At 43.1% G+C, this 131,480-nt stretch overlaps 2 protein-coding genes, 1 non-coding gene and 1 pseudogene across 4 annotated transcripts; 2 read left to right on the top strand and 2 right to left on the bottom strand.

Moving 5' to 3' along the window:
• Positions 1–12,403: 12,403 nt before the first annotated feature.
• Positions 12,404–21,423, bottom strand: STEEP1 (STING1 ER exit protein 1). Its single transcript, XM_029067127.2, has 7 exons — positions 21,257–21,423; positions 17,845–17,962; positions 15,770–15,811; positions 14,956–15,094; positions 14,393–14,482; positions 13,488–13,580; positions 12,404–13,046 (listed from the first exon to the last, which is right to left on the bottom strand). The coding sequence occupies exons 1-7, from the start codon at positions 21,378–21,380 to the stop codon at positions 12,984–12,986; spliced, it is 669 nt and encodes a 222-aa protein (XP_028922960.1). The 5' UTR covers positions 21,381–21,423; the 3' UTR covers positions 12,404–12,983.
• Positions 18,071–48,748, top strand: UBE2A (ubiquitin conjugating enzyme E2 A). Of its 2 annotated transcripts, XR_003760442.2 has the most exons (8): positions 18,071–18,152; positions 29,263–29,383; positions 32,120–32,329; positions 32,415–32,495; positions 33,817–33,842; positions 44,563–44,652; positions 46,672–46,760; positions 47,496–48,748. XR_003760442.2 is itself a non-coding variant. In XM_029067128.2 (7 exons), exons 2-7 carry the CDS (start codon positions 32,286–32,288, stop codon positions 47,622–47,624), a joined length of 459 nt encoding a protein of 152 aa, XP_028922961.1. In that variant the 5' UTR covers positions 21,729–21,828; positions 32,120–32,285; the 3' UTR covers positions 47,625–48,748. The 2 variants fall into 2 exon arrangements, 1 of the variants encoding a protein (XP_028922961.1); XM_029067128.2 differs by lacking the exons at positions 18,071–18,152; positions 29,263–29,383 and adding an exon at positions 21,729–21,828.
• A 1,726-nt stretch (positions 48,749–50,474) lies between these two features.
• LOC100080545 lies at positions 50,475–52,605 on the bottom strand (annotated as a pseudogene).
• A 14,256-nt stretch (positions 52,606–66,861) lies between these two features.
• Positions 66,862–66,998, top strand: LOC114812986. Its single transcript, XR_003760599.1, has one exon. It is a non-coding gene; the product is annotated as a small nucleolar RNA SNORA7 (small nucleolar RNA).
• Positions 66,999–131,480: the final 64,482 nt, after the last annotated feature.

The raw sequence follows: 131,480 nt of genomic DNA, 5'->3' as shown, positions 1-131,480 counted from the left end.
CAGCTTCACCGTACCCGCTGTTCCCAGATTAATGCCAGCAAATAGCTCACGTTCAGCACTTATCCCGCTGAACTGCAGGGCACAGTGCCGAGGTGGGGGTGGGGCTGGGATTCTTTCACAGTTCTCGGGAGAAAGTTAAGCAAGTAGCTTCAGTCTGATCCTGGGTCGAACTCGGACTTGCATACTGAAGTTCATGGACTGCTTAGAGCTGAGTGGTGGGATGTATGTGTGACTGAGAGTTCTCACACATACACACACGCACACACTCACTTTGTTCTTCAAGAAGGAAAGACCCCCTCCCTGACCAAGTCTGGGATTTGGGATCAAGATCCTGTTTTTGGTTTCTCATTAATTTGGATGAAATAATGGGTGTGCACAGAGAAATTGGAATAGTCTGGTAGGAAAGAGAGGCGTATTGTGTTTAAATGAAGTCCTCTCCTGCCGAGGCCTCCCAGGACATCTGGAGGCGTGAGTGTGGGGTAAGCAAGACCAGCCCCAGTGTCTCCTCTCCAGAGTCCAGGTGCCGACACAATGGAGCGCTTCTTACCCATCTGGTGAAGATTACGTGGGACTGGAGCAGTAGCATGGCCTAGTGGAAAGAGCTTGGGGCTGGGAGTCAGAGGACCTGGGATTTAATCTCGACTCAGCCTCTTGCCTGCTGTGTGACCTTGCACAAGCTGCTTAGCTTCTCTGTGCCTTTGATATCATCTGTAAAATGGAGATTGAATCCTACTCCCTCCTACCTAGACTGTGAACCGTGCCATATGGGACAGAGACTGTGTCCAACCTGATAACCTGTATCCCAGTGCTTAGAACAGTGCTTGGCACACAGAGAGTGTTTAACAAACACTATTTTTCTTCCTCTTATTATTATTTTAGAGGATAACAGTAGTGAAAATACCATAGCAATTTAATATTCTCACCTCTACCAAATTCAAACTTATTTAATTAGTTATCAACATAGAGAGGGAAAGACAGGTATTACCACAAAGGATAGGGTGGTCTCTTTAGTGACCTAAAACACTGACCTGCCGCTGTTCTTTCTCATATTAATAATGATAACGATAATAACATTTGTCACTTTTGTTAAGTGCTTAGTAGGTGCCAAGCACTACATTAGATGCTGGATCATCAGAAAATTAGTTGGGGCACCGTCCCTGTCCCACATGGGGCTCACAGTCAAACGGAGAGGGAGAACAGGTGTATAATCCCATTTTACAGATGAAGAAACTGAAGGATGGAGAAGTGATTTGCAGAAGTGATAGAGCAAGCAAGTGGTACAATATGGGTTAGAACCCAGGTCTCCTGACTCCCAGCCCCATGACCTTTCCACTAGGCCATGCGAGCTCTCGTCTTTCAGGCACGTGAAAGATCACAGACCTGATTTGTTTGAGAACCAATAATTTGCCGTTATCGTGTGCATTGAATTCCATGGAATTGGGCCTAAAGACTGGGGCGAGAGTGGATAAATGCCAAGTGAATATGGACCATCCAGAATTTTCTGATATCATTTGGAATCCACAGTAACAAATTATCCACAGTTCTAGTGGAAAGATCTTAAAAAAAAATTGCCTGAATTATTCACAACACTTGTAAGCGTTAACTGCTAAATCGGCTATCAATGATCTAAACCTTACTTGGGAGACAAATAGATCTGGCTTTTGCTTTTCTCGACCTGGCCTCAAAGGGTTGAAATAATCTGTGCAAAATTATTTAGTCCAGCTCCTTGGGTTCGGGCAGCACCTAAATACGTGTGTGTGTGTGTGTACTCCAAACTACTAACACATACTATTCTTTTTTTTTATGGCATTTGTTAAGCACTAACTGTGTACAACTGTACTAACTGCTGAGGTAGATACATGCTAATAAGGTTTGACACTGCCTCTGTCCCACATGGAGTTCACAGTCTCAATCCCCATTTACAGATAAGGTAACTGAGGCCCAGAGAAGTGAAGTGACTTTTTTAAAAATGGTATTTAAGTGCTTACTATATGCCAGGCACTTTACTAAACCCTGGGGTAGACACGAGATAGGTTGGACATAGTCCCTGTCGCACACAGGGCTAACAGCTTTAATTCTCATTTTACAGATGAGGTAACCGAGGCAAAGAGAAGTAAAGTGACTTGCCTGAGGTTACACAGCAGCCAAGGGACAGAGCCAGAATTAGAACCTAACTTCCAGGTCTGTGCTCTTTACACACTAAGCCACGCTGCTTCTTGACCACATTCTTCAAGTGGTTCCAACCACTACCCACAGCACCTGCTGCTGCTTTCAACTCCAATCCCATCTGCAGCTCTCCAAGCCTTTCCCCAAGTCACTCCAAGGGGGTTGGATCAAACTGAATAAAATCACTGTCTGACTAACAGTGATGTTGGTTTGAATCATTCAGAACAGGCACTGACACAGAGCATGCCTTTTCTATGGCAACGGGAGCCTGGGAACGTTCCACTCCTCCTGGAAACGCTCCACTCCTGGAAACCGTTTCACCCCTCGCCCGGTCGTAGACGAGGTTTCTGTAAATCCATCCACTCCAGACTACAGATCCCAGCGTGCGGTTCTGTTCGGTAGGAGGAGCCAGTTTTCTTTTTCCTGGAAACTGTTGCCTAATGAACTCGATCACAACTTTCCAAACTGGCTGGGCTCCTTGGATGGCAGTGAAGAGTCATTGAGTGGGAGAGGAGAATGCCTAAAATCCCCAGGGCCCACAGGGTCTGGCAAACCAATTGGTCCAGGGCTGTTTTGGCATCTTGTTGCTCGGGTTAAGCCATACTACCCTACACATCTCGCGCAAGCCAACTCACTGTCTGATTCAAGAGGCACCCATACCTCTCTGATGTTGCCTTGCGAACTATTCATCCCATGTGTTTAGACCAAATCCAAGCAAGAAGTCTTTTCAAATGTGGTCCGTTAGGTCTTGAGAATCTAGTCAGGAGTCACTTGTCTCCTTGCAGGTGGAAAGGCCTCAGACTGGCTGGGTGACCTTGAGTGACTCACTTTACCTTTCCAAAACCTCACTTTCCCTATCTACAAAATGAGACGCAAAGCAGTGACCCAAACCTCTTGGGTGGGGTTTTCTTTTTTTTTGGTATTTAAGAGCTTGCTATGTAGGAGGCACTGTACTAAGCGCTGGGGTAGATACAAGCTAATCAGGTTGGACACAATCCAGAACCCTGTCTTAACCCCCTTTTTACAGATGAGGTCATGGAGGCACCGAGAAGTTAAGTGACTTGTCCAATGTCGCATAGCAGACAAGTGGCAGAGCTGGAATTAGAACCCAGGTCCTTCTGACTCCCAGGTTTGTGCTCTATCCACTAGACCACACTGCTTCTTGGTGTCCTGTGGTTTCCTGAAAATCACTTGGCACTCTGGCAGGTTTCATTCTGAACTGTCCTTAGTTGGTATGTCCAGCCGTGGACTCTCGATTGGTGTCCCTGAGGCAGCCTTCAGCAGCACCACGTTGGAAAGAGCACCGTAGGGTGGCCTAATGCAAGAAGGACACAGGACCGGGAGCTGGAAAATCTGGGTTCTATTTCCAGGTCTGCAACTGGCATGCTGTGTAAACTTGAGTGAGTCAGTTAACCTCTCTATGCCTCAGTTTCCTCATCTGTAAAATGAGGATAACACAGCTGCTCTCCCTTCCTTTTAGACCATGGGCACCGCGTGAGTCAGGAACTGTGCCCGATCTGATTATTTAGAATCTACTCCATTACTTAGTACAGGGTAAATATTCTTGAACAGATCAAAGCTCAGAACAATTCAAGAAAGTTAAATGCTGATGTCCCCTTTGGGGTTGGATTTTTCCCCACCCCCCTGCCTAGAGGTCTGGCAAATTAAATAACCAGAAGGCAGGCAGGGGAAACAGCATGGCGTAATGGACAGAGCACAGGTCCGGGAGTCAGAGGACTTGTATTCTACTCCCTGCTCAACCATTTACCTGTGGACCTTGGGCATGTCATTTCACTTCTCTGTGCCTCGGTTACCTCATCTGTAAAATGGGAATGAACACTGTGAGCCCCACGTGAGACATGGACTGGGTCCAACCTGATTAACTTGTATCTACCCCAGTGCTTAGTACAGTGCCTGGTACATAGTAAGCACTTAAAAAAATACCATTTTTTAAAAAGGCACCTTGTAAGTAATCCTCACTGCCCCCCACACTCGCCCCTCTGGAAAATCATGCTGATGTGGCCAAAGGATTTGGCTGTGAGGGAGAATGACCTTCATCTGTCAGTGCTTAGTACAGTGCTCTGCATGCAGTAAGCACTTAATAAATAAGTGAATGAATGAAAGGTCACTGAGGATCTTGCAAGCTTGTTGTGGGCAGGGAATAATAATGATAATATGGTATTTGTTAAGCACTTACTATGTGCCAAGCACTTTTCTAAGCACTGGAGTAGATAGATGTTAATCAGGTTGTCCCACATGGGGCTCACAGTGTTAATCCCCATTTTACAGATGAGGTAAGTGAGGCACAGAGAAGTTAAGTGGTCACATAGCAGACAAGGGATTTTCACTGTTTATTGTTGTATTGTACTTTCCCCAGTGCTTAGTACAGTGCTCTGTACACATTAAGCACTCAGTAAATATGCTTGAATGAAAGGTCACCAAGGATCTTGCAAGCTGATTGTGGGCAGGGAATGTCACCGTTTCATTGTTGTGTTGTACATTCCCAGTCGCTGAGTACAGTGCTTGTACACAGTAAGTGCTCAATAAATACGATTGAATGAATGAAAGGTTACCGAGTTTACCCCAGCGCTTAGAACAGTGCTCTGCACATAGTAAGCGCTTAACAAATACCAACATTATTATTATTATTACCGAGGATCTTGCAAGCTTCTTGTGGGCGGGGAATGTCACTGTTTGTTGTTGCATTTTACTTTCCCAGGTGCTTAGAACAGTGCTCTGCACACAATAACCACGTAATAAATACAAGTGAATCATTGAATGAATGAATAAATGAAAGGTCACTGAGGATTTGCAAGCTTGTTGTGGGCAGGGAATAATAATAATGCCAATAATAATTATGGTATTTGTTAAGTGCTTACTATATGCCAAGCACTGTTCTAAGCGCTGGGGTAGATACAAGGTAATCTGGTTGTCCCACATGGGGCTCATAGTCATAATTGCCATTTTACAGATGAGGTAACTGAGGCACGGAGAAGTACAGTGGCTTACCCAAGGTCACACAGCAGACAGAGAAATGTCACCATTTATTGTTGTGTTGTACTTTCCCAGGTGCTTAGTACAATGCTCTGCACACAGTAACGCTTAATAAATAGGATCGAATGAATGGATGGTCACCGGGGATCTTGCAAGCTGGTTGTGGGCAGGGAATGTCACCGTCTATTTTTGCATTGTACTTTCCCAGGCGCTTAGTACAGGGTTCTGCACGCGTGAGTGCTCAATCAATAGGAGTGAATGAACTGTTCAGATAATAATAATAATAATGGTATTTGTTAAGCGCTTACTATATGCAAAGCACTGTTCTAAGCGTTGGGGTGGGGATATAAGGTGATCAGGTTGTCCCACGTGGGGGTCACAGTCTTAACCTCCATTTTCCAGATGAGGTCACTGAGGCCCAGAGAAGTGAAGTGACCTGCCCAAAGTCACACAGCCGACAAGCGGCAGAGGCGGGATTAGAACCCATGACCTCTGACTCCCCAGCCGGGGCTCTTTCCCCCCAGGCACGCTGCTTCTGCTAATTCAGGTCATCAGGTCACAAGGGGGAGGTCCCCGGGGCTGGTATTTCCTTTTAGGGTGATAATAATAGTAATGATGGGATTTGTTAAGCGCTTACTATGTGCAGAGCACTGTCCTAAGCGATGTGCGGAGGGAGGAAGGGCTGAAGGCGCCGGCCACGAGGCCTGCAGCCGCCGCCACCTCCTCCTCCTGCCCTCTGCCGGCCAACTCCTCACCCCATGGGCCGGGAAAGAATAAAAATAATAATAATGTTGGTATTTGTTAAGCGCTTCCTATGTGCAGAGCACTAGTCTAAGCGCTGGAGCAGATACAGGGTAATCAGGTTGTCCCACGTGAGGCTCACAGTCTTCACCCCCATTTTACAGATGGGTAACTGAGGCCCCGAGAAGTGAAGTGACTTGCCCACGGTCACACAGCTGACAAGTGGCAGAGCCGGGATTCGAACCCGTGACCTCTGACTCCCAAGGCCGGGCTCTTTCCACTGAGCCAAGCTGCTCATTATTGTATTTAGCACTTATTATATGCTGAGCACTGTTCTAAGCGCGGGGGGGAATAATAATAATAATGTTGGTATTTATTAAGCGCTTACTATGTGCAGGGCACTGTTCTAAGCGCTGGGGTAGATACAGGGTAATCGGGATGTCCCACATGGGGCTCACAGTTAATCCCCATTTTACAGATGATATAACTGAGGCACAGAAAAGTTAAGTGACTTGCCCGCAGTCACACAGCTGACAAGTGGCAGAGCCGGGATTCGAACCAGTGACCTCTGACTCCCAAGGCCGGGCTCTTTCCACTGAGCCCCGCTGCTCATTATGGTATTTATTAAGCACTTACTATGTGCTGAGCACTGTTCTAAGCGCTGGGGTGGATACAAGGTAATCAGTTTGTCCCACGTGGGGCTCACAGTTTTAATCCCCATTTTCCAGATGAGGGAACTGAAGCAGAGAGAAGTTAAGCGCCTTGCCCAAGGTTACACAGCAGACAAGTAGCAGATCCGGGATTAGAACCCGTGTCCTCTGATTCCCCAGGCCCGTGCTCTTTCCACTAAGCCACACTAATGCAGGGTCCCTCACTACAGGCTGCTTAAATAATAATAATGATCGTCATCATGACATTTAAGTGCTTACTATGAGCCAAGCACTGTTCTAAGCGCTGGGATAGATACAAGGTGATCAGGTTGTCCCACGTGGGGCTCACAGTCTTCATCCCCATTTTATTCATTCATTAATTCAAAAGTATTTATTGAGTGCTATGTGCTCTGCAGAGCACTGTACTAAGCGCTTGGAGTATACAATTCAGCAACAGATAGAGACAGTCCCTGCCCAATGACGGGCTCACAAAATGAGGTCACTGAGGCACTGAGAAGTGAAGCGACTTGCCGAGGGTCACACAGCGGACAGGTGGTGGTGCCGGGATTAGAACCCATGATCTCTGACTCCCAAGCCCGGCCACAGCCACAGCCGGCCATGACTGAAACCTTGAGCCTCGGCAAAACAGGCATCAAATGCCTCTCCACCCTCCTGTCACTTCGGTTTTCTCATAGAGATCCACGATGACGTGGAAGAGCGCTTTGAGCTCCAAGGAGAGAAGGTCATGGGTTCTAATCCCAGTTTTGCCACTTGTCTGGGGTGTGACACTGGGCAGGTTGCTGAACTTCTCTGTGCCTCAGTTTGCCCCTTTGTAAAAATGGGGACCAGATACCACTTCTCTGTTTCCCTTAATCTGTGAGCTTCATGTGAGGCAAGGACTTGTTCTGATCGGCTTATTTTTATACCAGTGCACAGTACAGGGCTTGACACAGCGTAAGTACTTAACAAATATCATTAATCACCCAGTGGTATTTCATGAGCCTTTAACTGTTGGCAGAGCCGTTTACTAAACGCTTCAGAGAGTGCAATGTAACAGATTTGGAAGACGTGTTCCCTGCCCACAAATTTACAATGTAGAGATTATTACTATTTTTTAAACCATCCTAGGGAGGTGGACCTCCTCTATCAGTCGACTTAGGATACTGTCCACTCAGGTACTCTTGCCTCCTCTGAAGAGAAGGTTCCAGTGTTAAGCAGATGACTGGAAATCTTGTTACCGTGGGTACTATGCCTCTCTGGCCTCTTGGGGCAAATGCCTAATAAAGGTAGTGGCTAAGGGCTAGTGCCAAAATTCCTTGGAGTCCTTATGTTATTAAAGGCTATGCCTGCCGGGAATGTTCTGGTTTGCAGAATTTGAAAAGGGAGTAGGGTAATTTGTGTGGATGTAGCACTGAAATAATAATAATTGTGGTATTTGTTAAGCACTTATGTGCCAGGCCCTGTACAAAGCACTGGGATGGAAACAAGCAAATCGGGTTGGACATAGTCCCTGTCCTACATGGGGCTCACAGTCTTAATCCCCATTTTATAGATGAGGTAACTTAATCTTCATTTTATGGATGAGGTACAGATGAGGCCCAGAGAAGTGAAGTGACTTGCACAAGGCCACACAGCAGACAAGTGGCAAAGCTGGGATTAGAACCCATGACCTTCTGACTTCCAGGCCCGTGCTCTATCCACTACATCATGCTGTTTCCTGTGCTTGAGCTTGACCTTCCTGTAGATAACGTAATTATTTTCCTGAATGACAAGTACCCCGGGCACCCCCTGTCTCCGAACCCCATAACTAATGGTGAAGCCAGACTTAACCAATGGCCTTTGTCTAAACACAGACAATTCTCAGTAGGTTCTCCAGGACCTTGGCATGAGGTGGGCTGAACGGGGCAAGACTAGTGCTGGGCAGTTTTGGCAAATTAAGAGAACGTGTTCATTCTACCTCCTCACTGGTTCACTCCCAATTCATTCATTCAGTCATATTTACTGAACATTTACTGTGTGCAAAGCACTGTATTAAGCACTTAGAGAGTAAATATAACAACAGTCACATTCCCTGCCCACAACAAGCTCACAATCTAGAAGGAAAGTCAATAATAATAATGATGGTAATTGTTAAGCGTTCTGTGCCAAGCACTGTTGTATGCGCTGGGGTAGGTACAAGGTAATCAGGTTGTCCCACGTGGGGCTCACAGTCTTAATCCCCATTTTACAGATGAGGTAACTGAGGCACAGGGAAGTTAAGTGAATTGCCCAAAGTCACACAGCTGACAAGTGGCGGAGCCGGGATCAGAACCCACGTCCTCTGATTCCCAAACCTGTGCTCTTCCCTCTATGCCACGCTGCAATCCTCCCGACTCATAGCTTTGGCTTTGTTTTAGGACATTTCTCTCAAGGGACAGGGGCCAGTATAGTGTGAGTAGTGGCTTCAAGTTCAGGGGCTCAGGAAATGATGGCCTCTGAGGCAGAGCTAGTGAAGCCTTGTGGTCCCTCTCCCAAATGGTGCTTCTAAGATGCTTTGGCCATCAAGATTCCAGTCTTGACCAGGGTGAGGATATGTGGCCCTTCCAGATCTCCCTCGAACTGTGAAACCATGGCCTTTTTCCCATGATGAAAACTCATAAGAGGTGTGGAAAACAAGGCAGATGTAACTTCTCTAGACCCTGTGATGACAGAACCAGTGGGTTAGAAGAGTGGTGAGGCTTTAGAGCTAGGTAGTCCTCAGTCTCGCTAGAGGCAGGACTTGGCCTCAGGATAGTGGCAGGGCATTCGGAGGAAAGAGAAGGAAAAGAGAAGGACTGGCTTGTTCATATGTCACTGTCTATACCACTTGGAGACTGCCACTAAATACAGCAGTCTGTTTTATTTTAGCTCATTTAACCAGATGAAGTCACTCCAACAATCAGTAGTTGTTCCTGCGCACTCTCTGAATGCGAAGCACTGTCCTAAGAGCTTGGAAGAGTACGGTAGAAACATGCCCTGAGAAATAGTGTGGCTCAGTGGGATGAAGCACGGGCCTGGGAGTCAGAAGGACCTGGGTTTTAAACCTAGCTCTGCCACCTGTCTGCTGTGTGACCTTGGGCAATTCACTTGACTTCTCTGTGCCTTATTTCTTCTCTAAAAGAGGAGTTAAGACTGTGAGCCCGATGTGGGACATGGACTGTGTTCAGCCTATCTAGTTTGTATCTACCCATTCACTTACTGCAGAGTCTGACAAATCGTGCTTACCAAATACTTTTGAGGAAAAAAAGAAAAAAGACCTTAGGGATCTTACATTATAAGTCCTCCTAGTTACCCAGAGGAGGTGCAGGAGAAGAAAGAGGAAGACTAGGAAATGATGAGGTGCTTATTTGTAAATACTGCAAATATACCTTATAACTGATACCTTATTCCTCCTGTTGCTACAGTGGAACTTCATGAATCAAGTGATGACAACTGGCATTTATGAATCAGGGCCAATTTATGTCCTTTCCCCACCTTAGCCAACAGGATCCTCAGCCAGAGCTTCATAGAATGACAGGCTGAAGAGGGCCAAGACTCACACAGACGCAGGAAAAGAAAAACACTGCTTGCAATATAGTTTCTTGCACTGGGGTCCCAAAGAATGCTCTGAGAATAGACCACTCCAGGGATGAAGAGCCCAGCCTCAGTGGCCTAAACCCCAAGAGTGAGAGGCCTAAATGTGAAGAGTGAATTGGAAGTTCCATGTGTCATGATTGAGGTTGGCCCCGCAGACTGCTGAGCCTTCATCAATTGTATTTACTGAGCACTTACTATGAGCAGAGCACTGTATGAAGCGCTTGGGAGAATACAACAGAATTGGTCCCTACCCACAAGGAGCTTACAGTCCAGAGTGGGGGACAGACAAGATTATACATAAATTACAGATATGTACATAAGTGCTGGAGGGTGAGGCTGGGGATGCCAATTTGTACATTCCAAGTGCTTAGTACAGTGCTCTGCCCATAGTAAGCACTCAAATACTATTGAATGAATGAATAAGGGTTCAAATCCCAGTGCAAGGGCTTCAACCTAAGCGAGGAAAAGTGCCTCGGGCATATTCTTGCTACAGAGTCTGGCCTATCTTAAGAGTGGGCTCAACCCATCCCACCCTGGCCTGCCTTTCTGGGATCCAGTCTGAGCTGAAGTCTAGGGGTCCAGGGTCAGGCCCAGCTCAGGCTTTTCCAGGAGGCATGAGTGTGTCCAGCAGGGACGGGTTTCCCCCATCCTCTTCCCGGCTGAGGACAGTACAAATGTGTGCATTGGGCAAACAAAAGGAAGCTGTGTGGTCAGTCCAGTGGGGCTGCAGGGAAACTGGAATGGGTACAAATGATTATGGCAGCCACAGTGGTAGCTCCTGCTCCCAAGGTACTCCTCGACACATCAGTACTCCAGGGAGACTAGGAAAAAAGCAAAGGAGCAGAGGAAACTCTTTCTGACCTCAACCACTCCCACATTATGATCTGGCCATATTGTGATTCATCAACCAAACTACACCTATGATATTGCTTTGGGCCAGTAAATCAGAGAGTGGGGTGACAGCGAGGTATCGCGCCTTCTTGGACTCTTCTTAGTGTATTCCCTCTGTTTCCCACTAGGTCATATCTAAAGGGATTGGGATGACATCTGTACCATGTCCCATCCCTGACTTGATCACCTAAACCCAATGCTCTTCCCTAAAATATACCTATTTTTAATAGTATTTGTTAAGCGCTTACTATGTGCCAGGCACTGTATGAAGGGCTGGAGTAGATGCAAGCTAATCAGGCTGGACACAGTCCTTGCCCCACATGGGGCCTCACAGTTTTCATCCCCATTTTACAGATGAGGTAACTGAGGTACAGGGAAGTTTAGTGGCTTGCTCAAGGTCACACAGCAGACAAGTGGCAGTTTGGGATTAGAACTCAGGTCCTTCAACTCCTGGACCTACGTGCTATCCTAGGCCATGCTGCTTTCCCTTGACCAGCCACAATTGAAGACCTAAATTCATCCTCCACCTTCCACTATTCCATTTTCAGACTTCTGAACAAGGAGAGCTAGAACATTATTTTACCAGACCATTGGAAGCAGCAGAAAGGTGTTTCTGTGGGATCTTGTTATTTGAGACAGATGTTATCAGAGTGAAGCTGTCAATTGTGGTGATTAGAACGAACCCAGGATGGTATATATACTACACACCACACTCCAAGGCACCCGAAGTCACCCAACTCTCAGCTCGAGCAGCCTGAGGATTTTGGCAGCATCAAAATCTATACCTTCATCCTCTCTTCCTCAATGAAGAAGGTATGTTATTCTTGTTGGCTGCCTAGAGCTGTGGAAGGATCCTAAGATGTTCTGAGTCCTTGGTCTTCCCTTCTTTATTTTATAGTTCTCTTGTGAAGTGCACCCTCGATCTGCACTCGTGGCGAGTAAATCATTTAAGGTTTTAAAACCTGACGACAGGAGACCTCTGTTCTACAACTTGGCTATTTGCATATTTCCAGGTAGGAAGGAGTGAGACTACCTTCTTCCCTCACCAGAACCAAGTACATTTATGGGTAAGGACACCTAAAAGGAATTACGTATACAAGTTTAGCTGGCTGCAATTTTAACAGCATGGTATAGTGGATAGAGACGGGCCTGGGAGTCAGAAGGACCTGGGTTCTAATCCCAGATCTGCCACTTGTCTGCTATGTGATCTTGGACAAATCACTTTAACTTTTCTGAGTTAACTCCTCAGTTAGACTGTGAGCCCATGTGGGACATGAACTGTGTCCAATCTGATTATCTTGTATCTTTGCCAGTGCTTAACTCAGTGGCTGGCACCGAGTAACCACTTAACAAATACCATAAAAAAAGTCATTTCTTGTGCTTTATTACTTTTCAAACAGTACTCCTCCCATATCCTTACTTCAATAGTATTAAGGCCCACACAGCTTTGAAACAATGGTGCTACAGGATCTCATCTCCCTATAGGCCTATAGGCCAACTCCGAACCCTAAAATCCAGAGGGTAGCTTCAAAATCACCTGGACTTTTCCCTCCAGCAGAAATCTAGGCCCTGGAATGGGGCCACCTCCTGGACCGTTGGACAGGAGCTCTTGATGCTCTTCACGGTTCCACCCAGACCTGAGAAAGTACACCACGACTGCCACCAGAACTGAGGCATGGAGTAGTCTGAATACGGATCCATTTCCGTTGCTGGCAGAAAGTTTGTAAAAGTTTAAGTGGAATGCCCATTGGATACAATACAGCTTAGAGAAAACTTATGTACAGAAAGAGTTTTTAAAAGTTCTTCTCCTGGCCTGGGACCGTGGTGTCGCAGTTAGAAACTGGAGTTAAGTCTGAGAGGCTGGATATCGCATCAGTGAGTGGTCCGGTGAAGGTTGAGGGACCACACATATTGGAGGAGCCCTTCTTGGCCCATTACAAGTCTCTGTCACTTGAACTGGTTGTCGATCAAGGTTCCCTTCATCTTGGCTTTCTTGGCTTCCAATTCAGCCTAAGGAGAAAGGGAGGGGAAAGAGTTGAGACTGCAGTAAGGGTGGCCTCACTTTTCTCTTCTTGCTTCAGTAACCCTATTAATAGTGCTTTCCTTCATGTTGCTTTGAACCCTCTCTATCCTGCTAATGAGACTTTCTGCCCTTCCCCTGCCCCACCCACCCCACTTCCATGGAATTCCACTAAATCCAGCTCCACTTCCAACCACGGCAGGAATCAGAGCCCCTGGACTGAGGACCAGTTTCTGCTAGTTGCCCCCACTTAGGGGCTCAGTCCTATACCCAAAGTTCCAGAAAAAAGGAATAAGAGCTGGGTTACAGACTCGGCGGGTTACCTGGCAAGAGTTTTGTGGCTTTTTTCATGCCTCCCGTGTTGGCAAGGGGAGTTGTTTACCCATGAAAATTTCAGAAACAAGTCGCCCCACCACCCCAAGGCAACTCACCAGCTCCTGCAGCCTTCTTTTGCTCATGCCCTTGCGCTCCAGCTGCTTCTCAATCACTTTGGCATTCTGGGCATAGGAGTCAGCAATTTCTCTCTGCAAAGGTATCCATGCTCATCAGTACCATCAGACAAACTTCAAGGGGAAGCAACTACCTCACACTATTGATGTGCACCTTGAATTCATTACATCCTTATTCTTCAGCCAATTAAGGTTTCAAGGACTCCCCAGGCTGAAGAACTTTGGGAACACAACAGGTGGTAGTTGGTTCACGACAAGGAAACTCCACTATCGCCTGCTTTAATGAGAGGGTAATCTCTCTGCTCAAAATAATTGGTGGTTTTCAAGTACAAGAGTTGTTTACTGCATTCTTGTGTCTGTGAGACCCATTTTGGGTCTGTCAGCCATTCCTTGTCATAGCTGAACAGGTAATCAATCTAAGAGGAGAGGGTAGTGTCTTGTATGCTGCGAGTAAGAAAGGAGGTCATTGTCACCCGTGTGATTTTCTTTAAAAAAAAAGAAAAAGTAAAGGCTGAAGAGCTCTGCATTTACACAGTCCAAAAAGAAAGGGAACAGATGACTAAAAATGCCTCTGGGTCATTACTTTCAATGCTATTTTTGATTTCTACCACGAACTTCACCTAGAAGTAGCCAATCTTACCATCCTATTGTTTTTTAAACTAGCTAAATCTCCCTTTTGGAGTAAAAAAAATGAAAATACCATTCTTCACTGGAGAGGTACCAGTACTTAATATGGGCCAAGCTGTAATGTATTGAGTATAACTCTACTACTTAGCTCAGTCGGGATAAAACTTGGAGGAAGGGGCAATTTGTGTTCTGGAGCTTTGTCGCAACAGCTAAATGCCCCTCTTCTCACACTTCACTATGTCAGGGGCGGAGACACTCACGGCCTCGATCTCTTCTTCCTCTTCATCGATAGTAGAGACTGTGACTGAGCTGAACTTGCCCATATCCTTCGTCCGTTTGGTCATCATCACCTGGAAGAATGTAAAGTAGATGTTCTTTTGAGTCGAGCTAGGTTGGGTTTATGGGGAGAAGGGTTACTTAACACTGCTTGGGGAAGGCTATCCTGCTCCCATGGAAAAAGGTCAGAAGTTTTATTTCAACCTCTAAACCTTGTCGTCCTTCTACAACTTTATATATTTGAAAAACAGGTTAATTGGTTCACTGTAAAATCTCAAACTCCCTAGAACCATAGCATGAAATGGAGAAAAACTGAATATTTTTGAAGGGACTTCTTCTCATGGGAATTCATGAGCTGGAAAACCTTTTTTTTTTCCTTTTTTTAACTGTCCATGAACCGATTTTTGATGTGCCTATAGATCGGGGTGATTTCATTTTATCAATGTCTCAGCCTATAAAGAATGGTCGTATCAATTTCATCAAGGAATTAAAACCATTCAGCTTCTCACCCACCATGAATTTGAGAGGCCAACATGGGATAAGTTACCTTCTTGGGAGGCTCCTGTTTCTGACTGTAGATATTGGTTTTCCCAAAGCCTTGTCCAAACTTGACCACGGCCCCATCCACAATGAAGGTCACTGGGGCATTTTTCTGCTGGTGCTGATAGAAAAGGAGGAGTCCGCACCTGGAAATGGTAGAAGAAGCCTACAGTGGGAAAAGGATATAAATCCCAGCAACAAACAACATGCTCCCTTCCTGTCTGAAACTTTATTCCAGGTAAAAAAGGAAATCCATAAAAATAAATCAGTCTAGACTTGACTTTACTCAGTGTTTGTCATCATAATCAATTATGGCAGTTGGGAGAAATGGCATTGTAAAAACTTTAATCCTGCATTACCACAACTGCAGGCTAACCCACCAGATCTCAATGAACTAATGCCTCAAACAGAGGAATGACTATAGCCCATCCAAGACCCTCACTGAAGGTGCCAGGTTAGGCACTCTAACAAGTCCCAGTTAAAACTACTTGAGTCGGGACGAGGGGGAGGAGAGTGAGAAGGAGAATTTCTCTAAGGATTTCCTACTGCTTCATTTGACAGAGACACAATTTGGTCCAGCTCCTTGGGAGAAATTGGCATTTGGATGTATCTGGCTTAGGGTCTAGATTTTATGCTCCTCAAAGTCAGGGTGTCCATCTCTGACTACTTTTCTATGTCCCCAAGCACCTAGCACAGGGTTTTGTATACCATAGGGCTCGGATGTTGCTAGCACTGAAGCAGAGGGGTTTCAGTGGGAAGAGAGAGAAAGGACAGAAAACCAAACACTTTGTATTCCTGTGATGGCTCCGGCCAATACTCACTTGCCACACTTCTTCCTATATTGTCGCTCGATACCTTCAGGTCTGTTGAGAAAAAGGGAGAGTTCACCCGAAGAAACTTTCAGATCTCCGACCTTGTCGTCCTGGCTACTGCAAACTGCTCTTGCGCCTCCAACATCTTGCTTCCCCCGACGCGGCAGGTAGGGTACGTCGGCACCTTTCCCCTCAGTCGATGGACCGTTTAATAAAGCCCCCATTCCTAATCAAATTAAATCTCCCTCAGACATTACGCCCCAGTTCCATGGTATCGCTATTTTTACTGCCGGCTCCTGGTGGCTCATGCTTTGTCTTTTCTCACGTATGTAAGTTTGAAATTTGCTCTTCTGACATAGCTCCCTAGAGACCCGTCTTTCCCCTTCAGCAGCTGGAGAGAGCCCAGCTGGGAGCTGTTACCAGACTCCCGAGGCCCGGCTGTCGAAGGCATTTATTTCCAAAGGGAGACACTGACTGCGCCAAGCATATGTTTTTCCACTCTTCCAACTGTCTCCTCATTCATGCAGAGGTGGCAGGGATTTGGTTTCTCGAGCAGAACATATTCAGACATATGCAGCACATCTCCATCCCAAGTCTTGTTTCTTTTGGGGAGCCTAACTTTAGTTCCCGAGGTTCGGCTTCAAAAGAAGGCCCGGTCTATCTAAATCAGCAAGTACACAAGGAGTCGGTAAAGAACACTGTCTCCACATAACCCACCAATGATAGACCAATTAAATATCCAACCTGAGCCACAAAGCACCAGACCGTATTTCTTTAAAAAGAGACTAGTTGACAGGTATAAATCTGAATATATCCTAATGGCTTGAATAAGATCTCACGTAATAATAATGGTATTTGTTAAACGCTTCCTATGTGTCGAGCACTGTTCTAAGTGCTGGGGTAGATATGAGCTGATCAGGTTGGACAAAGTCCCTGCCCTACATGGGGCTCTCAGTCTTAATTCCCACTTTACAGATGAAGTCACCGAGGCCCAGAGAAGTGAAATGACTTAACCAAGGTCACAGAGCAGACATGTGGCGGAGCTGGGATTAGAACCCAAGTCCTGCCGACTCCCAGACCTATGCTCTCTCCACTGGGCCATGCTGCTTCCCATGTTAACCAGGCAACATTAAGAGGATTTGCTGTTAATGGATCTTGTCATAATTCACTATCCACAGAAGGTTGAGTTCACACAAGACAGGATATTTTTGCTGGGAGACTACATCTTTGTGAACGCTTTCTGATCGGCCTGATGGTCAGCTGCTGCTCCTGTGGGAAGGGGCTGGAGATGATAATGTTGGTATTTGTTAAGCGCTTACTATGTGCCGAGCACTGTTCTAAGCGCTGGGGTAGACACAGGGGAATCAGGTTGTCCCACGTGGGGCTCACAGTCTTCATCCCCATTTTACAGATGAGGGAACTGAGGCACAGAGAAGTTAAGTGACTTGCCCACAGTCACATAGCTGACAAATGATGATGACCTCCCCCCCGGCCCACCTTCTGCTTAGTGCAGAAGTAGCCCCGCTCAGAGGGAAATAGTGGAATGGAAAAGCTTTATTAAATGTTAGGTGTCAATCGGAAAGGTGGGATCACCTCAGGACACTTGGGGTGGGCTAGGAGGTAGTTCTAATGGGATGTGGCTGTTCAGGTTTGGTCTTAATGGTACGTGCTGCTACGGCTGTTTGAGAAGCAGTTTGAGATAGAGCACAGGCCTGGAAGCCAGAAGGTAATGAGTTCTAATCCCAGCTCTGCCACTTGTCTGCTGTGTGAGCTTGGGCAAGTCACTTCACATCTCTGGGCCTCATCTGTAAAATGGGGATTGAGACTCTTAGTCCCAAGTGGGACAGAGACTGTGTCTAACACAATTTCCTTGTATCCTCTACAGCACTTAGTACAGTGCCTGGCTCACAGTAAGCGCTTAACAAATACCATCATTATTATAGACAGGTATTTTCCTCCACGCACCCCCTGCCAAAAAAAAAAAAAATCCCTCCCAAAATCTATCCCGGTCCCATGGAGACAAACCCACTGTGTACAAATCTCAGATCCGTAGGGGCTTCCTGAAAGAGGGTGAGTTCTCTTACCTTCGGAGATAGACGTTCTCCTCCTCCTCTGTATTACAGAACTTGTGGGCGTGTTTGGCCGCATCAATCACACGAGCCCGGTCCCGGGGCCTCATAGGCAGTTTCTCGAGCTGGCAATCTAAAGGTACAGAGAGCGGCTTGGTCACAGGACTTCTTGAATTACTACCATTTCAGAGGAATCTCAGTCCCTAATCAGTCCCTAAGAATCACATTTCCTTTTCCTTAGGAAAACTCCAAGTGTGCTCCTTCAGCAGCTTCTTGATGAATCTAACTTTACCTGTGGCTGAAGTTTTATGGGAGAACATTGGGTGAGTGACATTCTTCCTGAAGTATTTTCCTTCTCATTCTCCATCAGTCAGAAGTAACATCGTTCATTCATTCAATAGTATTTACTGAGCGCTTACTATGTGCAGACCACTGTGCTAAGCGCTTGGAATGTACAAATCGGCAACAGATAGAGACGGTCCCTGCCCTTTGTCGGGCTTACAGTCTAATCGGGGGAGACAGGCAGACAAGAACAATGGCAACAATTTTATCACTGTGGGTAGGGAATATGTCTACCAACTCTGTTGTACTGTACTCTTCCAAGCATTTAGTACAGTGCTCTGCACACAGTAAGTGCTTGATAAGTAACACTGATGATGAAGAGGTGTATAGATTTGTTGAGCCAGGGTCCTCCAGAGACCGAACTGCATTCTATTTCTAATACATGCTTGTAGACTATCATTCACCCCCTTCTCTCACTCCTTCACAGGATATCAGTTTCCTTTTGCACATTATCAATTTAAACTGCATTTCCCAAATCCCTTCTGGACTCTGAAAGGTTTCTATTCTCCATTTATAGGAAAGGTAGAGAGGGAACACACCTGCTTTACTGGATATTTGATCTTAAAGTAGCTTTTTTTAATTTCAGCTGGCCAGATAATCTCTCTGTCCAGCCCCCCTCTTAACATCACCCAGTGAGTAATAATTCAATCAGTGGTACTTGTTGAGCATGTACTGTGTTTGCGGAGGACTGTATGAAGGGCATCGGAAAGGATAATGTAAACAGAGTTGGTAGATGTGATCCCTGCCTACAAGGAGCTTATAAAGGAAGTGACATTACAATAAATTTAAGGTAGGGGAAATAGTATATAATGATATGTATACCTAAGTGCCAAAGGGCTTGGGTGAATAGCAAAATGTTTAAGGGGTACACAGCCCAAAGCACAGCTGATGCAAAAAGGAGAGAGGAAACGAAGGTTTTTATCAGGGAAGGGCTCTTAGGGGAGAAGTGATTTTAGGAGGGTTCGAAGGTGCAGAGATTGACAGATTGTCGGATATGGAGGAGGAAGGAGCTCCAGGGCAGAGGGAGAAAAGTGGGTATGGGGTCACAAGAGAGAAGGTTGAGAGGCAGAGTATAATAGATCAGTCCCTTGTCTGGCCCCCGAGACTAGCTACATTAAGCGTCACCCCAAGTACGCTTGTTACGGTCAAGTAACGCGTCCTGTAACTGTTGTGTTCTCCCAGTGCTCAGAACAGTGCTTTTCACACAATAAGCGCCCAATAATCCCACCGATGATGATGATGATGGGAATGAGGAAGGCTCTCCCCTCCAACCGGGCTCCTGGATGGGGAAGGGGAGATAAGATCGTCTCTGGACTGTAAACTCCTGTGGGCAGGGAACATGCCTACCAACTCTATTATATTGTCCCCTCCTAAGTGTTTGATTATAATCTCGTTGTGGGCAGGGCATGGCTTAGTGGAAATAATAATATTGATGGTATTTAAGCGCTTACTATGTGCTGAGGCTCAGTGGAAAGAGCCCGGGCTTGGGAGTCAGAGGTCATGGGTTCGAATCCCAGCTCTGCCACTTGTCAGCTGTGTGACTGTGGGCAAGTCACTTCACTTCTCTGGGCTTCAGTTATCTCATCTGTCAAATGGGGGACTAAGACCGTGAGCCTCACGTGGGACCACTTGATGACCCTGTATCTACCCCAGCACTTAGAACAGTGCTCTGCACAGGGTAAGCGCTCAACTAATACCAACATTATGTGCCACGCACTGTTCTAAGCGCTGGCTTGGTAGTCAGAGGACGTGGGTTCTAATCCCCCCTCTGCCGCTCGTCTGTTGGTGGCCTTGGGCCAGGTCACTTCACTTCTGTGCCTCAGGGACCTCATCTGTAATCACTTAGTACAGTGCAGGCGCTTAGTACAGTGGTCTGTTTATTTGCTATTGTTTTAATGAGATGTTCTTCCCCTTGATCCTATTTATTGCCATTGTTCTTGTCTGTCCGTCTCCCCCGATGTAAGCCCGTCAAAGGGCAGGGACTGTCTCTATCTGTTGCTGATCTTTACAATCCAAGCGCTTAGTACAGTGCTGTGCACATAGTACGCGCTCAATAAATACTACTGAATGAATGCTCTGCACATAGTAAAAGCTCAATAAATATTATTGAAGGAATGAATAAAAGGGGGGTAAAGGCTATGAGCCCCACGTGGGACGACCTCATTACCCTGTAATAATAATAATAACAACGTTGGTATTTGTTAAGCGCTTACTATGTGCAGAGCACTGTTCTGAGCGCTGGGGTTGACACAGGGGAATCAGGTTGTCCCACGTGGGGCTCCCAGTCTTCATCCCCATTTTATTCATTCATTCATTCAATAGTATTTATTGAGCGCCTACTATGTGCAGAGCACTGTACTAAGCGCTTGGGATGAACAAGTCGGCAACAGATAGAGACAGTCCCTGCCGTTTGACGGGCTTACAGTCTAATCGGGGGAGACGGACAGACAAGAACAATGGCACTAAACAGCGTCGAGGGGAAGAACATCTCATAAAAACAATGGCAACTAAATAGAATCAAGGCGATGTACAATTCATTAACAAAATAAATAGGGTAACGAAAATATATACAGTTGAGCGGACGAGTACAGTGCTGTGGGGATGGGAAGGGAGAGGTGGAGGAGCAGAGGGAAAAGGGGAAAATGAGGGTTTAGCTGCAGAGAGGTAAAGGGGGGGTGGAAGAGGGAGTAGAGGGAGAAGGGGAGCTCAGTCTGTATCTACCCCAGCGCTCAGAAGAGCGTTTGGCACATAGCAGGCGCTTAAGCAACCCCAACGTGGCTCAGTGGAAAGAGCACGGGCTTTGGAGTCAGAGGTCATGGGTTCCAATCCCGGCTCGTCCACTTGTCAGCTGTGTGACTTTGGGCAAGTCACTTCACTTCTCGGTGCCTCAGTTCCCTCCTCTGCCAAATGGGGGTTAAGACTGGGAGCCCCACGTGGGACAACCTGATTCCCTTGTGTCTACCCCAGCGCTCAGTACAGTGCTGGGCACATAGTAAGCGCTTAACAAATACCAACATCATTAGTAGTAGTAGTAAATGGCAGTTAAAGGGGCGGGTGGCTTGGGGCCCCCCGGCCTGACACCTACCCAGCACCAACACCATCTGGCCGCACAGACAGTAATATACGTGCAGGGGCTTCTCGCCGTCGTCATATTCCTCCCGGTCCCGGGTGTCGGAGCAGACCACCGAGCGCGACACCACCTTGGGCATCTTTTCCTTCTGACAACCTGGCGGAAGTGACGTAACCCCACCACCCCAGCCGCCTTCCCCCGCCTACTTCCGCCCCACCTAGCTTTAACTTCCGGGTCACGCCGCCCCCCCCCCGCCGGGGACCCCTCCTTTTCCGGCTGCGGGCAACCTGGCGGAAGTGACGCCCCCGCCGCCCCATCTAGCTTTAACTTCCGGGTCACGCCGGCCACCCCCCCCCCCCTTTCCGGCTGCGGGCGACCTGGCGGAAGTGACGCAATGCCGCGACCCCAGCCGCCCTCCTCCGGCGACTTCCGCCCAATCTCGCTTTAACTTCCGGGTCACGCCGGCTCCCTCCTTCTCCTCGTCATGGCGGATTGCGCCGTGGGCCCCGCGCTTCTTCAGCGCTGAGGTGGAAGCGAGATAAGCGGGCGCCACGTGGGGCGCAGAGACGAAGGAAGAGGGCCCACGGGTTGTTATTTTATTTTTATTTTTAACGGTATCTATTAAGCGCTTAATAGTAGGTGCTGAGCGCTGAGGGGGGAGAGACAAGCTACTGGGGCCGGCCCTTGGGGCTCAGGCTGTTAAGCGCCATTTTGCAGATAAGGTAACTGAGGCCCCGAGAAGTGACACGACTTGCCCAAGTTCGCCCGGCAGAGAGGGAGCAGGGGCAGGATTAGAACCCAGGGCCTCTGACTCCCTCGCTTTTTTTCTTACCCTTTTTTGGGGGGTTGGTTTTACAGTATTTAAGCGCTGACTCTGTACCAGGCCCTTGTACTAAGCACTGTAAGTTTCAGTGTAAGTTTAATAATTAGGGCGATGGTTCAGCGCTTAACTATGTGCCAGACACTGTACTAAGCACTGGGGTAAGTGTAAGTTTAATAATTAGGGCATTTGTTAAGCGCTTAACTATGTGCCAGACACTGTACTAAGCACTGGGGTAAGTGTAATTTAATAATTAGGGCATTTGTTAAGCGCTTAACTATGTGCCACACACTACTAAGCACTGGGGTAAGTGTAAGTTAATAATTAGGGCATTTGTTAAGCGCTTAACTATGTGCCAGGCACTGTACTAAGCACTGGGGTAAGTGTAAGTTTAATAATAAGGGCATTTGTTAAGTGCTTAACTATGTGCCAGACACTACTAAGCACTGGGGTAAATGTAAGTTAATAATTAGGGCATTTGTTAAGCGCTTAACTGTGTGCTAGGCACTGTACTAAGCACTGGGGTAAGTGTAAGTTTAATAATAAGGGCATTTGTTAAGCGCTTAACTATGTGACAGACACTACTAAGCACTGGGGTAAATGTAAGTTAATAATTAGGGCATTTGTTAAGCGCTTAACTGTGTGCTAGGCACTGTACTAAGCACTGGGGTAAGTGTAAGTTTAATAATTAGGGCATTTGTAAGCGCTAACTATGTGCCAGACACTGTACTAAGCACTGGGGTAAGTGTAAGTTAATAATTAGGGCACTTGTTAAGCGCTTAATTATGTACCAGGCACTTGAACTAAGCAGTGGGGTAAGTGTAAGTTAATGATTAGGGCATTTGTTAAGCAATTATATGCCAGACACTGTACTAAGCACCGGGGTGGATACAAGCAGATCGGGTTGGACACGGTCCCTGTCCCACGTGGGGCTCACAGTCACAATCCCCATTTTACAAATGAGGGAACTGAGGCCCAGAGAAGTTGTGACTTGCCCAAGGTCACACAGCTGACAAGTGGTGGAGTTAATAATGTTGGTATTTGTTAAGCGCTTACTATGTGCAGAGCACTGTTCTAAGCGCTGGGGTAGACACAAGGGAATCAGGTTGTCCCACGTGAGGCTCACAGTCTTCATCCACATTTTACAGATGAGGGAACTGAGGCACAGAGAAGTGAAATGACTTGCCCACAGTCACACAGCAGTCAGGTGGCAGAGCTGGGATTCGAACCCATGACATCTGGCTCCCAAGCCCGGGGTCTTTCCACTGACCCACTCTGCTTCTCTAACCGGATTAAGTTAACCGGATTGGACTCAGTCCCTATCCCATATCGGGGTTTATAGCCCTAATCCCTATTTTATAATAATGATGGCATTTGTTAAGCGCTTACTACATGCAAAGCGCTGCTCTAAGAGCTGGAGAGGATGCAAGGTGATGAAGTTGTCCCACGTGGGGCTCACCGTCCTCATCCCCATTTTACAGATGAGGGAACTGAGGCACAGAGGAGTGAAGTGACTTGCCCAAAGTCACACAGCTGACAAGTGACTGAGTTGGGATTTGAACCCATGACCTCTGACTACCAAGGTCGCGCACTTTCCAGTGAGCCACGCCGCTTTGACTGAGACCCAGCGAAGTGAAGTGACTTGCCCAGGGTCACACAGCAGACAGGTAGATAGAGGGTCATCAGGTTGTCCCACGTGAGGCTCACAGTTAATCCCCATTTGACAGATGAGGTAACTGAGGTACAGAGAAGTGAAGTGACTTGTCCACAGTCACACAGCTGCCAAGTGGCAGATCTGGAATTCGAACTCGTGACCCCGACTCCCAAACCCGGGCTCTTTCCACTGAGCCACGCTGCTTCTCTGTGCTTCCACGGGGATAAATTCCAGCATTTGTGTGTGAGGTCTTGCAGGAGGCAGGGATTGCAAGCCTCCTGGAAGGGCTCCTGCCCTTGATTCTTAGCTCTTCGGACCAGGCTGTGTTAGGAGGAGCATATAAGGGGATTGGGAAGGCCCCTTGACTAATTAAAGGGATTTGGAGTGACAAAGGGAGTGGAGTGATAAGTCCAGGGGTTTTAATTTAGATTATAAAAATGTATCTATTGTACTCTTTCAAGCACTTAGTACAGTGCTCTGCACACAAGTACACGTTCAATAAATAACATTGATAATGATAACACATCGAGAGTCTTTTTGTGTGGCTAATGTGGACAGAAGTGTGTCTCACAGTGGCCTAGTCATACCCGCAGTCATTAATCAGTGGTATTTATTGAGCACCAACAGGGTGCAGAGCACTGTATTAAGCACTTCGAGAGTTTGATACAAACAAAGTAGGTGGACACGTTCCCTGCCCACAAGATCACATTACGGTTATATCTCTAAGAGGCTTTCCCCGATTAAGCCCTCTTCCCCGGCTCCCTCTCCCTTATAATAATAATAATGTTGGTATTTAAGCGCTTACTATGTGCAGAGCACTGTTGTAAGCGCTGGGGGGGGATACAGGGTTATCAGGTTGTCCCACGTGAGGCTCACAGTCTTAATCCCCATTTTACAGAGGAGGTAACTGAGGCACAGAGAAGTTAAGTGACTTGCCCACAGTCACCCAGCTGGCAAGTGGCGGAGTCAGGATTAGAACCCATGACCTCTGACTCCTTAGCCCGTGCTCTTTCCGTTGAACCACGCTGCTTCTTATCCCTATGCACTTGGCTCCATGACCTTTGGGTATTCAGTATTCACCCTATCCTCAGCCCCGTAGCGACTATGTACATATCAACAAATTATATATTACAAATTATATTAATGTCCGGCTCTCCTACTGGATTGTAAGTTTGTTCTGGGCAGGGAATGTGTTTACCAACCCTATTGTACTCTCCCAAGCGCTTAGCACAGTGCCCTGCACACCGTAATTGCTCACTAAATACCACTGACGATGATGAGGATGATGGAGCTTACACTCAAAGGTTGTGTTTCCCCACCTCTGGTGTCTTTGTGTGTGTTGTGCGTGTGTATGAGTGTGTGAACACCCGCTTGTTCAGAATTTGGGGAAGATTTTAGAGAGCTGGATCTGATATCTTTTGGAGCACCCTGTCCTTGAATCCAGAGACGCAGTGTGGTCTAATGGCTAGAACGTGGGCTTGGGAGTCAGAAGGACCTGGGTTCTAATCCTGACTCTACCACTAGTCTGCAGTGTGACTTTGGGCAAGTCATTGAATTAATTTCTCTGTGCCTCAGTTACCTTGTCTGTAAAATGGGGATTAAGACTGGGAGCCCCATGTAGGACGTGGACTGTGCCCAAACTGATTAGTTTGTATCTACCCCAGCACAGAGAATAGTGCCTGGCACATAATAAGCACTTAACAAATACCATTTAAAAAAAGTATTTGTGTGCGTGTGTGAGCACGCAAATATTTAATAGTGAGCGTGATAAACAGGAGGCAGAAAACTGTCATGAGGGGGAGCTAGCTTGGAGAAATCTGTAAATCGTTTTTCTCTGGCTCCGCTGGACTGAAAACTCTCTGAAGGCAGGGAACTTGTGCCTCGTTACTGTTGAACTCTCCCGAGTGCTTAGTCATAATTGTGGTATTTGTTAAAGCCTTACTATATGCCAAACTCTGGGACAGAGACACAATAATCAGGTTGGACACAGTCCCTGTCCCTCAGGGGGCTCAGAGTCTTAAGTATTTCATCTCCATTTTAAAGATGAGGACACTGAGGCCCCCCTAAATCAAGGGCCTTGCCCAAGAGGACACACAGCAGACAAGTGGCAAAGCCGGGATTAGAACCCAGGTCCTCTGACTCCCAGGCCTGTCCATGGATCCTAATGGATACGCTGCTTCACTTAGCAAGTGCCTCGTCCTCGGACTTTGTCGGTGTTGTTGATTTACGGATTGAGCTCCATTTTTCTGGGCTAGGTGTGCAGTTTCCCAAAGCCTGCAGGAATCTAGAGAGGGAATGATAGTAGAAATAATAGCTTTTTTTAATAATGGAAAATAATCCTATTGCCTATGGAATAGCAACCAGGAGGGCGTTTTTCAGCTGAAGGGGATATCTCTTTGGACTAGCAAAGTGGTCTGGGGGTGGAAGAGAATGTTCAGCCAAATAAGCTATAGTTAGTATGTTCCAAGCTGGTGAGCCGTCTGCACCTAAAAATGTTCTTCAGCGATAATGCCTGCTATGACAACCTGTTTTTAATGGGCTGGTGGAGCTTGGGGCTTGGAGGCGGGGATGTGAGGGGCGGAGTGAGAAACATTGCTCTCAAGAGAAAATGCCATTCTGGAAAACCAGGAATAGTAGCTTCCCCGGCAGATTTCTGTAGCAGTGTCAATCCCCAGGCCTAAATTTTATTGTCAGAAAAGCAGCGTTTCAAAAGGCAGAGGAATCTGTCAGAAACACGCGAATCGATAGCATGCCGGTAAATCTTGAACATGCAGTGCCGAGAACGAGATTCTGAGGTCCCCAACATCTGTCGGAGAAGAGTCGATGGGCTAACGATGGGGTCTCCCATCCTAAATGACGGACGGGCTCGGTCCGGTCGGGAAGACTTTGGAATTAAGAACCTGCAGGAAGGAATCGATCACATGTTTGTGGCGCGCAATGGTTTGCGCAGAGCCACTAGCAGTCTCTCGGCCCTGCAAGCCACGTCCCCGCCGGGACGGGACAGTGGGTGCAACGAGCCAGTAAGCAGGCAGGAGTGCAGTATACTGTGAAGGGCACACGAGGATTTTACTTTCAAAACTGATTTTGGGTTTCAGTGAACGCAGCAAATGCCAAGGGACCATGGCACCCTAGACGATCAGGTGGTTGGCAGGGGGCCTCTTTGGTCTTTGCTGCCCCCATTAGCTATTTTCAGGATGCCGGCTGAGCGTGCCCACCCCTTGAGACCTCCCCCGTCCACCCCTCGGGTGGTTTTTTGGGCAGAGGGCTTCACCTCCAACGGCAGAGTCCCAGCAGGCTTCCTCTATTTCTTTGGCAGAAAACCAGATTTTGAAAGGTACAGTAGGCAGATCTGTGACTGGGAGTTGGTAGTCATGGTTTCTCTTTCTGGTTCTACTACTGACGTATTTTTATAGTCTTTGATAAATCGGTCGTAGCGTGACCCGCAAGAAAATGAACCTCAGAGATCTAGGTGCAAAACTCCACCCTTAAAGAGTAATAAGTGGTCAGTATCCAAATCAATCCATCGTAACTCCTGCCTCTTCCTATCTCACAGGGTTGTCGTCGGGGCAGAACAGAGATGATTAATGTGAGAGTGCTTGGGAAATAAAAGCACTGTACAAAAACTGAGGTATTATCCCTTCTCTACCCTCTTCACTGAGCGTATAGTACCGCCTAGGGCTGAAAATAATAGAGGGGATTGGGTGAGCAAGTAATCAAGGTCCTGCCACAGGTACAGACATGCCTCAGCGTCGCTTGGTGTAAAGCTGAAGAGAAAGAGCAGGGCTGGAAAGTTGCCTTCAAATGAGTTTTGATGCTCATTCTCTGAAGCTCAGAGCAAGCTGACCCCTTCCCTTTAGGTCCCAGAATCCTCACCCACTGCACCGAGAAAGGTAAATCCAGTTTATCAACCATTCTGCCCCCGAGCTGTGGGGATTGTAAGACTGTAGACTGTAAGCTCGTTGCGGGTAGGCAGTGCGTCTTTGTTTACTGTTATATTGTACTCGAGCGCAAAGTACAGTCCTCTAAGCGCTCTGAATGTAGGATTGAATTCATTCAGACGTATTTATTGAGCACTTAACTTTGTGCAGCGCACCGTCCTAAGTGCATTCATTCAGTCGTATTTATTGAGCGCTCACTGTGTGCAGAGCACTGTACTAAGTGCTTGGAACGTACAATCCAGCAGTAGAGAGAGACAATCCCTGCCCACACCAGTCTTAGAGTCTAGAAGGGGAGGAGACAGATAGTGAAACAGAGGCGTCATTATAAATAAATAGAATTATAGGTGGAGACATATCAAAACAAGTAAACAGACAGCATAAATAAATAGAATTATAGATATGTACATATATACACAGATGCTATGGGGCAAGGGTGTAGAGCAAAGGGAGCGAGTCGGGGCGACGGGGAGGGGAGGGTGAGCTGAGGAAAAGGGGGCCTTTTGGAGGAGGTGAGCCTTTCAGGAGGGCTTTGAAGGGGGGAGGAGGGTTTGTTTGGCGGATTTGAGGAGGAAGGGCATTCCAGGCCAGAGGGAGGTTGTGGTCCAGAGGTGGATGGCGGGACAGGTGACAACAAGGCCCGGTGAGGTTAACAGCAGAGGAGTCCGGTGTGCGGGCTGGGATGGAGAAGGAGAGAAGGGAGGTGAGTGAGTGAATGAATTAATGATTCGCTTATTAGATCTTATGAGAGATTTGGACAAAAAGACAGCTGCTGCTGCTGATGGTGACCTGCCCTGGGGATCATTTTAAAGATGCTCCATTCATGGCTCTGTGGACTGAGAGCTCACCTCTTCCAAGAGGCCTTCCCAGACTGAGCTTCCGCTTTTTCCTCTGCTGCCTCTCTGTGCCCCCCCTTCACCTCTCCTCAGCTCAGCCCCCTTTCCCCCCTTTCCCTCTGCTCCTCCCCCTCTCCCTTCCCTTCAGCACTGTGCTCATTTGTATATATTTTTATTACCCTATTTATTTTGTTAGAGATGTACATCCCCTTGATTTATTTATTGCTATTGTTTTTGTCCGCCCCCCCCCCCCCCCATTAGACTGTAAGCCCGTCAGTGGGCAGGGATTTTCTCTATCTGTTGCTGAATTGTCCATTCCAAGCGCTTAGTACATAGTTAGCCCCCAATAAATACTATTGAATGAATGAACACCCGCCGGACACAGATTGGGGGAAAAACTGAAGAAGGCTAAAATAGGATCTCTGCTCCAGAGGAACTGATGGAGCAGCCAAGGAAGCAGCATGGCTCAGTGGAAAGAGCTCGGGCTTTGGAGTCAGAGGTCATGAGTTCGAATCCCAGCTCTGCCACTTGTCAGCTGTGTGACTGTGGGCAAGTCACTTAACTTCTCTGTGCCTCAGTTACCTCATCTGTAAAATGGGGATTGAGACTGTGAACCCCACGTGGGACAACCTGATTCCCCTGTGTCTACCCCAGCGCTTAGAACAGTGCTCTGCACATAGTAAGCGCTTAACAAATACCAACATCATCATCATAATAGGCGTAATAAAGATGACAGGCGCCTTTCTTCGGCATTTATCACTTTCCTATCTTTCCAGGTGTTCTTTCTTGATAGGAAAAAAATCCCCACGTTCTCTCTCCTCCTCGCAACTCATTTCCCGATCCTCAATTCCGTGGAAGAGCCGCTTTACTCCTCCCACCAGCGGAAGTGCATTTGTGGTAAATGAGCTCCCTAGGGGAGGAAGGAACAGATTGAGCAGGAACCCTAAACCCAACTGGTACCTTCCCCGCCCCCCGAAAAAAACAAACCCCAGCCGATTTCCCTGCCTGCTCCATTACTCATCCTTCTCCCCTTTCCTGTTCTTGGTTGAGTCGTGCTGTCAGCCCGCCTCTTAGCGCCATTGGCACAATCGGCCCTCTGTCTCCGCCTTTTTCTGTCCTCAATGTAGGTCGGGATTATCCCAAAACTTCCTTCTCTCTTGGAAATAATCTGTCCTCCGCACAGAGTGGTGATCTCTCGCCCCCTATTAATGGCTGAGCTTTAGCCTCCCCTTTCCCTCTGCTCCCCCTCCCTTCTCCCTGCCCTCAGCACTGTGCTCATTTGTATATATATATATTATTTATTACCCTGTTTATTTTGTTAATGAGGTGTATATCTCCTTGACTCTACTGATCTTGATGATGATGTCTTGTTTTTGTTTTGTCGTCCGTCTCCCCCGTGAGCAGGGATGGTCTGTCTCTGTTGCCGACTTGTCCATTGCAAGCGCTTAATCCAGTGCCGTGCACACAGTAAGCGCTATCAGCTGGGTGATTTGGGGCAAGTCACTTCACTACCCTGGGCCTCAGTTCCCTCATCTGTCAAATGAAGACCGTGAGCCCTCCCCGGGGGACACCCTGATCACCTTGTGCCTCAGTTCCCTCATCTGTAAAATGGGGATGAAGACTGTGAGCCTCATGTGGGGCAACCTGATGACCCTGTATAATAATGTTGGTATTTGTTAAGCGCTTACTATGTGCAGAGCACTGTTCTAAGCGCTGGGGGAGACACGGGGGAATCAGGTTGTCCCACATGGGGCTCACAGTCTTCATCCCCATTTTACAGATGGGGTAACTGAGGCCCAGAGAAGTTAAGTGGCTTGCCCACAGTCACACAGCTGACAAGTGGCAGAGCTGGGATTCGAACTCATGACCCCTGACTCCAAAGCCCATGCTCTTTCCACTGAGCCACGCTGCTCCCCCAGCACTTAGAACAGTGCTCTGCACATAGTAAGCGCTTAGCAAATACCGACATTGTTATTGTATCTTCCCCCAGCACTCAGAAAAGTGCTCTGCACAGAGTAAGCGCTTAACAAATACCGACATTATTATTGTATCTTCCCCCAGTGCCCAGAAAAGTGCTCTGCACAGAGTAAGCAGTTAAATACCGACATTAGTATTATATTTCCCCCAGCGCTTTGAACAGTGCTCTGCACAGAGTAAGCGCTTAATAAATACCGACATTATTATTGTATTTTCCCCAGCGCTCAGAACAGTGCTCTGCACAGAGTAAGCGCTTCACAAATACCGACATTATCATTGTATCTCCCCCAGCGCTCAGAACATAGTAAAGCGCTTAACAAATATCGACATTATTATTGTATCTCCCCCAGTGCTCAGAACATAGTAAGGGCTTAACAAATCCGTTATTATTGTATCTCCCCCAGCGCTCAGAACATAGTAAGCGCTTAACAAATAACATTATTATTATTATTATTTTTATGTCGGACAACCTGATAACCCTGTATAACAAATAACATTATTATTATCATTAACAAATATTATTATTATTATTTTTAGGTGGGACAACGTGATAACCCTGTATCTCCCCCAGCGCTCGGAACAGTGCCCTGCACATAGCAAGCGCTTAACAAATACCAACATTATTATTGTCTCTCCCCCAGCGTTCAGAACATAGTATTCATTCATTCAATAGTATTTATTGAGCGCTTACTATGTGCAGAGCACCGTACTGAGCGCTTGGAATGGACACATCGGCAACAGATAACAGATAGTAGGCGCTTAACAAATACTGACATTCCGCCGCTAGTCAGCTGTGTAACCTTGGGCAAGTCACTTAACATCTCTGTGCCTCAGTCACCTCATCTGTACAATGGGGATTAAGCAACTGTGAGCCCCACGTGGGACAGCCTGATCGCCTTGTATTGCCCCCCCCCCCCCAGGGCTTAATAATAATAATAATGTTGGTATTTGTTAAGCGCTTACTATGTGCAGAGCACTGTTCTAAGCGCTGGGGTAGACACAGGGGAATCAGGTTGTCCCACGTGGGGCTCGCAGTTGCTTAATCCCCATTTTACAGATGAGGTAACGGAGGCACAGAGAAGTGAAGTGACTTGCCCAGAGTCACCCAGCCGACAAGTGGCAGAGCCGGGATTCGAACCCATGACCTCCGACTCCCAAGCCCATGCTCTTTCCCACTGAGCCACGCTGCTTTGCCCATAAGTAAGCGCTTGACAAATCCCACCATTTTAGGGTGTCTCCCCCAGCGCTCAGAACATAGTGAGCGCTTAGCCGATACCGACATTATTAGAAATACGACGGAACGAATGCCTGCCGCTTTGCCATCCCCCCCCCCCCCCGCCTTTGTATGATGATGGTACTGTCCCCAACGCCCCCAAAGGGCGTGTCTTAATAATAACGTCGGTATGTGCAGAGCACTGTGCTAAGCGTCTCGAAGGGATCTTCCCTCCGGGTGGACTGTGACCTTTTTTCTTTTTGGTCCCCTCCCAGCCCTGACGGACCTATCCGTCCGTCCTGCCCCCCCCCCTCCGGTTTCTCAGTGGTACGATCCGGGCCTCCCCCCCTTTTCGCAGTGGTACGGTCCGTCCCCCCCCCCTCCCGCAGTGGTTTAGCTTGTTGTCCCGCTTTCTTTTTCTCCTCCCCCTCCCCCCCCCCCAGGGTGGTTGGTATAGTCCGCGGTGTCCCCTCGGGCGGCGAGCAGTGGTTTGCGCCGCTCCGGTGGGGTCGGGCCTGGCTGTCGGCCGCCGGTCCTTCGTCGTCCTCCGTCCTCCTCCGGCCCCCGGTGACTTGCATGCTCCATCCCTGAGCCCGCTGCAGCCCCGACATGTCCACCCCGGCCCGGCGGAGACTCATGCGGGACTTCAAGAGGTAAAGGGAAGGGACGGGAGGGCGGCCGGGCCCCCGCGCTGCCCAAGCGGCCTCTTTTCGACCGTCTGCTCCTTCCCTCCCTTAGGCTGCAGGAGGACCCCCCGGCCGGGGTCAGCGGGGCCCCCTCCGAGAACAACATCATGGTGTGGAACGCCGTCATCTTCGGGTAAGTCCTGGTCCCGGGAATAATGGTGGTGGTGGTTAAGCGCTTACTACGTGCAGAGCACCGTTCCTGAGCGCTGGGGGGGGGGGGGGGGGGGAAGCGGGGTGGTGAGGTTGCCCCATGTGGGGCTCCCGGTTTTAATCCCCATTTGACAGATGAGGTCACTGAGGCGCAGAGAAGCGAAGTGACTCGCCCAAAGCCACACGGCTGGCAAGCGGCGGAGCCGGGATTAGAACCCACGACCTCTGACTCCCAAGCCCGGGCCCTTTCCACCGAGCCACGCTGCAGTAACGGCGTCCGTCCCCGCCTCCATCTGGATATTTCATTTATTACCCCGTTGGTTTTCTTAAGGAGGTGTGCGTCCCCCCCATTCCCTTCCTCCCCTTCCTTCTTTTCCTTTGGTTCTGCGTTGCCCCGCCGTCCGCCTCCCCCACCTTTAATAAAAATTAAAATAATGGCATTTGTTAAGGGCTTACTATGTGCTAAGCACTGTCCCAAGCCCCGGGGGGGATACAAGGTGATCAGGTTGGCCCACGTGAGGCTCACAGTCTTCATCCCCGTTTTAGAGATCAGGCCACTGAGGCTCAGAGAGGTTGTGACTTGCCCTAAGTCACACAGCTGATGGGATTTGTTAAGCGCTGGCTAGGGGCAGAGCACTGTTTTAAGTGCCAGGGTAGATAAAGGGTCATCGGGGGGTCCCACGTGAGTCTCACAGTCTTCATCTCCATTTGACAGATGAGGGAACTGAGGCCCAGAGAAGTGAAGTGACTTGCCCACAGTCACACAGCTGATAAGTGGCAGAGCCGGGATTCGAACCCATGAGCTCTGACTCCCAAGCCCGGGCTCTTTCCACTGATGGTGTTGTTAAGCACTGACTATGTGCAGAGCACTGTTCTAAGCGCCGGAGGGCTGCAAGGTGATCAGGTTGTCCCATGTGGGGCTCCCAGTTTTCATCCCCATTTGACAGATGAGGTAGCTGAGGCCCAGAGAAGTGAAGGGACTTGCCCACAGTCACAAAGCTGGCAAGCGGCAGAGCTGGGATTAGAAAACCGTGACCTCTGACTCCCAAGCCCGGGCTCTTTCCACTGAGCCATGCTGCTTTTGAAGGTGAGCCCATCAATGGGCAGGGATGGTCTCTCTCTGTTGTCCAATTGTCCGTTCCCAGCGCTTAGTCCAGTGCTCCGCACAGAGAAAGCGCTTAATAAATATGATTGAATGAATGAACGACAGGCCCCCGGACTGGCCGGGGGGCGCGGGGCGGGCTGATGGGACCAGCGGCCCGGCCCAACCCGACCCATAGTCACCGAGTCCGTTTCCTTTGCAGGCCCGAGGGGACCCCATTTGAAGACGGTAAGTTGGCCGGGAAGGGGGCGTGTATGTGTGTGTGTTGGCGGGAGGAGGGGGGGGGGGGCTTTCTCCATGTCCTCGGGTTGTTGATGATGATAATGGCATTAGGTGAGTGCTTAGTCTGTGCAAAGCACTGTTCTAAGTACTGGGGCGATACAAGGAACTCAGGTTGTCCCACGTGGGGCTCACCATCTTCATCCCCATTTTCCAGATGAGGTAACTGAGGCCCAGAGAAGTGAAGTGGCTGGCCCAAAGTCACACAGCTGACAAGCGGCGGAACCGGGATTATTAATAATAATAATAATAATGGTATTTGTTAAGCGCTTACTATGTGCCGAGCACTGTTCTGAGCGCTGGGGTAGATACAGGGTAATGTGGTTGTCCCACGTGGGGCTCACAGTCTTCTTCCCCATTTTACAAATGAGGTCACTGAGGCTCCGAGAAATTAAGTGATTTGCCCAAAGTCACACAGCTGACAGGTGGCGGAGCCGGGATTAGAACCCATGACCCCTGACTCCCAAGCCCATGTTCTTTCCATTGAGCCACGCTGCTTCATTTGACCTCTGACTCCCAAGCCCGGGCTTTTTCCACTGAGCCACGCTGCTTCCCCATATTATTGGGGGCTGGCGCCGGGGGGGTGGGGGGCATCCAGAAGGAGAGAGAGGGCGATGTGGCTCGGAAGCCCCCGTTGGACCCCAGCGTCCTGCCCCCAGGCCGGAGTCACGGGTGCGCTCCTCCCGACAGAAACTTCATTTTTTCCCCCCCTTCTGTCGTACCACCCCTTTTGTTGTTTTGCTCTCCTCCTGACAGTCTTCATTTTTCTTTTTTTTTTTGCCCCTCTTATATTTGCTCTCTCTATTGTTTAAAAAGGGACCCCGCTTCCCCCACCGTAGCTCCCAACCTTGGCCTTCCCCGTAGCTAGGTGACCCCAACCTCAGCCTCTTAACAGATGAGTCTGGGGTGTTAATGTCGGTCAATCAGTAGGTTGTATTGATGACTTAGGGTGTGCAGAACACTGTTTTTGCACCTGGGGAAAGAGTGGTAGAACAGAGTATGTGAACACGGTCCACGTGCACGAGAAGCTTACATACTGGAAGAGAATTACTCTGAGGGGTGGAAGAGCCTGGCCTCGCTTCCCTCATACGCTAATTCTTTATAGCATCGAGTCTAGTTGTAACAAAGCTTCGGGATGAGGCGGCAGGATAAAGCTTGCTATCTTAATCTTTTCATTTTTTAAATTAAAAAGGCCTCACATGTGTTGTCACAGCCCGGTGCTGGATCTTCTTCAGTTGGAACAAGTTGTATCTCATAGTGGTTTTTTCTCTGGGTCATGTGGCTCTTTGCACATTCATTTTAGAGTTTACTAAATTAAGAGGTGTAGAAATCAGGAATCAAGTTCCTAGGTTTTCGAAGGGGAAGGAGGATTTTTTATTGTTGTTTTTTTAAATACAAGTATCGGCCAATTCAGGATTTTCTTGTTAGAAGGATGGGAATTCATACTAATATACCTGTGATGTAGATCAGTATTAGTTGGCCCTTTGTAATTTGAAATACCAGTTGCATAAACTTGTGCAGAGAACTGCTGTCACTTAAATGCCTCCAAAGATTCCCCTTCCACCACAGTGCTGGATAAATGCCGGTGCTGTTTGGTACTGAAATAAAATTGACAGTGCAGGAAGAGAATTTGCAGGACCCAGAGTTGTTAGGTACATTTCATCAATCAAATTGTTTTCTCTCCAGCAGAAGTAGTTCATCTACTTGGAGCTGGACAGATTTTACCTCTAATAGATGTATTTGGCCCCCTATTCTTAGGTTTTTTGTGCAGGTTATGTGACTGTTTTTACTAGCAAAACAGATCCCTTGAGTTTAGCTTGACTTTCCTGCCTCACTTTAGTCAAAATGCTGCCTGCTGGATTCAGCTGTACCCAAATGGCATCAGTGTTTCAGAACTGCCTCGACTTCAAGAAGTCCATCTGGAAGATGCTCATTTTGTCCTAAGGATGTCCACGAGCTCTTCCGCTGTCATTAAAAGTGATGCAATATTTCATGTTGATATGGATTTCCCACTGTAACTTAAGGAATTACTGGAAGACCCTGCCCTCTCAATGTGAACATTACTTCTACCTCTATAGAGGGTGACGGGAAAAGTCCATGTACCTGCCACAGCCAACAAATGTTCCATTACAGCAAATGTTCAAGTGAACCTTGATCTATGTAAACGTGTTTTAAAGCATTTCACCTTAACGTTTGTATAGGTATGTGCCATCACTTCCAACATTTGTTTTAGCTTTCATATTTATTGATGCTGAGATTGTGTGACTTCTTGCTGTATGTTGTGTTCCCAAATGTTTAGAAAAAGTAGGAAACTATATAGTTCTGGCCAGTGAAAGGTCTTCACTCTTCTTTCTCCCTCCCTGCCTTTTCTCTTTGAGAGGCAGAGGCATTCAGAGGAAAAATACTTTTTTTTTTAAAAATGATAACCACTGTATACGGTCCATGTCCCATGTGGGGCTCACAGTGTTAATCTCCATTTTATTGGTGAGGTAACAGGCCCAGAGAAAAGAAGTGACTTGCCCAAGGTTACAGCAGACAAGTGGCAGAGCTGGGATTAGAAACCAGGTTCTTCTGACTCCCAGGCCTGTGCTTTGTCCACTGGACTACACTGTTTCTCATTCCTATTCTAACTTCCTGTGGGCACTACCCAACGCAGCTACTAGGGGACTAGGGATTTTTGGAATAGGCTGATTCAGTTAATGAAGTGCTGGTCTGTATTGCTTTGACATTTTCAATGGATTAAGACAAAGTAGCAACAAAAATAATAATAATGATGGTATTTGTTGTGCTTACTATGTGCAAAACACTGTTCTAAGCCCTGGGGAGGATACGAGGTGATCAGGTTGTTCTACTTGGGGCTCACAGTCTTTTCCATCTTACAGATGAGGTCACTGAGGCACAGAGAAGTTAAGTGACTTGCCCAAAGTCACACAGCTGACAAATGGCAGAGCCGGGATTAGAACCCATGACCTCTGACCCCCAAGCCTGTGCTTTTTCCACTGAGCCACGCTGCTTCTCATGGAACAAGTGAACAAATTAACAAAAATCATTCAATAGTATTTATTGAGCGCTTACTATGTGCAGAGCACTGTACTAAGCGCTTGGGATGAACAAGTCGGCAACAGATAGAGACAGTCCCTGCCGTTTGACGGGCTTACGGTCTCATCGGGGGAGACGGACAGACGAGAACAATGGCAATAAACAGAGTCAAGGGGAAGAACATCTCGTAAAAACAATGGCAACTAAATAGAATCGAGGCGATGTACAATTCATTAACAAAATAAATAGGGTAACGAAAATATATACAGTTGAGCGGACGAGTACAGTGCTGTGGGGATGGGAAGGGAGAGGTGGAGGAGCAGAGGGAGATGGGGGAAAAGAGGCTTTACCTGCAGAGAGGTAAAGGGGGATGGCAGAGGGAGTAGAGGGGGAAGAGGAGCTCAGTCTGGGAACGCCTCTCGGAGGAGGTGATTTTTAAGTAGGGTTTTGAAGAGGGAAAGAGAATCAGTTTGGCGGAGGTGAGGAGGGAGGGCGTTCCAGGACCGCGGGAGGACGTGACCCAGGGGTCGACGGCGGGATAGGCGAGACCGAGGGACGGTGAGGAGGTGGGCGGCGGAGGAGCGGAGCGTGCGGGGTGGGCGGTAGAAAGAGAGAAGGGAGGAGAGGTAGGAAGGGGCAAGGTGATGGAGAGCCTCGAAGCCTAGAGTGAGGAGTTTTTGTTTGGAGCGGAGGTCGATAGGCAACCACTGGAGTTGTTTAAGAAAGGGAGTGACATGCCCAGATCGTTTCTGTGGGAAGATGAGCCGGGCAGCGGAGTGAAGAATAGACCGGAGCGGGGCGAGAGAGGAGGAAGGGAGGTCAGAGAGAAGGCCGACACAGTAGTCTAGCCGGGATATAACGAGAGCCCGTAACAGTAAGATAGCCGTTTGGGTGGAGAGGAAAGGGCGGATCTTGGCGATATCGTAGAGGTGAAACTGGCAGGTCTCGGTAATGGATAGGATGTGTGGGGTGAACGAGAGGGACGAGTCAAGGATGACACCGAGATCGCGGGCCCGAGAGACGGGAAGGATGGTCGTGCCATCCACGGTGATAGAGAAGTCTGGGAGAGGACCGGGTTTGGGAGGGAAGATGAGGAGCTCAGTCTCGCTCATGTTGAGTTTTAGGCGGCGGGCCGACATCCAGGTGGAGACGTCCCGGAGGCGGGAGGAGATGCGAGCCTGAAGGGACGGGGAGAGGACAGGGGCGGAGATGTAGATCTGCGTGTCATCTGCGTAGAGATGGTAGTCAAAGCCGTGAGAGCGAATGAGTTCACCGAGGGAGTGAGTGTAAATGGAGAACAGAAGAGGGCCAAGAACTGACCCTTGAGGAACTCCAACAGTTAAAGGATGGGAGGGGGAGGAGGCTCCGGCGAAGGAGACCGAGAATGACCGGCCAGAGAGGTGAGAGGAGAACCGGGAGAGGACAGAGTCCGTGAAGCCAAGGTGAGATAAGGTATGGAGGAGGAGGGGATGGTCGACAGTGTCAAAGGCAGCAGAGAGGTCAAGGAGGATTAGAATGGAGTAGGAGCCATTGCATTTGGCAAGAAGGAGGTCACGGGTGACCTTAGAGAGAGCAGTCTCGATAGAGTGGAGGGGACGGAAGCCAGATTGGAGGGGGTCTAGGAGAGAATGGGAGTTAAGGAATTCTAAGCATCGATTGTAGACGACTCGTTCTAGGATTTTGGAAAGGAAGGGTAGTAGGGAGATAGGACAATAACTGGAGGGGGAAGTGGGGTCAAGAGCGGGTTTTTTTAGGATGGGGGAGACAGTGCCTGTGTCCCTTTGGTGGGCTGAAAGCTCCTGGAGGGCAGGGATCATGTCTACTAATTCTTTTGGACCTTTCCAAGCATGTAGAGTACAGGAGCTGCTCAACAGATACTACTGATTGAGAACTTGGGAGTTTCTGCAGTGATCAGGCCTTGAATTGCCTTCCTAAGGGAAAAGGCACTAAGACATTTTCAGGCCAGAGGGAAGAAGTGTTTATCATGACTTAGCCCCTCTTTGGAAGGCCCAAGAGGGTTGGTGTCGATAGATTCCATTTTGGTTCTATAATGGATCTCCCTCTGCTGAAACTGAAGGTTATATAGGATGCTCACCATGCGCCATCCAAATTGGCAAGAGTAAGTTGTAAAAGTAGTCATCAGTTTTCGTCAACATTGCTGATATTAGTTTTCTGTTAAAAATGTGTTCCTTGCTGAATGTTCATGGCTCTGAAAAGAACCCAAGGGTCCTCGAGACTAGAATCTTGAGTTGATAAATTGTGGGTTTTGAGGGATAGCCTATTGAGTCTAAGCGGTAGGCTTTCCCTAGAATATTGGGCTGTCCCTCAAAAGCAATCCAGAATCAGACCCCAATATGTGGATTTTCAGGGTAGATGAGCCATTTTCTCAATTCTTAAAATGTTTTCCATAGGACCTACAGGTGAAATTGAGGCATAGTATTCATTCATTCATTCAACCCTATGTAATGAGCACTTACTGGGTGCAAAACACTGAACTGTTGGGAGAGTACAGTATAACAATAAACAGACACATTCCCTGCCCATAATGAGCTTATAGTCTAGAGACTGTACCAAACAGGTCATATTTGCAAATGGAAGGTATATCATAATGGGAGTAGGGATGTAATGAGTCGAGAAATGAGATAAAATGGAAGTTCCCCTCCTTTTCAGCAAAACAATCAATCGATGGTATTATTTGAGTGCCTGCTGGATGCAGAGCTTTTGGGGGAGCTCAGTATGATATAGAAAAGGTAGATATGTTCACAAGGAGCTTCTAGGTGAGATATTGGGACAGATTTATGAGTGAATTATGGATATGTGTTTAAGTGCTGATGGTGGGATGAACAGCAGGTGCTTCAGGGGTTCATATCGAAATCCGTACATGATGCAGAGGAAGAAGAGTGAGTAGAGGAAAGAAGGGATTAGTTGGGAAAGGAAGTGTGCATATGCACTTCTGTACATATCTAATTTGTATTCATCCCTGTCTCCCCCTCTAGACTGTAAGCTCCTCGTGGGCAGCGAATGTGTCTTGTCAACTCTCGTGTATTGTGCTCTCCTGAGCGCGTAGTACAGTGCTCTACACACAGTAAGTATTCAGTAAATACCTTTGATTGCAAGACCTCTTGGAGATGTGATTTTTAGGAAGGCTTTGAAGTTAGGGAGTGGTGGTCTGCCATATCAATCAATTAGTGGTATTTATTGAGTCCTTACTGTGTGCAGAGCACTGTACTACATCCTGGTAGACACATTCCCTGCCTACAACCATCATACAGTCTAGAGGGGCTATGAATGGGGAGGGAGTTTGGGGCCAGAGGTGGGGGGGTGATGAGGGGTTGGTGGTGAGATGCGGATTATGGTGGTGTCAGAGGAGCCAGTTGTGATGGCTGGAGTGCAATAAATCAGCCAGGTTAGGTAGAAGAGGGAGAGACGATGGAAAGAGTGCTTCAAACCGATGGAGAGGAGTTTGATTTGGAGGTGGATAGGCGGGCAGCCATTGGAAGTTCTTGAGCAGAGAGACGTGGACTGAAAGTTTATTTTGGGAAAATGATAGGGCCAGCAGAGTGAAATATGGACTGGAGTGGGTAATCTGAGGTCGGAATTCTCAAGGAACATGTTTAAGGTACTTTTGAGTCTTCCCTCTGGGCTTAGCAACATTACCATATTAGTGAACTCTTGTCTCTCTTTGAGCCAGTGATATTTGGCAGTTTTTGGGAGAATCCATGTTACTGGAACTTCGTAAACACCATAAAAATAAGTATTTTTGGTGAGCCTAAAAACCTCTCACACTTTTGTGAAAGTTAATACTGCAGCTTGTTTTTTGTTTTGTTTTTGTTTTTCTTTTAAATATTATTATGCCCCTACTAAGTGTCCAGAACAGTTCTAAGTGCTGGAGTAGGTACAGGTTAATCAGATCAGAGACAGTTCCTGTCACACGTGGAGCTCACAGGTAGGAGGGAGATCAGGTATCGATTCTCCATTTTGCAGTTGAGGAAACTGAGGCACAGAGCAGTATGGTCTAGTGGAAAGAACACAGGCCTGGGAGTCAGAGGATCTGGCTTCTAATCCCAGTTCTGTCTCTTGTCTGCTGTGTGACTTTGAGCGAGTCACTCAAATTATCTATGCCTGTTACCTCATCTATAAAATGGGGATTAAGACTGAGAATCCTATGTGGGGCAGGGACTGTGCCCAACCTGATTATCTTTTATCTACCTCAGTGCTTAGTATAGTGCCTGACCCATAGTAAGAGCTTACCGTTTTTTTCCCTGGTATTTAAGTGACTTGTCCAAGGCCCCATTGCATCCCAGTTTGTTTGAAGCTTGGTAGTTTAAATTTCTAAAGTACTCTCCCGGGTGGTCGGTAGGTCTGGAAGAGAAATGATGCTTCAGAACCGTCACTGTATAGCACATGTTGATGTTATTGCGTTATTTTAGGTAATATTTTCAGCGGAAGGTTTTGATTTTAGTATGAATTGGGATCTAATAGAAAAAAAACCAAACTTTTCTGAACTCCAAAATCAAAATGGATGAAGCCCATCGGATTACAGATGAGACCTTCTGGAGCTTCTGGGCTGTGCTCTCCTTTCTTAGTGTCCACGGTACTGAAAGTTGTCTCTCCTGTATTCTCAGGGAGACAACTTTATGTTCATGTAGTGAAAACTGGGCAGAATGTTCTGACAAGTTCCAGTTCCTTCTCCCAAGAAATTATCTGACTGCTTGTTCTGCAACATGCTTTTGATTTTGAAAAATCCTTAGATGCAGATTCTGTAAGGAAATCGGATCTTTCTGGGGGACTAGTCTCTGTCATCGGGAAAGCACACGGCAGACTTGAAAGTAATGCATCCCTGGGTTATGAACATGTTCAGCTCAGCACTTATGGCAGCAAAATCTTTTCCACAGTCTTGGTAAGGGAAAGGTAGCATTTAGTATTGCCGAAATAATAATTATGATATTTGTTAAGCACTTATTATGTGTCAAGCACTAGTCTAAGACCTGGGGTAGATACAAGGTAATCGTACATTGTCGTATTTATTGACCTCTTACTGTGTGTACAGGACTGTACTAAGCTCTTGGGAGAGTACAATAGAACAATAAACAGTTACATTCCCTGTCCACAATGAGCTTAGTCTAGAAGTGGGGAGACAGACATCAATACAAATAAATAAAATTACAGATGTGTACATAAATCAGTTGGATTAAATCAGTGGGACACAGTCCCTGTCCCACGTGGGACTCACAGTCCTATCCCCCTTTTATGGATGAGGTAACTGAGGCCCAGAGGAATTGTGAATTTCCCATTATCACACAGCAGACAAGTGGTAGAGCTGGGGTTAGAACCCACAATCTTCTGACTCCCAGACCCACACTCTATCCAATGTGCCATGCTGCTGCTTCATATTAAATAGGTGATAGTGGGATTTTTTTTCCTTGTTTGTTCCTGGACTTGATGCAAGTGGTGTGAGGAAGTAAATTGATGTTTTTGGAGGAGAAATAACTTATGATTTAGTGGCAGATTTAGTACCCATAGATAAGTAATTTACTCAGGCTGAGCCAGAAAAGGGTAATGCAATTCCAAAAGACAGAGGTCCTTTTTTTCCCTTTTTTCTCTACAGGGAGAAAAAACTGCCTAAGTATAGTGCCCAAGCGGAAGTAAGATTATGATGTCACATTTTTCCCTGCAAAGAAATCTTCCATTGATCCCAGCGCCATCAGTATTTATTGAGCGCTTACTGTGCGCAAAGCACTGTACCAAACACTTGGGAGAGTACCAAATAACACATTCCCTACCGATAAAGAGCTTGCAGTCTAGAGGGCAGAGACAGACATTAAATAAATAAAATTACAGATGCGTACCTCCGTGCTGTGGGGCCGAGAAGGGGGATGAATAAAGGGAATGAGTCAGGGTGATGCAGAAGGGGGAGGAAGAAAAGAAAAAGAGGGCTTAGGGAAGGCCTCTTGGAGGAGATGTGGCTTCAAGAAGGCTTTGAACAGGAGGATAGTAATTGTCATATATGAAGAGAGACGGTGGTCTAGGACAGAGGCAGGATGTGGGCAAGAGATGAGCGGCTAGATAAATGAGATTGAGGTACAATGAGAAGGTTAGCATTGGAGGAGCATTAGTCTTGTAGTAGTAAAGCAGTGAGATGAGGTAGGAAGGGGCAAGGTGATTGAGTGCTTTAAAGCAAATTGTAAGGAGTTTCTGCTTGACACAGAAGTGGATGGGCAACTATAGGAGGTTCTTGAGTAGTGGAGAAACAAGGCCTGAACACGTGGCTGGGAGATCCAAGTAGAGTTGTCTTGAAGGCAGGAGGAAACACAAATTTGCAGAGAGGGAGAGACATCAGGGCTGGAGTGTAATGGGAATCATCTGCATAAAGGTGATGATTGAAGCCACATAAGTGAATGAGTTCACTACTCATCTTACCTTCTAGGCTACGAACTTGAGTAATGCTTCTTGCATTTTTCAATCTCTATTGGCATATGCCTTATTTACCTGTGTGATTGCCCCCGATCTTTGAGGAATAAAAGATGATGTAAGCCATGACAGCAGTGCATTTGAAGAAAAGTTTCAGAACATGATTTTGCTGCAGGTACCAGGGAGAGATTTTCTTCACAGAGGGATAAAAGGGAAGGGGGGAGCCATTAAATCATTGAATACCTGTTTGATACAAGCGTGTGATGCTTGCAGCATTTGATGGACTACAGTAGGAGAGATGTGACCTCAAAAGCCTCCTTACCTTCCTTTTCCTTTCCCCCTTTCATTTCCTTCCCGCTCATCTTACTTTTAAGCTCCATTATTGCCCCTCTCTTTTTTGGGGTTGCTGAAAATTGGGGCAGTGATGTGAGTAAATATGGTAGCTTATTGATATTAAATGTCAGGTTTTGATAGCATCATTGTAAAATGATCAGCTCTCCCATAATGAGTATTCCATGATGTGCTTTGAATAGGGTAGCTTTATAGGATCAAATTGAAGTTTTGAAGTTTCCAACATCTCTGGACTGAAAGGGGATGTTGGAAGTGATTTTATGTGTGTGGCAATGGGCAAGAGGTGTACACTACAGGGTGAGCTTCCCCCTCTTTTCTTCCCCCTCTTCTCCACCTCTTCCCTCCATTATTGAAGTCATCGATCGGGTCAGAAAATAGTCAATTTCTAACCTTTTTTTCTCTTGTGGAAAATTTCCTATCTACCTCATAGTAGCATTTGGAGTTTGAATGGAATGCATATTTAGACTCTCCTTTTTTCCATTTATAACTTTAGTAATGCTCTCTGAACCTGAGCTGAGTGTGGGTGAAGCTTGGCTGCACATCTGAAATAATTACTAACCCTGAAGGAAACCTTTGTGAGCTCACCTTAAAATATAAAGGATCATCAGGAGCTTCTGTTCCTTCTCTGGACCCAGCTTTCAGAACTTATATCTTAAGGGACAAAATTACTCTGAACTTAGTTTGGCTTGAGGATTTTTTGGGGGAAAAAATCGTGAAAATTTTGCAGGTAAGTACTGGATGAACTCTATATTAAAACCATTAGCATCCAATAACATGCATTCATTGTGGAGTAGTAGCATAAAAATGTTATGACGGATGAAAACTCGCAGATTTTCCTTTGGCTTAAACTTTGCTTTTTTTACTGCAGGAACTTTTAAACTGACAATAGAATTCACAGAAGAATATCCAAATAAGCCACCTACAGTTAGATTTGTCTCAAAAATGTTTCATCCAAATGGTAAGTATTTCTAGAGTAACATTTGGTATCTAGTCACGGCCAGGCCATGCTCTTTGCTAACTGGTTAGACCAGTGACTAGCTGGGTACATTTCTGTTTGGAAAGTTCAAGTTGTTGCCTTTTCTATTCTGGATCAGAAGAAGGGAAGAATTAAAACAGTCTGCTGTTTTGTAATCTTGAGGTTAGAGATGACAGTGTTTTCAGAATTGGCTGAAATTTGTGTGTGTTATTTAGGCTATGTTTTTATTTTTCCAGTTCTAATATCCAGTTCATGCTTCTAGAACACTTAATTGTTGCCATTTTTTTAAAATACCTGAATCCTATCATGATTGTCCCTAAAAAATCAGTAATACCTTGATTTGAGTATAAGTATCGATTATTCATTTCAGTGGTCTTGTGAGCAAAACCACTCTTAAGTGGTGGGAAAGAACACAATCAAGGATGAACTGGAAAGATACATTAGGAAAGATCAACTCTACAGGTTCAGTTTCTGCTCCCCGTGACTGCTCTCGAAGCGATAAGTTCCTCCAGGAACAGTTGAAAGGGCCCACGGTCCCAGTTACGGCAAGGCAGGATGGGAGCCGAGCCCTGGGCCGCAAAAGAGAGGAAAGGAGGAATTACAGAGTATGTTGTGTGCCTGGCATGTTTGACTCTTTCTATGCCACATTCTGACTTTTTCCCTTTCCTCTCCTTTCCCTCAACCATTTCTTGCTGTAAGTGGAACCACGGGTCGTTTCAGCTGCTCTTGGACCAATCTGTCACTTCGAGAGCAGTCACAGGGAGCAGAAAATAAACCTTTTAGGGTGCGTGCGGAAGTTTAGGTTTCGCTCAGCGAGAGACGTGTTTGTCCCCGAGGCCTGACTGGAAATCTTCCGCTCGATGCGAGTAAAGTAATGGTGACCTTGCAGGCCAGAGGCTTTCAGTCGAAGGTACCACTAGGCCCTGGCCCCCTAGAAAGAACTCAAAGGTAGTGGTGGCGATGGCCATTTTTAGTGCACCCCTACCACTGCCGACTACTTCTTGTAGACACCAGAACTTAGGGAGAGCCGAGCAGCAGTCGCCTCCAGAGGTGAAGAGAAGCCACTGCCGCTTCTCAAGTCGATGCCCGTGGGGGCATAATAAGCTTTGGCCTCTCAGCTAGGGCAGAGTGAATTCTGTGGCTGGGGTGCTAGTGCTTTTTTTCCTAAAGCAAAACCTGTTTATCACAGGTACAGTCTAATCAGTGGCATGCACGTGTTTACCGTGTGGAAAGCAGTCTACAAAGAGCTCAGGGGAGTGAGAGGGCAGCAGGAATCCAATGGCTGTCCTCAAGGAGCTTTCAGAATAGACGTGGAGATGGTTGTTAAATTGCGGTTGGCAGGAGAGATGGGGGCAGAGTAAGTCGGTTGGTGTTAAAGAAGCTAAGTGTGCAGGCTGGAGTACAGTGGGAGAGGAGCAAAACAGAGCTCAGTGAGCACCTTCAGGCCACTTTGTTGGGCTCATCACCATCGGCCGTTTAGGTAGAGTAACTAAGCGGCACAAGTCACAGGTATAAAGAACCTAATGCTCTGTTCACTTATCGAGAGAGCTCATGACAGCCCATTAAGCCAGACATAGGGCTCTTCTTATTTCTCGGTGACACAAGGGGAGTGATCAATCTTCCTTGAAGGCATTGCACTCAGTGCTCAGGTTACCCTCTTCCAGACTTACCGTAGTGGGAATGTGCGGTGGTGGTAGGCTGGCAGCAGAAAACTTCACAGGGATAAAAGAGAGTAACGAACAAGTACCATCTTGAAACTTTTAAAAGCAGAAAAGTCAGGTTGTTTTTTACCAAGGTTTTTCAAATCATGATCCCTTTACTCCTCAACCGATACAACTATTATTCATACTTAACCCAGCCGTGTTTTTTTATTAAGAAAAATGGAATCAAAGTGAAAGGAAAAACACCAACTAGGAGTTGTATGGTGGAAAATAAGCAGTTTTAGCCAATTGAAAGTAATCAGTCCTTAAATGAACTTGGTTTCTTAATTCCCCTTTCTAGTTTATGCAGATGGTAGTATATGTCTGGATATTCTTCAAAACCGTTGGAGTCCAACATATGATGTATCCTCCATATTAACTTCCATACAGGTGAGTCTTTCCCTACTTAAGTGTCACTTCAGTCAATAATAGATGTGAGGACCTATTCTGCACACTGTGCTTTACATTAGGGCAGTGCAGAACAGAATACAACACTTACAGTACAGTGCAATACTCTTTTTTTTCTTTAAGTAGGCATAACTGGTGCACTCGAGAGCCTGCATCTCAATATAAAACACAGTTTAGGAAGGTATTCAGTTTTACAAATTTGAGTGCTGTTGATAGATGACTACAGTCATCAAACACTGAATTTGACCACGCTGAGAAGTAGTGGGAGTAGGGGGACTTGAATTCTAATTTTGGCTCTGCCAGTTTTGTCTGGCGTGTGACCTCAGGTGAGTCGCACAGCTTTTCTGTACCTCCATTTCCTCATATGGCAAATGGGGATTAAGTACCTCTTCTCCTCCTTCCCCTTAAATGGTGAACCCCTTATGGGAGAGGGACTCTAACCATTAAACTATCCTGTATCCACCATGGGGCTTAATACAGTTGTTAACACACATGGAAAGTGCTTAACATACAGTTACGCCAGTCCTAGGAAAACTGGTTCATTATAAAAATGAGAAAAGATAATCTATTGTGTATTGAGTGAATAGTGGGGGAGATGACACTTGCCTAGCACAATGTATCTACCTGAAATTAATCCCCTTTTCAAATTGTACCCTCAGATGTCTTTAATACAACTTATCAGTGCTCCACATTGAAACTTCTTTATTTTCTTTGTAGTCTTTATTGGATGAACCCAATCCCAATAGTCCAGCAAACAGCCAGGCTGCACAGTTGTACCAGGAGAACAAGCGGGAATACGAAAAACGAGTTTCTGCAATAGTAGAACAGAGCTGGCGTGACTGTTGACCCAGGATGATGTAAATGAACACTCTGGTCATGAGGAAAATATATATATACATATGAAGTGTTTGAGTCATCTTCCTTCTGCTCCTCAGCATCATTTACATTTACTTTGGTGAAAGCAAAATAGCTGTTCTGTTGCCTCCCTCGCTGAAGCTTTTTTTTCCCCCCCTTTTGGACATCAGAAAACACCCACTAAGAAGTCAAATGTACTGTACCTGGGTTACTTGCGAAAAGAATTACTAATGCTTAATTTCTTTTCTGTGGTACTTCTCCAATCTTAGGGAAGCAGTGTGCATTACTGTTCTTCACACTGAGCTTTTAAAATTGGGGTAGGCAGTGATGCTCGTGGGGCTCGATGCAAGGCATGTTGATCGACAGAGTGCTTTGAAAAGACTGAGGCCACAAATGCGGAGTGGGCTAGGCCACTCATTCACTCGTATGGTTGTTTTTAGAGCCTACTGTGATAAAGCACTACCTGAAGACTGACCTCTCAGTCATGGCTCATGGAATAGTGGAGCAGAAGCTTTCTCAGTATAGAAAAAACAAGCTCTACCCACTTTAATAAGGCTCAGGAATTGGCTCCCATCACCTTCCAAAGCGGCAGAACTTCATTTTGGTATGTACTAGTGGACTGGAGAGGGTTGTGCAGAGCAAGCTGACCAGCTGATGCATTTATGGGTTAGAATTCGCAGGTCTGCTTCAGCTGAAAGATCTTCCCTATTCCAGAAAATAAAGGTGTGAATATGTATTTATAATGGGAAAAAGAAGAGGGAGTTAATGTTGCTCTGTCACTGATCTGTATGAGAAGTAAAGATGCTCTGGCAGACAATTTGTGTGAGGTGAAAGAAACCCAGAGTACCAAGGAAATGTTGACTTCTTTCCCACTGATATAATAGGTGCATTCTTTCTTGGTCTTTGAAAATTTCAAGGCAAATCATACTGTGGAGAAGGCTGTGTGTACCTTTGGATGGATTTGACAGCATCGCGCATAGCTCAAGATGTAAGACATGTATTGGAAAGAGTCTCTGTACCTCAATGTGTAAGACTTTACACAAGTAACCCATGTAAAGAGGAATGTGTACAATTTTCAAAAAGTGTAAAGTAAATGTAACAGAAAAACAATTATAGTAATGGCTGGCTGGTTTTCTTCCTCCCTTCCCAATAAAAAGATCTGAAGAAATAAAAAAGCACACCTGCAATAAGAGTCGAAAGGCAGGCTCTCCCTTAAAAATCACATGCTTACTGGGGGCAAAGTAGTGACCATGCCCTCTTCCCCACCCAACAAACCAGCATATTAGCTCCAGCTTCACCCTGTAAGGAATAAAGATCCCTGCAATACAAAAGTGGAAGACTCTAGCACCTGTAAAAGGAGATATAATACAAGTTCTCCACTGTAAAGCTGGAAAGCAAATCCCTCCCAGAGACCCAAGTGCTTATATGATGGATATGGCAGGGTGGCTAATCCTAAATCAAACCCAGCCTTTTCCCTACTTTGATGTGACCATCTCCATTAACCACCCAGGAAATCTGCACATTAGCTCCAGATTCACCCTCTCAAGAATAAAGAACCCTCCCCCTTCAAAGAAACAGACTCCCATAGCCTGTGGATCCAACTAACAGCTCCTCCTGCTGTATGTTCTTGAGCAAGTTCATTTCCTCATCTGTAAAAGGGGATTTGCTAAAAGTTCTCCATACCACAGTACAGCACTTGATAAATAATATTACTAGTGAATTTTACTGAAATGCAATTCTAAATGATGTTCTGGGTAAAGCTTCAGCCTTCTTAAGGGAGCTGGAGAGCAACTCTTTCCAAGACCCCTACATTCACCAAATTCAATTTAACAACACAGTAAGACAAAACAGCCTACAGAAAAACAAGACAGGAAAGTGGCACAAGCCTACCTTATACCTTTCTTCCAATCAGGATTAAGGACAAAGAACACTATGGAGAAGGAGGGCAGGAAGCACATTTATGAAGGAAAATTTCCACTTTACCAACAGCTGGAGCTAATGTAGCCACATTAGCTAGTAGGTAGTAATAAGTCAAACTTCCAGCTTTTTTCCTATTTCCATGTGACCACGTCAGTTATCCTCCCAACAAAAATATCAACTACAGTTCTGTAAAGACAGTTCTCCAGTAGTTTTACTAGTAAGATGATAAACTAGAGGTAAAAAAAAGAAAAACCAGTGAAGAGTTTGGAATTAGTCTTGACTGTCACCAGTCAGACTGAGTTACAAGATCATCATTCAAAGCTGGAAACCAGATGTGCTCAAGATTGTCCATCACTCAGAACTTTTGAAGCCATGTGGTAGAAGTTACACTGGAACACTAAAAATTACTTCATGAAAAGTATTATATTGTGGGGCTCTTAAAGAACTTTATACGTGTATACACAACACAGGGACAATTTTACTTCATTAGACATTCTAGAATACTGAGGTTCACACAGATTAAAGAGCTGATACAAAATAATATGGCATTTCCCTTATTTCTGGAAATAAAACTGAACTTTTATTGTCATTAATACCAACTGTACATGTATATCTTTTGTCAAATCGTTCTGCTCAAAAAAATGGCAAATGCCTTTCCCGGGGCAAAAGACAAGGGAACCATATTTCAAATGACGTCGAATTCCTTTCGAGTTGGTCATGTGTTTCGGCTATCACAAACTATTAAAATATGAAGGGACAAGTAATATCAAAGACCCACAGTAACTGCACTATCTTGTCTTTGGGGATTACGCTAGTACGACGGGACGGAACTTCTCGAGTTCCAACTTGGCCTGATCAAGCATTAGAAATTAAATGAGCAAAGTGAAACATCTTCAAATGAATTATCCTGCAACCAGAAAATGCAGCATCTCTCTCTTTAATTCATAGATCACCAACCTGTTCCGGTAAGTGTTTGCGAGGGAAAAGGAACAGCAGTTCTGGGCCTTAATTGGCCTGGGGCATGACGAGCTCATAGTGTCCGACCTGGCCTTGTTTCAGCTGATCGAGCAGGTCCTCCTTACGCCTCTTCCGCCCTACCACCGGATACCGATCGTGGCAGATCCTGTGGGATTTACTCTTCAGATGGTACTTCTGAGAGATCTGATGGATCTGCTTCCTCTCGTCGTTGGTCAGCTCGGTGGAGAAAAATCGGTATGGCTATCCGAGCGGGCCTAGTTTCGGATGATCTGCTCGATGTCCCTCTTGGCGATCTTATTGACTCGCTCCACGTCCAGCCTGAGCCCTTCCCTCTTATGCTGCTCTTTGACCGAGATGGGTTCTTGTATCCCTTCGCTGGACTTGCCCAGACCGCCGCCGGTCCAGCCCATCTTTCGCAAAAGCTGATTCTCGATGTCGTCCTCTTTGATCTGCTGCTTGTAAGCTTCGTCGGCCGAGCGGCCCCGGATCTCGTTTCTGGAGATCACGTCCTCGACGGTACCTTTCTTCAAGTTGTTGATGACGGTCGGCTGGGTCTTCTTCAGGACCTTCACCGCCTCCTCCGCAGCCTCGTGTTTGATGCCATTCTTGATCCCCACCGCTTCGGCGATAAACTTGTTCTCCAGGATCACCTTGCACTTCCATCGGAGACCCGTCATCCTCTCGAAGACGTACTCCACCGTCATCCTGTTGAACTGGGCAGTGTCGTTGAGCGTGCACACCGGATTCGAGGAGCTCTTGTACACGACGAAATCCTTCAGATCCTTCTTCTTGCTGCAGCCCCTGGGCGAGTAGGCCACCGTCTGGACCTGGGTGCTCTTCACGGTCGGGATGTTGGATTGGGTCTTCTGAAGGATTCTCAGAGCTTCGTCGGCAGCTGTGTGTTTGCTGGTTTTCTTGCTCCCGTAGCCTTCAGCCAAGCAGTGGTCCTGCAGGTACACCCTCAGCGCCACGTGCGGTTTGGCATCAGGTCGTACTTGTACTCGACCGACATCTTGTTGAACGAGGCAGAATTATTGAGGATCCCTATGGCATCGCTCGCGTTTTCTATGAGGATGAAATTAGTCCAGTGTTTGGACGAGCCGGAACCCTGGGTGGAGTTGGAGCTCAGCAGCCCGGACAGATCTTGGCCAGGCAGCAACTTTTCGGGGGCTTTTAGAGCTGGAGGAAAATCATAGGAAAAAACGCCCACCTGACACACCACCAGGTCATCCCGACAGGTGCGTCTGAATTCTGCGCCGGATGACCCGAACTTCTACGGGCCACTGCAGGAGCCTGACGGCCAGCTCCGTGGCTTGATCCCTCGACCTGTTTTTGCTGCTGGCGTCGCCGGTGGTCGGGTAGATGTTTTGGCCCCGGACTTCGCAGGCGTACCTGTCCGTCAGAAGTTTCTGGTTTTGGGGATGTCGGTCGGGGGGATTTATTTCAAGGAAGCATAGATGTATTAGGGATTTATCTTGCAGGCCTGGATGCAGCGTATTAACAAATAGGTATAGTTAATTTGATCAGATCCCGAATTAGTCTCTGGATTGGAAAGGCTTTTCCAGACAGCCGCGGCAAGTCTCTCAATGAAGTACTGCTTCCCCGCCACCACCGCTTCTGGAAAGGTTTCGGACGATGGGGGCTGACCCGTCTCCGCGCTATCGGACGACGTGCTGGTGGTTGCCGGCCGGTTCCCCGGGAAAGAACATTTCCCTTCCAGATACGGAGCATTCCCTTCTCGGCCACCAAGGTTGTTGGGAACGCAATCCAGATAGTTGTTGGATGACACGCTGGCGGAGTTGACTGGTTCGCTCAACTCCTTTGTCCGAGCATCTGAAGGATCTTACCTTCTTTCATCTTTATTACTGCTAGCAACAAAGTGGACGGGCTCAAAATGGGGTCACCCACGGAACCTGGAGGAAACTTGCCTCTTGGGAGGATTCTGACCTGCAGGGTGAGTAAAATGTACATCGCGTTACCAAAAAGAGGGCATTTCAAAACAACGGGAAAACAGACACGCATTAGCAACCCCAACCCAAGTCTCTTTTCCCCAAAACAGACTTAATGCAGCCATTAACGGTCTGCTTGTAAAGATGGACACTCAGTCAAGTGGAGAACTGCAATAAAAGTTGAAATCAGAGTCCATTCACTTGTATTTTTTGAGCGCTTACTGTGCGCAAAGCACTGTACTAAGTGCTTGAGTCCCTTCTTGGAGCACAGGGGAGAGATTCTTCCTCAGGCCTCTGGAGGATAATATCAAACTACACCCTCACTGCCCTCTCTGTTGGGGAGTCACCGGTTGTGCGGTGGTCTAGAAGCGAGTATGGATGGCGGGAAGTGGCAGTTCAATTCCCAATAGTCCCTGGCCTGGGACCCCTTATATGGCTGAAGGGAAAATCTGGTCAAAATGCATGTTAGAAGAACTTCACCATGCAAGTTAAAGATGGATAAAAGGTTTGGTTCATCTCGGGTGAATCCTACATCATCATTGAAAAGGAACACAGCTGGTGTGTTTTCAGAAGAATAATCCAGTATGAATCAGTGCCGACATAGAGGTAAATGAAAATAATTCACTTTGCATAGAAGGAAAAATGGGGAATTCAAACAGACTTTTTGGTGTGAAAAATGAATGTCCTCTGACCACACAGACTTTAGAACAGTAGCGTATCTTTAGATTTCGAAACGAAACATATACGACAAATTACAAATAAGGAACCAATTTCAAAATTGAGGCTTAATTCTTCTTGAAAAAGTTCATTCATTCATTCATTCATTCATTCACTTGTATCTACTGAGCACTTACTGTGTGCAGAGCACTGTACTAAGTGCTTGGAAAGCACAATTCAGCAACAAAGAGACAATCTTTGTTCACAATGGGCTCACAGTCTAGAAGAGGGGAGACAGATATCAAAACAATGTAAATAGGCATTGATATAAACAAATAGAATTATAGATACGTACATATATACACAAGTGCTGTGGGGCAGGGAAGGAGGGTAAAGCAAAGGAATACAATTGTAGATATTTATATATACTTATATATGCACATCAAAACAAACAGGCATTAATATAAATTAATGCACATATAATTATATATAAGATGTACATATATACAAGCGCTGTGGGGTGGGGAAGGAGGGTAGAGCAAATAGAATTATATATATATATATATATATACACACACATCAAAACAAGTAAACAGGCATTAATATAAATAGAATAATAGATAAGTACATATATACACAAGTGCTGTAGGGTGGGGAAGGAGAGTAGAGCAAAGAGAGTGAGTAGGGGCGATGGGAAGGGGAGAGGGAGCTGAGGAAAAAGGGGGCTTAGTCTGGGAAGGCCTCCTGGAGGAAGTGAGCCTTTGGTAGGACTTTGAACAGGGGAAGTGTGATTATTCAGCAGATTTGAGGAGGGAGGGTATTCCAGGCCAGAGGTTGCCTGCAGGACAGGCAAGAATGAGGCACAAGTGAAAAGGTTAGCACCAGAGGAGCAGAATGTGCAGGCTGGGATGTAGAAGGAGAAAGGGGGAGAAGAGAGAAGGGGGTGATATGGGTCAGAAACCTTTGAATGAGGAAGGGCTGGTGCCTTCTAAAATTCACAGCAATTCCCAGATCTACAACTTCTGCTTCAGGAAAAGATTTCAAGAGGTGAGTGGTAACTTTAATTAGGCTGGATCCTAGCCTTGGATGCAATAAATACCCTTGTTAAATAAAACTAAGGGAAGATAAGTCTAAGGTAAGAGAAGCAGAGTGGCCTAATAGAAAGAGCTTAGATATCAGAGGACTTGATTTCTAATCCCTACTAATTACCTGCTGTGAGCCCTTGCCCAAGTCACTTGCTTTTTCTGTTTCTCAATTGCCTCATCTGTAAAATGGCATTTAAATATTTGTTCTCCCTCCAACTTAAACTATGAGCCCCAGATGGTACAGCTACCCATAGAGTCATACTGGTATATAAACTTTAATTTACCCTAGGGCTAAATTAGTGCTTGATTCAAGTTGCTTAACAAATTCCATTTAAAAAAAAACAAAACTACTAGGTCTTTAAGAAACAAGCATTACATCAGTTGTGGACTGAGTAAAATCTCAAAACCCAGCAATGATAGAGTCTCCTGTGAGAAACAACAGCTGAGCCTCGGACCTGAGATTTCAGGATTGAAAACCTGTGCAGAAGAATTGATTATATTGCTACTGGCTGTCTTAGAGTGCCTCTCAAACTCTCCCTTCTTACGAGTTGTGTTTCCACTGGGATAAGGTGTGCAGAAAATGTAGATAGTTCTTGACCCAGTTTAGCTGGTTAAAGATGAAACTGGAACTAGAACCCAGGGCACCTGATTTCCAGACAGGTGTCCTTTCAACTAGACTAGAAAACTTATAGTAATCAGTAGATTTCAATCTTCATAATATCTTACTGATGCTGTACATACCTTATGTAGATTTAAATTATAGATTTTAATTTAATGTCACAGCTTCAGAAGTTCCCTGTTTGCCTGCTGCGATATAATAATTCATCCAAGTAGAGAACAGTAAAAAGTGTTTGAAATAAATATCCATGTTGAATGCTTTAGCTGTAAGTTGACGCCACATCTGGACACTATTTTTCATTGGAGCTTAGAATGCCATTGGAGATTAGTAGACTGAATCCAATATATTATGACATCATTATCTTTTTATAAGACTTGTGACAGCACAATCTTGTCAGGGGAAAAAAATGAAACTAAATTTATTAAAAATCAGTTAAGTTTTCCTTCACATATAAACTTGAACTAAAATCGAGAAAAGATTAAAAAAGTGTTAGAAAGGTATGGATTGAAGAAAGTGCATCCTTCTTGGGTGGGAAATGGATTTTTTTTTAGGGTGCTTAGAATCCTTGGGATTGATTATTTCTAAACTCCTAGAAAAGCTTTTCGATGCCCAGAAATGGTTTTTCTTCTTAAGATTGATGTGAAAATTTTTTTTTTCTGTTATCTATACACAGGTCCCAGAAATCAATTTGTAAGAAATAACAATAAGTCAGTATAAATCATACACATATGTACACAATATTCAGAAAAGAACTATAACTGAAAATTTGTGAAATCCAGGGCAGGCATAGAGAATGGTAGTAAGTGGTAAGAATACCACTTTCGACATTGCATACTGATAAATTAAGCACCCCTGAATTTTAGAGTTATTGATTCTCACTTTCATTGCACAAAATAATTAATGCTGAAACCCAAACACCATCAGGTTCATCTCTCTTCAAGCTCAATCTGTATGGGTTTAGGGCAGCCTGCAGTTCCTAAGTATCTCTTTGGCCCAGCCAGGAATTGGCCAATTTTAAAAACTTTCCCTGGGCCTTGTGTATTTAAAAAACCAACAACCAAACAAACAAAAAAACCTAGTTTACACTTTCATGAAAAACCTAATAGAAAAAATAACACTTCAAAAGTCATTTTTATTCTATGGTCACACTTGAAAAGTTACTATGCAGGTACTCCTTATAATTAAAATTAGAATTCAAGACGCTTTTGTGAGCCAGGTGACAAGTTGGTTCAAGCCAAATCCCCCCCTTCACCCTCCCCCCCTTCACCCTCCCCCCCCCCCCCCCCCCCCCCCCCCCCACCACACACAGCTTCCTGGGGCATTTGGAATATTCTGGGGGAGGATTCTAACTTCTTGGTAGGTGGAGCTGAGCTGGAGAGGTTTTTCAGTTTTTGGTGTAGATGGGGATTGCTGTTATAAGCCTTACTCCTGTTCCTGACTTTCAACCAGAGCAACCTGTGCCTTGTTCTCCCTGTGCTACATTGGGATTGACAAAGGAAGGTTAGTATGAGTTAATTAAGATCTGAGTGTAATTTTCAGGAGATTAGAATCTAAACCCAGTTTGTCAGTGTTTCTCAAAGAGCCAAGCCTGGAACAACCTCATGACCCTATAATCCTAAATGCCTCTAAATTGGCTGTTGAACCATCAATCAATCAATAGGATTTGTTGAGTGCTTACCGTGGGCAGAGTACTGTACTGAGCACTAGGGACAGTACAAACCAAGAGTTGTTTGGCATGTTCCCTGCCCACCTTGAGCTTACACTTTAGAACTTTAGGGGCTGTAAATTGCTAGAAATACCTCTTTTAGTATTCAATCAGTGGTATGAGTGCTTACTGTATGCAGAGCACTGTACTAAGTGCTCAGAAGAGTACAATCCAACAGTTGGTAGCTCTCTGCCTACAAGAAGCTTAGAGTCTAGAGGGGAAGATGGACACTAAGATAAATTACAGGTATGTACAGGTGTGTAAGTATCATGGGGCAAATATCAAGTGAGTAGGTGATGGAGAAAGGAGGGTGAGTAGGGGAAAAGAGGGCTTAATTGGGGAAGACCTCTTGGAAGAGATGTGATTTTAATAAGGCTTTGACAATGAGAAAGTGGTGGTCTGTTGAAATGAAGGGGGTGGGACTTCTAAAACAGAGGATGTTGGCAAGGGGTCAGCAGTGAGTTAATCAAGATTGAGGAACAGTGAGTAAATTGGTGTTAGAGGTGCAAAGTGTGTAGGTTGCTTTGCAGGAAATCAGCGAGGTAAATTAAGAGGAGGTGAGCTGACTTGGTGCTTTTAAGCCAATGGTAAATGTTTTTAGTATTCTGGATTGTGAGCTTTCAATTTGTCCTTTAATCCTGATTTTAATCTTGTTTTGTTTGGCTCAGAGCTAGTGGAGGCTATATGGCACTACTGGTTTGCTGGTGGGAGACATTAATTTCATATCTGCTTTGGATACTTAGTAACTTTAGCTCTAGTTTCCAAAGGGTGGGAATTGTGTTTCTTGTATTGTACTTTCCCAAGTGCTTAACTATTGTCCACTGCACACAATAAGTATTCAAATGCCTTTAATGGTATACAGTAATACAGCTCTAAGTTAAATCATGAATTTTTCACAGCTATGATTATATGTTTTTAAAGTGGGGGAGAAAGCTAGTGAATACAAAAAAGGACACAACCCTGATTTGCAAAACTCCAGAGATAATTGAATGAATAGCAAGGAGGGGCTGAGAGATTGTAGAGGGAAAAACAAGCAAACAGAGCATTCAAGGTAAATGAAGAGGGAAAATGAAACATTTTATTAATTGGGCAAGATGGAAATAGTTGAAAACAGAACCAAAATATGCCAATACTTCTTTGCTAATGATAGAAGATAAAAAATTATAAAGAGTGATTTGGAATGCTTGATGATTCTGATAAACCCCTTCTGACAATCTAAATAGCTCCCACTCTGTTGGAGGTGCTTGTCATATCTCAGCTAGATCACTGTATTAGTGGTCTTTGTCTGTGGTCTTTCTGGGTCCAGACTCTCACCTTTCCAGTCTAGACTTCACTCTGATGGTTGTCATCATCCTAAAAATGTCCTTCTGCACAAATCTCTTCTGTTTTTTTTTTAAAAAAAACTTTCAATGTTATCTATTCTTCTCTGTACCAAACATTTTAACATTGGTTTTATGGCACCAAGTAATTTCCCCCTTACCCATTCACTCTTATCTCCTAACAATAATAATAATAATGGTATTTATTAAGTACTTACTATGTGCTGGGCACTGTTCTAAGCACTTAGGGAGATACAAGATAACCAGGTTAAATATAGTCCCTGTCCCTTCTAGGGTTTACAGACTTAATCCCCATTTTACAGATGAGAGAACTGAGGCCCGGAGAAGTGAAGCAACTTGCCCAAGGTTACAAAGCAGACAAGTGAAGAGCTGGAATTAGATCTTATGACCTTCTGACTCCTAGGCTGGTGTTCTAGCTACTAGGCCATACTGCTGCCACTTGGAGACAGGCCAGTTGGGGAGGGGAGGAGAGGAGAAAAGGGGACACATTTATTAAGTGTCTACTATGTTTATTAAGTTAATTAAATGTTTACACTTAATAACTAAGCATTTACACTTAATATCTAACTTAATAATTAAGCGCTTATAACATGTTTACAACACAAAGTCAGATTTAACATTCCTTCTAAACCAAAGGTCTTGTACTTTCCCAAGCGCTTAAATATAGTACGTTGTTTTTAATTTACCCATCTCCAGCCTCTGGTTTATATCCTTCTTGGTTGGCCCCAGGTCGCCCTTCGAATCTGTCAGAACACAGCTCTCCCTTTCTTCAAGTCCTTCTGAAATTCCACAACCTCTCAGAAGCTGACCCTGATTAATTTCCCTTCTCCCAATGTTGCAACCAGTCAGTTCTTATCTCAGTACCTTTTGTACCACCTAAGCAGTTTAACAATCAGTTGTATTTCTTGAGCCCTTCAGTGTGGGCAGAATACTGCAGTAAGCGCTTGGGAGAGTACAATATAACTGAGTTGGTAAACATGCTCCCTGCCCACACTGCTCCTCTAGATTAAAAAAAAAATTCTGATGACAACAAGTTTGTTATAAAAGTTGCTTTTGAAGATACCAGTGATTCATATCCCCATGTCCTGTTCTCGATTTACTAATATCCTGACAGGTTGTTAATAATAGCTTTACTAGTAAATCTCCCCATGCCATCCCAAAAAAGAAAACAGAAGTGTACACTTCCATTCAGTTCTACAGTTCCTCATTCAATTAAGTGTTATTAAATAGTCTAAGCATCTCCAGTGTTTTCCAGCAAGCAAAAGGTAGGCGTGTCCTTTATGTCACTTACCTGTTGGGGAGCTGAATTTAGCAGGTCATGACTGAAGAAATCCATCTGGATGTGCCTGTGTCAGCACTGATGTTTTACATGAACTGTGTTTGGTTTAATGCCGATTTGATGGTTTAGTGCTGCATTGAAGCTGACCACACCATGTTTTCACTATTAGAAATGCTTTGAAGCAGGCTGGGTTTATCTGGTCCATCCTGTTGTCAGGGCCAGGAGGTTTGGATCAAATAGATCAATCCTTGGTACATAGTTACTGCTTAACAAATACCATAATTATTAATATATTATACTGTCATACTGAAGCCCTTCTCTCTTGACCCCCTCCCCTGCCATTCCTCCCCCATCACTGGTCCCTGAGTGAGAAAAGTATGATGTTCAGGGCAGGGATAGTGAGCAAAAAATGGGTCCCAAGCCCTTTAGCCACTGTAAAGAGCTACATTTTTACGTGTTGACACACCCCATTATTTGTCAAGGAAAAGGATAAGTGCATTTTTCCTTAACCAACTAAAGGTGACAAATAAAGAAGCAGCATGGCCTAGTGGATAGAGCACAGACCTGGGAGTCAGAAGGACCTGGGTTCTAATTCTGACCACCACTTACCTGGACAAGTCACAACTTCTCTGTGCCTCTGTTAGATCATCTGTGGAACGGGCGTATGACCATACACTCTATGTTGGACAGAGACAGTGTCCAACCTGATTGGCTTGTAACTACCACAGTAGAGTGCCTGGCCTGCTTAAGAAAAACCATAAAATATATTCATGATAAAATTATGATCACTTTATTTGTACTCAAATAATTAATACCTCCCACACAATTGGGTGACTCTGGGTAAGTCACTTCACTTCTCTGTGCCTCAGTTACCACATCTGTCAAATGGGGATTAACTGTGAGCCTCACGTGGGACAACTTGATGACCCTCTATATACCCCAGTGCTTAGAACAGTGCTCTGCACATAGTAAGTGCTTAACAAATACCAACATTATTATTATTATTAATAATAGGTGATTGAACATTTCTTTGTCTATCCTGCCATCGTGTGGCCAAAAAAAATATTATAAGGAAATAAGTCCTTGAATTGGTTTATTAATATAAGCATATTTATTAGATGAAGGAAACTAAAATGTTGTAGGGTAACTCATTTCCTTAGCCTTTTTATAAAACTCACATCCATTGAAAACTATTTTACGTGATCTTAGAAAATGTAATTGTTCTTTCTATTTATAAGAGGACTCATTTACTGTAAACACCTCTTAGAATATCCAGGTATGTGAAAAGAATGGTCCTCAAAAAATCCTCCAGATTGCAGCACTTTTATAGTCTTTTAAAATCTATTTCCTAGATTTGCAAGATAGCACTAAGTAGTCAAGAGAGTTATCCAGCATATATATCAGTGTATCATGCCTACTAAGGTGTCGCTGCTATATGCAGCAAGCGTCTTCCTTGTGCAGTTAATTCATTCAATAGTATTTATTGAGCGCTTACTATGTGCAGAGCACTGTACTAAGCTCTTGGAATGTACAAATTGGCAACAGATAATTATAGCCAGACAAGCAATTTTCTATTAAAAATTTCCAGTACAATCACATTTCCTCCAAAAGGCCGTCCCCAGCTAAGCCTTCATTTCCCCTATTCCCTCTCCCTTCTGTGTCACCTCTACACTTGTATCTGTGCTCTTTAAGCACCTGATATTCTCCCCACAGGACTTATCTACAATCTATAATTTATTTTAATGTCCATCTCCCCCTGTACATTGCAAGCTCCCTGTGGGCAGGGAACATGTCTACCAACTCTGTTGTATTCTGCTTTCTCAAGTGCTTAGTAGAATGATTTGTGCACAGTAAGTGCTCAATAAGTATTATTGATTGATTCTGTCTTTCCCCCGCCCCCCCAACTCTTCCTCTAACACACTTGCTGTACTCTTTCCCATCCCAAATCTGCCTCATTTTATCCTTGCCCTCTCCCTATTCCTGCAATTCTGGGGGGAGCCTGACCACCATACAGTTTCCCAACCTTTCCTTCCTTCCTCAACCTGTCCTTGTCGCACAGATCCTGGTCCAGCCATCTTTCTCTCCATCTCTACCACCTTGTATTTTGTTGGGGACCAGGGCGGGGGAGTGGAGGCATTGGAGAAAAAGAGGGAGGAGAGTGTTGGGGTCTGGACCAGTGTGGTCGGGATAGAGATGGGGTGGGGAGAGTCGGAGAAGTTCAAATAAAGGTGGATGGAGTGGACTTAAGATTTGCTTCTGGGTTGATGGAGGGGCAGAGTGAGGCAGGGTTGGGTGAGGCCTCCCTAGAGCTAAGTGGGGGTAGGGCAGAGGAGAAAACGATTGTGAAAAGACTGCTTAAAAACAAGTTTGGTAGGGGGTAAGTGGGACACATGGGAGAAATGGATGGAGAGAGAGAAAAACCATAGGCTTACCTGGTGACAGCTGTCTGCTTTGTGGAGATTGTCATTGGTAGTGACACCAGCTACTTGGTCACTTAGCCTTTGTGACCTTGGGTTAGTCACTTCTTTGTGCTGCAGTTCCCTTATCTGAAAATGGGGATTCAATACCTGTTCTCCTTCCCCCCTACATTAGTATAAATAAATAAATTACAGATATGTACATAAGTGCTGTAGGGTGGAGGGAGGGGTGAATAAAAGCTCTGCCACTTGTCAGCTGTGTGACTGTGGTTAAGTCACTTAACTTCTCTGTACCTCAGTTCCCTCATCTGTAAAATGGGGGATTAAGACTGTAAGCCTCACCTGGGACAACCTGATTACCCTGTATCTACCCAGCGCTTATAACAGTGCTCTGCACATAGTAAGCACTCAACAAATACCAACATTATTATTATTATTATTATTAAAAGGAGCCAATCAGGGTGAGGCAGAAAGGAGTAAGAGAAGAGGAAATGAGGGCTTAATCAAGGAAGGCCTCTTGGAGGAGATGTGTGTTCCATAAGGCTTTGAAGGTGGGGAAAGATATGAATATTGGATATGGATATGAAAAGAGAGGGCGTTCCAGGCCGGAGGAAGGGCATTCCAGGCCAGAGGCAGAACGAGGGCGAGAAGTCAGTGGTAAGATAAACAAGATTGAGTTACAGTGAGTATGTTGGCATTAGAGGAGTGCTATTCAGAAGAACTGGCTCCGGGACCTGTAACCAGAATCATTTATGGGAATGTGGTGTTTGCTAAGTACTTAATATGTACCAAGCATTGTGCTAATTGCCGGGGGGGGGGGGTGGGGGGGTGGGGGGGAGAAGCAGTACAATCAGATCCGAAACAGTCCCTGTTCCACACAGAGCTTGCAGTCTGAGAAAGGGAGGGAGAACAGGCATTTACTTTGCATTTTAGGGAAGAGGAAATTGAAATACAGTGCCTGGCACATAGTAAGTGCTTAACAAATACCGTAATTATTCTGAAGTGACCTGTCCAGGTTCAGAGTTGCAAATTGCAGAACCGGGATTAAAATCCAGGTCTCTTGACACCCAGTTCAGTGCTTATTCTATTCTGTGCTTATTTGCCATACAAATGTAGCATCTCAGTTGTTGCTTTAAGGAGAGTGCTATATGTAAGTGTTTATTTTGGGATGGGGGGTTGTCTTGGGAGAGGTTATGGCTCAGAGGGTTTAAATACTTGAATCTTCAAGGTAGAACTTTACATTTTTGTGTCGTTAAAGTTTTGACTCATGTCGTGGATACATGTAGATCTTATCATCACTAACTTTTAAAGTCCTTTATCAGTTTGCTTCCTCCTACCTTAACTCACTGATCTGTTATTACAACCCAATAGGCCCACTTGGCTCCTGTAACACCAAGCTACTCTCTACTTTGATCTTATCTATCCTCACCAACTCTTTTCCCCCAACCACTTTCAGTCTGGAACTCCCTCCTTCATATGCAAGCGTGGGTTAGTGTTTAGAGCACAGGCCTGGAAGTTAGAAAGACCTGAATACTAATCCTGGCTTCACCACTTGTCTGCTGTATGACCTTGGGCAAGTCACCCAACTTCTCTGTGCCTCAGTTACCTCATCTGTAAAATGGGGATTAAAATTGTGAACCCCTGTGGGACATGGACTGTGTCCAACCTGACCAGCTTGTATCTACTGCAGCACTTAGAAGAGTGCCTGGCACCTAGTAAGCACTTAACAGATACCATAAAAAAACTCCAACAAAACAAAACAAAAAAAAGTCTGCGCACCTTGTAAACCTTGCTATCTCCTCCAACAAGCCTTCCTTGACTAAGTCTTCTTTTTCCCCACCCACTTCCCCTTTGAGGACCTGAGTTCTAATCCTGATCGGCCACTGGCTTCCTGAGGGACCTTGGGCAAGTTACTTCTTTGTTCCTCAGTTTCCTCACCTGTAAAATGGGTATTTAATTAGCTTATCCTCCCTCCTACTTACAGTGTGAAAGGCTATGTGGGACAGGCACTGTGTCTGACCTGATTAACTTGTATCCAAGCCAGTGCTTAGAACGAACAGTGCTTGACAAGTACCAGGTGCTTAAAAAATACCATAATTGCTCGGGCACTTGGCTGTGTACCTTTTAAGCACTTTGATACTCACCCTAGCCCCTCAGCACTTAGGTGAATATCCTTATCCTATGGGAAGCAGCGTGGCTCAGTGGAAAGAGCCCGGGCTTTGGATTCGAACCCATGACCTCGGACTCCCAAACCCATGCTCTTTTCACTGAGCCATGCTGCTCCCCACAGGATGATATTCATCTCTCTCTCCCTCCGGCCAGGAAGCACTCCCCCATTCCCCCCTTCAGCTGGCATGCCACTGCTCTTCCCATCTTCAAGGTCCTTCTAAAAAATCACATTTCCTCCAGGAAATGTTCTAAGTGCTTATCCCAGTAAACATTCAATAAATGCCATTGATTGAGGTCTTCCCCAAGTGATTTCTAATCTCACCCCCTTATTTGTAATTGCCATAGTGCTGATCTATATACAATGTTCTTATTACTTCTGCCTAGCTATAATTTTTTATTTCAGTATCTCTCCCTCACTAGACTTTGTGTTCCTGAAGGCAGGAATCATGTCTAGTAACTCTATGGTACTTTCTCAAGTTCTTAGTAAATGCTCAGAACCCAATAGGTATCCAATAAATCCTATTTTTATTAGTGGCAAGGGAATGGGTAGAAAATGACTCTCTGCTTTAGTGAGGATTAGATAATATTAGTTCTTCTCCCCTACACCTGGCTAAAATTACTATCCTAGAGCAACCTTTTTTAAGCTAAATAAGATTAGCTAAGCTACCTTAGCTGAGTCTGATGAAAGAACAGTTTATTAAATGTACAGGTATTTCTAGTTAATAGAAGACTTGCAAGTCTTTCTTATACATTAATTCTGTTAATATGGATTAACAAAATCCTTGAAATTCAAATATTATATAATCAGATGCAAAATCTGCAAATTTTGACTTTCATTGGGTTCCATGAAATAATAATGGTATTTGTTAAGTGCTTACTATGTGCAAAGCACTTTTCTAAGCGCTGGGGGGGGGGGATACAAGGTGATCAGGTTGTCCCACGTGGGGCTCACAGTCTTAATCCCCATTTTACAGAGGAGGTTGCTGAGGCTCAGAGAAGTTAAGTGACTTGCCCAAAGTCACACAGCTGATAATTGGCAGAGCTGGGATTAGAACCCATGACCTCTGACTCCCAAGCCTCTGATTCTTTCCACTGAGCCACGCTGTTTCTCTGCTGCTTCCATGAAACATCTAATAAACTTTACTGTGGGCTTTGCTGCCTTTATTCTCTTTTAGTGTTATCTCAAGTGCTTAATAGAGTGCACACAGTAAGTGCTCAAAAGCCACTGAATGATTCCTTCATGTTTCTAGAATATTCTAGAAGTGTTGTATAGAGATCCATTTTCCAAATATATTGAGGGTTTCAAAAGCAAGGGGTAGTAGGGGTCAGAAAGCTCAAGGTCTCAGTTACATTTCCACTGCTGAATACTAGCCAACTCCCATTTAAAGTAGCTCTGACTTGAACTATAAAAAAGGATAACATCACACAGGAAACACATTTTCCACTTAATGCTGATTTTATTTATAATTTTCATCGACAGATGTATTTTGTAAGCGATAAAGTTGCAAGGAGACAAGAAAAATTACCAGATATAAAGAAGTGAATCACATTCTGAAATGAGGGCAAAAACTGGGATATGTGGCGAGGCAGTCTTTCTTCACAGATGTGCAGGAAGCGATTCAAGGGCTTTGTTTCTAGATAGTTCATTTTTCACCTAAGTGGCAATATCTCGGCTTTAACTGAACAGTGAAGATGAAGATTGCAGTTGAAGAGTAGTGCTTTTGTTTGGATACTCCAATTTTGCACGAGCCCTTTGTGCTTTATTTGAGGTTAGGGAGATTTTTTTCTCATATTCAACGATGTTTAATTTTTCAACTTTCATAGGACATTGGGTAAAATCTGTTTTAATGGTCTCAGTCATCATGCTTGCTTTCACTTGCTTCTTCCAAAGCCTGAGAGAGAATTCATGAATGGGATTTGAGAGATATATTTGTATGTATCTGTAATTTATTAATTGATTTGTCTGTTCCCCCTAGACTGTTGTGGGCAGGAATGTGTCCGTTGTTATATTGTCCTCTCCCAATTGCTTCGTAAAGTGCTTTGCACACAGTAAGTGCTCAATAAATTTGAATGAATGATTGAATGAAAGAGGTCTTCACTCACTGATGCCCTAGTATTCATTTCATGGAACCGCCCATAAATTTTATAGTCTAAAATTGAACAGCATAATCATTATGCCTCTTCTCCCACTCTAACCCAGTTCATATTCTCCTTTCCTGTCAATCATTCAGGTGTATTTATTGAGTGGTAAGCAGTGCACCTTACTAATTACTTGGTAGAGTACCTTCCAACCAACCTAGTCACTCGGTGCTGGTTCTCTTCTCTACTGCTCTCTAACACCATTCCCCCAGCCTGCTACTTACTTCTTCTGCATTTGGGACAAATTCTAATTCTCACCCATAATAATAATATAGTAATGGTACTTGTTAAGCACTTACTATGTTCCAAGCACTGTTCTAATCACTGGGGTAGATATAAGTTAATCAGGTTGGACACAGTCCCTGTCGCACATGGGGCTCACACTCTTAATCCCCATTTTACAGATGAAGTAATTGAGGCCCAGAGAAGTGAAGTGACTTGCCCAAGGTCATACAGCAGATGTGTGGAGCTGGGATTAGAACCCAAGGTCCTTCTGACTCCCAGGCCCATGGTCTAGCCACTAAACCACACTATTTCAGAGGCCTTCTGAGATAGTAGCCTTCCCCAATAATAATGTTGGTATTTGTTAAGCGCTTACTATGTGCAGAGCACTGTTCTAAGCGCTGGGGTAGATACAGGGTCATCAGGTTGTCCCACGGGAGGCTCACGGTTAATCCCCATTTTCCAGATGAGGTAACTGAGGCCCAGAGAAGTGAAGTGACTTGCCCACAGTCACACAGCTGCCAAGTGGCAGAGCAGGGATTCGAACCCATGACCTCTGTCTCCCAAGCCCGTGCTTTTTCCACTGAGCCACACTGCTTCTCAATAATCTCTAATCTCACATTATGTCCTCCAGCTGCCACTTCCGCCCATCTGAGCCACTTATGCACTTAAGACGTTCCTACTTAATGAGTTTTATATGGGACAGCAACCATGTCTGATGTGATTAGCTCGTATCTAACCCACTGCATTACCTCTCAGAATTGCACCTGGAAAGTTTCCAATACTCTACCACTCTCGGCTACGAGAGGGAGAGTCAAGCAGAGGCCTACCCATTCCATTCCTAGCTTGGCCAGTGGCTAGTGAGTGGAGGCAGTCTGCTACAAGTCAAACTCACCTGTTCTGGGCAGCAGCAACATGGGAGAGAATCGAGGGCGGAGACTCAAGTTTACTGCGTGGAAGAAGGCAATGGTAAACCACTTCCATATTTTTACCAAGAAAACTCTATGGATACACTACCACAGTGATTGCAGGAGGTGGGGCGTACTGGGAGAGATGTGTCCATGGAGTTGCTATGGGTCAGAGATTACTTAGCACAAAAGACTGACAACCCACTGCTTAGATTAGTGCTTGGCCCTTTGTAAGCACTTGACAAATATCATACTAATGATCTAGTGGGAAGAGTATGGGCCAGGGAGTCAGAGTATGTTGTAGCCAGGGAATGTTACTCTTTTGAATTGTACTCTCTCAAGCATTTAGTACAGTCCTCTGGACAAAGTAAGCACTCACTAAATACCATTGATTGATTTAGGGTCTAATCCCGATGCAGCCACTTGCCTGCTGGTTGACTTAGTTGGCAAAGTGTTTAACTTCATGATACCCCCAATTTCCTCATCTGTAAAATGGGGGTTAAATATCTGGTCTCCCTTCTCAGACTTTGCCCCATGTGGGATAGGGACTGTGTCTGCCCTGATTATCTTGTATTTTCCCCGGAACTTAGTATGGTGTTTAGCTCATAGTAGTGCTTATTACTTGTTATTGCTGTTGTGATTATTATTTTTACAGAGTTACCACAAGTCCTGTAATCTTTGATTACCTACTCTATATACTCTATTACTTGCCCTTTGTGCGATTTTTGAGGTGTCTTTCTCCACTGATAGACTATAAGATCCTCACCTGCTTTAACTCTGCCCTCTTCTCTGTCTGGTAACATTATTTTCCCTTCCTCATTGACTCCCCTGCACACTCTCCAATTAGCTGTTTGTCATTTAATTCCCTTCTCAAAGCCCTGCCCCCTCTCTCTTGCCCCTAATGACCTGGCCACATAATTGATAAAATTGAAACCATCAAAAGTAATCTCCCTAAAATCTCCTTGGCTTCCCTCTAGTTCCTCTCTCCTTCTGCCCCCTTTTCAACTCTCCTATCTTGTCCAACAGTATCTTGAGGGGCGAGCTCCCATGTCTTCTAAAAGTCTACCCCCTCCCTCTGAGCCTTGGACCCTACCTTTAATGGAAAGAGCGTGGGCCTGGAAATCAGAGGACCTGGGTTCTAATCCCGGTTCTGCCAAATGCTTGCTGTGTGACCTTGGGCAAGTCATTTAACTTTTCTCTATGCCTTGGTTTCCCTAACTGTGAAATGAGGATTAAATCCTACTCCCTCCTATTTGGACTATGAGCCCCATGTGGGTCAGGGACTGTGCCCAACCTCATAAACTTGTATACTACTCTGGTACTTAGAAAACCACATCACTCTTAGTAAGCACTTAACAAATACCATAAAAACATCCAAACACTTGCCCCCTCTCTTCTCTCCTTGAATACCATTGTCAACTGTTCACTCTCTAATGGCTTCTTCCCCACTGCTTTTTGTAAGTATTTGCTAAACGTTGTTATGCCAGGCACTGAACTAACTCTAGGGGATCCCCTTCCATTCTCCATCTAGATTCACTCCCTTGGAAACTCATTTGCTCTCATGGCTTCAACTATCATCTCTACCACAGTAGACAACTCCAATATCCTCCCTGTCTCTCAATCCTGAAACTTTGACATTATGCTCAACCCATCTCTTTCAACCCACATATTCAATCTGCCACCAAATCCTGTCTGTGGTTATTGTACGACATCATTAAAATCCTCCCTTTCCTTCCGAACTGCTACTATACTGATCTAAGCACTTATCCTGTCTCCTCTTGCCAACTTCACTCTGCTACTTGGGTCACTTTTCTAAAAAACAAAACAAACAAATAATAATGTTGGTATTTGTTAAGCTCTTACTATGTGCAGAGCACTGTTCTAAGCGCTGCGGTAGATAGAGGGCAATCAGGTTGTCCCACATGAGACTCACAGTCGTAATCCAGATGAGGGAACTGAGGCACAGAGAAGTGAAGTGACTTGCCCACAGTCACACAGCTGCCAAGTGGCAGAGCTGGGATTCGAACCCATGACCTCTGACTCCCAAGCCCAGGCTCTTTCCACTGAGCAACGCTGCTTCTCTAAAAAGAAACCAGCAAACTCCTTATCAGTTTTATTGCATTCAATCAGCTCACTCTCTCCTTTCTTATCTTAATGATTTATTTCCTCAACCCTGCCCATATGCTTTGCTCTTCCAACACTAACCTACTCACAGAAACTGTCTCCTTGTCTCGCCACTGACCCCTTGCCCACATCCTCCCATTGGCCTGGAATTCTGTTCCCCCTCATATGCAACAGACCATCACTCGCTCCACTTTCAAAGCTTTATTAAAACTACATCTCCAAGATCTCTTCCCTCTCTAAGCCTTCATTACTCCACGCTCCCTCTCTCTTCTGTGTTGCCCTTGCATTTGATCTGTACCCTTTAAACACTTGATATTTACACCACCCTCAACTTCACAGTACTTATGTACTGGTGGGCAGGGAATGTACCCAACCAACTCTCTTGGCTTGTACTTTCAAGGGCTTACTAAAGTGCTTTGCACACAATAAGCACTCAATAAAAACCATTGATTGATTTTTTGAATCAGGGAGCATGTATTCTAAATCTTTTTTAGAGTTCCTGTCTCCCTTTGGGCTCTGATAAATACTTTGTGATAACAGTGGTTAACAGATTGATATAAGCAATAGTTACCTAAAAGTTAATCCCCCTCTAGATATTTGTTTGCCTCTGTCTTGAGTCAACCATTTCAATTTACAAAACTTTTATTTATTTCTGCATGTGCACTTGAGATATGGACATATAAAGCATCTATACTTAATTTGAAAAGGCTCCAAGAAATTAAGTAACTCTATAGAATTTCTAGACTATCAGACTTACGTTTTGTTTGCTTTCAGGTTGTAATGGATTAAAATGAAACAAAGAATGAACAAAATAGAGAACACTAAGCTTGTACACAGGATGGCAATTATGAGGTTTTGCTTCAGCTTCTGAACCTCTGAATTTCCTTTAGACAGAAAAAGAAAGTTAGGAAAAGAAGATAACATGTTAAGCTTTTAAGACAGTTCATTATGTTTGCTCTGCACCCAGTAAACACCCAAATACTACTGATGATGATGATGAAATTAAAATTCTTCTGTATAAGGAAATGTACATGGGCTGTGGGTGGCAATCCTAGTGCCTGAGTGTACTGATGAGAATACAAATCTACTCTCCTCTGCTTCTTTCATGTCCCCCCAACTCTACTCCAGTCTTGGACTCCCCTCTACCTTTATTTCCCATATATCACCCCTCTCCCCAATTTTCCTAATAAAATTGCATCTCCTCCAGGAAGCCTTCCCTGGCTAACTTCTCATCTCCCAACCTGTTTTCCATCCTTTTTGCCTCTCTGATGCACTTAAGTCAATACTCCTTAAGCACCTTGTTGCTCACCTCACCTTCACCCCCACAGAAATTATGTACATATCCTTATACTCTGTTCCTTCCTCCTATCTGTAATTTAATGTCTCTCTCCCTTACAGTATTAGCTCTTTGAGGCCAGGGTCAATAAACTGTACTCTCCCAAGCGTTTAGTACAGTGATCCACACACACTAAGAAATCAATAAATACCACTGATTACCTAGCATTTGGGAGAGAAATATCCCTCAGTCTTTTAAAACTGTTCATTTGCCCAACCTGAAATGGGTCACTTTCCCTTTATCATTTTTATTCTGCTTGAATTTAGATTTTTCCTCATACTCAATGTAGACTAATACAGAGCACTGCACTAAACACTTGGTTCGATACAGTAAAGCCAGAAGACACATCCCCACCTCAAGGAGCTTACAGCCTAACTGTGCTCTTCACACAGTAAGTGCTGAATAAATACCATTGATTGGTTTTTGTTTTCCCCAATTTGGGTGATCCTCATCATACATTGTTGGCTCCTAACCAAGGCACATGGAATAATTAAGAGGCTAGAGCTCTCAACTATGTTCTTTGAAGAACTGGGTTGCACACTCAAAAAAAAACAAAAAAACTGCTCAAGCTTAACTGAGGGGGAGTGCAGCCTTTAGGGTGTGGAGATTGAGAATGAAACAGTAGTGTTCCAGAATCTGATGGGGACACAGTGATCTCAGAGGCAATTTGAATGCATTGTGTGATTATACTGGAGGGGGAGCTGGAACAAATTTGGGGATAGAACTCAGGATGGGGACTTTTGGGTGGATTTAGTCTGTGACCTTTGGAATGTGCCTGTGGCAATGGTGCTATGAATCGGGAAAATGGGCAGAGGAGCCGTGTGTAGAGGACAATTCAGGATAGACTTTTGGAGCCATGGTCCTTGCCAAAGACCTACTTGAATAGGGCATTTTTCCAAAATGAATATGACAATCATAGGAGATAGAGCATGTCTATGCAGGCTCAACTGTGGTGGGATCAATGCCCTTAAGAGGTTACAATGCAATGAAATCAAGGGCCTCAGTTCTGTATAGGTTCTCCTGAACACAAAGTGGATGACATGCCTCAGAAATTGCTGAGGAGACCACATGGGATCAAAACCACATGGCTCCCATGGGATTGTAAACTCCTTGAGGGCAGGGAACATGTCCACCAACTCTATTGTGTTCTCTTAATGGTATAGTATATTGCTCTGCCCCTCAATAAGTGGTCAAAAAATGCCACTGATTAATCTAAGATAATAAAAAGTGGTTGAGAAGAGGCAGCAAGATGATGTCAGCATGGTCTGTCTCCTTTGACTGAGGACAGGGTGAGGAGGAGGAGAATGGGTCCCTACAGGGACTGTGTATCAAGAAACCAACAGAAAACTTGCTCTCGACAGGAGAAATACTCAAGGTTCTTGTAAAAACAAAAGATCAATCATTCCCTGGCTGTATTTAACCACCTTTTTATTTGCTGACCAAAAAAGTTGTTTGCTTGACTTTGTCTCGAGAATTTCAAGGCAGGCATTGCTAAAATTTGAGGAATGCCTTGGAAGAAAAGTGAAAGAGAAATAGTTCCCAAATGATAAATGCATTTTTTTTCACAGAAAACTTGTTCTAAACCTCAGTCATATTAGCACTTCTCCACTAAACACGTACCTTGAGATAGTATTTGTCTTTTGCTAGCTGGTCTACTGCCATGTATGAGAAAGGAAAGCAATAAAAGTTTAAGGGGAAGATTCATGTTGAACTGTCTTGTCCATAAAGCATTCTCTAACAGTCTCTGTAAATGTGTTTACATACTTGACTGAGTCACTATGATGTTGTCCAATTCAGACCTAGTCACAGCATTATGACATCAGTAGCATATTTACATAAGATTCTAAGATGATGAAAATCTAAGTCAGAAGTGGTTTGTTTTCATATGTGGCTATCATAAAATACTGTGCTTTGGTGTTTTTACAAGTAAAATATTTAATCTTTTAAATTTTGATATTTCCTATATTAACCATTTTTCTATAAATTATTTATCATCCTTCATTGGGCTTAAAGTCTACCAGTTTTTGGAATGGCATCAGATATCAGATTTTAACTTCTCTAGGACTCACCTCAAGTGCTCAGGAAATGTCATTGATTTCTCATTTGTAAAATGAGAATAAAGTATATTATAAGCTCCATGTGAGACAGAAACTGGATCTGATCTTCATAACCTTGTAACCACTCCAGTGCTTAGCAAGTGTTTAAAAATACCATATTTACTATATGTTTCATGATGATTTTGCTGCTTGTGTTTTTGCATGGGTGACATCTGTCCATGTGGGCCCAGGCTGGAGCGGGTGTGTAGTGCTCATAACCACTTACTCCCATCAATGTTCACCATTGCCCCCATTTACCACTAGGGTAAAAGGAAGGGTTTTTTTGCATGCAGGTCCCTGCCATATAACATTTTTGGTTTGTGGCCCTTCAGACTATAAACTAGACTATAAGCTCCTTGAGGGTAGGGACTGTGTTTTCTACTTGTACTCTACTCAAGTGCTTATTATAATGTTGTGTACATGGTGAACACTAATACTGTTAAGTGGGTTGAGCGATTCAGTTTCTAAGGGGCTCCCTCTCCTTTCTGTGTTGTCTCTGCATTTTGATCTGTACCTTTTGGGTACTTGGTATTCACCCCACCCTTAGCCTCACAGGACATAATAATAATAATAATTCATAATTGTGGTATTTAAGTGCTTATTAGGTGCCAGGCACTGTTCTAAGCACTGGAGTAGATACAAGATAATCAGGTGGGACACAGTCCCTGTCCCTCACAGTGCTCAGAGTTTGAATCCTAATTTTCCAGATGGGGAAACTGAGGCACAGAGAAGTGAAGTGACATGCCCAAGGTCACACAACAGAGAAGTGGTGGAGTCGGGATTAGAAGCGAGGTCCTTCTGACTCCCAAGTCTGTCCTGTATTCACTATGCCACACTGCTGCTTATGTACATATCTGTCAATTTATATTAATATCTGAATCTCCTTCAAGATGATAAGCCTGTTATGGCCAGGGAACTTGTCTACCAACTCTGCAGCATGGCTCATTGGAAAGAGCCCGGGCTTGGGAGTCAGAGGTCATGGGTTCTAATCCCGGCTCCGCCAGCTGTGTGACTTGGGGCAAGTCACTTAACTTCTCTGTGCCTCAGTTACCTCATTGTAAAATGGGGATTTAAACTGTGAGCCCCACATGGGACAACCTGATCACCTTGTATTCCCCCCAGTGCTTAGAACAGTGCTTTGCACATAGTAAGTGTTTAACAAATACCACCATTATTATTATGATTACTCACCCAAGCACTTAATATGGTGCAGAATGACTTGAAAGAAAAATGATTCAGGCAGCAGAGTGAAGTGTGGATTGTAAAGGAGATAGACTGTAGACAAGGAGATCTGTGAGAAAGCTGATGGATTAGTCAAGCTAATATATATAAATGGTGGGATTTTTTAAGCGCTTACTGTGTGCAAAGCACTGTTCTAAGTGCTGGGGCATATGAGGTGATCGGGTTGTCCCATGTGGGGCTCAAAATTTTAATCCCCGTTTTACAGATGGGGTAACTGAGGCACAGAGAAGTTAAGTGACTTGCCCAAAGTCACACAGCTGGCAAGCGGCGGAGCCAGGATTAGAACTCACGACCTCTGACTCCCAAGCCCGGGCTCTTTCGACTGACAAAGGCCTGGACTAGCCTGGTGGAATTTAAAGGAAGGTTATGGGAAATATTATGAAAAAACCAGGCAACATATGATGGCGAGTTGAATATGGGGGTTAACAGAATGGGAGGAATCAAGAATTATGCCACGGTTGTGGGCTTTGGAGATGGGGTGGATGGTGCTGATGTTAGCTGTGATAGTAGTAATAGTATTTATTAATCAGTTGTAGTTATTGAGCACTTACTGTGTAGAGCACTGTTCTAAGTGCTTGGGAAAGTACAATATTACAGAGTTGGTAGATAGATTCCCTGCAGAGCACCGTACAAAGCGCTGGGAGAGTATACACAGTAGGATTTAGACAAGTCCCTGTTCTTTGGGGATGGAAGAATGGATAGAGGATGAGGAGTTGCTCTTGAGCTGTCTAGGCAGATCTGAGAGTCATCAACAGAAATGGCGAAAGAAACTGTGGGAGTAGATTGACTCTTTTGGGGAGTAAAGTGAGGAGAGAAGGGAACCAGAAGAGAGTATAAACCGACACCCACTGTTATGGGTGGGAAGCAGAGAAACAGCCGCAAAAGAAGACTGAGAAGGAATGGCCAGACGGTAAGAGCAAAACTGAGAGAAATGTGGTAGAAAAACCAAGACTAAAAGAGTGTTTCCGACAAAAGATACCTGAGAGGCTGAGGAGGCTGATGCCATAGTCCAAGTCTACAATAGTAATAATTGTCATATTAAGCGCTTACTTTGCACTGCGGTAGAGTAAAGTCATTTGAGTTGGACACAGTCCTTCTCTCACATTAGGCTCAGTCTTAGACCCCGTATTACAGATGACTTAACTGAGGCCCAGAGAAGTTAAATGATTTGCCCAAGGTCACAGAGCAGACAAGTGGCAGAGCAGGAATTAGAATCCAAGTCCTGTGTTTTATCCCTAGGCCACACTGCTTATCATGAACAAAGACAATAAAAACATCAACATCAGAGGTGTGACCTAGGGGAAAAGATATGGACCTAGGTTCTAATTCCCACTCGGCCACTTGCCTGCTGTGTGACATTGAGCAAGTCACCTAACTTTTCTGTGCTTCAGTTTCCTCATCTGCAACATGGGGATTAAATACCTGTTCTCTCTCCTACTTAGACTATGAGCCCCATGTGGGCTAAGGACTGTGTCCAACCTCCTCTAGCACTTAATGCAGTGATTGACACATAGTAAGACACCACAATTGTTTAAAATCCAAGTTTAGTCACTAACAAAATCCAGTAAATCACATTATTGCCCGAGGTTAAGACTGAGGATTGGCTTTAATTGGCTGTGAAGATTGAGTATTGATCTCCCAGACTTCTCTATCACCGTGGATGTTACGACCATCCTTCCCGTCTCTCGGGCCCTCAATCTCGGTGTCATCCTTGACTCGTCCCTCTCGTTCACCCCACACATCCTATCCGTTACCGAGACCTGCCGGTTTCACCTCTACGATATCGCCAAGATCCGCCCTTTCCTCTCCACCCAGACGGCTACCTTACTATTACGGGCTCTCGTTATATCCCGGCTAGACTACCGTGTCAGCCTTCTCTCCGACCTCCCTTCCTCCTCTCTCGCCCCGCTCCGGTCTATTCTTCACTCCGCTGCCCGGCTCATCTTCCCGCAGAAACGATCTGGGCCTGTCACTCCCCTTCTTAAACAACTCCAGTGGTTGCCCGTCGACCTCCGCTCCAAACAAAAACTCCTCACTCTAGGCTTCGAGGCTCTCCGTCACCTCGCCCCTTCCTACCTCTCCTCCCTTCTCTCTTTCTACCGCCCACCCCGCACGCTCCGCTCCTCCGCCGCCCACCTCCTCGCCGTCCCTCGGTCTCGCCCGTCCCGCCGTCGACCCCCGGGTCGCGTCCTCCCGCGGTCCCGGAACGCCCTCCCTCCTCACCTCCGCCAAACCGATTCTCTTTCCCTCTTCAAAACCCTACTTAAAAATCACCTCCTCCAAGAGGCGTTCCCAGACTGAGCTCCTCTTCCCCCTCTACTCCCTCTGCCATCCCCCCTTTACCTCTCCGCAGCTAAAGCCTCATTTTCCCCTTTTCCCTCTGCTCCTCCACCTCTCCCTTCCCATCCCCACAGCACTGTACTCGTCCGCTCGACTGTATATATTTTCGTCACCCTATTTATTTTGTTAATGAATTGTACATCGCCTTGATTCTATTTAGTTGCCATTGTTTTTACGAGATGTTCTTCCCCTTGACGCTGTTTAGTGCCATCGTTCTCGTCTGTCCGTCTCCCCCGATTAGACCGTAAGCCCGTCAAACGGCAGGGACTGTCTCTATCTGTTGCCGACTTGTTCATCCCAAGCGCTTAGTACAGTGCTCTGCACATAGTAAGCGCTCAATAAATACTATTGAATGAATGAATATGATTAATAAAAGTAAAGTTACTTGATTGTTAATGATTTGTTGGCGCTCAAGTGGAAGTGAGACCCCCAAAATAAAAATAATCTAAAACGAAACACAAGAGGGAGCTCTTTGCTAATTGGGAAAGCTTCAGGACGGGAAATTAATTGTTTTTTCAAAAATTGCCTGAAAAGAATGGTGCTTTTTTGACCTGCTTTCTCTGTTTTAAAGAATTGAAAGAGTCACGTTGGTGACATGATTTAGTTATAGGTTCAGAGTCTTAACCCTAGTGTGACAGTCAGTGGCTTTCATTAGATTTTTTTTTCCACCTAAATGAACAGGCTGAACGAATTCACAGCTTCAATTGCAAATGGAGTCAACTGCTACACTTTCCTACTTGTTTACATTTTATAAAGATCATTTATTTTATGTTCATAAATTTAAGGCCATTTCTTTTGATAAATGCAGTTACTGAAGATGATACATCATAGCTCGGTGGAAAGAGCACGGCCTTGGGAGTCAGAGGTCATGGGTTCGAATGCCGGCTCTGCCACTTCTCAGCTGTGTGACTTTGGGCAAGTCACATAACTTCTTTGTGCCTCAGTTAACTCACCCGTAAAATGGGAATTAAGACTGTGAACCTCTTGTGGGACTACCTGACTGCTTAAAACAGTGCAGTGCTTAAAACAGTGCTCCGCACATAGTAAGCACTTAACAAATACCAACATTATTGTTATTATACATATAGCCATGGTGCAGAATGCAAATTCAGTGCTAATAGTGATGTCTATGAGATACCTTTTGTAGAATACTGTGTCTTCAGCATCCTTTTATATGATTCCCCCCACCCCCCCGTTTCTAATCTTTAGGCTGTTGCATTTATTTTAAGTGTAGCCTCTTTTCCCTGTACAATAATTTTCATAATATTTCATCTTTTTCTCTTCTCTTTAGTTCTCATTCTCTTCTTCTCACCATTCACACTTTGAGTATTCCAATTTAAAACCTAAGATTTGATTCTGAAGTTGCATATTTGAGAATAAATTAAAAATCTAATTAGTACTATGACTGTCTTAACAAAAGAATGAGAATTTTTCCTTTTACTAAAAGATTGTAAACTCCTTGAAGAAAAGGACTATTTTTATTCCTGAGTATAGAATCCAAATGCCCTACTATAGTGCAGTAATGCATATCTGAGCCCATATTTAAGCATGTTTGTTTTAAATAGCTCAGTTTCCAAAAGGTTCTGAGTTTAACTTCTTTTGATAAGTATCTTGAGTATAATTGGCTATTACACATTGATTTACATTTTTGAGAGCAGACTGAATAAATGTGCATTTTTAACACCAGTTGGAAATGAGAAGTGGTACTAATGTAGGCCACTTCTAAAATCTTAAAAAAAACCAAACTCTCAAAACACAAACCTCCCTGCTGTGTGAAATTAATTCTATCCAATTGGACAACCCTAATGGTTATGAACCAGCAAATTGCTGTATTATTTAAATAAGCTTCTCTATTATTCTGAGTACCCTGAGCACATTGTGAGCCAGTGAGATCACACCTATTGATATTTTGCCAGCCATTAAGAAAAGTTGATCTCAGCATTTATTCTAAAGTGTAAAAATAAAATTGGTCTCTTCTGGATTTTTATATCTTAAAATAGCATACTGAATGTAATGACAAGGCAATATTTTAAAAAATGTTGATTTCTCTTGAATTTTAGGCTTTTTCAGTTTTAGATATTTCTCTTTGTGGGAGAAGAGGAGGAATTATACATAGCTACATGCACAGCAAATTCTGGGAAATGATTTTTGGATAAAACGTTTGAAATAAGATTTCTAAATTAGTCTTTTTAATAAATCTTAATTTTCAGAGCCTTATTTTTGTGGCCTTTCATTAAGCTTTGATTCTCCAGTGACAAAATGGTATATTAATTTGTAGTAGGTATTGTACATTATAAACCTAAACTTTCATGAAGGAAAGACAACAGAAAATGGTTATCAATTTAGAGAAAGAGATTTAAATTTAAGTAAGACACAAGGAAGAACCTTCTATCTCTATTGGTTAAAGCTGAAAGGTTTATTAAGGAGTTAAAGAATCTCCTTTCCTGAAGATTTTTGACATTGAGAGCCACATATCTGGAGTCTTTTCTTAGATACGGGTGGGACAGGATAGATGATTCTTTGTGTATTTCCCAAATCTCTTTGATGATTCCATAATTGTATAAAAATGTCATTTTTGTTCATAGTTATCATAAAGCCACAAAAGTGGAAGTTGTAGATTTTCTGTAGATAAGCAGTGTGGTTTAGTGGATAGAGCATCAGCCTGGGAGCCAGCAAGACCTGGATTCTAATCCAGGATCTGTCACTTGTCTGCTGTGTGATCTTGGGCAAGTCACTTCTCTGTACCTCGGTTACCTCATCTGTAAAATGGGGAATAATACTGTGACATGGCTGTAGAAGCAGCATGGCTAAGTGGAAAAGAGCCCAGACTTGGGAGTCAGAGGTCATGAGTTCTAATCCCGGCTCCGCCACTTGTCTGCTGGGTGACCTTGGGCAAGTCACTTAACTTCTCTGTGCCTCAGTTCCCTCATCTGTAAAATGGGGATTAAGACTGTGAGCCCCATGTGGGACAACCTGATTACCTTGTATTTCCCCCAGATCTTAGAACAGTGCTTGGCACCCAGTAAGCACTTAAGTACCATTATTATTATTATTATTGTTGTTATGTGGGACATGGATTGGGTCCAATCTGATTAGCTTGTATCTACCCAAAGGCTTATTACTTGGCATAGAATACCTGCCATAGAGTAAGTGCTTAACAATTTCAGAAGGCCTCCTTGAAGAGGGGTGATTTGAGAAGGCCTGTGAAGACGGGGACAGCTGTGGTTTGGATATGAAGAGGGAGTTTACGACAGCAAGAAGGGAATGAGTAAGACGTCAGAGGTAGAAGAGATGAGGCCGGATAAATAGAATAGCTTGAGAGGAATGAAGAGTGTGATATGGCATAGTTGGGGAAGCAGTGTTGCTCAGTGGAAAGAGCCCGGGCTTGGGAGCCAGAGTTAATGGGTTCGAATCCCGGCTCTGCCACTCGTCAGCTGTGTGACCATGGGCAAGTCACTTCACTTCTCTGTGCCTCAGTTACCTCATCTGTAAAATGGGGATGAAGACTGTGAGCCCCATGTGGGACAACCTGATTACCCTGTATCTAGCCCAGTGCTTAGAACAGTGCTCTGCACATAGTAGGCGCTTAACAAATACCAACATTATTATTATAGTGGGAGAGGAGTGCTGGTTGAGCTAATGGAAAAGCAGTGTGACATTGAAAGATCTTGGATCAGGTTGCTAATCCCAGCTCTGCCCCTCACCTGCTGTATGACCTTGGCCAAATAACTTCTCTGAGCCTCAGTTATCTTATTCTATCAATACTCATTTTTAACTTACACTGTAAGCTCTATATGGGACAAGGATTGCTATTAATAATAATGATCAGTCACCAGCATTTTCTGCTTGACAACCCCTTCTCAATCTTCAATTCTCCTAAAACCTTTCAAGGTAGAATTTTCAGGAACAGCGAGTGATGTAACAGTGGACTAGGGGCACTTTGTGATAAAATAGTTTTACAGTAATGATTCCAAAAGGCATTTAGAAACGGATTGCAAAGTAATCATTTGGGGAAGTTTTTAGTTTAGGAGAAAGTTGACGTGAGTTTTATATCCAGAAGGTGGCGCTCCACCCCTAAAAATATAGTAAAATACTTTTGCCATAATAAATTTAAAATTTTGGCAAACTAAATACTCTTTTTCTTTGTTGAAATAACTTCCTGGGATGGTTATAAGGATAAGATATATATCTGTAGAAAAACATCCTTTCATTTCCTTCCCGTAATCGAAAAATCAAAACAAGAGTAAATGCACAATCTTCTAGTTGGTATGGGTCCTGCTGGGGTGTTAACTTGGAATTGAGTGCAAAATTAGAAGTGGAGGTTTTTCAAACCTAAAAAGATGGTTATCGCAGGCTTGGCTGTCATTGCTTTCCAAAACCACTCTGAGGAATGTCTGCAAAGGAATGAATTAGGAGAAATAAAATGCCTAGGACAGCTGACAAGGTGGATGACAGAGAAAATTGCTCATGTTGTTAGTTACTGTCAAATGCCACAAGCACCCAAGAGCAAGAGAGTATTTTATAGGGCATATCAAAGCTTCATTTGCTCTTGGAAAGTGGTGTCAACTGCTCCTGAGTTCCCTAGAAGTTAGGCATTACGTTTACAAAGAAAGTCCCCCCCAAAAGATGGATCTGTTGATTGTGTTTTAGCAAAATTGATTTGATTGACCAGCTCAAAATCTAATTGCAGAACCGAACACAGCCTAAACATGATGTTAGTTATTTTTATCCAAGAACTTTTAGATGTTTGAACTGTTTAGAAGATTTTTTTTTTAAATTCAGTCTCTCCTTTTAATAATGTTGGTATCTGTTAAGCGCTTACTATGTGCAGAGCACTGTTCTAAGCGCTGGGGTAGATACAGGGTAATCAGGTTGTCCCACGTAAGGCTCACAGTTAATCCCCATTTTACAGATGAGGTAACTGAGGCACAGAGAAGTGAAGTGACTTGCCCACAGTCACACAGCTGACAAGTGACAGAGCTGGGAGTCGAACTCATGACCTCTGACTCCGAAGCCCAGGCTCTTTTCCACTGAGCCATGCTGCTTCCTTTTGTGCTTAGGTAATCTCTCAGAGGCACAGCTATTTAGGCCAAAAAACTCCAAACTATTAACATTATTATTTATTTAACACTTATTTAACACTTTTCTTAGTGAAGCTCAAATCTACTTGTCACTTTTAAACAGCAGAGTATTTAAACACTCTTAAAAATTAAGTCGACATTTTAGTAGTTGACCATCTCGTTAGGTTTCTATCAGCAAGCATTTTTTAAGCATTAATTGTTACTGAAATGATAACTCTAGACTGTAGACATTCAGCGAAGGCACTGCATTGTATTATCCCAGTTGGTTCGTGTTTTTCAAGGTCTCTTCTCACTGTGACTGCAGTCACTAGATCAGTGATTTTCCCCCACACTATTACACTATTTTAATCAAGTATTTCCTTTGGCATTTTGAGGAGGATTCCCCCCCCCCAACCCCTAAATCTTTTATTATTGTTTTTAAATCCCCATATCTGATCTTTCCACTCCCATTGAGAATACTCATGAGAAAAATTACCACTTCATTCCTACAGGCTCTCAGATCTTGTTTTGGGAAACGTTTCCCTCTCTAGACAACACTTTATAAATCTATTGCTAAATTGCTTAACTTCCTTCAATTTTCTGGAACACAGCTTTCTGTGCCTTGGTTATTATATCTGCAAAGCGCTGTCAGTATTCATACCCTTTCCCCACCCCTGAATTTTGTAAACTTTAGGACTGTATTCTGCACTCAATAAGTGCTTATTGACTATCGCTAAATTTTGTAACATGCTTTCTGAGGGCAATATTTCTAAGTGTCAAGGCAAATCAAAGTGTAGAAAAATTATGTGGGACTTCTGCTTGGTAAAGTATGGTATCAAAAAGTTCTGTGAAACTTTGGAAGGTAGATTCAGTGTGAATAATTATTCCACTTTCCTTAATATATTAAAATGGTTCAAATTTACTGATGTAAGAATCTACTTGTTGGGGTACTGATGTACATAGCCTTTTGGCTAATGATCTCAGCTTTTTCTTTTTTTAAAAAAAGCACAATAGAAGGTGAATGTTAGCTATAAATTTCCTATCAGAGCAACAGTGTAGACAGTAAAGCATCTGAAAAGTATAAGGCAGTACAAAAAACAACATGACTTAAAAGGGGGTGAGTGATGAACTTCCCAGAAGGAGAGTATTTTTGATGTACCAGATGAAGTGGGTCTGTACCGTGGTTCTATTTTTTATTAGATTAAATTTGACATTTATTCCAGTCCTGGACAAATTGCTAGCATGCTACAGGTGAAGCTTTGATTCAGTGAAAGATGGTAAGTCTAATAAAAAAAAATTCCTATTATAATGAATGTTTGTTTTGCTGGGGGTGTGCTTTTAAAGGAATACCTTTGTTTCCTCTATTTTATATTCTCACTGAAGCTTGTGTTGCAGCTCTGTTCGTTCAACCAAATGGGCTGCATTCTGAGTCAAGGCATGGGGCTCCAACGTAGCCCTGCTCTGATGTCCTCAACTGACCCTCTTTTCCCCTTCATCACTGGTACTTAGCACTCATCCCCTGGTCTGAGGGCATTTAAAGTGCCTTCACATAAAATCTATCCATCTGTCGATCATATTTACTTAGTGCTTACTATGTACAGAGCATTGTACTAAGCACTCCGGAGAGTACAATGCAACAATAAACAGACATTTCCTGCTCCCAACAGTATTACAGTCTGGCAGGGTGGGGAGGAGACACAGACATCAACACAAGCAAGTGACAGATGATCTCACCCATTTCCCTATCACTAGTAGAATAAGTGGCTAAACCACCTTCAAAAAAATTGGTAGCCTATTCTTTTTTTTAACAAAAAGGTATTGTGTGACCTAATGGGAAGAGCAAAAGGCTGGGTTTTACTGCCACTAACTGTGCTTTACTTCAGGCAGTTTATTTAACCCTTCTGTGGCCCAGTTTCCTTACCTGTGAAATAGGAATAAGGTGCTTGTTTCCCCTACCTGTTTGAATGTGAGCTAATTACGGTACAGGGATATGGGGAGCTGTGTCTGATCTGATGGTATTGTCTATAGCCCAGTGCTCAGTGCACTCATCTCAGTGATCTCCTTTGGAAGCCTAATCCAGTGTTTTTCCATGTTTACCCTTTACCTGCCTGAAAGACTAAGTTCCACTTCCCTTTCCCTTTTCTAGGCATCCCCCCCGACCCATATTCTTTAATGTTTCCCAAGAGAATCAAGGTTCCATTCTTCTCATCACTTTGCTGTAATGTCACGTTTCCCTACCCTCTTTTAAAAGTAGTGACTAAACCTGGACTTAACAGAGTTACTTTTTATCACGTTTCTCATTTTTGCCAATCAAACAGTCATATTTGACTCTATCCTCATCAAAGAAGGAATCTGAATGAGATGGCAACACTTCAACAACCTTCCTAACACACCTTCCATCCATTGCACCAAGGATTATCATCATTTTGATTCTCTTATTTGGCGAAGTTGTCCAAGATGAGCAGATAAGCTGCCACAGTTTCTCACCACCTCATCCATTGTCCAAGTGGTTTTAAACTACTAGAGTTGCCGGTCCAACGACTGGGGGACAGAACTGGGGAAGCGGGAGATGGAATATTCTGGTGAGGCTGGCAGAACTGGGGAAGCGGGAGATGGAATATTCTGGTGAGGCCAGCTTCTACCTCTCCTGCATTGATTTCTTTGACCTCCACTGACATGACACCCTGAAGCCCCTCTCTGTCTCCTCTCTGTCCCCCTTTGGGGCGGTGACACTGACATAACTTCAGCCAGAGCCCTTGTGAATGGAGTTTGCAAGGCTCATATGGGCATGGCAGTGGCAGATCTCCGTGATTTCGATTTTTGACTTTTCAGAAACATTTACCCTCTCTGTCCCACTATGATTTCACTACATCAGAAGATTGGCAGCTCTTCCAATCAAACAGATCCCATCTGTAGGAACCAATCGACTCCCGATTCTTTGTTTCAGTGCCCTGTCAGCTTTTTCCTTACAACGTATCCACTGTTGACGCCACTATACCCCAGCTCTCACTATGCTATCCTTTCCAGCCAACACACCATATCTTTCTCATCTCTCCCATTTGTTCATACTCTTTTTTGTTCATAGTCTTCCTCCTACCTGGAACTCCCTCCCCCTTCAAATCTGACATACTAGAGCTCTCCCCATCTTCTAAGCCCTTCTCACACCTTCAGGAGGCCTTCTTCACTTAAATGTTATAATCGTCCCTGGTTTATCCTCCAATCTGCTACTTCAGTACTTCTGTGCACCTTTATGTGCTCACTCCACCTGTGACGCTTGTGTAACATAGCTTACTATTACTTCCTTCTCTTACTTAACCAGTAACACTCGTATATGTATCTCCCTTTTCTTCTTCTCTTCTCTATTAAAGTGTCTCTTTTTCCCTGCTAGAGTCAAAGCTTCTTGAGAGCAGAGATCATGCCTATTAATTTTGTTGTATTCACCCAGTTGCTTAGAACAGTACTCTGCACACAGATGCTTAATAAAATCCTACTGACTGACTGATTTACTGATTAACGGTGGCTGTGGTGAAATTTTGAAAGCCACCATCCACCCTTTGACCAAGCTGAAAGCAGTACTAGTGTTAACAGCGATCTTTAAGGGTAGCACAGTGATTCAGGAAAAAGAGGGACAAGGTCAGAGTTCCCCGAGGAAGAGTCTAGGTTCAGGTGAACCGCTGAATGATGACGTGGCCCAGCAGAATGTGCATGGAAGAAGGAATGTGGCCTAGTGGAAAGGGCTTGGGCATGGGAGTCGGATGATCTGGGTTCTAATCCTGGCTCTCCCACTTGTCTCTTGGGGGACTTCAGTGAAGTCACTTAACTTCTCTGGGTCTGTTTCATCATATGTAAAGCAGACTAAATACCTCATTTCCCTTCTTTTTAGACTGTGAACCCTGTTAGGGACAGGCACTGTGTTTGACTGTAGTGAGCACTGAGTTTAGCAACTTAGGCAACTATTCTACACTGTAAGCAACTTGGGTGCGTGCAGGAAATGTGTTTATCAGCTGTTTATATTGTACTCCCTCAAGTGCTTAGTACCGTCTCTGCACAGAGTAAGTATTCAGTGAATACCATTTGGTGATTAACAAATTTTCACAATTAGTTATTAAACACCATGCAGCACAATGTGTTGATGTATATAAAGTATATGGGGTGCCCAAATATTTGAAGCCAGTCAGCGAGGGGAATCAATCAATCAGTCATATTTATTTTTTTATGGTATTTAAGTACATACTGTGTGCCAGACACCATTCTAAGCACTGGAGTGCTTTACTGAGCGCTCACTGTGTTCAGAGCACTGTACTAAGCACTTGGGAGACTGTCTTGTGGCAAAGTCATTTGGAAAATGGGAATGCCGGACAAAAATTAAGACACTTCCAGACACTGTAGGTAAACAAAGCAACAGGACAGAAAGGGGTTTCTGTCATGAGGGCATACCAAATGTGGAAGGGATGTCAGTTGCAGTCTTACCAGCCACACCCATGGACCGCTCCTCTACCAGAGAGCATCCCAGCCCCAAGAGGCTATCTACATTTTCTACAGTCCCTCGTCTTGACGTTAGCTAAGCTGGGTCAAGCTTGGGTACACTCTTAGGCCTAGCATTTCAGAGCTGTTTCGTGGCCCTTTTTCAGCACCACTTTTAATTTGTGCAAAGCTGGGTTTACTAGATGGGAAAGAGAAAGAGCAATTATTGGCTATTATTTGTCTCTTTCTCCCATGCCTTCTTTAAGCATGTTCTCTAGATGCCCCCTTCCCTCTCTAGTGCTTTTTTTAAAAAAAAAACAACACAACATTTTTGGGCTGACAGTGATGTGTTCAGAATTTGGGTGGGGAGATGCTGAGGACAGCATGAAATGGAACCGACCATGATAAGGGAATATATTCCCCAACTCCCTGCCTTAAGCACATACCTCCCTTCTTTATAACAGTAAGGGGAAGGTTCATCCCTTTATGTTTTTGAGGTGCGAGAAGGATGGCATATGGCAACATTTAACATATCTTCTGGGAAGCTTTGAATTGAAAGAAACTTGTGTCCTGTCAGGATGCCGGGATGAGGAGATCACTGAAAAGAAAATCACTTTTCGGTTCTGCAAAATAGGGAAAAGGTTTCTCACAGCTCCTCATTTCATTAACAGTTGCCCTCATGTGGACTCACTAGGAATCCAGGAATAAGAACTGAGAAGCCGTAAGTTGAAATTCCACTCTTTTCCATTTTATTCAAAACACGAGTTATTTTGCAAACTACTTTTTTTGCTCTGCCAAAGTTTATATTTATATATATATGTATATATATATATACATATATATAATTTAAATGTGTGTGCGCATGACTGGATTTCTCATTTAAAGGGTAAGGAAGTGGAATTATTCTTATGTGTGTGAGTGTGTGTATATATTAAATATTTTGGTGTTTGGGAAATTTGAGGAAGCTTCAAATGCAAATACAATCCTAATGCATTTTGATGCTTACTGGTCATTGTTCAATTGAACTTTATGTTGAATAATAAAGTACCCTTTTTAAGCATTTTAAAGCATTAAGCAATTAAAAGCATTTTAAGCATTTTAATGAAATAACTTCTGTTTAGAGAAAGAGAACTTCTACAGTAAGAAGGAATGCCTGAGAATGACTATTATAATTCACCTTAATCAACAGCTTTGAACTGACTAATGGCCATTATCGCATGGGTTTCCACCTTAATCTTTATTTTGTATTTGAGACATTGATACATATTATCATTACACTGTAATATGCTAGCAGAACTAATTCAGGCCTGCAATCTAAATTTCTGAACATATAATGATCAAATGTTAGGCTAAAGTAACATTTGAATGCAAATTATAGCACTGCAAGTTGTGAACTGATAAGGTTAGGGATGTGTATAATGAAATAACAAATGTAAGGCTCTATTAAATATCTCCTCCATTTTTCTGCTGGAGTGCGATTTTAACAGATTTTTTAAAAACAATAATTTGAATTTGATTAGTGCCTTTATTTTTTTTCAACATGCATTGAACTGAGTTAGGTCATTTTATTCTCACAAACTCTGTGAAGGGGGAGAGGCAGATGTGATGTCCGGTTTTATAGATTTTAGAAGCAGCCCAGGGCCAGGAGTCAGAGGACCTTTGTTCTAATCCAGGCTCCACCAGTTGTCTTCTGTGTGACCTTGGGCAAGTCACTTGGATTTTCCTGTGTCTGTTTCCTGAATTGTAAAATGGGGATGAATACCTGTTCTCCCTCATACTTAAACTGTGAGCCTCTTGTGGAACGGGGACTGTGTCCTACATGATAAACTTATATCTACCCCAGTGCTTAGAACAGTGCTTTACACATAGTAAGCACTTAACAAATGTCATAATTATTAACTATTATTACAAATTGGGAAACAGGTCTAGAGGTGAAGTGATTTACTAGTCCAAGGGGCAGAGTTGGGAGTAGAATCCAGGTCACCGGATTGTATGTACACTTTCCATCAGACCTCTCCTAGAGCTTTGTAAATACTCCAGATATAAGGTTTCGAGGAATAAAACTCCCTGCACTTATATTGGAAGTTAATTTTTCTTTCCTTTGGTTATCACCTTTCATTTATATTGATTCATTTAGCAAAGCATGAAATTGCCTAATGATATTTTGATTGCTAAGCTACATAGAGAATAATTTAACTTCCTAATTATTATCCAATATAAGTGTTGACTATGTATTTCTTAATTTTGTTTCTGGTTACTGTAAGGATGAGGCTAAAAATAATTGTTGTTGTTTTCTTTAAATGTACAACTAAAGTTCTTTTGGGTGATAGATTGCTTTTTAACTATTTACTGGAACTCCTTCTTAACAAGATCTATGTCTTCTGAAAATTAAGGAAGTGAAGTTTTTTCAATTCTTAATTTTCTAAAAAAGTCTAAAGTGCCAAAAATGTTTCAAGTCTTCACGATTTAAAAATAATTGTGGTTAGGGATTCTTAATTGAATATCTCAGATGATTAGGCATTATGCCCATTTTTTAATAATGATGAAAAGAAGGGGTTGGTCCATTTGTTTGTTAAAGGCAAATGTACACCACCATCAGAGATTATTTCTTGACCTCTAACTACATTGTCAGTTGCTCAAACAGTGAGTGTATAGCATTGTAACTGTATGTTTTCTTTATTTCTCAGATCTGGAAAGAAGATGTGCACCCAGATGGGAAATCTGGATCAGGAAAAGGTACAACCAAGACATCTTACCAACCCAAGCAACTTTCTTTTTTGTTGCACCTCCCCCATCTTCATCCCTCTAGCATGACTTCTGGATGGTGGGGGGAGGGGAAATGAAGCAAGAAGAGAGATCAGGGAGGGATTGGAAAAGGTTGAGGGTCATTTACCCACAGTGCTTCTCGGCCACCCTCTGAACTACCTTGGATACCGGAATTGCTGATGGCAGGTGGCTCTTTTCATGTCTGGTCTCTGGCTCGTTGCTCCTCAGCATGGCAGTACCACTTCTTCTAAAAATAGGCCTTCCCAAGCAACCACTTGGAATGCTTGGTTAGTCAGGACAGCTGTCAGGCTGGCTGGGAATAGAAAGAAGAATCCATTGAACTATTTGGTGGCTATCTAGTCAGACATTTCTGATTAATAAAGCGAGAGTGTACTCACTCTTCTTCCCCAAAGCTTAAAATATGGGTGTCTAGCATCTGCCTTGGATCTCCCCAGTGGAGGTTATCTTACAACTTACCTCGACAGTGAATTTGCGTAATCACTTTTAATTTGATATGGTGTCTAGGTGAATGAATAATGATGCCTCATGTATTAGTTTTGGGAAAAGACATTTTTGCAAGAGATCCAGGGATTAAAATGGCAGTGGTATATCTTACTGTTATTCCTTGCATTCTTCTACTTTAAAAAAAAAAAGGTAAAGATTGCAACTTGAGGGAGCAAGCCAGTCTGAGAACCCAAGGTTCAAGGAAAGGGTTGCAGTTAAGGGAAAGAGAAGCAGCATGACCTAGTGGAAAGAGCCCAGGTGTGGAAGTCAGAGGACCTGGGTTCTAATCCCTGCTCTGCCACTTGTCTGTTGGGTGATCTTGGGCAAGTCATTTAACTCCTCTGACTGTTACCACATCTATAAAATGGGGATTAAGACTGGGAACCTCTTATGGGACATGGACTGTGTCAAATCTGATTAGTTTATATTTACCCCAGAGGTTAGTACAGTGGCTGGCACACTAGTAAGCACTTAGCAAATACCACAAAAAAGTCACTTAACCTCTCTCTGCCTGAGTTTCCTCATTTGTAAAGTGGGGATTCAATAACCATCCTCCTTCCTACTTAGACTGAGACCCATGTGGAACAGGTACTGTGTCCAACCTGATTAACTTGTATCTACCCCAGCACATGTTTGACACATAGTAAGTGCTTAATAAATACCATAACTATTCAGGCCAGAGCTGGGAGGATTTGAACATTGTTGGGAAAAATTCCCAAATTCAGAAGTTTGTGACAAACTATATTCTTCTTCCTTTTCATTTGTAGGCAAAGGTGCCTGGGGAACAATACTTTTTGTTGAAATATTTCAACATTTTGTTGAAAGTGCTTGGGAGAGTACAATATAACAATATAATGGATACATTCCTTGCCCACACAAGCTTGACAGTCTAGAGGGGAAGACAGACATTAATATGTACGTATGTGTGGCTGGGAGGCGGGGTGAATGAAGGGAGCAAGTCAGGGTAACACAGAAGGGAGTGGGAGAATAGGAGAAGAGGGCTCAGTCATGGAAGGCCTCTTGGAGGAGATGTGCCTTGAATAAGGCTCTGAAGTGGGGGATTTGGAATTGTCGGATTGGAAGGGTGGACATTACAGGCCAGAGTCTGGACTTGGGTGAGAGGTCGGCGGTGAGATAGACAAGATCGAGGTATGGTGTCCTCTTTAAGACCATAAAGCATGCAATTTGGGCTGTGGGATTGCAGGCTCTCATGTCTTCTGATTGGCTCAGAATCAACGCAACTGACAGTCACTGTCCAGGACTGCTCCCGTTATCTCACTGCCTGCCTGTTTGAGCTCTGAAGACTGTCATGACTCTACCCCTCACCTCCTCTATGATTCCTCTGGCATAGTGGCAGCAGGGTTTGGAACAGTTGATAGCTTCATGGTTCCTGGGGTAAGCATTGGGACAGAGCCAGACTATCAGCATTTCATGTGGTGATCCTCAGGGGGCAATACTGACAACATACTTAGGATTTTAAGACTGTGAGCCTGTTGTTGAGCAGGGTTTGTCCCTATCTGTTGCCAAATTGTGCATTCTAAGCACTTAGTACATTGTTCTGCACACAGTAAGTACTAAATAAATAAGACTGACTGAATGAATGAATATCAAAATGTAACACCAAAGATGAAAGACACTAGGAAGTGGGAAGATAGGCTCAGGGAGACTGGTATTTTTTGGGTGGGAATATTTCTGGTCCTAATCTTGTCCAGGCAACAAGAGGTGAGTCCTTAGTGGAGATGCGATTTTCCCCATCCTCCCCTAGTGTCTGGCATCAGAAATATTCCCATACTGTACAATTCTCTCAGTTGTTGGATTGGAGGCTAGGGTGAGAATTGTCCTGTGCAAAGTCAGGAAGATATGTTTTAAATTAAAATACCAAGCTTCATCCACACTCAACATCTTAAAACCTTAGACATTATTAGAGGTACCATAACTTCATTCCTGTTTGTGTCTAAAGAACATTTTAGTCCATATCCAATTTGAAGTTAATTTGCTGTTTCTTAAATGTTTTCTTTTACTAAAATACTTTTTTTTAAGCATTTCAAAGCATCCTTAATTTGCCTTTATCTTGTCAGTGCATTTTATCAGGGACTTTAGATTATCATACTTATTTCTTTCCCATGATTTGGAGTAGCCATTTGCAACTCCTTTGATTCTCAGTTTTTTAATCCAAAATATGGGGAATTCATAGTAATAATAATGATGGCATTTATTAAGTGCTTACTATGTGCAAAGTACTGTTCTAAGTGCTGGGGTAGATACAAGGTGATCAAGTTGTCCCACGTGGGACTCACAGTCTTAATCCACATTTTACAGATGAGGTAACTGGGGCACAGAGGAGTTGTGACTTGCCCAAAGTCACACAGGTGACAAGCAGCTGAGCAGGGATTTGAACCCACAACCTATGACTCCCAAGCCTAGTCTCTTTCCACTGAGCAACACTGCCTCTCTAGTAATACTAGTAATAAGTATGAACGCATTTACCGAGTACTGTTAAATAGGAGAAAAGTACCAGACCCTCAATTGATAATGTTTTTAAGCACTTTTTTTTAATGGTATTTGTTAAGCACTTTAATATGTATCGAGTACTGTTCTAGGCACTGGGATAGATACAAGTTAATCAGATCAGGCACAGTCCCTGCCCCACATGGGGCTCACAATTGAAGTAGAAAGGGAGAACAGGTATTGAATTTACAGATGAGGTAACTGAGACACACAGCAGTAAGAGTGACTTGCCCAAGGTCACACAGCAGGCAAGTGGTAAAGCTGGGATTAGAACCCAGGTCCTCTGATTCCCAGACCTGCTTTTTCCACTAGGCCACACTGCTTCTCTCTACTCTTACCGTTACTTTTAAAATACGCTCCGGTCTATCAACCCAGGTCCTGCCAGTGTGTGTATAGTGGCATCTATCTTGTTTTCTCAGCTTTGTTTTTCTTTTGCAGGGCCCTGAATTGTCTAGTGATCCTTTATTTTTCTTTCCTCTCTGCTGCAAGAACCATTAAAGTTACCTTTTGAATCTCATGTGTTGTTTTTTATCAAGTAATGAAGCCGGGGTCGGTTTAAGATGCTGGTGACTTTACAATGAAAACCAGGGGCTCTCAAGCCAAAGTTGTCCCTTCCCTGTCATCATGGGAAACAAGGATGGCAAGAAGCTAGTGATGGAGGAGTTAGAAGTTTGGCTCGGGGCTCCTGGAGGATCAGCCTACCGAAGCCCAAACATCTACTATTGCTTAGCAGCTTCTTTGTGTCCTTCCTGCCTAATAATAATAACTATATGCCAAACTATATGCCAGACAGCATACTAAGCACTGAAGGGGAATAAAAACAAATGGGGTTGAACAGTCCCTGTGCCATATCGGAGTCACAGTTTCAATCCCCATTTTACAGATGAAGTAACTGAAGCCCAGAAAAGTGAAGTGACTTGCCCAAGATCACACAGGCAAGTGGCGGATGCAGAGTACCTGTTTCTTTAACTGTATAGGAGCTTGGCAAGACCTCCTGCGTGGGGCACAGTCCTCAGATTTGTCACCTTAAACCGTCTCATTCTAGGCCATGGCTGCTTTGTCTAATAGAAAACCTGCTGCCTCTGTCTCCACACACACTTCTCTCCGGAGTCCTTCCGAGCACAATGCGGCAGAAAATAAGAGTGGGTGAGGTGGTGGGGCAACGTAGCGATGCCATGGACTTCTCTCCTTGCCCTCTAAAGGGTCGGTTCCTCAGGGTCCCTGAGGCTTTGGCCAAAAAAGCCCCTGGACATATAACTTAAAGGAGAGGTGTTTTGTTGTCTGTCTCCCGGTTCTAGACTGTGAGCCTGTTGTTGGGTAGGGCTTGTCTCTATCTGTTGCCGAATAGTACTTTCCAAGCGCTTAGTTACAGTGCTCTGCACACAGTAAATGCTCAATATATACGATTGAATGAATGAGTGGAAGTTCCGTTGTTTTCTGACCTCATTCTCAGATATTGGCAGAAAATGCTCAGAGCAGGAAGAGGTGTGGGAGGGGGAGGCAGCGGAGGAAGTTTGGGGATTGCAGGCAGGTAGTTGATCTGGTGGAAGCTCTTAAGCATCATCAGGGATGAATGCCCGGGTTGCCATAGTCCATGGGCACCTCAGACCCAGACGGTGGTCATTCTACCTCTCCCCACAAAGATGCAGTCTCCTAGGAAACTTAGGTGCTCAGTAAATGTGAAAAAGAGATCTTGGGCAAAGATTTAAAATTTGCCTGTTCTGCTATTTTATCACTGTTGAGTTAAGATTATTTCATTCATTTGTATTTATTGAGTGCTTACTGTGTTCAGAGCACTGTAACTAAGCACTTGGAAAGTACAATTCTGTAGCTCTGATTATCTTATTCTATCCCCAAATCTGATTTATACAACTTGCATATTATCTCTCTTCATATTTTAGAAACTAGATTTATTCCTTGGGTTTTTAAAAAAAACTTTGAAGATGACAGGTTAGAACCACATCAAATATTTCCTTAGATTGGGAAAAATGGGTAGATTATAATTTTTGTGTTAATAATTTTTAATATTAGAAGCAGCATGGTCTAGTGGAAAGAGCACAGGCTTGGGAGTCAGAGGACCTGGGTTCTAATTCCGGCTCTGCCAGTTGGTTGCTGTGTAACCTTGGACAAGTCACTTAACTTCTCTGTGCCTCAGTTTCCTCAATTCTAAAATGTTTAAATACCTGATCTCACTCCTACTTAGTCTCTGTCCTTCATGGGGCTAAAAGTCTGTGTCCAACCTAATTAACTTGTACCTACCGCAGTGTTTAGAACAGTGTTTAACAAATAGTAAATGCTTAACAAATACCATAAAAACAAAATAAAATATTTCTTTCATAGTCAAATTGTGTTCTAAGGAATAATCAGTAGAAAGACCATCAGAAAATGTAGTTAGAAATCCAAATGCTTGAGTTCCTCCTTTTGTTGGTAGCTATTTGGTTTCCCAGTGAAAATTTTTTCATCTATAGTATTTGATTCTGGTCTCTCCTGCTTGTTGGCAGGAAACGTGTCCACCAACTCGATTATACTGTACTCTCCCCAGCACTGCTTAGAACAGCGTTCTGCACACGGTAGGTGCTCAGTTAATACCATCCATTGTTGGCCCAGAGGAAAGAACACCTCTCTGTGAGTCAGGAGACCTGGGTTCTAGTCCCTTTTCTGCAAGTAGGTCAGTGCCTGCTGGGGCTAGGTCATCAGCGGTGAAAGCTTCTGATTGAAGAACCACTCGGGTATTCTGTGAAGCGGGCAAGGCCAGGAGGAATCCTGGGACGTAGCTGGCTAACCAGAGTGGAGAAGAGCACAGTGGATACTTTTTCTGCAAGTAGGTCAGTGCCTGCTGGGGCTGGGTCCTCAGCACTGAAAGCTTCTGACTGAAGAACCACTCGGGTATTCTGTGAAGCGGGCAAGGCCAGGAGGAATCCTGGGACGTAGCTGGCTAACCAGAGTGGAGAAGAGCACAGTGGATACTAAGGCAAACAACCGCCCGGTGGGCTTTGGCACTGCTGCAGAGCATCGGCCCTCTGCTTCTGCAACTGTGGCCCTAAGTGGGTCCTGCAGATAATTAACCTTCAGCTGTGCTTTGCAATGACCGGCAAACCCCCACCCACCTGCTCATTTGTTGCACCACTTTTCCCAGCAGCAATGTGACTGAAAGTGATGAGAGAATTTGAGTCATCAATCAGTGGCATTTGAGTGTTTACTGTCTGCGGAGCACTACCCTAAATGGTTGGGAGAGTACAATATAACGGAATCAGTAGACGTGTTCCCTGCCCAAAAAGAGCTTACATCTCATGATGATGCTCTTAAGCTCTTACACTGTACTAAGCCTGGGGTAAAATCAAGGGTAGCAGACTGGACAGATCCTGATGCCCATAAGTCTCACCATCTTATCCCCATTTTGCAGATGAGGAAACTGAGGGCCAGAGAGGTCGAGTGGTTTGCCAAACATCACACAGCGGGCCACTGGCAGAGCTGGTCTGCAACCCCGGGCTCCTGATTTTAGGTAGCCCTGTGCTCTTTTTTTAAAATAACATTTGTTAAGCACTTACTACGTTCCAAGCATTCTTCTGAGAGCTGGGATAGATACAAGGTAATCGGGTTGAGCAGAGTCCCTGTCCCATATGGGGCTCAGAGACTTAATCTCCATTTTATAGGTGAGGTAGCTGAGGCACAGAGAAATGAAGTAGCTTGCCCAAGGTCACAGAGCAGTCAAGTGGCAGAACACGGATTAGAACCCAGGTCCTTCTGACTCCCAAGACTGGGATCTATCCACCATACCACACTGCTCTTGCCTCTAGGCCACGAACAGTGATCCTTACTTCAGGATCCCAGACCTACCTCTACCGCCTGGGTAGTGCTTTAAATGAAAGTGCACAAAATGGTTAAAGCAGAACAGCTAAATATTTGATCCTTCATTACACCTCATTATTCCTGTTGAAAATGAATAGTTGTATGTGAAAATTTATGGGAAAATAAATTGCCTTTACGTTAATTCATCTTGCAACAAAAACTGTGGTGTATTTTCAACTAAATCAATAAAATTAAGCCACCTCTTAGGAAGAAATCAGTAATGTGTACCGAAGAAACCACAAGAGTGTGGAATTAGGATGGGATTCAGGGCTTGTAAGAGACTTGGAGGCTTCCTAAGGGCTTGAAATTAGTCTTTATTTAGTATGAACAATGTGCAGATTCTGTAAATGTAACTAGTTTTGAGGAATGGAAAGGATGTATTTTTAGGAAAATGTGTTTTTAATCCTTTATTGCAATAGAGATTTAGTTTCTTTAGATTTCAAGAGCTCATTATCCTGGGCATGGACTATCTGGACCCTTATTCTTCTTATCCTTTTCTTCCTTTTGTTTTTGCTTCCCCTCCTCAATCAATCATATTTATTGAGCTCTCACTATGTGCAGAGCACTTTACTAAGCATTTGGGAGAATACAATATAACAGACACATTCCCTGTTCACAACAAGCTTACAGTCAAGAGGGGCAGACAGATATTAATATAAATAAATAATAGGTATATATGTAAGTGCTGTATTCATCCCACATGGGGGATGAATAAAGGGGGCAAGTCAGGGTGACACAGAAGGGAGTAGAAAAAAGGAAAAGAGGGCTCCCCCCTTCCTTCCCCACTCCTTAGCACTGTGCTCATTTATATATTTTTTTATTACCCTATTTACTTTGTTAATGAGGTGTACATCCCCTTGATTCTATTTATCGTGATTAAGTTAACTAGTTTTTGTCCATCCGTCTCCCCCGATTAGACTGTAAGCCCATCGATGGGCAGGGATTGTCTCTATCTGTTGCCGAATTCTCCATTCCAAGCGCTTAGTGCAGTGCTCTGCACATAGTAAGCACTCAATAAATATTATTGAATGAATGAAAGAATGAATGGAAGGCTTCTTGGAGGAGAGGTGCCTTCAATGAGGCTTTGAAAAATGGGAGAGTAATTGTCTGTTGAATATGAAGAGGGAGGACATTCCAGGCCAGTGGCAGGAGTGGCAAGAGATTGGCTATGACATCGAGGTACAAGTGAAAAGGTTGGCAATAGAGGAGAGAAGAGTTCAGGCTCATTTGTAAGGAGGAGAGCAGTGAGATGAGGTAGGAGGGGGCAAGGTGACAGAGTGCTACAAAGGTGGAAGTACAGAATTTCTGTTTGATCCTCTTTCTCGTTTTCCACTTTTTCTCTTTTAAAACATTTCATTACTCACTTATCTTTTCATCAGGGAAAGAGGATAGAGAAGATGGAGAAAAGGGGAAACAGACATCAATCAATTTAGTCACCGAGAGAATGGCTTTGGGGAAAAAAAATTTGGAGATAGGACTTGAGAATTCTTGGCCAAATTGAGGTTTGGAGATGACACATTGGGGCTTTCTAATAAAGATAACATCTATGAGTTGAGGAAGTTGGAAATGGAAATGAGCCTCCCACTCTGTTCTCATAAAAACCTGCTTGATACATTGTCCCAATTTTTTTGCTAAGGAAAAGTAAAATGAATGTGATGCAAGAGGCAGATTCAAAATATTTGTCTTTGCCACCCGAATGAAGAATTTTCAAAATCGATATGCAAAGCACCAATGAAATGTGAAAACTAAGTATGCAATAATAGGGTCAATTTTATGGTACATTGGACTATGGCATTCCTAACACATTGGCTGCTTTTTTTGGGTAAATATACAGTAACACAAAACCAAAATGGATTCCGTTAGCTAATACCTTTCGGATGGGTAGGGTCTTAGCTGGTCTCCGGCAGCACCTAGCTACAGTGTACATTTTTGAAAGGCACTTGTGAAGTGAAACTTTAAACTTACCATTTTTGACTTGCATACCAGAACTTTCTTGTTTGTTTGCTTCAGGGTCATTAAATGGGTTAGTGTTAAACATGAATCCTGTGTTCCAAACCCAACAAGTTTTTAGTATTTTACAACTATGACTGCCATTGAGACCAAATCATTTGTTATTTTAGGAGCCGATATATGTAGTAAGGTTGGTAATCAGTCAATCAATGGTTATTTTTTTGAGTGCTTATTATGTGCAGAGCACTGTTCTAAGCACTTGGGAGAGTATAGTACAACAGAATGAGCAGACAGGTTCCCTGCCCATAATGAGTTTACAGTCTAGAGGGGTAATTACATGCTCATCTGTTTTGTTTTAATGATGTTGACTTCAATCATGGAAATAGAAACAGGTGTAATAGCAAGAAAAATAGCCCAATGACAGCAGCTTGAGAAAATAATTTTATAGTAAGTAACAATTGCTTTTGGTTACATTTTTACAGTTTAGTATGCTTTTCTTGACTCTGGAGGACAAAATGTGAAATATATGCAGATGATGAAACAGTATGTAGGGAATGACACTTCTCTGGTAAAACAATATTCAAATAATATTTTAGTGATAACTTTTTATTGCTATCATTCTTTGGCTTTAAAATCTGTTCATAAATAGGTTAAAAAAGAAAGATTCAGAGGTAAGTTGCTTTTTATAGAGTGACTTGAAACAGGAAGTATGTTGAAAAAGGAAAGGTAAAAAAATCACATGTTAATTTGCTGATTTTTTTTAAAAATAAAAGATGAAACTACATGTGTAGGGCTACCTTAGCTGGTCTCCCTCACGTTTTGTAGAAAATAGCTGGTTTGATTAGACTCACTGACCTTTCTTTAAAACAACAACAACAACAAAAAAGCCACCCAAAAACAAAGACAATGGAAAGCCCCTAAGAAAATGCTTAGAAGCATTTTTTTTTCCAAGTTCCAGAAGGATATTTTTATTAGTGGGTTTTACTGACTTAATTCAGCAAACGCTTTTAAATTTGTGACCCTGTGAAATCTTTAGGTTAGAGGAGGTAGGTTAATAATTAAAGATACGCCACCCCCCTAGCTGCCAACGCCCCCCCGCTCACCCCCCAGGAGACAAGAGAGAAGATGTTCCTCTTAGACAGGTGAAGCTTTTTATAGTTAGGACAGATGAAGTCCAAGCAATTCCAAAAAGAAAAAAAAAGTTTAGATGTTTGACATTTGGTTTGAAAATACCTTACCACCCTGTACCCTTTACCATCTGTCTGTTACCCTCAAAACACCCACCTCCATCTTCCCACAGTGCCTCATTGTGTAGAGTTCCTGTTTCTCAGGGGCGGAGCTGTGGGAGGCAGCCATGGGTGCCATAATAGGCACCTGCGGACCTGAACAATAGGCTGTGGGTGCTTGTGGGAGAGACAGATTGATGTATTGTGCATGGGGGAGGAGGGCTGTCACTTGAATCCATGTGAACCCAGGCTTTAGGGGCAAGGAAGATTGACAGCTTTTGTAGGTTGCATTTCTTTTTCAAAGCTCTGCTTTAATAGACAGTAAGTTAGGGGCCCAGTCTTCCCCTCCCATAATTCTAACAGGGCAATCATGAGCATTCAGAATTTCTTTTTTCCCCTCTTGTTACGCATTAAATGATTTCAGTAGAGGAATGTGCAGCATTAATTAGAATTTGTTAGCAGATACCAAGGGGAAAAGTTTCTTCACAACAACTATAGGAGGTGTCACTTTTACAAAGCCGTTTTTGTTTACTATTCCCATTACATTATCACTGCAATATGTAAGGTAGTGATTCTTTTCATTTAAATTAAGTGGAAAGCTACTAAATCTTGTTTTATTCTCCAAAAAGAATAAGGTCCTTAACACTTATCTTTTAACTACTTTCATTTCATAAGGTTGGTGTTGACTTTTGCTTTCAGTCCTGCCCATTTACTGGCTTATGTGGTTGCTTCTCCAGTTTTGTGTACAATTTAGCTCTTGCAGTGAAAGGCAATGACCACTCCTCTGATGATTTTTTTCAGGTGGAAACAGCTAGCATTAATATTTCAAATCAAGGACCTGCTAGGAACCTTTTTGGAAACAGCACACTGAAATGCATACATGTCATTCTCTAAATCTCTGTTGTAACTTTTCTGAGGCTGTTTTATCCCTATTTGATATTTAACCTTAGGCTTGACATCAAATATATAAAAGAATGGAAATGGCAACCAGGAGAACACTTTGCTCTATAGCTGAATACTCTTGAAATATATTTTTTTAAAAGTCCCCATTCTTGACAGCGTAGGACTGAACTTATTTCACTGTATCTGGGGCCCAAAATGACTATTTTCTCTTTTCTAGGCACATGAAATGATCTTAGGTAAGCATTTACTTTTAACTTACCATCCAGTTTTTTTCATTTTTTGCCTCAGATATGTGTGAGGATAAAACAGATGAAAAGCCTACATGAATGGAAGCACCAAAATATATTCTAGAACTAAGCAAAATAAACTGCCTGCTCTTTAAGGTTCAGTTATTTTCTCAATGGAAACGAGTTGAAAAGCTAATTAGTGCTTGGCACATAGTAAGTGCTTAACAAATACCATCATTATTATGAATTAAAATATAATTTTTTCTCTTGATTTACTTTATATCAACTTGTAAGGCCAACAATGGAAAGCAATTATTAACTCTACCGTTACTTCTTGAGAGGAACACAGCCTGTAGTTGTGTAGGTGTGCTTATCGTAATAACTCAGTGCAGTGTTTTTAAAAGTAGTGGCGTGGTGATAATTATGGCAGGCAGTAGATACTGCCTTGTTCCTCCCCACTTTTTAAAATTTCAATGCTGGATTCAGCATTTCACCATGTAGGGCATGAAAATTGTATAATGGTGCTAGTCGTCTCTAAGTACTAATTATATAATTAATCAGCTGCTGAAACCAACTGAATAGACAGCCAGAAAACTAAAGCCGAACCATAAGGTTGTGCTATTTAAGAGACAGTACAGTCTTTCTGGTTTATAGTTCATTTGAAACCATCAAGGATTAAAGTAGACACCGATTCTCTACTCCGTCATCCCAGACCTTGCTTCTTCAAATAAGCAAAATATTTTTTTTAAAATGGGTTCCCGATGGGATCATCTGTGAAATGATGCTCAGACAATATCCTCAGCTCTTAAAATTCTCGTAACCTGTTAACTCCCTAATACAGTAGGACTGCTGGAAAGAGGGAAAGGTAGACATGTCTTGGCCAAGTCATAATTCTGCAGATGGGTATTTTTATAACTCAGAACAAAAAACACTCGCCTTTTGGGCTGATTTTTTTGCCTCTTGGAATTATGTATGTCTCATGCATGTAAATGAGAAGCGTCCAATTACACATATGGAAAAAGGGTTTAATGAATCGTGAAAAAGCCTGGTCTATGTAGAAAAGGCACAACCTCTCCTTTTCCTCTTAGAAACATGTATTTCTCTTTTATGAGAAATAATCTGTTTTGAAGCATACTTTGCCATTTTATTTTGCTTCATATGCAAGTTAGGCACTGTGCTGAAAGGAATGGTGAATTGGATTTACAGGTGAATATTTTTGCCTTAGCTTTTTCTGTCCGGGAGTTGGGTTAATATGGTACCTAGAAACACAAGCAGGCAAAATTGTCAGGAACAGCTAAAGGCAAATCTGTTTTTAAAACTCTGGTTAACACAATGGAAATACTTTCGGTCTTCCCCTTAATCCAACATTTTCTCTTTAAAAACAGAATGGTTTCAAGTAGAACATTATTCCTTTTTAAAATGGATAATGAAATTTCAAAATACCACCATTTGCACTTTGTCTTTTTCATCCCTTTTATAATTTGTATTTTATAACAATGCTTTGAAATATTCAAACTTAAAACCTGTTGGATGTTGAGAGCTCTTGCGCTTTATCCCTTCCAGCTAAGGAACATTTTCCTGGTTGGGGAGGACATTTGACAAAAGTGGATAAAATAAGTAGGAACTCCTTGAGATTAAATTCTCTTCCCCTCCCCGCTTTTCAGGGTTTGGGTGGGGGGAGGGGGGAGGGACCAGAGGGTTGCGGGGGGGGGGGGGGGGGGGGGGGACCGGTAAAGGCGGGTGGGAGAATCAGGATCTTTTTCAGCAGCCAAAACTAGGCCACCACAAAACTGAGCCCTTACTTGTTAGTAAGTGGCAAAGAACCTTACAAGAATGCTGAAATCTAAAAATAAAGAGTGTATTCAGAGCCATTTCCGAACTTGCTTGGTAACTCCTAGGTACTGATTGGTGCCATTTTGTGAGGAGGAAGCAACTGACCACAAAGAACTGCCAAATTAGGGGTGAGGGAGCTGGCACCATTGGATGCTAGCAATTGATGGTAGTGCTAGATGAGATCAAGCCTGAAGAAGGTGCCATGTAACCCCCTCAAGCACAGTTGGATGCCAAACTATATTCATTTACTGATAGAATGACAAAAGCAAAAAAAAATAAAATGAGAAAACCAATCAGCAGTGTAGAACAGCACAAAACTCTGCCTGAAAAACCAAATCATAAATGTAAGAAGTCACGGTATTCTGAACAAATAGTTAGAAATCATAGATCAAATTGGAGCTTTTGGAAAATGAGTAGAAGTCAAGATTATCCCAGTTCTCCTCCTTCCTGGGAGCCAGACTTAGAAGGTAAGGGATGGAGACAGGACAGTAGCTCGGGTTTAGAGAAGCTGGATTCCATGGCTTGGATCAGTCAATTAATAATATTTACTGAGTACTTCCTCTATGCAGAGCACTGTACTAAGTGCTTGGGAGAATACAATACAGTTTGATAGGATCCTTGCCCTCAAGTAGCTTTCAGTCTAGTGGGAATCAAAGCCCTCCACAAATAGGAAACCTATGTATCCTCCACCACTTGATATAGCTGTCATTTTTCCCATTGCCAAAGTTGCAGAATCTGTGCCACATTGGGCAACTAACTAAATTACTGGCTTGTCTTCCCCATGGTCATGTCTGCCCTTTGCAGTGTCATTCATTCATTCAATCGTATCTATTGAGCACTTACTGTGTGCTGAGCACTGTACTAAACATCTGGAAAGTACAATTCAGCAGCAAATAGAGACAATCCCTGCCCACAACGGGCTCACAGTCTAGAACGGGGGAGACAGACATCAAAACAAGTAAACAGGCTCCACACTACTGCAATCTTCCTGCTCCCTGTGCCCCGAGCTGACCCAGCCCTGCCACACTCCTTTATTTTATCCATTCCAGATAATATTGATGATAATAATAATAAGAGTATTAAGTACTCACTATGTGCCAGGCACTGTTCTAAGTGCTGGGGTAGATGGAAGATAATTGAGTTGGACACAGTCCCTGTCCCACATAAGGCTCACAGTCTTAATCCCTAAGTTACAGATAGGGGAACTGAAACACAGAGAAGTTAAGGGACTTACCCAAGGTCACAGCAGACAGATGGGGGGGCTGAGATTAGAACCCAGGTCTTTCTGACTCTTAGGCCTGTGCTCTCTCCTTTAGGCCACAAGATCTAGCCCTGCAAGTGGGCTGAAGAGGTTTTACCTCTTCAGTGAGGTTACCCACGACTTGTTACTTTCAGTATTAGTAGTGGTATTTATTGAGCATCTATTGAATGCAGTGCACTGTACTAAGTGCTCAGGAAGTTCAGCGGAAGTATATATCTGGAGTTTCCATTCTAATGGGCGTGAGTTTAGTTACAATAGGTGGATTTCAAAATGAACAAACAATATACCAGATTCTTCCACTACATAAATCATTCTCTGGGGATATGACACTTAGCTGCATTCATTTTTGAGGTCATTAAGGTATAATCAACTACCTCCTAGAGGTAGAAATTATCTTGGAAGCCTAGAGCTTCCTAAAAAAGTAGATAAGTTGGTAAAAGAATTAATCACAACCAGAAACTAGCAAGTGATTGAAAACCACAGAAGTTAGAACACACCTCTCTTAAACTGGAAAATGATTAATTGTTCTGTACTTGAGTACTTGTGAAGTATGATTTTATAATATTCAGTATTTATCGTTTTAATCACTGTTGATGCTTCCTTTTCATCTTTTTTTAACGTTTGAGAAATGTTTACTTGTGCCTCTTTTATACTTAGAAAGAATCATTATTTGTTGCATCTTCAAAATCGGACTCCATAATAAAAAATTGTTTAAAATAGATGTAAAATATTTTGTTTTGTTACAGAGGGAAAGCAAGTTAAGATATTTTGCTTCATTAAAAAAAATCTTTTTCAGTGGGAACCAGACAAGTTGAAAAAAAAGTTTCCAGCGTCTGCTTTTTTAATGGTTCTATTGTGACATACTCATTAACAAGTTAATGGAAAGCTTAGTAACTAGTATGTTTTTTTTTTCAATTTAGCATGGAAGTATTATAAAACACTAGGTAGAGCTCAAGCAGACAAGGCACAAAAGTTGTTGGATAACTTTCCAGACATCCTGGGGTATGCAAGATTGACACCGCAGCCTGGAGCTGCTAATTTTAGTTAATTGCTTGGCATGAGTAAAGCCCCATGCAGATTGGGCCAAAATACTATTTTCGACTAAAATTGTTCTCAGAAAAAGTTCAGAAATACTATTTTTGACTAAAATTGTTCTCAGAAAAAGTTCAGTGTCAATCCATGGCCGGAAGTAAGGGAAGTTAGAAAGTTAATCTTCTTGGTCATTAGGTGATTGAGAAAGAAATTGTATATTTTGGTATTTGGTAGATGAGTTTTGGAGTCTGTAGAAACTATTACATCCATGCAATCGAAGGATTGCACTTCTGTGTCAAGAAGAATTTAAATCTGATCTTGATGAAGTCGTTGTGAATTTTCCAGCTTGTGGTTTTCATTCTGATATGCAATAATCTCTTCCAAACACAGTTAGCACCTATGGTATTTGGAGCTGATTAGGGAAAGTCCTGACATAAGTAGGTATCTGTAGATATCTTTTTGTATGTTTACATTATGGGAAGACAGAGGGATAGACTCCTGGTCAACTAGTCCATGCCCCTGCCTTCAGAAAAGGGAATGACAGATGTTGCACTTGGATTTGCACCCTTTATTCCTTCCACCCTCAGCCCCACACCACTTATGTACATACCTGAAATTAATTTTAATATATGTCTTCTCCTCTAGACTGCATGTTCCTTGAGGGTGGGGAATGTGTCTACCAACTCTCTTGTACTCTCCCAAGCTCTTAGTACAGTGCTCTGCACCCAGTAAACGCTCAATAAATACAATTGATTAACTGATGTTGTCCTTAAAGAGCTCGAGAAAATTAAGATCTACATAAATCACTGTGTCAGTAATTCAACCCTTTCAGTCTTTGGGGATCCCAGAGCTGGTCTGGTTACCCCTGAATCACTTGGTTTATGTCAAAACAACTAGGCCTTTCTGGGGCTCCTGCATCATGTGCATAGTTGCATAGGACTCCAAATTTTGCTTTTGTGAGCTAGGGTTCTTGTTCATGCCAGGATGCTGTGTACAAGTCCCTTAGAGGTTCATCCCTAAACCACTCCTCAGTGATTAGCTTTATTTCTACCTCCTCCTTTTCCCTCTCTCCAAGGGAATATTGGGAAGGGAAGATTTGGAAAATGATGAACCCTACTCTGTACCCTTGGATGGAAATAGAAGATCTTGCATTTGGGGAGTTTGCCTTCCAAACTACTTATTGTTTGAACACAAATCTCAAGAGCAAAATATCCCCTTTGCAATTTGAGTGTATTAGATTCTGTTTAGACTTACTGAATCTCATAGAAAATCTCAGGAGTGAATTTTCAGTTATCTATCAATTGTGTGTTGGCTGAGTACTCTGCGTAAAGTCAGCACTCAATAAATACTATTGAATGAATGAAAAATCTACTTTTGGTCTGGAAAACTCAATTAAGGCCTGTGTGAATTTATACTGTAAAAGCTGTCAGAGTAAGAAGAGTTCATGGAGATAGGCAAAGAGAGACATGGGAAAGTGGCAGAGAGAGGGATGAAAGGGAACGGGTAAGACATAACAGAAAGAAGGTAGGATGGCATAGGTGTGATGGGAAACACAGCTGGACAGACATGGGCCGCACAGTCTTAATCCCCATTTTACAGATGACAGAATTGAGGTACAGAGAAGTTGTGACTTGCCTTAGGTCACCCAGCAGACAAGTGGTGGAGCCGGGATTAGAAGCTAGGTCCTTCTGACTACTTCTGACTACCAGGCCCATGCTCTATTCACTAGGCCAAGCTGCTTCTCCTTATGTTACCTCCATTTTTCAGGTGAGAAAACTGAGCCATAGAGAGCCCAAGTGACTTGCTTAAGGTCACATTACAGATCCATGTCAGAGGTAGGATTAGAACTCAGCTCTCTCGCCTCCCAGTTCTATGTTCTTTCTATTAAACCACACAACCTGAGATTATTCATTCATTCAATAGTATTTACTGAGCGCTTACTATGTGCAGAGCACTATACTAAGTGCTTGGAATGTACAATTCGGCAACAGATAGAGACATTCCTTGCCCAGTAACGGGCTCACAGTCTATTTACCTTTTGGATGCTGTAAGGAAGAACCTAAGAAATGTGTGTATTATAAACATGTTTTCAGTGTTAAGTCAATTTCTTTTTTCTCCTAAAATCTGAGTTTATGACCTTTAGGATAGTAGAGATCAGAATTCACTGACTTGTTATTGGCCTAATTACTACCCCATTCAGCTATGATTAATTCATTCATTTGCTAATGTTTGACTATTACTAATAATAATTGTGGCATTTGTTAAGCATTTACTATATGCCAGACACTGTACTAAGCACTGGGGTGGATACAAACAAATTGGGTTGGACACAGTCCCTGTCTGAGGCGTGCAGAGCACTGTATGAGACACTTGGGAGTCTCCCTTAGATAGTGATGGACATGATTAACTTGTATCTAGCCCTTTACTTAGAACAGTGCTTGACAGTAAGCTTAATAAATACACTGATCATAACAATAACAATGATAATAATAATGACTTAGTGGAAGAGCACAGGTCTGAGTGTCGAAGGACCCATGTTCTAATCCTGACTCCACCACTGGCCTGCTATATGACCTTGGGCTAGTCCATTTATCTGTGCCTCGGTTTCCTCATTTGTAAAATGGGGAGTCAATGCATGTTCACCCTTCTATTAGAGTGTGAGCCTTATATGGAACAGGGACTGTGTCTGCCTTGATTATATATCTACCCCAGCACTTAGTACAGTGCTTGGCACATGGTAAGCGCTTAACAAATATCATTATTATGATAATACAATAAAATTAAAATACATGATCTATGCTCTCAAGTAGCTTAGAATATAATGGGGAGACAGAAAAATATTTTGTAGATCATTTTCTTTTCCATGATTATTCCTTTTACTGTAACAAGTTAGGATGGACCAATTTTTGCCTGCTCACAATGAGGGAGAGATTATTGGTCCTGCATTAGTCTTATCAGCCACTCTCACCCAGAAAAATAAAATCTCACTGTCAGTAGGCTCAGTTTGGAATCCAGAGGACAGCTCTGTTTTCTTCCTATCAGCAGAAGAAACTAGAGAGAGAAACCAAGGTGATATTTCCTTCATGACATCCTTACGTTATATAAATCAGTCACTTTATATGGAAATTTTCCTTTTGAAATCATGAAAATATGCACTACCCACCTCTCCCAAATAATAACTATATCAAATCATGACTTTCAGATACTAAATTGTCATAAGCTTTAGGAGATAAACATTGTATTTTCTTTGTAACTCTAACAGTGCCCCAGAACTCTGAAAAAGTAAGTACTCAATAAATATTGACTGGCAATTGAGTGGCTCACAATCAGCTTTGAAAGTAGACGTTTGCTAAGCATCTGGAGAGAAAGCCATCTTCTGAAGATGAGGATGTCAAATGTCTTCAACCCTGGAGCCTTTTATCCTTTTCCCCCATTTTCTTTCAGCCCAGACAAAGCTCCCTTGGTTCTAATGTATAGCCACTGCATTTGGGGGCCAAGACAAAAATCACAAGGCTCCAGCTATAGGCAGTTCTCTGATCCTCATTGGCTTTCCTGTCCTGTTGTGTTTCAGTGTGAAGGAGGATGGGCTAATGGAATAGCAGAAAGGTTGATTTTAAAGATTATTATTGAGGCTAGTCACTAGATCTTTCTCATTGCCAAGTCTGAAATTTCCCCATTTTGCCACATATAATGTTGTTTTAGAACACCTTTCCTTTTAGGAGCTCAGGTGAACAAGCTAAGACCCCAAAGTGATAAAATTACTTTTCCAGGTTCACATGGAAAGAGACTAAGTGTTTTTTGAAGCTGAATGTGTTTTGTCATTTGACCACAGATGAAGACTTATGAAAGTCTTATGCAGAAAATCATGATCAGCAGCTGATGTACATACTGAAGATCTTCACTGAGTCACAGGCACTCAGCATCCCTGATTTTTCTTAGAATATCCTCTAATTTCTAGTATATTTATATTAATGTATGTCTTCCCCTCTAGACTCTGAGCTCATTGTGGGTAGGGAATGTCTATTTATTGTTATATTTTACTTTCCCAAGTGCTTAGTAAAGTGCTTTGCACACAGTAAGTGCTCAGTAAATATAATTGAATGCATGAATGATGAATTCTCTCTCTGTAGCAGGGGAGGTGCTGATATTTTGGGAGTAACCAGAGGCTGGCAAAGTAAAGAATAGATTTCGGGGCACTTTCACTTAACTGAATATTGCAGGATCAGGTAGATAAATGGTATAATAAATCACAATGGTATTTATTGAGCGCTTATTGTGTGCAGAGCACAGTACTAAGTGCTTGAACACTGTACTAAGTGCTGATATACTGTCCCACTACATTAATGTTTGTTAGCCCTGCTAGTGCTTTTTCTAATTATGGAAATAAGCAAGTCGCCTCAGGCCTGTTAGGTTATGTTTTTTAATGTGTTTGCAGACTTTAAGAGGCTGGATAGTTTTTTTAAAAAAACATAATGTCAAATGCTAAGTGCTGGGAGCTTGGGTCATAGAGTTTGAAAGAGGGAGGGGTCTTGTGTGCCTACATCTCCCTGTTCTATATTGGCTCCATTCTCATGAACACAGTTTTTGATTACTTCTGAATGTACAGCACACCAATGGTTTATTTCATTGGCTTTCTCAGTAGGAGCATTTAGAGAAGCAGGAGAGAGGACAGAGAGAGAGAGAGAGAGAGAGAGAGAGAGAGAGAGCACACACTCTGAATATTCCAAGTTCACAGATTCATGCTCTGGAAACGACTTGTGGAGAGCTATCTAATCCATCTCTTAACCTCTATGCAGAACAAATCCCATCCACCCTAGAGTTATTTTAAAGATCTCCAGGAAATGAGATTCACAACCTTCCTCAGTCACTAGATCTGTGTCTAATAGCCAAAACTTTCAGGAACCTCTTCTGCATAACCAATCTTAATCTCTTGTGCTGTCATTTAATGTAGCTTTCCTCTTCTTCTGCCTTCAGTTTAAATGGAGGACGGATTGGTTTTATTATCTATATAGGAATATTTTACATCCTATTAGCCAAACCTTAGCCTTCTCCTCTAGGGTTAAAAAGAAACTCCTCTTCCTCTAACGTATTCTCTCTGGTTCACTGATCCAGTCTGTTAGTAAATGTTTGGAATTTTTATAGTGCATTATTTAAAGTTGGACGTTTCTTGTGTCTTTTTAATGTCTACTATAATTCTCAGAGTAACTTCTGAGTGCCTTGTGTCAGGGAAAACTATTCCTGGTTGCAATTTCTTGGCATTCTAGGTTTTTCCTGAACCAGGGACTGCCTTAAGGTGGGAGACTTAGAAATGAAAAGGGTGTGGAAAAATGCAGGGGAAGGGGGGAGAATTTTGGCAATTTAAAATATCATGTGCCAGAGCAGACGGGAGCATTTAAACAAATGCAACTTTGGTGGCCATGACCCTGGCTAGAGGAAGAAGCCTGGGATGTCACCTCATCCCTGAGTCCCAGTTTCACGGATAGTATCTCTGAATGGAATTGTCTAAAGGAGATTGTTCCTTGTGAAAAGTTCACATGATGGAGTTTGAAGAGCTTGTTTCACTCTGAGCGCAGCAGGACAGAGAGGTTTGGAATGAAGCATTCAGTGTGTTCTGTTTTGCTGAAAGCTGTCACAGGGAACAAGTACTTAGCAAACAGCATGAACAAGGATTTGAACTAGAAAACTAGCAGGGCCTTGACAACATTGTAGTAGTGACTTGTCTCCTCAAAAACTATACAATGGTACATAAGGACATGATAAGGAAGAATAGGGAAATACATAGTTTGTCATTTCATTTTAAAAACAATCTTGTTTGAGAGCATTCCAGGATTGATAGTATTGTTTAAACTGATACCTAGAGGTCAGTTTGGACATTCATCATATTTTAACATTATTTTGACATGATTTTTGCCTTAACCTTTCTTTGGTATGGAACAGATAAGCATTTTTCCCTGAAGGAAGTAGAGGCTGTGGCCCACATCATCATTTTTATTTCAGATTTTATATCTTCTGTTGCAAGCACGAGTTCCTTATGCTATTATGTTGTATCAGGGTTTAGGTTTTTTGTTTTTTTTTTTTTTTCCTTTGAATCTAAAGATGAGTTGAGTCAATTACAGTGACAGAAGTTAAAACCTAGATGAAGATTTGTGTCAGGATAGTCATTATAGTCCGAAGTTTACAGTATACATCTAAGAATTTACACTGGCAACTACTATGCTTCCATTTACTCCGAAAATCTTTTAATTGGAAGGGTTTTTTTTTTTAGTGGTATTTGTAAAGTGCTTACTATGTGCCAGGCACTGGGGTAGATGCAAACTAATCAGTCATGTTCCACTTGGCGCATCACAGTCTCAATCCCCATTTTAGAGATGAGAGAACTGAGACACAGAGAAGTTGTGACTTGCCCAAGTTTCCACAGCAGATGAATGGTGGAGCTGGGATTAGAACCTAGGTCTTTTTGACTCCCTGGCCTGTGCTCTATCCACTAGCCCACACTGTTGTCTACTAGGCCATGATCTTTTCCTATGGATTTAGAATAATTTTTCTAGCATTTGTATTTCTGATCTTCTGAGCAATCATATTTATTGAGTGCTAACTGTGTGCAGAGCACTGTTTTGAGTACACTACAATAGAGTTGGTAGACAACATTCTCTGCCCACTAGAAGTTAGCACTTAAAGAATCAAATTCCTTGCCCTTTCTCCAGGGCTCTGAGATCGACTTCTGTGGTAAGATCTTGGGGACCTCTTGCTGATCGGACCTGGACCAAAAGTCTCACCCTTGATTTCAGGCTGTTAAAAGGATGCAGTAAGATCTAGGCACTTTGTTTTCTTAGCCGTGGGAGCTGCAGAATAGGTTTGGAAGCACTCGTGAACCTAAGAGTTATACTCTCTGATAGGACAGTGATTGCCCTTGTTGTGGGGAGAGACTTCTTTTAGTCTCAGAACATAGCTAAAGACATTAGTGAGGAGCAGTGTGGCCTAGTGGAAAGAGTAGGGGCCTGGGAGTCAATGGACCTGGTTTTAATCTTGGCTCTGCCACATTTCTGCTGTGTGAATTTGGGCAAGTCACTTAACTTTTCTGTGGGTCAGTTTCCTCAACTGTAAAATGGAGATTAAATCGTACTTCCTCTTAGACTGTGAGCCCCATATGGGACAGGGACAGTGTACCACCTGATAAACTCTTTTTAATGGTATTTAAGTGCTTACCATGTGCCAGGCACTGTACTAAGCTCTGAGATAGATACAAGTTAATCAGTTGGATATAGTCCATCTCCCACATGGGGCTCACAGTCTTAATCTCATTTTACAGATGAGGCACAGAGAAGGTCACACAGCAGACGAGTGGCAGAGCCAGAATTAGAACCCAGTTCCTTCTGACTACCAGGCCTGTGCTCTATCCACTAGAGCATACTGCTTCTCATCTTGTCTTTACACCAGTGTTGCCTTCTCCTCTTGTTCCATCTTGCCCAGTGCTTCTTTTCTCTGGTGCCGGAGGGGTTGTTTTTACTGTCTGACCTTGGGCAAGTCACTTCACTTCTCTGTGCCTCAGTTCTCCCTCTTACTTAGACTGTGAACCGCATGCAGGACAGGGACTATGTCCAAACTAATGAACTTGTATCAACATCCACACTTAGAAGCAGCGTGGCTCAGTGGAAAAGAGCCTGGGCTTGGGAGTCAGAGGTCATGAGTTCGGCTCCCGGCTCTGCCACTTGTCAGCTGGGTGACTGTGGGCAAGTCACTTAACTTCTCTGGGCCTCAGTTACCTCATCTGTAAAATGGAGATTAACTGTGAGCCCCACGTGGGACAACCTGATTCCCCTATGTCTACGCCAGCGCTTAGAACAGTGCTCTGCACATAGTAAGCACTTAACAAATACCAACGTTTGACGCATAAGTGGTATATGTTAAGCAAAAAAAAGTGCTTGATTCATAGTAAGCACTTAAAGAACACTATAATAATAATAATAATAACAATAATAAATGATGCTTTACTCATCTATATTTGTACCTTCAAATATGAAGCTGTGATCCATTTATTTTCAGAGTTGAAACCATTGCACCTGAAGAGGAGATGGCTTTGTATATTTTGTTCCAAGATTCGGCAGAATGAAAACTTCCTTTATCTTTTGTAGTTGGATACCTGATAGAAGAATAGGAGATTCATAATGGATTTTTTTTTTCCTGGGTGAAAATTCAATGGTAGGATTCCTGGTTCTTTGGGGGGGGCGGTTTGGTCCTCTTGAATGTGTTCTCTTAGTTTACATAATCCTTCCTTTTCCCCCCTCCTTTTTTTCCACCTCCTTCCCTCTCCTCTTGATGCCCTTTCTACTGGGGGATGGTTGTACTGCCAGGTCAGGCTTTTAAGTGGATATGGGTGGGCTCATGATGTTAATCAATTTGGAATATTCGAAGTTAAAAAAAACAACATTCCACACTTGGAGTAGTATAGAATCAGTACTCCGCATCTAAACTTTAAATCTAAGGGCCTTTCCCTGACCAAATGAAGTGTTTTCCATTTCCTGAGGTAGCTAATAGAATTAATTGTATTCTTCCAAACTAAAAAAAAAAATTCTTAGCTCTAACCACAAGAAATTTTAGCCTCTGAGTCCATTTGAAAGCCCTCCTCTTCCCTGATTTCATTGACTACCCAAAGAATCATCAGCCTTAACAATAGTGTGGTAGAGTCAGATCTGACACATAATGCAACCAATTAACGAGAAAACCCTAGAAACAGCAAAACCCACTGGCATAGGTCATAACCTTATATATTCAGTATCTTATTACCATTTGATATACATAGAGATGAGACAAATAAGCAATTTTAATGGAAGAAAGTGTAACTTGGGCCACATTAACTATTGACCTATATGAGAAGAAGAAATATTATTCAATTTTCCAAAATTGTTTTTAATATATAGTTTTTCTAAGTAAAAAAAAAACAGCAGATAGCTGAAAATACTAGAAAAAGGAAAGATGCACAGCTTAAAAATGACCCCTTGGCAACAGATACTTTATAATCTTGATTTATGCAAGTGCTCTTTTTAAAAGACCTTACTTTTTATTAGAAACATTTAAGGATTATCACCATAAACAAAGTTGTAGAGTTTGTGTTTTTGTTTCACAACCTAAAGGCTTTTGACATCTTTGCCTTCTCTGAGTTGTCTACCTCATAACCTTCTCTCTGTTCACCCCCACCCAGAGCTATCCAACAGACTAATCAAATGTCCAGCCTTTCCCATACTAGGAAGAGCATTTACTCTGTAAAACTAAAAATATGAAATACACTGTTCTTCCAATGAACCTCTGGAAAAAAAGGAATGATTTCCTGAAATCTACTTCTGTTAGCATTTGGAACACCAGTATTTTTCAAAGAAACAGGGAATGTATTGTTGATTCCCAATCTTCATTCATTTAAATCTCTAGAGATTTTTTTGAGTATGCCCTCAGGCACTTACCCAGACACTAAACTGTAAGTACATCATTTAGAAAGCTGAAGCGGGAGAGAGGACCATTTGCTTTTTATTCTCAGTTCACAGTTGCACATTTACTGTACTTGCATATTAATAATGCAAATCTGGGAGAAGGAAAAGACCTAGATGTTATGGCCAAGACCCTCAATTTGCATTGGAATGTCCCATCCAAATAGCATACCAGAATTTGTAAAGTGACATTTGGCTTGAACTCTTGAGGGGAATGCCAGTCTGCAAAGAATATTAACAGCAAATACTAGATGGGAGCAGTCTTTTGTTCTTCTTCAAAGCATCCTGGTACTGAATTTTGAGAGAATTAATTGGGAGATTATGTTCATTTTCTAGATTGTAGAAAGGTTCAGAAGGTCTCCCAAAGTATTTGGAGGTGCAGAGGGAAGCACATGGAAAGAAGGCAGAGAAGGATTGTGTGTCTGGGCTGTCTCGATATGTGGATGAACTTCAAGAAAGTAGATAAATTGCTGTTTTACTTTCCATACATATTAAGGTTGTAGAAAGGGGGGAAGTGTGGGTGGAGGGGTCACATGGGGAGGAAAGAGTACAGCCCCGGTCAGATGCTTTGTCCACCCTGTGGCTTTAGAAACAGCAGGGTGGGAGAGATGGTGACTATGAGGCTGCTGCACAAAAATTGCATCAAGTGTGACTGTAGTGACACCTTTTAGAGGAATAAAAACCTCATTTAGATCTGCAGCCTCTCTAGTCCTGCTCGAGGTACAAGGAACCGGTTTGATGGCACCATTAGCCTCTCAGCCTCTCAACCCACTGTAAATGCCACCAGCCTTCCTTAGTGGTCCCTGGGACTTCTTTCTTCCCTCTGCCGCGGGTCCTGTTCACTTTCTAGCCAATCTGGGATGAGGAAACTAAAGAACCAGAGAGGGGCGATGTGCAAATTGCTCATTGTCAGGGGAACTAAATTGAGCTTCTCTTAACTGACTTTTAAAAATAAAAAAGAAAATCTGGATATTAGATTCTGTGTTCCATTGACAATACCTGAGTGCCCACAGCAAGGAGAGCAGAATGCTCGAACAACTACCGTATATCGATAATAGTTACTGAGTGCTTGCTTATCGAGGCGCTAGGTGTGTAAAACACAGAAAAGTGAAAGGCACAATCCCTATCACCCTATAGGGGAGACATCGGATTGGATTGGCAAATAGAGTTGACTTTCCCATCACTGTAGACAGCACCACCATCGCTCCCGTCTCACAGCCTGTAATTTGGTATTATCCTTGACTCATCTCTCTCTCATTCAACCCATATATTCAATCTGTCACTAAATCCTTCACAACATCGCTACAACCCACCCTTTTCCCCAAACTGCTACCGCATTAATCCAAGAACCTTTTCTATCCCACCCTGATTACTGTATCAGCTTCTGTGCTGGCCTCCCGACCTCCTATCTCTCCCCTCTCCAGTCCATACTTCATTCTGCTGCCCAGATCATTTTTCTACAAAAACATTCAGTTCATGTGTCCCCACTCCTCAAGAACCTCCAGTGGTTGTCCATCCACATCTGCATCAAACAGAAACTCTTTACCATAGGCTTTAAAGCAGTCAATCACCTTGCCCCCTCCTACCTCACCTCACTTCTACCTAACCCGGCCAACACACTTTGCTCCTCTAATGCCAACCAACTCGTTGACTTCAATCTCGTCTATCTTGATGCTGACCTCTAGCCCATGTCCTGCCTCTGTCCTGGAACATCTTCCCTCTTCATGACTGACAGACGATTAATCTCCCCATCTTCAAAGCCTTTATTGGAAACACATCTCCTCCAAGAGGCCTTCCCTAAGCCCTCAATTCCTTTTCTTCCATGCCCTTCTGCATCACCCTGACCTGCTCCCTTTATACATCCATCTGACAGCCCCACAGCATTTAGGTACACATCTGTAATTTATTTATTTTATACTGATGTCTGTCTCCCCCTCTAGATGTTAATGTGTCCGTTCTATTGGTGGGTTGTACTCTCCTAAGCTCTTAGTAAAGTGCTCTGCATGCAGTAAACATTCAATAAACATGATTGATTAATAAAAGAGGCTCTATAAATATAAGGGCAAACGTGGCTCAGTGGAAAGAGCCAGGGCTTTGGAGTCAGAGGTCATGTGTTCGAATCCTGGCTCTGCCGCTTGTCAGCTGTGTGACTGTGGGCAAGTCACTTAACTTCTCTGTGCCTCAGTTCCCTCATCTTTAAAATGGGGATTAAGATTGTGAGCCTCATGTGGGACCACCTGATTACCCTGTATCTACCCCAGCGCTTAGAACAGTGCTCTGCACATAGTAAGTGCTTAACAAATACCAACATTATTATTATTATTATACAGGAAACATTCCAATTGATCATTTGCTCACCCAGCAACTTCTTGACTATCTTGCTGCCATCTATTCTCCTACTGGTGAAGCAGTGTTGCTTCGGTGCTTGTGAGCTCAGTGTGTTCTAGGGCCTTATCGTTAATATTCTTGTCTTATTTGATCTTGATTAAGATTTCTAAGTTACACTGACAAAATGGCTCATGAAGCTGTTTATGCTTTATATAGCTGATTCAGGAAGCCTTACAGCCATCCTTAGACTGTAAGCTCATTATGGGCAGGGAACATGTCTAACAACTTTGTTATACTGTACTCTCCCAAGTGCTGGTACAGTACACTGTAAGCACTCAATAAATACCACTGATTGATCTGGTAAACTGTATTCCACAACAGAAATTCAGACTTGCAACTGCCTTACAAAGCTTAATACCTCATTGTCTCCATGTTCTATCTCATAATCTGCTCAAAGCACACAGGTCTTTTTTTATTCCATTTTCCATTTCCTTGTCTATATCTACCTAGTCAGAAAACTGCTTAGGTTGCAGAATTAAATGAGAGGTTTATTTCTGTGTTGGGAATGAAAACTGTTCAGTTGTGTGTAGAATTTCCTGGGTTTGTCTGGTACTAAATTTTGTGGTCTTTTTATTCTTTTCATCGGCCCAGCCTGAATCTATAAAGCAAATCCTAATCAGTGATGAGCAGCATGTCCTTGTGAAAAGAGCACAGGCCTGGGAGTCAGAGCACCTGGGTTCTAATCCTGACTCTGCCAGTTGCCCAGTGTGTGACCTTGGACCAGTCACAGAACTGCTCTGTGCTTCAATTTCCTCAACTGTTAAATGGGGAGAGACTCTGCCTTTCCCTCCTTCCGAGACTGTGAGCCCCCCATGGGACAAGGATTGTGTCTGATATGATTTAATTGTATCTACCCCAGCGCTTAGAACAGTGCTTGACACACAGCTAGTGCTTAACAAATATCATAGTAACAATACTAATTAAAAAATACTAATTGGCACGTCTTGTCGTGCACGTAACTCCAAAGCATAGTCATCTAGATCTAGAGGTTTATGAACAATTGACTGCCTCAAAGTCTTTGGTGACACCCATAGCTTGTTGGACAAAGAGAGTTTCCAGTGGACTGGAAGCATATCCAGACTCTAGCTTTCACAAGTCTCGTCATATCCTCAACCATGGCAGCCCAGAATAGGTTGAACAGGATTGGATTTACCTCATAATCCTGCTTGACTACCCCACCACCCATGGTGAGTAGGTCAGATAGTTTCCATTTAAATGGAGCATGCACTAGGCATGCTTCATTTGAAAGCCCAAGTATTCCAAGAGAGCAAAACCTGAGGGTTGAGGGAAGGCTGCTAGGTTAGAAATCATAGTCCCAATATGACACCCTATTACTACTAAGAGTTGTATTTGTTAGGCAGTTAGTACATGTCAAGCACAGTACTAAGCGTTGGGGTAGATACAAGATAATCAGATAAGACACAGTTCCTGTCCCAGAAGGGGCTCACAGGCCTAAGAAGGAGGGAGAACAGGTTTTGAATCCCCTTTTTACAGATGAGGAAACTGAGACCCAGATAAGTCAATTGCCCATGGTCAACAGTAGGGCGGTGGAAGAGATGGGATTAGAACCCAGATCCTCTGTCTCCCAAGCCTATGCTCTTTCCTGGAGGCCAAGCTTCTGCTGCTTTATTTATTCATATGAATGTGTCTCCCCCTCCGGACTGTAACTTCATTCTGGGCAGGAAATGTGTCGGCTAATTCTGTTATATTGTACTCTCCCAAGTGCATAGCATGGTGCTCTACACATAGTAAGTGCTCAGTAAATATGATTGATTTTTTTCTGATATTGGAGCAGTCTTTTCTAGACAAACCAAGTTATACAGGAGCCCTATTGAGACGTGAAACTTGATGTTGTGTAGTGGCAGGCTCTGCAAGTGAATAATGGTTCCTATTTTAAAACTGGCTCAACCTGGTGGGGAAAAAAATGCTGTATGCATTTGTTTTTAATAATAGGAAATTGAATAGGAAAGCGGCACTGCCTAGTATCTAAAGCATGGGCCTGGAAGCCAGTGGACCTGGGTTCTAATTCCTCTCTGACACTTGCCTGCTGTATGACTTTAGGAAAACTACTTAATTTCTCTGTGCTTCAGCTTCCTCAACTGCAAAATGGGGGATTTAATACCTGTTTTCTGTCCTACCTGGACTTTGAGACCCATGTAGGACAAGGATGATATCTAGCCTAACTTGAATCTACCCCAGCTCTTAATGCTTGACACATAGTAAGTGCTTAACAAATACCACTAAAAATTGACAAGACTTTAAAGGCAGAGACATTTGTTCCCCATAGTATTCTTTTTTACTGGGAGATTTATCAATTTACTTTGAGATTTAGTTCAAAAAGAAACAAAACATACTCCCAGGGGTATTGATAATTTTGTTAGAATTGTCTGTGATCCTAAAATAGCTACATAATGAAATGTGAATGGTCCAAACTAATAAAACCTTACAAACAACCTTGACTTTATATTGTTTGTAACTGAAGAGGTGACCTCAGACAGAAAAGACCCTATATACCTCCAGGTCTGACTAATTGCCAGTTAATACCAATACCATGGTATCCTTAATCAGCCAATTAACTGACCCAACAATTATAATGGGGAAGGAAGGTGAGGGGTGAAGAAGGGGAATAGGAAATCAGTGTAGGTGGAGCATGATTCTTAGGAGTTAATGTTAGAAACCCTTTAAATCAAAAGGATTTTGTTCTACCTTGTCTGGTTTCCCGTTTTCTCTCCTTTCTCTCTTCTTGGCCATTTGTAATTGTTGGGTCCCCTAATTGGCTGATTAACTTGTTATTAGAGGCAGAGTGGAGGTATGTAGGATCCTTTTTAAGGTGGCATTTTTCTTGCTGCCTGAAACAATATGTGAAAACAGCTGTCTGCAGCGAGAAGTTTGGGTATTCAAATTTTAGGGTATTGTATTGAATAGGATAATTATCTCCTGTTGAGGTGTTTTTCCACAACTTAAACATTTCATGGAACTTAAAGTAAAGGTTCAAATGTGATCTTAAAATGTCTGCATTCTCTTTCTATTCCCTTAAAATGACCCATTAACGGTTTTCAAAATAATATCGGTAATAGGGTGTTTTATTGAGCGTATGACTGCTCTGGAGTTAAGACGGCTTCATTGTGTAAAAGTAGTTGAGATGCTTTAGCAGACATATATGCAAAATCTCCTTCCATTATTACTTCCATCACTCTGTAAGTGCACATAGAAGTTAACAATAAGAAGAGAAGGCCAGCACAAAAAGCACTATTCTTGTCTCAAAGAGCTTACAATTGGTTTGTTTTTCTTTTTGTTAATGCTAACACAAAGTGTTTAGATTTTCAGAAACAGTTAATTGCTGAAAGCCTGCAACCCACACTAAGTCTTCAAGGCTCATCAGCTACACTAACACAGCAGTGCGGTTAGGAGCTTTGGTTATAGAATTTAAACAGACCTGCAACATCATTTTTACACACCGCTGCTCTTCTAGAATCTGTGGGATGGTGGAACTAGAAAAGAGTAGACACACAATGTCAGGAAGATATGACCCAACAGTAATAATTTGGAGAGATTAAATTTGATCATGGAGTACTCCAAATTGTTCTCTCCTATTCTTGTGTAACATTACTGGACTGTCACCAGAGAGTGGAGACATCTTAGCACCCTATTACAATAATTCTGCTGTAGTGAAGCATGTATATCTAATTAAAATATATGATGACTTTGCAGGAATTAACAAATATCTGGAGGAAAGGGGAGGAGAAAGAAAGAGAGAGACCCTGGATTTTTCTGTTAAATCTGTCCCTATTGGGAGATGGGACAGAATGCCATATTAAGTATGTTTGATTCTCTTTAGGTTGACAGTTCTGTAGAGTTAGCTCTGCTAGGGCAAACTCCACTATGTTAAGGAATTCTGCTTTACCTCTAGCTTCATGGTCTTACCTCAAGTGAGGTTGTCTTATTAATTAATGCCTTTAAATGGGTCTGTGCTGATATTTGACTTATTTTTGTTTTTGAGGGCACAACTCAGCTTGGCAGGGTTCATCCCAAATTGCTTGTAAATCAAGGTCTGATTAGGAAGTGATATATTCATCTGTAACTCCTGCATAAAAGTTATTCACGTATTTTGACAAAATAAGTGCTGTTTACTTAATACATTTTCTGCTAATTCTAAAGATTTCTTCAAACCTAAAGGGTCTCATGGAATGTACGGGGTTGTGGCTTGCCCATTGAGTAGATAAAGGCATGCTAAATTAAGTTGATTTGCCTGTGAAAGAAATGCTTCCATTATTCATGTCAGGGGCCTGTCACATCAAATTGAGGGAGTGAAGAAAACCCTTTTTTATCAACGTTTAGAACCAAGAAAAACCAACCATTGAGGGGCTGAATTTCAATTGGGAGAAAGTCAGGCTGAAAGCCGGGTTCAAAAAAAAAAAAAGCTGGGTATTTGTCTAATGTTGGAAATCAGTAAAGGGTCGATTGATTTAAGTTTGGCTGAAACTTTTTATAGAGGCAACTAGAATGAAACTTCTTAAAGCAGCAAGTAGTACATACAATCTAGGTGTCTTTCATGTGTAAACTTGTCAAAAGTAGTTAAGCTAATTCAAATTTAAGTCTTTTTGGATTTCTATTCCTGGACTCTTAATTTGTTTATTTTAAGAAAGGATTTGGTGATTCAGTTTGGGGCATTTACTTCTTGAAAGTGATGACTGTGTTTTGTGGTTAGAAGACAGTGATTATATCGATTTATTTTAAGACATTGCATTGCTAAAAGAAAACCCAGGAGATAAATTAGTTTTTTTAGTTATGATGGGGTATAGGCACATAGTTTTCAATAAAATATAATTGAAGAAAATCCTAGGATTTGTGTACCTGAAAAGGCAGTTCATGTGTGTGCTGAAATTCTCTACCTTAATGTTTACCTTCTACTGGAATACTGTATTTTAAATATAAAAAATCCTTAAGGAATGTACTTTAGTACAAATTTTATACCTACCACTAATGTTAACATAACGCTCTGTTTAGTCTGACTTACAAATATGCACACTTATAGCAGTCTCAAGTATAAAATTATTTATCTGCACATATTGAACAAGTTGCCTGGTTTCTCCAAATTCGAGTAACTCACAGAAAATACTTTACTGTGCCAGTAAATGAAAAAAGTACAAAAGGAAAAATGTGTTAATCTTATTTTAAACAGTTCTGATCAGATACTGTTCTCTTGCTTTCCTGGATTTAATTGGAGTCTCACATTGACCATATTGATTTATTTTCCTGCTTCTTTTATTCAAGTGGTAACTTGGGTTTTTTTTAAGCACTTCCCCACCCAGCTCCCTTAGAGCAACTATCTTTCTGGTTGCTATTTCAGCTAGTTTTTCTACCACTTAAACCAAAAAAGAGAGTTTCCTAAAAGTGGCCTAGCAGTTGTGTGGGAATATTTCTTTTCAGAAACCACAATAGAAGGTTTCTCTTCTATTGTGATTCACTGTTTTCAAGTTCTGATATTCTGTAACCAAAAAAAAAAAAAAGATTAAAAATTATGAGCAGTGGTGAGATAAGGTACTCAGCAGCTTTGGAAGCCAAAGTTAAGGTTTTATTCTTAATTGAATTTGTGGCTAGTGAAAATAAGGGTTGGTCTGTGAATTTCCAGTCACAAAGGGAATTACCTCTTGGAGTGGTTGCATCATGGTAAATAAGAGTAAAGGAGGTGGCTGGAAGAGAGTTGGGGGTGAAAGGGATAGTGAATGAAATAGAGAGGCAATTGTGCTGTTGAGGTAAATCCGAGACAAGGATTAATGGCTAGCAGGATTGTATTTGGTGTGCTTTCAAGAGCACTGCAATCTCCCCAAAATGAGTGTTACTAACCAGGGGCCTATAAAGAGGGGGTCTGGGTATTAAGGAAAATAGAAAATTGGCCCAATTGAAAGCCAGTACTTTAATATGTAATTTATCCTTATTTGAAAGGTACAAATATCTTGTCTGTTTTGGCACTTTTGTCTTTTTAGATTGCCCTGTAGATGAGTCAATGTACTACACTTTTTACATGTTTTGACAATCTTGGTTGTTTTCAAACATTCCAGGGTAAGGATATGGGCAACTTGAGGGTGAAGAATTTAGTGTTTTTGTTCCATGAGCTGGTTATATCCCATGTTCCCAAAATATATTTATTTGATTTTAGCTCATGAATATTTGGTTTTAAATTGTAGGAAAAAAATGATCATATCACCTTTAAAGAAAATATGTTTGAGTTATTAATGTCACGTAGCATCATTGTCTTTTCTTCAACAGTAATGGAAACAATTTTTTTTAATATATAATGGGTACAACAGCATTAAATAATAATAATAATAATAATGTTGGTATTTGTTAAGCGCTTACTATGTGCCGAGCACTGTTCTAAGCGCTGGGGTAGACATAGGGGAATCAGGTTGTCCCACGTGGGGCTCACAGTCTTAATCCCCATTTTACAGATGAGGGAACTGAGGCACAGAGAAGTTAAGTGACTTGCCCACAGTCACACAGCCGACAAGTGGCAGAGCTGGGATTCGAACTCATGAGCCCTGACTCCAAAGCCCATGCTCTTTCCACTGAGCCACGCTGCTTCTCAACAGTAGTCTTAGCTTCCAGCTTCTTATGGGTATTTACCATTGTTTTTCTACTCTCCTTAATTCCCCAGTCACTAATGTTTTAGAATTGTTTAGCATTAAAATATTAGATCATAGATAATGATAATAATGATTATGGTATTTGTTAAGCACTTACTATGTGTCAAGCACTCTTCTAAGTGCTGGGGTTAATCAGATTGCCCCACGTGGGGCTCACAGTCTTAATCCCCATTTTACAGATGAGGTAAGTGAGGCACAGAGAAGTTAAGTGACTTGCCCAAGGTCACACAGCAGACAAGTGGAAGAGCCAGGATTAGAATCCATGTCCTCTAACTCCCAAGCCTGTGCTCTTTCCACTAAGCCACACTGCTAATGATATTAACTGCTTACTCTGTTTTAAGAGGAGGGGTAGCTACAAGATAATCAAAGCGGACATGTCCCTATCCCATATGGAGTTCATAGCCAAAGGGGGAGGGAGAACATTTTACAGATGAGGAAAGTGAGGCACAGAGAAGTTAATGACTTACCCAACGTTACCCAGCGGACATGAGGTGGATCTGGGACAAGAACCTAGGTCTCCTGACTCCCAGGCCGCACTCCTCTCTCCACAGAATATAAAAGAATTCACATTTTCTCACAACAGGAGTAGGGAGAGGAATCATTTTCTTCTGAAAGGCATTAGTGGTCAAGATAATATACATTTCCTAAAGGATAAGCATCCATCTTAATAAAGCTAATCCCAAACATCTTTAGATCGCAAATGGCAATTGTCTCCTTATTAATTGTTTTGACAGTTTCTTTAGTTGGAATAGTCCTGGAAAGAAATGGAAGCTCATCGGTGTCCCATTCTACAAAGTACCTCAAGAATGGTTCATTTCTCACTGTAATTTTTTGATCCCTTGTTTTTGGCCAAATTAAAAGCCCAAAAGGTTGAGGATATCAACTTAAGGGGCTGTACATTTGGGGGTTTTAGAAAAAAAATTGGTCCACAGCTTAGGATCGCTCAAGAATGATCTCTTCTGTCAAAATTTTAGTCAAAGATAAGTCACAAGACCATTTGAGTTCTTATGGGCAGGAAGCAAAGTCAGACTTTGGGACCAGAGCCTGGTGTTCACTTAGACTGTAAGCCCGTCATTGGGCAGGGATTGTCTCTATCTGCTGCCGAATTGTATATTCTAAGCGCTTAGTACAGTGCTCTGCACATACTAAGCGCTCCACAAATACTATTGAATGAATGTTCGGGCTGGGCTAAGTGGGCAATTGTCTAGTGCCCTCATTTGCAGCAGCCGCTGATACTTCTCTAACCCTAACCACAGGAAATGGTTCTAGACCAAATCAGAAACGGACCCAAAACCCCAAGCCTTTTGCACTAGTTCTGCCTGAGAGGAAGGAAATTGTCATGATCCTTAATGCATAGAGTCCTTCGAAGTTCTAGGGACAAAGCGTTTCTTGGCTCTTTATAAATTGGCAGTGACAGTAATTTTCTTGGGTAGATATATATATATGGGCTATATTTTTCAGGAGAATGACTTGCAAGAATTGACAAGCAGTTCTTTCACCAGTGTTCCTTTTTGGCCTCCTCATTTTAGAAAAGATGTGGTAAAACTGGAGAAGGGCCGAAGAAAAGGGTTTGACATGTTGAAAGAGGCTCAATGAGTAAATGTCAAGTCAAGCACGTAGTTCAGTGCTCTGCACACAGTAATCACCCAACAAATGCCATTGATTGACTGAGGCTATTTTGCCTGATGAAGACCAAGTTAAAGGATGACTTCTGCTAGACTGTAAATTCTTTGAAGGCAGGAATCATCTCTGCTCATTCTGTTGAACTCTCCCTGCCACTGTAGACTGAGAGCTCATGGTGGGCAGGAATATGTCTTTTTGTTGTTATACTGTACTCTCCCAAGTATAGTGCTTTGCACACAGTAAGCATTCAAATATTATTGAATGAACTTAGAACAATCTGCATGCAATAGGCAATAATAACTATTTCCAAGTATATGAAAGGTTTTAATGAGGAGAATACTGTCTAGCTATTATCACTAAGATCTAAAATAGAGACTTGGGTTTGGATTTGTCCTGAAGAGAGTTAAATTGGACATAAATACTTTTTTGACAAAGAACTGGCATTGTTCAATTAATAATCTGCCCGAAATCCTGAGAAAAAAACTAGGTTAGCTCAGGGTCTTTCCAGCTTTAACTTTTTTAATAGAAGGGCAGGAGGTAAACAGAGAGGATGACAAGATCAAAATTAGTTTCCTGAAAATTTTAAAAGTGCTGCCTTTATTTTATTTCTCTGAGCTTTTGTTATAAAATTTGCTCTTGCCAGTTGGGTTCTGTTATATTCTAAGAAAGCTTCACCATCGCTATTTGTTTATAATAATTCAAGCCAAAAAATTCCAGGAACAAAAGGTTTCTTGGCTCCTTATAAACTGGCAGGGACAGTAATTTTCTTGAATAGGTAACTTTGTGACTTTTTAATAACATTTGTTAGGTGCTTACTATGTGTCAAACACTGTTCTAAGCGCTGGGGTAGATGCAAATTAATTAGATTGGTTGTGGTGAATGGTGGTCTTTGTTACTCAAATGATGTGTCCAAAGTAGGCTCAGTATATTCAGAAGGGAAACTGGATTTTGATCAAGTGGCTGCCAGCTGTTATCTAGAAATCTTCTCATTGTACCTCAATTTCATCTTTCAGCACTGACTCCTTGCCCTCGTCCTCCCTCTGGCCTGGAACGCCCTCCCTCCTCAAATCCGACACACAGTTACTCTCCCTCTCTTCATAGCCTTTCTGAAGGCACATCTTCTCCAACAGGCCTTCCCTGACTAAACCCAAAGACACATCTTCTCCAAAAGGCCTTCCATGACTAAGGCCCCCATTTCTTCTTCTCCCACTCCCTTCTGCATCACCTTACCTTGCTCCTTTTATTCATCCCCCGCCCCACCCCACGGCACTTATGTACATATTGATTAGACTGTAAGCCCGTCGGTGGGCAGGGATTGTCTCTATCTGTTGCCAAATTGCACATTCCAAGCTCTTAGTACAGTGTCTGCACATAGTAAGCGCTCAATAAATATTATTGAGCAAATAATATTATCTGTAATTGATTTAAATGACTGTCTGTCTCCCCTCCTCTAGTGTGTAAACTCGTTGTGGACAGGGAACGTGTCTGTTTATTGTTGGTACTCTCCCAAGCACTTAGTACAATGTTTTGCACACATTGAGTGCTCTCGAGAGCCGTGGTCCAGGACCAAACACTGATCTCAGGCGGTGAGGAGCAGCGTGGAAAGCCCCAGGGATAGGAAGGAACATTTTGTGGAAATGACATTGTAGGTTCTTCTCTAACCACATGATAACATTACTACCAGCTCCACATCACTCCCATCCCTGCACCCCAATCTGGACTGGGTTGTCTGTTCCGTCATTGCTGCCCACTTCTCCGATTCCCACAGCAGTTCTCAGACCTGAACTGACGTGGCATCCATAATAATAATAATGGTGGTATTTGTTAAGCGCTTACTATGTGCAAAGCACTGTTCTAAGCACTGGGGGGATTCAAGGTGATCAGGTTGTCCCACATGGGGCTCACAGTTTTCATCCCCATTTTACGGATGAGGTAACTGAGGCACAGAGAAGTAAAGTGACTTGCCCAAAGTCACACAGCTGACAAGTGGCCGAGTAGGGATTCGAACCCATGACCTCTGACTCCCAAGCCCGGGCTCTTTCCACTGAGCCATGCTGCTTCTCTAAAGAGCATCCATAAAGAGCAATAATATGGAGCCGGTGAAAGTATCTACTTAGAGCATTCGTTACACGATGAATATTATTATTATCATCAATAATAAGATTATAATAGTATTATATTGTTAAACATTTACTAGGTGTCAAGCAAAGCACTCTTCTAAGTGCTGGGATAGATACAGGTTAATCACTTTGGACACAGTCCCCTTCCCACAGAGAAGGAGCATAGCCTAGTGAAAAGAGCACAGGCTTGGGCGTCAGAGGACCTGAGTTCTAATCTTGGCTCTGCCACCTGTCTGCTGTGTGACTTGGGCAAATCACTTGACTTCTCTGTGCCTCAGCTACCTCGCTTGTAAAATGGGGTTAAGATTGTAAGCCCTGTGTTGGACAGGAACTGTGCCCAACCTGATGATCTTGTATCTGTCTCAGCACTTAGAGCAATGCCTGTCACATAAACCTATAGCAAATACCATAAAAAATAGGGCTCACAGTCTAAGTAGGAGAGAGAACAGGTATTGGACCTCCATTTTACAGTCGAGGAAACCAAGGCACAGAGAAGTTAAGCAATTTGTTTGAGGGCACACAGCAGAGACGTGGTGGACATGGAATTAGAACTCAGGGCCTCTGATTCCCAGCGCCATGCTCTTTCCACTAGGCCATGCTGTTTTCCTGGTTGAAACCCAACATCACATCGTAATGTCATGATAACATAATTCTGCTTCAACATAACATAAACATTTAGGAGTTCAAGTTCATTTCTTATCTTTCTGTGATTTAAGATGAGGCAGCATGGCCTAGTGGCAGGAACATGGGTTTGGGAGTCAGAGGACGTGGGTTCTAATCCTGGCTCCACCACTTGTCTGTTACATGGCCTTGAGCAAGTCACTTAACTTCTCTGTGCCTCGGTTTCCTTATCTGTAAAATGAGGGTTAAGACTGTGAGCATCACGAAGAACAACCTGATTACCTTGTATCTACCCCAGGGCTTAGAACAGTGCTTGGCACATAATAAGCTCTTAACAAATGCCATAACCATTATTACTATTTAGATGTGAGTCCAAGGGTGAGTTTATAACCTATGAAGTCTAAAGTATGTTAAGGATGGCATGGTTTGCAAATCGTTCTACCTGAAAATTTAATTTATCCTCTAGGGTTAATTTAGGTCTCAATTATTAATGTATCAATATTTTTGTAATGCCTTAAAATAGAATAATATAAATCAAAATACAATTAACACATATTTATAATGTAACATTCCTGGCTGTAATTCTACTTCACATACACATTTTCTTAAATACTTAGAAAACTTCATACATTAATATTTCAATGTCCTCAGTGTAGTATTCCTAAAAGATTTGTGAGTTAATTTAAATGTTTATCAGTTCTTGTCTTCTCAAGAGTTAGACTGTTCTTCCGCCTGATGGTTAGAATGAATTGGATATTTTGAACTCATCCATCAGATTTGGAAATGATCTCTTAATTGATGGGGGTGTTTAACAGTTAATTGAACATTTCTATTGTGAACTTTCATTGTTCTGAAGTGCGGAAATACCATGTCAGAAACATGGACAAAGAAAAGTGGATCAGGCAAACATTTTCTCCCACCAGACATGACTTTACATTCTCACTGAATTAGAAAGAAAATATAAATGCAATAGTCTTGTAATTTCAAAGATTTGAGAATTCTGAGTAATAATATGTTATGTTAAATTTAAGACTTTATATGATCATACTGATGATCATCTCTCTGAAGCTATGATTTTTGGGTCACATCAAGCCTTTCCCTTTCAGTAACAAATGAACATAACTTTATATTCACAGTATCTCTTTGTTTCTCCTTTCTCTTTCTTTCTGTTCCCTCCTACTAATCTCTCTTTCTCTTATACTTCCGCCTCTTCTTAAAAGCAAAAGAGAAAATGCATGTATGGGGATGTAAGAGTGGAGTGTTGACCTAAACATTTGAAGTATCCTCTATCAAGAAATTACTTTAATTTTCTTAGACTTCATTATTACAAACCACACCTTACATGGAATCAAAATTCAGAATCCTTTAATACATTTTAGTGTGCTTTATTTTGGTATTGTTAGCCTAAATTCATAGTGCTATTATCTGTAATGGCTAAGATTCCCCAAAATTTCTTTTTTCGTGTGAGTTCTGGAACAAAGAGATAGCTTACTTTTTACTGGTTGTCAAGGAGCATAGACAAAACACTGTTTTTACAAGTAGCCTTTGGTGCTGCTATTTGAAGCAGAATGTTGAGCTAGAAAGATCATATTTCTGACCCAATGGGACATTTTATACCCATATACTTTTATGTTCAAAATTCTTTTGGTGCATTTGTTTTTTTTTTGGTGAACCATCACTATATAACATGTAGAAAACTTGCCCTGTTGAACTTAAAAGTAGTACCACCAAAAGACTGGAAATTAAGTAAATTAAAGAATATTAAAAATAAATTTTCTTGGTGTTAGTAGTATTAACAGTTGTGGTGTTAAGTACTTACTATGTGCCAACCACTGTACTAAATGCAGGGGTCAGATACAGTATGTGCAGATTGGACCCAGTTCCGATCCCACATGAGGCTCAGTGTCCTAGTAGGAAGGAGAACAGGTATTGAAACCCCATTTTACAGATAAACTGTGATGAATTTGAGTTGGTGAAAAATTCCCTGGAGAGTTAGAGATGGTGAATTTAATAAAAGGAGAGAAGTTGGAGAGTGTCATTTAATTTACAAATTAGCTTTCTTCCTCAATGGGAAGTTGAAGACATAAAAGAGTCTGTCAAGTTGATGCAAACACTAGGAATGAATTAAAAAAGCATTTTTTTAGTGTTTATGTTTTAGTAGTATGTAAATTAAGTTGCCTTTTATAAAACAATTTAGCTGTGCTTTTAGTACTTTTATGGAAACTTTTCACCAAGGAAGATGTTTCAAGGTTTTGTGTCAGCAGATCTACTGAGGAAGCATGAGCCGGGGATTCCAGAATGACCCTACTAGTGACAAACTTGTTTCCCCCTCCGCTCACATCCTGGGGACATTTTTCTATTCAGTGACATTTGCTATTACAGAATAGGCCTGTTGATGAAACATGCACAACTTGATACAACCCAAGACCATATCATTATTTAACCTGATATTTAACCCTTGGAAGCAAAGAATTGCTAGAAAAATAAAACACAATTAAATGAAGGAAGATAGAAAAAAATGTGTTTTATTCAAGAAAAGGGCAGACTAGAGATGCCTTAAAGTGTTTAGACCTACTTGGCTAGTCTATCTAGCTCACTATGGCCAGGGAACTTGTCTACCAACTCTGTTGGACTATACTCTCCCAAATGCCTAGTGCAGTTCTCTGCACACAGTAAGTTCTCAACAAATACCACTGATTGATAAATATGATTGAATGAATGAATGAATCATGTGTGCTACTTTGTGGGAGCTGAGCTCACCTACGGCATGTCTCTGTAGGGGTTCCTGACCATCCTTAATTGCTCCAGAACCGTGGCATTCCTGTCCCTAGTCCTTTGAAAACAGGTGCCACTTCAGGGCCAAAGTAGGAGCTGTAGAAGAGGGGGACTGGATGTGAAAATTAAAAGTACTACAGTGAAGGTGTCCTGTGATAGAATCGTTCTGGACAGAGGTCAGGCAGGCTGATAATGGGGCCTTCAGTATATAACCCCATGACTGGTCACTCTGTGCTTGAAGCAGAATGAGGTATACCCCACTACACACACCCCTACCTCTAGGGTCAAATGGAAGGAAGATCCAGATAAGTTGGAGCTTCTGTAAGGCAACTTCTGTAAGCTATTTTCAACAATAGCTAGAAACTAGCAATTTTTTCATTCAGAACAGAATCAGATACCATATATAACAGATAACTGTGATAAAGTGAAAAACCTGGCCTTTAGGAAAAAGCACAAGCCTAGGTTCAGAAGACCCAGCTTCCAGGCCTAGATAATTCCATGGGTCTGTTATGTGATACCACTTAATAATAAGAAGAAGAATAGTGGTATTAAGTGCTTACTATATAATAATAATGGTGGTATTTGTTAAGCGCTTACTATGTGCCAAGCACTGTTCTAAGCACTGGGGTAGATACAAGGTAGATTGTCCCACATGGGGCTCACAGTCTTAATCCCCACTTTATAGATGAGGGAACCAAGGGACAGAAAAGTTAAGTGACTTGTCCACGCTCACACAGCAGACAAGTGGCAGAGCTGGGATTAGAATCCATGACCTCTGACTCCCATGCCCAGGCTCTTTCCACTAAGCCATGCTTCTTCGTTATATGCCAAGCACTGTAAAAGAAGCAAGATAATCAGTTTGGGTACAGTCCTGCCTATGTGAGGCTCTCAATCTAAGGTGGAAAGAACAAGTATCCCACTTTACAGATGCTGAAACTTGAGGCCCAGAAAAGTTGTACCTTGCCCAAGCTTACATAGTGGGTAAGTAGGGAGGTATTGGAATCTGAGCCCAGGACTTCTGATTCTCAAGTTTATTGAAAAAGAAGGATTTGATGGTACAGAGATGAACAGAAAACTAGTTTCCTAAACTCTTTTCTCTGGGCCTAGGAATTCAGGGTTGACCTTAAGTACAGTCTCCCAGGAAAGGTTTAGGGTCACTTTGGGGATATCATTTGCATTACTTCCTGAAAACTGACCTCCCCTCACCACAACTTTTTCCTCAGTGTTTATGGCAGGGGAAGTCAGAACACCGGTGAGGCTGAGAGGAGTGGCCCTTCGTATTAATAGTGAAAATCAAAGTGGTTGTGGATAATGGGGGTGTCCTAGTGATGCCACTTAAAGTGGGTGAAATGAATGTTTGTCATCTCATGCCTATGTTTATGTATGTCCTTCCCCTTTTGATACTTCACAAAAATCATCTCGACAGTAACCTACTTTCCTGGCCTTGGTATTCCATTCTAGTTTTTCTCAATAGCATTTCTAACCTTCCACAGGGCTAAGGACTTTTTGCCTCTCACTTTCAGGGTGTGTGTTCCCTGAGAAGATATTGCATCCCTCTTAAGCCTATCTGTGAATGACAACTTTATTTTTTCTAAGGAATAGAGTGTGGTTTGGGTGTTCATTCAATGTTCACATCACTGGTAATTAAAATGAATCTGCAATAAGAGAGTTTATATATGAAACATCCTTGGGAAACCAAAAGGTATTTTTAGGTGATTGCTTCGCTTTTGAATGCTATAACAAAATGATGTCCTCTGCCATCATTATTAATAATGTAGAAAAATTCCAACCCAATTAGAGTTCTTTTTTGAAGACTTTCCTTTTTTCTGTGCCTACCCAAAAGCAGAAAAAAGAAAACCTGAGCTCCCTCTTCTGGTTGTATAGTAGCATAGTGAATGTACATTCATCCCTTCTTCCATGTGGGAAGGTCTCAAAGAAATTATTTTCTTATTTTTCCCCTGGGTAATGCTGTTATTGTTAGGTACCCAGTTTAGATTATTAAATCACAAGGTCTATCCTCTACATGTGATTTGCTTCTAGTATCCGTGATTCTGTGGGGTCTAATTTTCAACTAGAGGTGAAAAAA

This window comes from Ornithorhynchus anatinus, chromosome 6 (genome assembly GCF_004115215.2).
Source record: "Ornithorhynchus anatinus isolate Pmale09 chromosome 6, mOrnAna1.pri.v4, whole genome shotgun sequence".
Lineage (NCBI taxonomy): Eukaryota > Metazoa > Chordata > Mammalia > Monotremata > Ornithorhynchidae > Ornithorhynchus > Ornithorhynchus anatinus.
Note: the sequence above shows the minus strand (reverse complement) of the source record. Positions and strands in the feature narration are given on the sequence as shown.

What these genes read in the sequence shown, in the direction of transcription:
- UBE2A (XM_029067128.2), top strand. Translation starts at nt 32,286, where the DNA reads ATGTCCACCCCGGCCCGGCGGAGACTCATGCGGGACTTCAAGAG. An exon ending in CTCATGCGGGACTTCAAGAG is followed by an intron (nt 32,330 to 32,414) that starts GTAAAGGGAAGG and finishes TCCCTCCCTTAG; the next exon opens with GCTGCAGGAGGACCCCCCGG. An exon ending in CCATATTAACTTCCATACAG is followed by an intron (nt 46,761 to 47,495) that starts GTGAGTCTTTCC and finishes TTTTCTTTGTAG; the next exon opens with TCTTTATTGGATGAACCCAA.
- STEEP1 (XM_029067127.2), bottom strand. Translation starts at nt 21,380, where the DNA reads ATGCCCAAGGTGGTGTCGCGCTCGGTGGTCTGCTCCGACACCCGGGAC. An exon ending in TATAGGAAGAAGTGTGGCAA is followed by an intron (nt 15,095 to 15,769) that starts GTGAGTATTGGC and finishes TACCATTTCCAG; the next exon opens with GTGCGGACTCCTCCTTTTCT. An exon ending in AACAGGAGCCTCCCAAGAAG is followed by an intron (nt 14,483 to 14,955) that starts GTAACTTATCCC and finishes ACATTCTTCCAG; the next exon opens with GTGATGATGACCAAACGGAC.